We start from the raw sequence: 125,097 nt of genomic DNA on the forward strand, positions 1-125,097 counted from the left end.
CGTCTGCTGCGTCTTTTACAACCTGGCACTGCAATGGGGTGAGGAACTGGCTGAGGAAGAGATGGAGAAGCTGCACATCTCTGGTGAGGACGACGCCGACGGGGATGAGGGTGAGTGGGGTCCTCAGTGGTGACGATGACGGGGATGAGGCTCTTGCACTGGCTAGACAAGGCAGGCACACTCGAGAGGCCTTCATAGCTGCCAGATTTGTGGGGAATGATGACGACAAGCAGTGAGGTGTCCCCATAGATCCTCACATCGCAGTTGTGAACGTTTGACTCCAGTCTGGCTTATCGCAGTGCCAATACCCTCTGTGAGAATGCTCCTGTCATGGAGATGCAGTAGAGGCCCTAATAGTCGCTCAATCGCAGGAGGATGATGACAACCTGCAGTGAGGACACTCCATAGATCTTCACATAGCCTCTGAGAATGTCTGACTCCTGTCTGGCTGAGGGCAGCTCGCTTGGGCTCCATGATCAGGGCTATCTCAGAGATTCAGATGCTGTGTCCACCTTCAGCACCTCAGGAGCTGGTGCACAGCATCACTGGTCACAGATGCTGGTGTGATGGAGGCCAGCCCCACCTTAAAGGTGCTGAGAGCACACAGAGAGTATGAGAGAACTCTGTGGTGCCTGCCCACTACATTCTGGCGGCAATTACCAGCACTGCCGAGGTGCAGGCATCAGTAATGTTTCCAGGGTGTGAGGCTAGACCATCACTGTGGTCTGAAGGCCACCCGGAACACAGTGGAGAGACCCTGGACTGAGACACCTGCCTTTCATCTTATGCAGAAAGGTTTCACATCTGAGAGACAAGAACACTGCTCATCAGAACAAGGAGCCACAGGCAGGGAGATATTCTTAAAGAGTTTATTGACAATAGTGAACAGTATGTACAAGTGATCAACACCCGTGGCCAGGCTGTGCAACTACTTTTAACTAACTTTCCTAACCCTGCTGCTATGTCTTGGTGCTCCCCGGACATCTACAGCAGAGGGGAAGGCAGTCTTCTGACTGTGACACCCTGTCTGTGATGACTTTGGCAGAAGTCCTCTGGAGGGCCGAGTCTTGAAGGGCCCCGGCCTGCTTTCGGAGTCCTGCTGTGTGGCAGTGGCATCCTCTTCGGCCTGTGAAGCTGGATCTGCGGAGGTCACAGGAAGAGGGGAGTCAGGTAGGCTGGTCACTCCCAGAGTCACCGGGGTGGATGGCCCTGGAGTGTGCACCCGCTGATCCTCGTCCCTATGGGTGCCCGAGGGTCCCAGCTGACTCCGTGAGTGGAAGGGGTATCTGGAGCTACCCAGCACCCCTCTCGCGTATACACTGTTGGAGGCCAACTATGGCATCAGCGATGGAGTTAAGCCCATGCAGCACTGCCGGAGTGATGTCCTGGACCAAGGTCTCAATGGCGGCTGCCATCCTGCCAGTGTTGACCTCGGTGCTTTGCAATGCCGGCACTATCACCTCAGCCTGAAGACGGACAGACTCCTCCATCGTGCCTTGCAATTTGAGGAGTGCAGCGGATATCCCTTCCTGTTATTCCCTAGCTTGCCTTTGCAGGTCCAGCAACTATGACATGACCGAGTCCAGAGGCTCGTCATCTGACTCGGACTCAGCAACATTCTAGCTTCCAAGTCCCCCGAGTGCCAGGAACCTTGGAAGTCCCTGCCTCCGCCCGCTGTGGATCAGAAAGTGCGATGTGCTCACCAGATTACGATCCCGAGGCTACTCTAAAACTAGGTCCCACCGAGGTGTGTGTCTCTGGGCTAGTGGAAAGCGTGGGTGAGCGCCGTGATGGAGCTTCAGGCATGGTGCCTTCAGATTCCTCTTCAGAGGTTTCTTCAGGGCTTGACTGGAGGCTCTGGGTCATGGATTCTGTCGGTTGTTTGACAGATGTTCCTGCGAAAGCAAGGGGAGATAATTAGTGCATGGCAGTGGCCTGTGAAAGAGGACACGTTACTCACAGCATGGTTGTCTGATGGATGTTGCCTGCTGGATCCTCACTTGGTAGAGCAGCACCGACCTCACTGTCAGCACAGGACCGGTCCCGGTCATCGCCGGCCAGCTGAATGGCTCTGTTTTCGAATTCTGGCATCCCTCCACCTGTCCGCAACCTCCTGTTGTAAGTCAGTTTCTCCCGCATGGATAGAGATGGGGAGATCTGTTGGGCCAGATGATAAGTATGCCTGGCCTGTGTGGGTGGTGAGTGGTCCCATGGATGGGATGAGGACAATGACGGTGTGTGTGAAAGAGTGAATGGTGATGTCTCTTGCACTGGCAGTGAGTGAGGGCCCTGTGGGTGTGTGATGGGTTTGTGAGTGAGAGTTGGGAGTGATGAAAAGTGACTTACCCAGTGGAACGGAGATTATTCATCCTTTTGCGGCATTGGGTGCCTGTACTCCTCTGCAGCGCGTTCATGCTGACCACCGCTGCCACCGCCTCCCAAGCTGGGTTGGTGACATTGCTACCCATTCTGCGGCCAGAGTGGGAGTAGAGCACATCCTGGCGGGCCTCCAAGGCATCCAGCAGTCACTCAATGGATCCGTCATGAAGCGGAGTGGGGGCTGCAGTCTTTTTGCCTTTGCTGGCCATGTCTCCCATGCTACAGTAGTGAGCTGGTGGCAATGAGCGCTTTGCTGGCGGCTGCCTTTTAAAGATGGTGATTGGCGTGATACAACAGCAGGGTGATGGTGAGCGGGCGAATGAGAGCCTGCCTGCCATGGACACGGTGTGTTTTGCGGGAGTGAATATATAATGAGGTGGGCTCAGGAAGATATGGAGTGAAAACCCACCATTTTCATCAGTGGGTAGGACTCCATTTTACCCACCTACCATATTTAATGCAATTCTGCAAAGATTCTGCCCAATGTCCCAGATACCACCATCACTATCCCTGGGTATGGCCTGCACCAACGACACAGGTGGTGGCACAGTGGTATACAGTCAGGAGGGAGTTGCCCTGTGAGTCCTCAACATCGACTCCGGAACCCATGAAGTCTAAAGGCATCAGGTCAAACATGGGCAAGAAAACCTCCTGCTGACTACCATGTACTGTCTCCCACAGCTGATGAATCAGTACTCCTCCATGTGGAACACAACTTGGAGGAGGTACTGAGGGTGGTAAGGTTGTAGAATATACTCTGGGTGGGGGACTTCAATGTCCATTACCAAGAGTGGCTCGGTAGCATATAGACTGAGCTAGACGGGCCCTAAAGGACACAGCTGCTAGACTGGGTCTGTGGCAGGTAGTTAGGGAAGCAACAAGAGGGAAAAACATACTTGACCTCATCCTCACCAACCTGCCTGCCGCAGCTGCATCTGTCCATGACAGTATTGGTCGGGGTGACCACTGCACAGTTCTTGTGGCAGCAAAGAGGATTCCCATTCACAATGAGGATTCCCTCCATCGGATACCGTGGCACTGCCACCCATGCTAAATGAGATAGTTTTCGAACAGGTCTAGCAACTCAAAACTGGGAAACCATGAGGAATTGTGGGCCATCAGCAGCAGCAGAATTGTACTCAACCACATTCTGTAACCTCATGGCCTGACATATCCCACACTCTACCATTACCACCAAGCCAGAGGATCAACCCTGGTTAAATGAAGAATGCAGGAGGGCATGCCAGGAGCAGCACCAGGCATACCTAAAAATGAGATGTCAACCTGGTGAAGCTACAACACAGGACTACTTACGTGCGAAACACCATAAACAGCAAGCAATAGACAGAGCTAATCGATTCCAAATCCAATGGATTAGATCTAAACTCTGCAATCCTGCCACATCCAGTCATGAATGGTGGTGGACTATTACACAACGCACTGGAGGAGGTGGCTCCACAAATATCCTCATCCTTAATGATGGGGAAGCCCAGAATGTCAGTGCAAAAGGTAAGGCTGAAGCATTTGCCACAATCTTCAGCCAGAAGTGCTGAGTGGATGATCCATGTTGGCCTCCTCCAGAGGTCCCCAGTATCACAGATGCCAGTCTTCAGCCAATTCAATTCACTCCACACAATATCAAGAAATGGCTGAAGTCATTGATACTGCAAAGGCAATGGGCCCTGACAATATTCCGGCAATAGTACTGAAGACTGTGCTCCAGGACTTTCTACGACCCTAGCCAAGCTGTTCCAGTACAGCTACCACACTGTCATCTAACTGGCAATGCGGGAAATTGCCCAGGTATGTCCTGTACATAAAAAGCAGGACATAGCCAACCCAGCCATTACTGCCCCATCAGCCTACTCTCGACCATCAGGAAAGTGATGGAAGGGGTCATCAACGGTGCTATGAAGCGGCACTTGCTTAACAATAACCTGCTTACTAACGCTCAGTTTGGGTTCCGCCAGGGCCACTCAGCTACTGACCTCAATACAGCCTTGGTTCAAACATGGACAAAAATGCTGAACTCCAGAGGTGAGATGAGAGTGGCTGCCTTTGACATCAAGGCAGCATTTGACGAAGTATAGCAATCAAGGAGCTCTAGAAAAACTGGAGTCAATGGGAATCAGGGGGAAAACTCCACTAGTTGGAGTCATACCTAGCACAAGGTAAGATGGTTGTGGTTGTTGGATGTCAATCATCTCAGTTCCAGGACATCACTGCAGGAGTTCCTCAGGGTAGTGTCCTAGGCCCAACCATCTTTAACTGTTTCATCAATGAACTTCCTTCCATCATAAGGTCAGAAGTGGGGACGTTCACTGATGACTGCACAATGTTCAGCACCATTCTCAACTACTCAGATACTGAAGCAGTCCATATCCAAATGCAGCAAGACCTGATCAATATCCAGGCTTGGGCTGACAAGTGGCAAGTAATATTTGCACCACACAAGTGCCAGGCAAATGACCATCTTCAACAAGGAGAGAATCTAACCATCACCCCTGGACATTCAATGGCATTACCATCATTAAATCCACTTACCAACATCCTGGGGGTTACTATTGACAAGATACTGAACTGGACTACCCATATAAATACTGTGGCTACAAGAGCAGGTCAGAGGCTAGGAATCCTGCAGCAAGTAGCTCACCTCCTGACTCCCCAAAGCCTGTCCACCATCTACAAGGCACAAGTTAGGGGTGTGATGTAATACTCTCCACTTGCCTGGATGAGTGCAACTCCAATAACACTCAAGAAACTTGACACCATCCAGGACAAAATAACCTGCTTCATTAGCACCCCATCCACAAACACTCCCTCCCTCCACCACTGACACACCGTGGCAGCAGTATGAACCATCTACAAGATGCACTGCAGGAACTCACCAAGCCTCCTAAGACAGCACCTTCCAAACCTACGACCACTACCATCTAGAAGGACAAGCGCAGCAGACACATGGGAACATCACCACCTGGAAGTTCCCCACCAAGCCACTCACCATCCTGATGTGGAAATATATCACCATTCCTTCACTGTCGCTGCGTCAAAATCCTAGAACTTCCTCCCTAACAGCACTGTGGATGTACATAAGCCGCTGGACTGCAGCAGTTCAAGAAGGCAACTCACCACCACCTTCTCAATTAAGGATGGGCAATAAATGCTGGCCTAGACAGCGACACCCAAATCCCACGAATGAATAAAAAAAGACTTCCAATTACAGTAATTATCAGTTAATTATAATGTTTCAGCTTGTGAGGGAATCCAAAACCAGAGGTCATCTGTCTGAGACAGTCATTGATAAATCTAGTAAGAATTTGAGAAGCTTCCTCACTCAGTATAGTTATAATATGGAACTTGATACCACATGGAATTGTTGAGACAATTGGCATAGATGCATTTAAGGGGAAGCTAGACAAGTACATGAGGGAGAAGTAAGTTATGCTGATAGGATCAGATGAAGTGAAACAGGGGGCGGCTCGTGTGCAGCATAAATACTGACAAAGGCCGATTAGCCTATTTCTGTGCTGTAGGTTCTGTGCATGTTCTATGTCAAAGTGCAACAACCGCATAAAGAAAAAACTCTTCAGCTTTGCCACAATAACTATTTACAAATTGAGAGACAGTTTTTTCAGAATAAACTGAGATAGAACAAAATCCCTGCGTAACAAATTAACTCCTTACACATTTTATTTAAAATGAAACAGTTTCTTTTAAACACCGATATCTTTATATAGTTACACCTTATAACAAACATTTTTTCCCTGGATGGTATCCGAAGGGTCAATTGAGTCTACGCAATTCTTTGTTGTAACAAAACACCCTCTTATAACAGACTCATGAACTAATTCCTCTGCATTGTTTGAAATGTTTAGTTCTGCTATAATAAACTGCACAGCAGTAATTGTTTTGGCACGTACACTAAATATCTAGTACCATTGTTGCCTCCTGAACATAGTGTCAGCAAGTACGATACCTGAAACTGTGGCAAAACAACCTTTTTTTTAAAAAAAGGAATCCATTGTGAAAAAGTAATTGGAACAATTCAAGCTTGATAAAGATAACCCTCCAATTATAAAAAGGTTACTGTTCCAGTTCCCACAAATTTGTAATAACAACATTAGTTAATCCAAATTTAGGTCAGAGTTGATTTGATACATTTCCAAATAGCGGCTGATATCAGCCATATAATGGTCATTAAAAAAAATTAAACAAAAAAACTAAAAAGCTAATAGGAATACTGACTCTAAAAAGCAATTATACTTGGAAAATTTGTGATAGTGGTATGAATTCTCAAAATCTTGGAATTACCAAGGCAAGGAGAAAAAAAAACTTCAACCTCTGCACCATTTCCAGAAATCTTGCTTTCAGAAATCATAATTCTTCATTATCTAGACTCTATTTTTTGCCATTTACGTTTGCACAACTCTTATTCCAAATAAGATTAACAGAATTCCACTTAGCCCATTAAAGAACAAGGCAGCATTTCTTCCTGGATGTAACACCTGTAATGTGTATATATTACATACACATATATTTGTGTGTAACTCCGTTCCATTAAATTGAGAACAAACACAAATTCAATCTGTATAAAATTCTGGGCAATCAGGATACGAATGATTAGTTGAAGTCAATTCACAGGAGCCTAAAACAATGTTACTAAATCCAAGCCTTTTTTGTAATCTTTTCATTTTAAAAGTTCTTATGGCCTTAACAAATGCCATATTATATTTCATCTTGCAACTGTGTATAGGAGACTATTCTCAAGTCTCCAGTAAAGCTATTCTGCAACCAGACAGCAGGGGGTGCATAAGAGTAGCCCTAGGCGCTTGCCAATACTTTTTTTCTGTTGTCTGAGGAAAGTCATCACTGATGTCTTAAATTTGCAAATGAGAGATTTTATTTTTCAGTGATAAAAAAATTGGAAACATCAGTATAACAAGGTGGGCAGTGGCTGTTGGTTTACCTTTATTAAGGAATGAAGGTAAATGTCTTTGCAGGAGCTTCAAATGGAGAATGTTTTGTGTCGGGCTTGGTTAGAATCTTTTGGTTAATTATCTTATAAATGAATTCCACTATTCCTTCCTCCAAATCAACTAGGCCTCTCGTTTTCAAGCAACTTCCTGTAGCTGGCAAGGCAGCAAGGTCCATGCCACAAACCAGGGCCACTCTTGGCAAAGGCACACTTACTGCAGGTAAGGAAAGCAGCCGCAGTTCATCAGAGGTCCCAAAACAGAAGAGGCTTATTTCACTACTGCAAGGTTGTCTCAGTTACCCGTCAGCGAAAATTGTCATAACTCATCAAGACTTAATGCTCGAAACCATTAAGCTGAAAAACCTTTGCCGCAACCACTAAAATGCTCAGTGGAAACGAGTGATAAAAATGATATTTACAGATTGGTCACAAAAAGTATTTAAATATTTTATATAACAAAACTGAAAAGGCATGATCTTGAATTGAACTTGCTGCTTACCTATAAGAAATTACAGCTTCATGTACTCCAAACATTGAGGGTATATCAACGCCAATATTGAACTGAGGTTGTTTTCCACAATATGGACGTTAGCAAAATTCCACTTATTGCTTACAACATGGCATTACAATTGTACACTGGTACAGCGAGTAACAAAAGTTACGTCAACTTTACAATGACCAGTCTATTTTCATCAGCACAAGGCATCTGCCTTGGGAACCTTTTGCACTCGACTCATCTTTCCAGTCCACATTTGGCAGTTGGCACGGCGACATATTCTACCTTGAAGGCAGACAAGGACTTGAAGACTTGAGTGGGGTCTTTCTGTTCTTTGGTGGTTGTTCTCTGGACCTTTTTACAAAAAGAAACTCTCTCCCAAATTTGGGGAGCGAATCAGTCTACCTACTGTCTCCATGGTCTTCTTCAACCCAAGCAACTATTTTGCCTTCCCAACCAGGAACGATATCATCATCATGGAAAAGCTAGGGGAGAAATGATGGAAATCAAGTTAACATTTTAAAGCCTGTAATTTTGGTTTAGTTTTTACAGTGCTCTGTGTATACTATCTAAATGGAAGTTCATTCATTAATTATTCCATATATTTCTCTATTTCTTAATCAATATGTATAAGCAAATTTACAGAAAGAAAACCTCATGACACAGCTATCTAAAACTCAACTAATTCAGCACAGGCTCGGGACAGAATGAATTATATGTATAATTTGCACACACTCTCTCCCACATGACACCAACTAAATATTTCACTGTTCAATTGTCCTGCCAAACTAAGAATAAAGAATATTAATAATGTTTTTTTCTAGAACATGATACCAATGACTGGATCTTACCTCCTCCTTCACAGTGCCAAATTCTGGATCCAGTGCCTTGAAGTGATATCTGTAATTCCCTTCCCGATCAATTGCTGCTTTAAAGTCTTTCAGAGCCACTTCACCAAGTCTGTAGGAATAAAGTTGATGTCAGGCTAAAGATGTGTCAATTAAGCAGGACTTTTTGGACCATTTTAAATAACAGATTTTCCCTGATTGAGTGGGCAAGAAATATGCACACAAGGCTCTAAGAATGTTAATCTTGTAAAGCAGCTTGGACACGTACAGAAGCAGCCCAGACTGACTGAGCTTATGATTTGCTCTTTTTTGTAGGAGGTCCACTTGTTGGTTCCTTCCAAGGATGCAGCCAAGATTAGCAACTCATGTTTGGGAACATTAATGAAATTGCATCCCAACATTCCAGGGTGAGCAAAGTAAAATTTAAATACATTGTATTACTATGGCATGTTGTAACTGCTACAGTTCTAAAATAAAAACTTGCTCATTCTCACAGAAATACGCCCAAGCCCCTTTCTGCTGTAATTCCAGATTTCCACAGAACTAGTGAACATCCTAGTGACTGGTTCAAAGCAGCGCTTTGAATAGGTTGGAAGCAATAGCTGCTGCCGCAACAGAGTAAAAAAATGACGAAAAGAAACTAGATGGAAAAGAATTTTTACAAAAATCACATGAATGTTTTGCAATTCTCCTCAAAGTGGAGGCAACAGTTTTCTGTTGGTTTCAGTTTCCAAATATTCCTATTGGCTGCTACAATGAGAATTACTTGCCTCTTTGGAATGTTTACCATAAATGGTACAAGAGTTCGGTCTGTGAAATAGAGCACCTTAGTGCAGGCAGGACTGCTTAGATCAGGACTGTTGTGAGAATGAAGACCTGCTGGGAAAGAAAACTGATGTTTAAAAAAATCAAAACCAAACATTTTTGACACACAACGGCAACTACAGATGACTTGCCTAAAGTAAACATGGGTAGAATGGGGGGAAAATATTACAATGTGTAAAATTTGCTTACAGCCAAATGCAATGGAATATCATGATTGAGAAAGGACAGCACTCTGCCATGGAATTGTAGGGCCACAAGTTCACAGTTTTACAGAATTTTTTCTCCAAAAACGAAATAGAAAGGTTAGAAGATCACATCAACCTGCATATTAGTTCACAGTGCTGTTTAACCCCAAATAAATCTCATGTCCCTAAGACAGGAAAGAGATCATAAACTGCTTAAATCAAATCTTACTTATTTGCTTATTTAAAAAATGGATTTTGCTGAACCAAAAGGTGGCTGCTACAGGTCACATGATTCACAAGTTGGCTACAGTTTCTGTAAATTTCTAACAGCAGTTACAGGACAAAAGCTCAACCCTCATCCTTGTGGAATCACACACTTCTCATTATGAGGACACATTACAATCAACAAAACCAGGGGCCCAGCACACGATTTGTCTCCCCAGCCTGGTCCTATAACAAAGGGAGAGCCATCAAAACTCATTATACCTGCATTATACCGTTAATAGTGACCATCTATCTCCCAAGGTGAACAACGGATTTTGACCAGAGGCATAGAAACTGTTTATTAGCCTGCAACTGACTCATTAATGGGCAACAAGAGATGACCTAAGCTTCTGGCCCTTGGAAAGTTTTAATAATACATTTCTAGACTCACAACCCAGTCTGCTGTTTAACTTCCAGCCTGCAAATATCACAGCAGGACTTCAGGCTGACCAACATCCTACATCAAGTCTAATCCTCCTCGAACCCTGTTTCTCGTGAAGGTTCCTGCCATTACTTGCTGAACAGACCAAGTCTCTGTATACCAGCCTCATCGTGCTGCGTCACCATCAACTTTAAAGGAATTCTGAAACTCCTGCTTCAGCCAGCTGAACCCGCCTGAACTGTAATTCCTCTGTGAAGGAACCATCACTGGACTCTGACTTTCTGGACTCTGACAATCACGTGAACTGATATCCACATCTGTGGTTCTTTTTCTTTTAAATTATTCATAGTTGTAAAAACTCCTATTTCCTATCTTCTTATTGTGCGCTTGTGCATGTGTGTGTGTGTATGAAGTAACAATCATCCCCTGAGTTTGAATGCATGAATAAACAATACTTCTGATTTAATTCTAAAGAGATTTAGCTGCGAGTCTCTTTAAAAAGCGACCTCATGAACCAAAGGTTTGGGGAAACACGCCTCAGCCTATTTCAAAAATGAAAACACCTCTGCTTACAGACAGATGGTGAGAATATAAAGGAGTTCAGGTTTGCCTCTCTTCCCTGTAAGTAACACAAACATTAGTTAGTGAAATGTTTGCTTCTGAGCTTACTGGAATTTGATGGCCAGGATTCTCTCTCTGTATTTGATTCTCTTCTTCTTGAATGTTTCACAGGAGTCTGCAGATATAAATAAAAGGAAATAGCAAAGCATAAATGCAACAATCGTTAGGCTGAAGATTTCATACTGCACTCAATCACCAGCCAGCAATTATCCACTCATTCGCTTTATTGGGCAAATTCAGCCCCTGATGTCAGGGGACTATTCAAAACATGGAGGGCATCAGCGCTGATCCAAAATCAGTCTTGCCCTTACCCAAAACCTACACATGTATATTTATCTGCAGTAGCCACTGGCAAGGCAACTGTGACTGACATTTTTTTCTCTCCCTGCCCTTAGGGGCCTTTAGGCCAATTACAGTGGCCCAGCTAACCCAGTATAGACCAGGAATTGAACCCAAGATCTTGAGGTCTTTATGGCTTGGTCCAACATCAAATGTGCCTTTACTGGCTCAGCCATTAGATACCCACACAGTAACAATTAGAACTATGGCTTTCTTTCCGTTCACTAATTTTACTGAAAAAATAAATGTGTCTCCAAAACACTGATATGTCAACTTTGTAATCAAGGACAAAAAAACCTATTGTGAAAGTGGTGGAAATGCAAGTAAACATCAACTGGAGATTGCATGATTTTAAAGATTCATTTGTGAGAAATTAATGAAAAAAAAAGTTAAATTTAAATGCCACTGGTTTTGTCCCCAAAAAGAAAGAACTGACATGCATCATTTGTTGTGACCGTCTTCCAATTTCACCACAGGAAAAGAGCTGTGGCAAGCATTTCCATTAAGGACAGTGCCTTCACAACCTTATTGGAGGGCAGGTTTAGAGAATTATTCTGGAATGATCCTGTAAAGATATATTTAAATCACTAGGTAATTAAATGTGACTAAATTATCTGCTTCACTTAGTGGCAGAAAATAATATATTCTGAATTTGTGGATGTTGAAATAGAGTTGTGAGATATTAGTAATGATGCATTTACCCATTTATATGAAACATCACTACTGAACTAAAAGCTTTAGCTCATTTAAAAGTAATCTGTTAACACCTTTGTTAAATCGTAAACAAAATAATTTACTGTACTGATTCATATGTTAATAATATCATACAGCTCAATTGCAAGCAATGATAGTTTGTCCCTATTGATTTAAAGAGGCCAAAAATGCAAAGGAAATTAATCATCTAAAGGACTCATTTGTAGATTGTTTTACACAGACTGGAAATATATCCTTACTTTGTTGCCAACTCTTCCCTGCGTTTCGGCCACATGCAGTCGCTCCAATAAACTTGTGATTCCTTGTTCCAGTGTGTCGATTGTGTGGTGCTGGGGGTCATGACCAGCAAAGCTACTCCGTAAACTGCGCAGAGAATCTCGTACTACCTGAAGGTCTTCCGTCTGCAATTACATATACAAGGAGTCAAGGAGTGCCACAGAATAATGTCCACAATGAATACGATAAGGGCTGTGATTTTTCAGACAACTGTTGCTGAATCTCCTGGCATACAATTGTTTACTTTTATCAGGTACAAAGCAGCAATATAATGCAAATACAAGCTGTAATTTTAACTTGGTTTTGTAGTCATAAATTGAAAACAGCAATCAGTAAAACCAGATACACCAGATAATATACATCAGACAATGAGTAGGCTTTATAAGTGGTCTGGGTGTGACGAGTTTTCAAAGGGTAGCTGAAAGCATTCTACTGAATTTGCTACTAATAGCAAAATATTTACTGCAATTGAACCACAATGAATGATAAAATTATAGCCTTCTGGTAATGAAGGAACTACATCTGATCAATAAAATCTGAAAGCTTCAACTCTAGACATTAACATCAGTCTGTCTTTCCATGTAATCCCCAAGGGAATATCAAACCACTATAACCTTCAGCTGCAGCATAATTATGTCTGTGGAGCACTAAGTTTTCCTCTGTAACTCAGCTCACATATTTTGGAATTGCTCCTTTTGAAGATTTAACTAGGAGAAGTTAAACCTACCTGAAAGTTCGAACATTAATTTTTACTTCAGTTTCTCGCAGATATCAATATCAGATATCAGGGGCCTGATTAAGTACCTGATGAGAAGGCCTGTGGACAGCCTTCCCACCCTGTCATCAATTGATGCCCTTAAATAGGCAATTAATGATATGGGAGGATTTATGAAAGTTTCTTTCATAAGGCAACAATAATAATTATGGATGAAGGGTCTTCTGAAAGGTTATGACAACCTTAAATGTTAACTCTGTTTCCCTCCTCAGAGGCTGCCTGACCTGCTGAGGATCTGATTTGATGATGATTATTGATAACAATTATAGAATTGTTCAGCAATGCATTTTTTGACCATTTTGTTTGGATTATTTCTTTTGTCCCGAGGGAGTAAAGATTATCTTTCTTTGCTTCCGTTGCACAGCACAAGCTTATGTACTGCCAGGCTCTGACTTTTCTGTCCGTTAATTTTGATCAACCGTTATGAGCTGGGCTTGTTTGATTTTTATAATTTGCACTTCCCAACAAGCATTAGAAGTAGATGGATTTTTTAAAGCATATGGGGCTAGAGTGGCCTTTTTTCATGGCTTGATAAATTTTCATAACATTGGGTGCAACGCACTTCCAAGTTTCACGAAAGACAAACCAAGCAATTTTATTTGTATTGCAAATCAGCAGCAAAGAGAATTTGGGCGTGCCTCCATTGAGAACAAAAGTGAAAGCCATGTTGAAGTCTGGGGACAAGATACAACTGTACTACCTTTTGTAAGTACACTGTTAATGGAAGGTCATATGGGTTGATTTTAACTCAATGCTCAAAAAAATGCCTAGTTTTTTGTACGGCTCATATCATGAAAGATAGCTCTTTGGTTATGTAATGTGCTTTACTACATAATAGAACGAGCACTGCTGACTGATCTCAGTAATTTAACCAGCTGCGACCTGCTTCAATCTAACACTCAGCTCTCTTAAACTGGAATGTATCATTCTCCTTCAATGGAAAATGCCAACTTAACACAATGGAGAATGGATTAGAATCAAGTCCACAGACATATAATGGGTAATTTTAACCACACCAAATGAATGAGAGCTTGGAAGTTAAAAAGCTGAAACACGAACCCGACCCACTTCAAACCTGGCTATTTCCAGTTTTAACAGAGGAGGGATGGGGTGTGGGAATGGGCAACCAATCCACTGTCAGGTAGTGGGTTGGTCTTAAACCTTTTAAGGAGGCTGTGTGCCTTCATTTTAACAGTTTTTACTTTTAACCCATGCTTTTTCCAGGCCTTGGGAAACCCAGCTGGTAAAAAAGGGAGAGAAGCGCTGGATCCATAAGGTTACGTGCCTTTATCGCACATTGCTTGTAGGATAAGATTGTTTCCCATGACCCAAAGAGCTACTCTGTAAACCCCACCCCCCCCACCCCTCCCAATCTGTCTGCTTCCCCCTCTTTGATCAGACCCCACCCGAGCCATCACCAGCTCCACACCCCCACTACTCCATGATCTGATGAACAAGGGCACCCCTGCGATCTAACCAATCGCCCCGATCAGGTCTGCCATCCCACACTTTCTGGTTTTCCAGCCCACCACACTCTTCCCACCTCACTGTTGTTACTGGGGCCAGGGTCTCTCACAAAATGCTGACCAATATGTTCTCCATGTGTTCGCTACTCTTTCTCGACTTTGGCAGAAGCATAAAATGAGTGATTGTAACAGTGCCTGCAATACAAGCCAGCTCCATTTCCTTTCTATAGAATTTAACATGCAGCCAATTCAATATTGTCCGTTTTATGCCTCTGCCAAATATTTTGCCCTTTTTGTTTCAGATTTTAGTATTTTTCGAGTGTTTGCTTTTCACCTATTGCCAATCATAACTATTTGACAAAAGATAACCAATATCAAACTATCTGCTATATAATATCGAAGAAGAAAAATAGTACCTTTTAAACAAACTTTTTTTGCTTGTGGAAAATAATGAATGCTCGATATCAGTACACCCTAGATGCGATTACATACTAGGAACATCATAGACTTAGTCTACAACAAAGGAGGAGGCCATTCAGCCCATCGTGTCTGTGCCGGTCTACAAAGATCTGACCACCCTAATACCATTTTCCAGCTCTTGATCCATAGACCTGGAGGCTATGGCAACACAAGTGAATATCTAAATACTTCTTAAATATTCCTAGAGTTTCTGACTCAACCGTCCTTTCAGGCAGTGAGTTCCAGACTCCCACCACCCTCTGGGTGAAAACATTTCTCCTCAACTCCCTTCTACCCATACCCTTTGATGCCTTTAGAGTCCAGAAATCTATTTTTGTCTTAAATATATTTAGTGACCTGACATCCACAGCCTTCTGTGGTTGAGAATTCCATAGGTTCATCACCCTCTGAATGAAGAAGTTTCTCCTCATCTCCGTCCTAAATGGTCTACGCTGTATCCTGAGACTGTGACCCCTTGTTCTAGACCCCCCCAGCCAGAAGAAATATCACCCTTGCATCTAGTCTGTCCATCCCTGTCAGAATTTTATATGTTCCAATGAGATCTCCTCTCATTCTTCTAATCAGCCCAATTTCTCCTCAGACAACAATCCAGCCATCCCAGGGTTAACAATTATTGAATAACAACCAACAGTTGATCAATCAGAAATAATGCAACCCATGTATCAGATCATGTTTAGAGTACACATGTAGCTCTGGTCACTATTCCATTATAGGAAAGAAAATAGAATCATGGAAAGATACAACAAGAGTTCACTAGAATATTACAAAGAATTACAGGTTATAGTACAGAGCAGGAAAATCCCACCCTGGTAACTAAAAAATCATAGGGGAATGTTACATAAGTTATTAGACTATTGAATCCTTTACCACAAGGGGCCATTGAGGCTGATACGATGACATGTGTTAAGTATTTAAATAAGAATTAAAAAGGATACAGAAAATGTTTCAAGGAAACAGAGTTAGAGTGGACATTCCAGCTGAAGATTTAACACCAACACAGATTGAATGGGCTGTATCAGTGCTTTAAAATCAACAAATTAGAAGTAATGATGCACGGTATCGGAGATTAGCTGCTTTAATATGATTCTGTTCATCTGAATTCTAGGAGCTTAGTGGCCTAACTCCTTGGCAGGAGTTTTTGGATGGTGGGGTTTCCAGCATTCCCACCTGAAGAGTCAGCAGAGATGATCACAGCAGCCCCACAGTCATTTAACACTCCAAGAAGCGTTAATTAGCTGGAGGTGAGACTTCCGGCCCTCACTCAGGCAAAATTCCCATCTCAGAGAGCTGTCGCCCCCACCCCCCCCCGAACACCTCCCGCAAGCCTCAAAATTGCTGTCAGGCGGGAAACGGCCCCTTAAGGCCTCGCACAGCCCACGTAAAATTGTGGACAAGTTGGAGTGGGTGGTAGGAAGGCAACCTGGGGATTGTTACAAGACCTCCTGCCTGCCAAACCTCTGGCAAGGGACGTAAACTTCTGCCCCTGATGTTTATGCTATTAAAATGTTTTCTGTAGCCCAGGGGCAGACTTGTAGCTCCATTTTTACTTCAGTTATGGAAAATGTTATTGGAGAGGCCACAAAGCAGCACAGGTTGTACTGATGTTGATTGCTAGTGTACTATATAATTAATAGGGTATAATTGATATACAGGTATGATGCAGTTACCCCCATGTTTATCTAGAAATCATTTTCAGTTGGCTACTGGGAAATCTTATGGGTAGCATATTTTTAATGAAGATAAAAATTCTATGCAAAAGAGAAACTTCAGCAAAAATAGGGCGAAGAATAATTTATCAAATTTCTACTCACCCCTCTATACCCTGGAGAAGTGGTTTTGCTCATGGAGTGGACATAGCCATTATTCACTGACGGTTTACAAGGATAACCAGATACCTGATGAAATGTAAATAAGGAGTAAAGTGTTCCTTACGAATTTCAATGTGAATTATTCTGTTTAAACAGGATAATATTAAAGCATTTCCATCTGGAATATACTACATTTCACTTACACTGAGTTAACTCGAACTCATTGGTCCTGGTATTTACAGGAAGGCTGAAAAAGTGCAGTGGAGGTTGAAAATGGCTGAAGAACCTGGCAGGACCACGGACACAGTGACCCTTTCCCCGCCAAGTGGCCAGTGGCGAGTAGGGAAAGTCAGCGGAATGAATGCTGCAGCTGGAAACCCTTGGGGATGGTCTCTGGCAATTGGGAGGGTGAAAATCGCCATCGTGGCTTGAGGGCAAAGGTCAGTCACTGCAACTTGGGGGTGGGGAGGGTGTTTAAGGTTAGACATTGGGGCTTGAGAGACAAAAAAGTCATCAGGTCTGAAGGAGGCAGGGGTGAGGGGACAAGGTCGACGATTGCAGCAAGAGGGAGGAGAAAAGCCACGATCGGCAGTGGAGAAGCCAATGGCTTACCTGATAGGTCCAGGGAAGCACTTCTGGAAAAGGCACTTACTCAACTTGTGGAGCCAGCAGCTCCTGCCTCCCTTTCACTGCCAGCTTTCCTGACCTTTGAGAAACCTGCATAGTAGCAGTAAATTTTAAATCAGACTTAACTTATGAACAGTTGTAGAAGCAGATTTGTTGGATTTCCTCAGTAGGATCTTAACTTCATGTTGACGAAGGAGGAAAGATCTATAGGATGTTAAGGATTTTACTGAGGACAAACCAGGAGGGTTAAGATGAACTTGTTTAGGGTAATCAATCATCTGATTTGATGAGAAAACTTTTGCATCTACTTGATTGTCAACAATTAAGAATAGGTTTGATAAAGGGTTGAAGGGAAAGGGATAAAAGGGATACATGAACAGGGCAGGTACATGGGTTTAAACCTGCTTCTTGTGTGGAGGATTAGCACCAACAGGGACTGGTTGAGCTGAACAGCCTATATCTGTTTTATGCTTTATGTGTAATTCTATGTAAGAAGTCTTGCAATTGTTGAGAGTGAAGCATCTATATGCTCTGAAAAAGTTTGGATGCAGGTTTGCCTTGAATCAGTGGGTAAAAACATTAAGGTCTGTTACACAAATCATCCTTTCTAAACACGATCATCCAAGGTTTCATCTGATGCTTGTGATCTCTAGACCCACTTGCTGTAGCCATAGAACAGACAGCGTTATTCACAATGTTCAGTAAACAACTGAGAATACAGATGTGTCTGGTCCCTCACAATGTCTTAATGTTGCTGCCAAAACCCTAAGGAATTGATTCCTCAAATATTACATGCTACTAAGGCTTATCTTTCTGGTCAGGGTAAATCAGAAGAAATGAAAGCAATGGCTCTAATCATGGGATATACCAGCAAGGATGCTGAACAATTCAATTTCAAACAGCTTCCTTCAGGCATGATTAAAGGCAGAGATAACCCCAATTAAATATAGTACACTGCTCAGTTTGTGACGACAGATTAACTAGTTTAACCTTTTCATAGGTAGAGGACTTTATCTTGTTTATCACTATGTGTAGATTGTAATAAAACATTTACTGAATTTGTTAAAACTTGAAAGTAAACTCTATTAAAATTGTTACATAAACATTTAGTTGTATATAACTTTAAAAATATATGTTTTAAATAGTAGTAAATAAAGGACAGTGTCTCTATCATGGGTTGTTAGCTATTTGATGAAACCACACACAGATTTATTTATGATTTTCACTTTTGCTTCTGTGATTAAATATAAATGCATGATCATTTATTGGCTCATTCTTTGAGGTTTTTTCTACTACTAAGACTTTGTAAAGTAAACACTGCAGACATCTGAAAGTAACTGACAAGAAATAATAAATGGGAGACCATGTAAAGGTCACCTTTTAGTGTTCCATTTTGTATGTTAAAGGCTTACACTATACGGGAGTAATGGTGCACTCTTGTATCAGCTGATTTTTTAAAATCCCGAGATAACTTCCGACTTTTGTTTAAGATTTAAACAGTATTTCTGGTTCTAGTGCACAATTAGAAGTTGAGTTTCACATGATTCCCTTGACACTTTTGCTGGCAGAGCTTTCAGAACAGCTACTGAAAGTATACACAAAAAACATGTCCCAGTGTAAAAGCACATTTTTAGGATTGAGACAACATCAATCAATTGCTCACATTTTATTTTCACACTTTAGGCTGTCTCATTTCCTTAAAGTGATACTAGATTGTATTACACGCCAAGTTGTTAACCTATGTATACAGCATATACAAGCTGTTATTTCCTGGGGCAGGATTTTGCCCTTGGCGGGGGCGGTCGGGATGCCGACCACGATCAGCTCCGCAGCACGATTTCAAGCAGACAGGCCAATTGAGGCCCGCCCAGCATGGAATGCGAGTGGCAACGCTGAGCACTGCCTCTGTGTGTGTGTGTGTGTGTGTGTGTGTGTGTGCGCGTGGGGTGTGGGGGGGCAAGGAGGCGGCGGGGAGGAGGGAGAGCGGGCCTAGCGCACAGTTCGCGCATGTGGGTGAAAGCGCACTTCAATTTCCCTGAGGCAGCTCCGTGCCTCAGGGAGATAAAGCACTGTTTAAAAAAAAGTAAAGAAAATAAAGATGTCATAAAACATGTCCCCTCACGTGACTCTGTCACATGAGCTGGGACGTGTTTTTAATTCAAAAATAAAATTTTTATTTAATGTTTATTTGCTTTAGGAAACCTTATCCTGCCCGTGGATGAGGCTTCCTAGAAAATGTAAAGGCTGCTTGGCCTTTTCGCCTGCCTGCCAACCATTAGATTGGACGGGCAGCTTAAATTTGACTTTAATTAGCTTCTTAATGACCTTAATAGGCCTTTTAATTGTCTGCAGGCACGCAGTCAACTCTGGCAAGCACCCGCCAAACGAAATATCGCAAGACTGCGCGATGATGTCGGGACGCTCCCCCGATGTCATCGCGCGTCATTTTACACTTGGGCGTGTCGGGCGCGTGCCCGCACGCCAAGCATAATATTCTGCCCCTGGAAACAGCTGTGGATCATCACTGAATAATTATCCACAGGTATTATCCAATATCACTGAATCACAGAATATTTACAGTGCTGAAGGAGGCCATTCAGCCCATCGAGTCTGCACTGGCTCTCTGAAAGAGCATTCTACCTCGTCCCACTCCCCTCCATTATCCGCGTAACCTTGCACATTCTTTCTTTTCAGATAGCAATCCAATTCCCTTTTGAATACCTAAATCGAAACTGCCTCCACCACCCTCTCAGGAAGTTCGTTCCAGGCTCAAATCACCCTCTGGACGAAACATTTTTTCCTCACATCACTTTTACTCCTTTTGCCAATTATTTTGAATCTGTGCCCTCTAGTTCTTGATGTTCTCTTGAGTGGGAACAGTTTCTCACTATTTACCCTGTCTCTACCCCTCAGGATCTTAAATAACTCTATCACGTCTCCTCTCGGTTTTCTTTTCTCCAAGGAAAACAACCTCTCCAATCTTTGCTGATAGCTTTAGTTCTTCATCCCTGGAATCATTCTTGTGAATCTCCTCTGTATTCTCCACAATACCTTCACATCCATCCTCAAATATGGCGCCCAGAACTAGACAATACTCCAGATGAGGCCTAACTAGTGCCTTATACAAGTTCAACATGACCTCCTTACTCTTGTACTCAATGCTCCTATTAACAAAGCCTAAGATGCTACTTGCTTTATTAACTGTTCTCGCAATATGCCCTGCCATCTTCAACGACTTATGTACATATACACCGCGGCTCCTCTGTTCCTGCACCATTAGAGTTTCTCCCTTTATTTTCTACTGCCTCACCACATTCTTCCTGCCAAAATGAACCACCTCATACTTCTCTACATTGGACTTCATCTGCAAGATGTTATTTCCGGGAAAAAGCTGTAGATATCATCACTTAATATATATGCACATAAATTATCCAATATCATTGAATCACAGAACCTTTACTTTAAATACTTTAATTTGGATGGAATAATTCAAAATCCTGAAAAGATGAAATGAATTTAGCATTGATCTATGATGAATGAATAAATCAAGTTCATTGCAGGAATTTTTTTGACTGTTTTGGGGACCGCATTCTACAATTCTACCCATTTTCACTAAAAATATAAAACCAACCGTCCTGTGCCATTAATCCTTCATCAGGAATTTCATGAGCGGAGGGAGGGAGGGAGAGAGAGAGAGAGAGTGAGAGAGAGAGGGAGATGCTCACCAAAAACACAGCACCTAAACTAATAAAATCACTTGAAACAAACACTGCATTCATCTAATTCTTTATCGTGTCTTTCAGGTTGTCTCAATGTACTTCATGAATTACTTTTAAATGTTTAAATGGAGCCCATTTTCTTATACAGGTAAAAGTGGCAGCCATTTTGCTGAGACCAATGTTCTAGAAACAGCAATGAAATAATTGACCAATTCATCTCTTTTTGGATAGTGATCATAATTAATCTATTTTTGGAAATAAAATTTGGCTCTGTGTTATTCTAAAGATGTTCTCATCTCTGGGTTCAGATGATTTTAATTATAAATGTAATTTTGGATATATTTGAGCCTGGGATGAGATAACTGCCCTGAGTTCACTCCCATGCATTAATTATTGATACCTTAACATAGCTAAATTGTATAGAATCATACCTCAGAAGCTAGCAATAGGAAACATAATAACATCATACCTCCTCCTCCTCACTGTTAAACAGCTGTTGAAGAAGCATATCCTTCTGTTCCAAGTCTTTTTGCAAGTCATTCTGAAAGGAATAATACAATTTTATTTTTAAAATCACCATATACCATAGAAATTCTCACACAAAATAATTACTGCTTTAATATTACAACATAATCCTTTGCTGTAGGATTTTGACCTATTTTGTCTGGAGCAGTCTTGAGTTCAAGACAGCCTTATCAAGTTCTCCAGAGAGGGTGAGTACTCCAGCGCATTTTCTGTTAAAATTTGTTAATATTCAGAATACTATTCTAGCTAGGGATATTGAGGCTAATTGCAGTTATCACATTATAGGCCACCTGGGGTCAACTGACTTGGCAAAGGCCAGGGATGCAAACTTGGAATTTTCTGGTGTATGTGGGACAATGCAGTCACTCACTTTAAAATGCTGTTGAACTTTGTAACAGGGCCAAAAGTTTTGTCAGAATATCGGTGTTGGGGAAAGGGCTGCAAAAGGAATTAGAAAAAAAAATCTATGAATGAGTGGAACGATGATAAGTTCAAGATTCTGCACAATGGAAAGAAAAATGAGTGTCATACACATATGTTATAGAGATAGCTAAAGGTAAAATTGAACCTGATTTGGTGCAATGATAGATTCAATGCATGATATTACTTCTGGTGAATTTTTCTACTTGGAATTGGAAGCAATATTCATGGGGATGTTGCTCGGGATAAATTGATGTGTCCTTTCATATTCCTGGGCCTCACTTTATAAATTCCCTAAGCTCTAGCGGACCCACATACTTTAATTTGGGGGGTGGGGGGGTGGTATAATTCAAAATCCTGAAAAGATGAAATGAATTTAATATTGACTTTACTCCCAGCCAGAATCCACAACAAATTCAATTTGATGGTCTTCCTCTCATTAGGCCAGTTACAAGTCCACATTTTCTCAATTAGTGATATCTGTGTCCAGTAAATTACTTGCCAATCTATGCTTCTTCATTTCCTTTCAGTTGGGTGTGTTCTCTCATGCTTTTTTCCCTCATGAATGATTTAATTTGTTTTATAATTTTAGTAGTTTAGCTTACGACTTGGTTGCATGCATTGTGTGGCTTATGTGGAACAATTCTAATTTAATTACTAACTGCTTTCAAAGTAGAAGGCTACTGGAAAGATAAATCAGAGTCCTTACACAGTTAAATAGCAGCCCTATCTTTCTCCGGGAAGGTCAATTCTTTTTTCCAGTACAAATACAGTAATTTCTTGACTCTTACAGGGTGGTTGATGATGAGCTTAATTTTTTGCGTGGCTAACAGCAGACTAGCACAAATCGTCTAACACTTTGTGGTGACTTGCAACTCGAGGGGTATCTCTTTCTCGTCACAAATTGCTGCGTTTTTTATGCATTAATAACGGTGTGCGCTGTAAACTCAGTTGCTTTTGCAGCAAATTCTGGACCATTGTAATTGTTACATGTTAATTGTAGCACTATCTAATGCAAAGGATCAGGTACAGCACAGCATTTTAAGCAAGTTGCAGGTCATTGAAATACAACAACAGTCAACAATGCCCAATCATTTGATAGTCAACTTGTCTTGTAATGAATACAGTTAAAAGCTCTGTCCCAACAATCTAAACCAATGCTCTGTTAAAATTTGTTGAATACATTAAAAACTCAAGTCAATCATTGATTATGAACAAGTTGTAGTTATCAGCAGGTACTGGCATTGCTAAGTATAAATAGTAACCATATTTCAGGTGCTTTATTCATTTTTAACACTGGAAGCTTTTTTGAAAGTATGCATGCCTTTTAATTTATTACTTTCTGTCTGATTTTGGCGTACAGAAAGAAAGCAATGTCCAAAATCGTAGAATATTGTTGAATTTATTCATTAGATCACAGGAATAGATTAACAGATTGTATTATTTTGCTTCAATACTATTTAATTCGTGAAGTTTTAGGAATGTACAGGTCCTTTAGGTGAATATTTCACACTTCTTCTGAAGTTTCAAATGTAATACAATAAAGCCCAGGGTCTCAAATGTAACACATTCTACTGGACGAACCTCCTTTCCAATACCTTTATATGAGTGGCTTCTGTTAGCTTCCGCAGAGTATCATCCAGTTTGGCCTGCTGCTGCTGGAATTGTCGGTCCTTCTGACCCAACTCTCTCTGCAAGAAAATATAATTCATCACAAAGGAAGATAGATTTGCATTTATATAACACCTTAACATGCTTCTCAGAAAAGCCTCAAAGCACTCCATATTGTTTCATATACTTGCAATGTGGTATATCATATCTGACGGAGAGTAGCCAGATTATAGTAGTTACTTCAAACTGGTTTATCTACACTATGTACAATATATACAAGGTGGGTAACTGAGTAGGCACATCTTCCCTGAGTGCTGCCAGCTTAGCCTGCTGTATAGAGTCTCTATAACATGGCTATTGATGTCATTTTTACACCATGGCCTACCTCCCTCATTGCCATAGCTATTCTATTAACCCATTATATGACACACATTAAATAATATATATTAAATAAATTAAGTTAATTTATTGTTATATTAAATAATACATTGAACTGTTATATATGCAAACACAGCAGCTATTTTGAAACGTTCTAAAAAAGGCTATGTATTGAATGATTTGCATATCTGCTTATGATGGTAAAAGCTGATGGAGCAATGTTGGTCAGAACTCTTTTTTAAAAAGTGTCAGGGATGTGTAATTATGCCTAAGCCACTGAAAACAGGAAGATGAGGTTTTGGCTCAACAAAATATTTGAAGGTCAGCATTCACAACAAAGAAGGGCCCTCTCGGCACCAGAGTATCAGCTAAGATTATCTTCTTCACAGAGGGAAATATAATAGCACTATATCTACTAATAGAACTAGTAAGGTGTTCAAAGCAAATGCTGTTATAGATATTACACAAGCAGTTTTGTGGCAAATATTCCAAACAAGAAATGTCATGAAATAATTTACTTACATTCGGTTACATTCTAATCGTTTTAATAAGTTACAATTGACCTGTATTCCACCAGATTATAGTTGGTCACAATTAGATCACTTTACAATAAATTGAAGCTACCATATATTGTTTGGGCTTAACAATGTAATTATTTACCAGTGAGAGTTTTAGAAATCCTTACTTTAAATTCCCCAAGGAGCCTGTTCCTTTCTTCAGTCTTCCTTTGTAGGTCAAGCTATCAATACAAAATGAAAGTGACAGAAATAACCTTTTCCAGTAGCCATTTCACGAAATCAACAAGGGGAGAGAACTTTCACAAGTCAAATGAGTAATGACGAGTATAGGGATTTTTTTTATCTCCCCTTTCATCCTACAATTCCTTCTAAAATGGGCACATTTTTAGACCTGTACCAATGGGCTGTGCAATTTCCAAAAGAAAAAATGATTTTCTAAATAAACATCAGTAGATGCCCAGCCTAGGTGTCCTGTTGGATCCTGAGCTGAACTTTGAAACCTATATCTTGGAAATTGCCAAGAACATCCATTTTGATCTCTGTATTTTTGTTCACTTTTGCATTACTTTACCCTCACTACCAATGAAATGTTCATCCATGCTTTTGTCATCTCCAGGATTAACCTCTCCAAAGCGATTCTCAGTCCTGTGTTCCACCCTACACAAAATGCAACTCATCAATGATTTTCTCCCCTCCCACTTACCTTTGTTCTGTCCTTTTTAAAAGTTGTTTTTTTACCCCCACAGATGCTAACTGCCCTGCTGAATGTTTACAGCATTTTCTGTTTTTGCTTCATCTGCCCACAAACTATCCCAAATTAGGTTGCACTTACCTATCAAACCTTATCCTCACTGACCTGCATCGATTCCTCAGTCACACTGCAATGATTTGAAAAAAACATCATCCTCGGTTAAGAATCCATCTGTAACCTTGACCTCACCTTACCTCTGCAATCTTCAGTCCTACATCCTGATTTGTATAAGTTCTTTCAACTTCCTTTCCCTATTCTATCACTGGTGGAAGGTCTTTAGCTATCAATGCCTTATAGTCTGGAATTCTCCTCCTAAACTTCTTGGTCTTACTGCATCTCTTCCCATCTTCAAATACCCCCTCAAAGTGTTCCTCTTTCTATTGCCTACTCTGTTTCCCTCTCCTTTACATAAAGCACTTTGGGATTTTTGGGGAATTTAAAGAGTTATAAAAGTGCAAGTTAATGCTATTGATTATTTATCCTAGGATTATTTTTATTTCAACATGGGCACCAATGTGCATCTCCTTATTAGTTACATCCATTTATTGTTATGCTGTTCTGGACAATGTAAATTAATGCCTAGGTAGTCTGTTATGTGTCCATTGAAGACTGTATATTTATCAATTGTCAAACATGCTCCATTCTGTAATATTGTTTTTCTTTTCCTGGGTCAGTCATTTAATTCCTCAAAGGGAAGGTTATAAATGCCAGCCAAAAATTAAACAAAACAAGTTGTATTTTAAACTCATGCTGCAAACAAAATAATCAACAATCAATGAAACCTATATCCCACTCAGGCTACAAATGGTTTTCCACAGTTTTTCAATGCCATGCATACCTATTGATAATAATGGTAATTAATACATTAAAAGTCCTTGGATAGGTTGTTACACTTCAAACATGTCCCTAACACAAAATCTGTCATGCTTCATGATAGGTAAAAAGTGGAGCCAATCTAATTATACTGATTGCTTAACAATATGAGCCAATCAAAAAACACTTCACCAATGTCTACTTACCCCACTGCCTCACTTTGAGCAACACCACAGATGATTAATTAGTTATTATAAAGCTGATGAACAGGCCTGTTGTGACAGTAGGTGAGCAGTAACGATTTCCTGATATTTCGGAGGACATGATCTAGCCTTGCCTTCTTTGTTCGCAATCTTTAGCACATCTTCTTGCTGCATTTATCATGTGAGATAGCAGTATATTTCAACTAAAAAAAGGCAAAATGATGTTGCACCTTGGTACAAACTTACACATACTGTTACAGATCTTAATTCCTACAAGTGCTTACAAGCACTAGAGTGCTAGATCCTCACATTTTCACTCAGTAGCTCATCTTTTGCCATGCCTGCTCTCAGCAACTCCTGTTTCAGCTGAAGAATGGAGCTTTCCTGCTGTGCCATCCGATGCTGCAATGCATCCTGAGGAAAAAATGTATGTTTCAATGAGCTGGGAAATGGTCATCAATATCTATAGTCATTATAATCTGTCAGCCAATTATGGAGTGTCCTGCCATATAAATGTCATCACACTTGTATTAAATCCTTCCTATGTACACACATAGGGAAAGCATCGCTGAAATACCGAGTTTAAAGAAGCACAAAATTGCTGCACTGATTCTACCTTACTGCGAAATATATTTTAAACTAAGCTCCTCTAAAAATGCCATGCGAGATAATAGATTTAGGTTCAAGTTATGTTTGACTCTTGGGTTAGTCAACATAGGTTAAGCTACATTAATAAGTCCATTTATATGGGAAAACCCATTTCAGATATGCCATATAACTGGGCATCAGTACCCCTATCCTTACCTTTACTCCCTGCAAATTCCTGGTTTCTTGTTTGTATTTTAATAGTTCTCTCTGTAATAAAAAAAAATGGAAAAAAATGATTTTTCTTCCCCTACACAAAACATTTACTCTCCATCAATTATGTTGCAAAAGAATTGCAGAAAATACAGTGGTAGTGAAGATAGCATAAAGCTAAACTTACAACAACCATTTATATATCTGGGGTGGGCGGGCAGGGGGAGGGGAAATCAGCAGCATTGCAACACAATTTAAAATGAACTGTTCACATGCAATTATATTCATCTCTAGCTAATACAAGCCCACAATTGTGTCTCTCTCATTCTGGTTGTGGATCTTCCCTGATATTGGGAATAGGAATATCAACGGCTAATATTGTATTTGCTGGCCAATGTGGGTGGATGCATGCAGCCTTACAATGGAAAGAATTACAACTGTGAACTTGTGGAAAGTACTATCACCATAAATTTTCTGGCGATTGCACTTTAGCTCCGGAAGGAGGCAGTGAAGCAGTCCCCAACATATGTGTTGGTGCCTCTGCCAGTATGTCGTTTGCACTATGAAATGCATCAGAGCAATCCTAAAAGTTAACCAAGTATAATTCAGACCAGTGCAATGCGAGTTAAGATCCTACATACACATGGTCAAGGTTACATAACCAAGCTTTAATTCGAAAATCATGTTCATTTTCCATCCAATGGGAGTTTTTAAAATTTGTTCTTCGGATGTGAGCATCACTGGTAACACCAGCATTTTTTGTCCATCCCTAATTGCCCTTAACCCAGGTGGTGGTGAGCCATCTACAACTGAATGACTTGCTAGGCCATTTCAGAAGGCAGTTCGCAATCATTCACACCGGTATAGATCTGGAGTCAGATGTAGGCCAGACCAGGTAAGGTCAGCAGATTTCCTGCCCTGAAGGGCATTAGTGAACCAGATGAACTTTTGCAACAATCCGGTAGTTACATTATAATTAATATTGATTTTAATCCAGGTTTATTAATTAATTGAATTTAAATTCCTCCATCTGCAATGGTGGGATCTGAACTCATGTCTCCTGTGTAATAGCCGGGGCCTCTGGATTACCAGTCCAGTAACGTTATTACCATCCCCGGCTGACTAAGCTCATGGTAATTATCCACAAAGATCATTAAAATTTGGGAAGTGTTAACAATAAGATATATGATCAAAAAATTGAAGATAATAACCCAATTTAAAAATAAGTGGTCATGACTATTCCTAGGAGTTAGATATAGGCTAAACCAAAAAATAAGCAAGTCTCAGCCCCTATGATGAATAACGGGTAAGGTTATTCAAATAATTGCTTTTTATACTCTTCTGCACTTGTGTGGAACTGTCTTTCCGCTTTTTTTTAAAAATGACTCCTTTGGGACTGTGCACTCACTGACCAGTAAGATTAAAAACATCCCACTCTGCGGTTATTTTGGCGATGCTGTCAAGCTACCTAAGAAATCATGCTATGCCACATCAGCAACGTATACAGCGAATGGTCGAACACTTAGTTAAAACAACCAACAGAAGAATTTCATGTGAAAATGTTAAGCGTTTGTACAATAATATCACAGAATAAACTCTAGGAATGTATCAGATTACATTTTATTTTCTGAAATCAATGTGTACGCACTATTATATGGTTATAAAGAGTCAAATTCCCCTTTTGAGAACTTGCATAAGCTCTGTGATGAGTATTAATTGCTTCAATATGACAGGCTCAGTGGTCTTCTGTGCTGTATCATTCTAAAATCCTATGAAATTCATTACTCCCATTGCCACAATTCAAAGATAATATTTTTCCCTTCACATAAAAGGTACTTTTGTTACAAAAGTTATGCTGCAGGCAAGAAATGTGTTATGTACTTGATGATCCTGTTGACAAACCAACTTTTTGAGAACACAGTGTTCATGTGATAGCATGCTGCTGAGGAGTCAGTGTGACTGTACCACTAAGCAAGCAAGCTCCTATTCATTAGTACAGTCGTTGTCAATTTTTGAATACTGTTTCCACTGTCAATGCTGCTTGCTGTTATTTATACATTTGTAAATACTGACCCAAATTACTGAATAATTTGTACAGTTAGAGTCCTATAATTTGATTCTAGAAGTGTGCTGTTAAAGCTGGTGATATCATGGTCTGAAGTACAAAACCCTGAATTGAATTAATGGCATTTTCAAATAGATTGTGCCCTATAATTGAGGAGAAAACGTAATTTCTGATATTGCTAAACATGACGTTTACTGTTCTGTTTTTACATAAAATTACCTTGGGCATCTGTAAATGGCGAGTGCTTTGCAACTGAATGGGGGCCCAGTGGTATTAAATTACACAATACTGCGGCCTCTGTATGTGCTGGCCATCAACCTATGTCATTGCCACCAGTGATAACAAACTATTACTATTTAACATATCATGCTCCTCCTTCAGGTACCATGCCCTGAGGGGGCATTGGCAATCACTGGATTGGTCCATGATTATGCTTGGCAAAGTACTCAATGGTTTTCCAGTGCCCTCTGCAGTTTGGCTCACCAGGGAGCTCTCCCACTCTTACCACCTGCCATTAGACATATTGGATTTACAATCTTACAATCAACCTGTTTGGCCACGTTATGAATGCACCTTTCGTGGCCATCAAGTCCTCAAGTAGAACTTGAACCTGGAACTTCTGGCCTAGAGGTAGGAACGCTGCTACTGCACCACAAGACCTCCCTTTTAACCTATCATAAGCCCTCATAATCTTAAAGAACTCATATCAGTTCACCATTTAAACTTAGCCATTCATATGAAAAAAGTTCTAACTTCTCTCAAGTTTTCATAATTATAGCCCAGGATTCCTGATGATATCCCAGAGAATTTATGCACCACCCTGTCCACTACTTTTTTAACTTTCCTGTAATGGGATGCACAATACTAAATACAAGGCTCTGAATGCATCTTAACTAAGGAATAAGTTCAATATTACTTTAAGGGTTTTGTATTCACTATGTATGAAACCAATTATTCTTTTGCCCTTTTTATAGTTTTACCTACTTGTATTGTCATACTTAATGGCCTGATAACTGCACAGCAAAGTCCCTCTGTTCCTCAGCTCCAGTTAAAATCTTACCATATTTTCAGATGCCTTTTCTTTCCCTGTTCTCATTTCCGGAATATTATGCAAAATTAGAAGGAAAACTAAATAACATGAATTGCTCGCCTACCGAAAGTGTATTTTTGATGGAAGCAGAGTTCTAATCTAGCACAGTTTTTGAGATATCTCTCTGGGATTATCCATCCAGGAGAAAAAAAGTAGGCCAGTCTTCATAACTGATCATCTTTTTGGGTCAACCTCACTGAAATTATCAAAACCAGTAAGTTACAAACCTGGATGATCAAATGGCTGTATGAAATACTGTACAAACAATGGGGATTATGGGATGGAATTGATTGTGATTGACCAAAATAGACTGTAGTGTTATAGACCGACATACTGAAATTTCCTTTTTTTAAATTTCCAAAGATCAAGAGGAAGTCAGCTTCTAATTAGTGCTTCTAGCTTCTAATTAATCAGTTCCTGCCTGCTATAAGCTATGTTCAGGGCCATTCAATAGCTTTAGGCCCCTTAATTGAATATGCAAAGGGTCTTATGCCTTTTTTTTTTACATATTAATATTCTGTTATTGTGGGTTTATCTCAGGATTTGTTGGCTTCTAACTCTATTAGAAATTTTACAAGAGGCAATGATCTTTCGTTAAAAAACATTTATTTACATGCTAACTATTTAGAATGGTTAAAAGGGACAAGACGTAGCTGAAGCTGCTCTCTGAGATGCTTCAAACTCATCTCATCGCTGTGAGTGACATCACTGAGACACAGCTCCTTACTGCTCAGCAGCTATCATTAGAGTTAACCCTTTACAAATACGACAGGAAGGAAGCTTGAGGAAAGATCCCTCTGCTCAGCTTTACCCCAAAAGAGCACAGCTATTAATGGGAAGCTAACAAATGGCAGGGCAAGAATGTGATCCTTCTGTGCTGCAGCATATTAATATTCAGCTTTGTTGTGCCACTATATGACCAATGCATTTTTATAAAATAATAGAGTACTTGATCCATTTTCCTCCCTCACTCATAAGAATACGATGCAACATCAGATTATAGTGGAGGTTTGTCTTTAGTGTCTGTTTTGCTTGCAAACAAGAGATTTCTAAGGAACAAGAGTCTTGCATTGTCTATAACACTGTTGTTCAATACGTTAGCCACTAACCTCATGCAGCTAATGGGGAATCCAATTTTCATCTTATCATTTCACTAACAAATGAACAAAAAGGTTATGCACACGCATTGGCAGTACAAATATGCATATTGAGCTCATATTCCCAGTGAAGTACATTTTACTTGTATTGTGCGAGAGTATATAAGGAGTTGGTGTCACCATTGCCACACGAGTTTCTACTGAACAACATTGGTTTAAATGATTCTTTTGTTTGAACTTTCAAATCTGTCCTGGTAGCCTGATAAATCTATGAACACAAATGTCATCCGAATCCAATCTTATGTTGTCATTTAGCGCTGGGCTTTTTATTCAGGCAAGTTCCCCCATTGTAAGTAGGGGACTGCTAGAGAGACCAGGGCCCTGATATTTATGAGAAGAAGGGGAGGGATATGGGGAGGAATTCTGGATGGAAAACCGGGAAGGTATTCATTACAGGACATCTTTTACATTTGTTCTGCAGGTTTTCCACCTGTCAACCAGCCTGATTGATAGGCTGGCTTTCTGACGGATCTGAAAGCTTGCGGCATGAGGCTGCAGCCAACACACAGAGATAAGGTAGGGAGGGAGTGAGACATCGCATCTGGGATTGCGGGGAACCAGATTGTGGTTGCAGCTAGGGGCGGGAAGAAACGTGGCTGCAGCAGAGGGTAGGGTGGTGAGTGAAGGGGGAAAAAGAGCATGAAGGGGATATCAAGAAGAGTCGGTGATTGTAGAGTTGGAAGCAGGTAAGCTTGTAGTGCCAGGTGAAACACTGCTACTTCTCTTGGTGCAGTAAATGTACTTACTTTATGAATTTGGTCCTTCTTGTCTTTAAACTTGCCTGCTTTCTCAAAGCCTGGGGAACCTGGCCGAAATGAGTTAAAAATAAATGGAAGCATGGAGCCTCCTTAAAATCTTTTACTGTGTGACCCACCTCCTGAAAACGGATTAGTTGTTGGCCCTATGCCCCACACCCACCTATGCTATTCCCACCTCCATTAAAAGTGAACATAAATGAGTTTTGGTGGTGTATAAAAGTTTGAAAATTTTAACTTCTTACCTGACCGAAAGCCACCTATTCTTGGAGGTTAAAATTATCACCCACATTTCAGGAACCAGTTACAACGTCCCACTCCAGAAAGAAGTACTTCATAATTTTCAACTATACACTTTAACAATGGCCCATAGCACAAATTACATCTCAAAAAGCTTTTTACTTTCTTGGTTAAAGGAAATAGCACAACAATATACAGAGGCATCAAACTTAAATGCTTTGAAGTAGTACAAACAGTAGCCATTCTTTGTACCTTCATCTCTTTGCATTCATCCATGCTTAGGTCTAGACGACTCTTGATAATCACCTGAGCAATACAAGAATTTACCATCAGTAGTTTCTTCAAGCACATAAAGAAAGCAAAGCTAGACAGCTCAAATACTCTGCTGTGTAAACAGCTGTAAAACAGCACATACAAGTTGTTCTTCTGCGTTTGCTCCTTGCTCGCACAGTGGAAACGATCCCTCCTGTTCGTCTTCAGGAAGTGAACCATTCAATAGTAGGCCCTGGCAACAAACGCAGCAGATATAAAACATGGTATCATGTAACAAAATGCTCAAGACACTTGGGTTTCTACAACAATTACTACACAATTAGAGTCTGTTCACATTAGGAAGCACTCACAGGGATAGCAATATTAAATGCAATTTTTTGTAACATAATATGAGTTAAGTGAACAATTCTTATGTCACAGAAGACTATGGTGAAAATTATTCAATATTGATCAGAATTGATTTAAGTCTGCCTTTCAAAGCCAACTCAAGGATTTATTGATATTTAGAATCCAATAAAATAAACACCCCTACCTGCCAGGCATGGTTGAATGTTATTGTTCTATTGCTTACTTTTCCAGGCAAAAATGTGATATTGAAAACCATATATTTGCATATGCAAAATTACAAAAGGCACGGTTTTCCATCTATTGATAAATGGCACAGACGAGGGGGCGTATACATGTGCAATCATCTGCAAATAACAGGAATATGCTTTTGAGCAGGGGCATTTGAATAAGAGGCCCTAATGTAGTTCTGTCCACTGCCTGGATCTATACTCAAAATGGAGAACCTCTTGGACAACTAAGGACAAGAGTATAGTAAGAAGTTTCAATTTTACGAGTGTCAAGTTTTTGGCTGCTATCTCAACAACCCTTTTATCAAAAAAGAAAATCTTGCGAATCATGATAACTGTGTTCCAACTTCAAAGTGTCACTTAGACTTAGATTTGGGTCCAAATAGCAAACTATTGAAACCCAGAGGGCAGGGAGAAGTGGCAGGAAACACAGGGTAACATAAAATTAATTTGCTGCTACCACTTGCTTAGATGTAACACTTTGTTTCATGTCAATGACCTTTCATCAGAATTGACAGTCAGAACAATTCTGATAAAAGGTCATCAACCTGAAATGTTAACTCTGCTTCTCTCACCAGATGCCAGAATTGCTGAGTATTTCCAGCATTATCTGTTTTTTATTTCAGATGCTCAACATCTGCAGTATTTTGTTTTTGTAGATGTAAGTCATGTTTTTTCAATTTGTTCACGGGACATAGGTAGCATGAGCAAGCCCACATTTATTATTCATCCCTAGCTGCCCTGCGAAGGTGGCGGTGATGGTGGCAAGACAACCGAGTGGCTTGCTACATTGAAGAAATATTTTTAACAATCAATCATTGTGATGAGCTGATGTCACATATAGGCCAGGCCAAATAGGGCTGGCATGTTCCCTTCCAGCAGCAGTGTTAATTTTATTTTCACAAATTTTGTGATGGTACTGTACCTATATCCTGCTGTAACCGGATATGCAATTATTGTGTTTTTTAATCACTATTTTGGCCTTCAAAAAGCAGACATCGTTTCAAAGCAGCTATAACTAGATAGCTTTTTTTTTGAAAAGTAGCTAAATAAAACTTCATACCTGTAAGATGGAAATCATCTTTCTGGCTTCTTCCATTTCCTTCCCCAACTGGTCTTGTTGATCAAGTAATTGATCCTCCCAAAGACTTTGCTTGTCATTCACTTGGGATTTGCCAGAATTCATGGACATCCATGCAGATTGAACATTGTCTTCTGATGGGCAGAAATATTTGAATAGAATATTTTTCTATTGCAATCTCAGCTATTGAAATGAAGATCCTTTATTTGCAAATAATAGTGCATTTAAATACTTATAGTTAAATTTGTGTTCCTGTTCTTCCTAAATTAAAATCCAGATTCTAAGTAATTAAGTCTCCAGGAGGATAAGACAAAACAAAAAGTTACCAGTTGAAGTACAGCTTTGACAAAGTCATTTTAGATTATGGACTTGAATTGGATCAGTGCTCAGTATCCCACTGAAACTGTATCAGATATTCATAGTTGAGTGCAGCTGAGTAGGAAAGTGCACAGGCATTCAATATTTCACTCACAATCTATGTGTCCTGTGCTTCTAATACTGCAATGATTGTCAGCTTCATTCAAAGAAAAATGCTTTAAAAACATTCTCAAAATCATCTCCGACATCATGAATGCACTGTCACCTGCTGAAAGCAAGTTAAGATTTCTCGGGGCTTATATATATATCACTACTTGAACAGATTGTTTTTCATTTGCATTTATATTGGTCCCTTAATTAACATCAATAAAGATGTTTAATTAGTTATTTATCTCATTGCTGTTTTTGTGCATATCTTGGTTGCTGAATTTTCCTAATTATACCAGTGACCACACTTCATTAACTATGAAATGCTTTGAGGTTGTGAAAGGCACTATATAAATGTAAGTTCATGCCTTTTCTTCTTCGACCCACTTGTTCTTCAATACTATTACTCTCTTACCAAACGCTGTCTATATTTCCCATTTTATTTTGTCACCCTTAATTTCAAAAGTTGTCCCTTAGTCCTAGAATCTTGAGCTCAACGACAAGCGTCGCTGAATCATCACTTTAATTGCCCACTTCTAGCTATCAAAATACATTCAAATTTGATTTGATTACCCATATGCAGCACCGCAGACAATCAACTCATGTGAGAATATGCATATTTAATATATACATACACTAAACAATCTTTCAGCTTCTTAAAATTGCATGTATAAAGAGTTCTATGTATTGTGTAAGCATTGCAATGACGAATCATGTAAAGATAAATTATCTAAGAGGTATTAGCCAAGCAATTAGCAGGGTTTGACTTTAGAAGAATTAACACAATCTTATTTGTGACCATCTGGATTTGTTACTGATCTGCTATCCATGTATTTAGGAAATTTCTTTTACACTAATTGAGGGGTTTTGCATGTCTAGAGTCAATTTTTTATGATGGTAAATTCTGCATTTGAAATACAAAATAATAGGCAGAGTTTTACAACCCCTCCCACTGGCGGGCTTTTCCAGTCCCCCCCACAATCAATGGACTTTTGAATGGCTTGCCGCAATTTCCGGCCCTGTGCCCGCTGTGACGGGGCCCTAAAATTCGGCCTAGTGTCATCCATTTTTGCAAATATCCCAAGAACATTTTGAATGAGCAAGTTACTTATCTATAGCGCAGCATGGTCCATACTGTTATGTAGCCTGCAACCACAAGATCATAATCATAGAATTTGACAGCACTGAATGAGGCCAGTCCCATCACACTTGTGCCAGCGTTCTGGAAAGCTATCCACTGCAGTCCCTTTCTCCTAACCGTTCACCATACCCTTCTTAATTTTTCTTTTTCATGGACTCTGCTGCCGCCACTGTCCTAACTGCGTAAAAAATATTTTGCTTAAGGTCACCCTTTGTTCTTTTGGTAATCATCTTAAATTTACGTCTTCAAGTCATGAACTCACTGATCAGCTTTCCCCAATTTATTTTTATCAAACTCTCGCATAGTTATGAACACCTCTGTAAAATAGCTCCTCTTACCTGCTTCTCCTCAAATCTAAAGCTCTCAACCCTGGTATCATTTCTGTGCCACTGTTAGTGGCCTTGCAATCTTTCATCCCTCCTCTCATAAATATATTAATTTTTTTTTCTGGTGTAAGGATTCATGGGTCCAGCACCTCACTCATTAAGTCAATATCATCCATGTGGAAGCCTGACAAGGGGGTTGGCGTTACAGTGAAACCTAAATCCGTCCTCACCAAATATCTAGACACAAGTCACTCCCTGCAGGTGTTACCAGTTAATTGATCATGAATGATTTTCCCTTCCCTAACCCAGAGGTGCTGAGGCTAATTGTAGTGTCTACTTCTATTTTAGCTGAGCTAACAAAGCCCAGACTAAGGATTTTACCGGTCCTATTCTGTTCTCATTAATTTGTTGAGCGATTCTTAATACAACTGCTCAAGTCATGTGTCCTAAGTCATGTTGTAAACGCAGCGCATACACACTCTTGCATGTAATTGCTGCATACATTGTGGGGATATTTGTTGAGAAGTCAATGCTATGTTGTAAAAAAATTAATGAATACTTCAACCTCCCCAATGGAACAGCTACTCATTGGATAAATTCAGTTAACCATTGAGGGAACCTGGGAATTCTTCCATATCATCTGTCTCTTGCCTAGGGCTCCAGCAGCTAATGCTCCATCTCAGCTATCTGAATTAATAATGTGTAACAGGCTTATACTTTCTTACTTCATTTTTTTTTTTCAATTGCAGCCTGGATTTTGATCATCTAAGTTCCACAGGATACAAATCTGAAATAAAATTTCATCTTGCCAGCAGTGTAAAATGGGTGTTCGGACATAAGATACACATTATATGCCGTGCCTAATATTCTGTTCCAACTGACTTCAGTGGAACTGAATATCAGTAAGGGCGAATTGCTGGTTGCCAATGCAAGACCATTTTATCATGAGTATAAGCTTGCAAGTTAGAAATTCAACTTACCAGGCCTGGTTTCCCATTCCTCTTTTTGGGAAGATAATTCCAATGTTTCATCCAGTTGACTTGTAGTAGACTCTGGCTTTGCACTGTTTGTTGGACTCTCTGAACTGACACTGAAAAAAAAGTCAAAGATCTTGAAGACACTGTTCACTGATGTTGACTGATGTGGAAAAAAGGCATCATAATCCAGCAGAAATATAAAACTGTTCACTGTATTTAGTCATATGTATTATAAGACGACAGGATTTCAACATTAAGTACATCAAGGTACAATAGTAAACAGAAGGAATTCTCTTGAGTTTATCTCATTATCGAGGCCAATATAAGGCGTTAAACTAAGATTTCCAAGACTAATGGCACCTACACTCTGCTCAATTTCAAAACAATATTGAAGCCATGGCCCTACTTACTGTTGGATCAAGAATCTCTCCATTTATATTTTTCAGGATTTTTAGTTGCTACTAAAAATGATAGAAATATGTCTATTTAAAACATTTTTTCACTTTCATGATCACTCTTTTATTATGTAAATTGTTCCAGGAACTGTTAACATCCCTCCCCCTTAAAAAGATTCTCACTCATTTCTCTCCCACCAGGATAAAGTTCCACTGGCACCTGCAGTACTCCATTCAGGAGCCATTTTTCCCAACAGTGTGTGTGTCAGTTATGTGTCCATGCGAACTTCACAGTTGAGGCTGACCCTACACTCACCCAATGTCTATTTGGTATCCATGGTTTATCCTCTTCCAGCTGAGACCAACTAACAGCGCAATCATCAAAACTGTGTTCTTTGCAGTCTGGCTCAGTGATACATTTATCCACTGAGCCAAAGGAGTGATGGCAATATCTGTTTAACTAAAAGAAGCTGACACAACCTTAAGAGGCACAAGTGTGAAACGGGTAAAGAAAGGCCCAACAAAATTTAATAAAATCAGTATGGTAGTTTTAATTTTTCTCCTCCCAACACAACAGTATCAATGGCATTGATTCTTTAATACAGAGTAGTTCCACAGGAACAAGTTACTCAACAGTTCTTAGCTCAAAGAGCCATTATTTATTTGCTTGTTTTTACATTGAGTCAGGTGGCTATGTTATCAGAGGTAGGCGGGGGAAGAAAACTAAAGCTCTGCAAAAGCCTGGCCTCACCTGACATCCAATTGCACACTTTCAGCACAAATTATGTGTATCAAGAACCCAAAAACACATCTATACAAGTTAGAAGGTCACAGTTTCATTCTTTGGTCCCCATTTCAATCTCTGGTCTGTGCTAAGTGACCTGACCTCAACCACAGAAGAAATAAAAGTGCTACAATTTATTCTAGAGCCCGTGGGTTAGGGTGGGAAAAATCAGCTGGAGTCCCCACTTCTGAATATTATGCAGTGATTGCAAATGAATTATGTATAAAGGTAAGGGCAAGCTCTGTGTGATATGCCCCAAGACAGAACATCCAGACACTCATTGTGTAGGCTCACACACTTTTGGTAGAATCTTGTGGAGGTGGCAGGGGTCTTGGTTGCTGGCTCAAGGACCGGCAACAGCCCATGTCACCTATTTTCGGGAAGGCCCACCACATCTTCTACCAATCAAGTAATTGAAAGGCCAGTGGCAGGCCATCTCCCTGGGATTGGAAGCCTCACCCACTGAGAACTGCCAGCCAAGCAGAGGCTAGCAGTTCCATTGTGCCATTGAGGTGGTGGCTGCAGCTTGTTGAACACCCACCCGAGGCCTCAGATCGATGAGGGACTCAGGCCAGAGGTGAGTGATGGGGGGGGGGGGGGGGCGCCACAGGACTGGGGTCTCTGGGGAAGGGTGGGGAGAGGGGTTGGCAGGAAGGGTGGGGGAGGATGGCTCTTAGCACCCCCTCCCCCTTCCCTATGCCTCATCCCTTGATCTGGCACCGTGCCTTTGAACAAGAGACCCCCTTCGCCCTCACCCCCAGAAGCCCACAAGCAAAGACATCAAGATTTGCTTGTCATGCTCCCTCCATTGTAAGAACCCACCACCCACCGCTGGGTTAATATTAGGGGCAGCAGGAGAAGGCTCTTAAGTGGCCCATAGGGTTAAACCCACCACGTTGAGGAGTAACAGCTGAGGACCCATGACAGGAGAAAACATTCACCAGACACCACTCTCCCATTATAGACCCCACTGTTCGTCCACCAGGTTTTGATCTTCCACAGCGACAGCTGGCCCTTCCAAACTGTTTCCAGACCGGCCAGGACTTCTGTGCAGCTAACCAACCTTAGTGGGATCACCAAGATCATCCAGGCTACAGCTCTGGTGCAGTCCAAACAATGAGTGCTCGCTGACTAAACTTGAAGGCAGGCTTAAAGAACTCCATCTAGCCACTGACAAGGCTATTGCTTGGCTCTGTGACTATGCATATGCTAAATAAATAAATACCAAAATAGATTCTCCTCTTTAGGGGGGTATCAGACTTCAAAAAGCCTCAGTAATTGTATGTCATGAGGAGTCAATACTTTCAAGAGAGGACAATTGGACAAATATGATATAAAAGACACTCAAAGATAAATTGTTCCTTAATGTTGTGTGGTGCTAATGTTACTGAACTACTAACATAAGGCCTAAACTAATCATCCAGGGGACAGTTTGGGAATTTTAATTTGGCGTTTTTTGAAATCTGAAATTAAAAAGCAGTTATCCGTAAAAGTGATCATGAAACTGTTGGACTGAATCCTACTGGTTCATTAATGGCCTTTGCAGATGGAAACCTGCAGTTCTTACCTGATCTGGCTTATATATGGCTCCAGTCCCCCATCAATGTTGTTGACTCTCAACTGCCCTCTGAAGTGGCCTAGCTAGCCACCCAGTTGTGTTGAACTATAGAGGCTCACGAAGAAGCCCCACTGCCTTACTTCCAATGCAATTAGGTATGGCAATAAATGACAGCCTTACCAGCGAGACCAAATAGAGAATGTTTTGAAATGCAAATATCAAATATTTTATATCCAATATCTTGTGATATTGCATAAACCCTACTTCATGCAAACAGTTACTTGCTATGATTGGTGATACTATAAGATTTTCCATAGATATTTGGCTCACAAACTATGGAAACAGTTTTACAGCAAAAACAGTCAAAACTACAATGTTACAAGGCGACTTTTTTTCCAGCACAGTACTACATGGTTTGGAAGCTTTGGCAGTGAAATCTGTTTGAAGTTCACTTTTATATTATTAAACAGTTTTAAATACAAACTTTAGTTTTCCAGCTATCCTCTGATTTTCAGCATGGTTTTAAATCAAGAAGAATAATTTAATGAGTTTAATCACTGGTCCTTGAAAAAAATGCAAAGATCTGATTTTTATGAAATAAAAAATTTGGCTTATGGGAGTAGCATGCTCAGAGCTACAATTTCCCACACTGAAAGTTCCCAACAATGATTGTTGATGGGGACAGGGTAACATTTATTATTGAGGTTCTCAGGCACGGACTGTGCAACAAGCAAGTTTGTGGGTTGATTGATTTCTTTTCTTTCAAGCTTTCTTATGTTCTTGCACATTGACATGGAAAATTGAAGGGCAAGTCAACTGATGCCTGTGCTACATATTCCTTAAGGACCAGTAATAAAGAGTATTCAGAATAAATAAATAATATTCATGTCAGATCCCTTAGAAAGGCATATTGTTTGAAACAGGGGTGCCAAAAAGAGTAGAAGAGAGAAAAATGGGAAAGTAAGAGAAGGAAAAAAATTAAATGTAGAAAATGTACTTCTTATTTAGTGATGGAAATTAGAGGTAGCTGGCTAATTGGCTCAAGATATCTATATAAACACATAAAAATTGCCTTGTTTTAAAAATACTTGGGTTAACAATGAAATGGGATTTGGAACCAATTCAGTGATTAATTTTCTACTGATATCAAGGAGCCAAAATCACAATTGCCATTATTGTGGAATTGATTTTTTTGCCATTTTCTACAGAATTCAAAATTTTCTCTAAAGAAAAAAGGAAATACTAGAAGTGGACAATATATAACAACACTGTAATTTTAATTTAAATCTCTTGTAATTCTCCACACTTTTCCTTTGTTTCCATGCCAACTTCTTTATTTGGGAGGCGTGACCCTGTAAACGTCTCACTGGATACAGACTATGACATTCCTTCTTAATGTTTCTGTGTGATGTGGGAAAAGGAATTATCCTCTCACACAGAGTCTTCCAACAAAAAGTAAAAGTGGCAAACTCCCTAAATCATTAACATACTAAAGCAACATAACTTCAATCCAGAATAAATTTGATTTTCTTCTCCCTTAATTGAGAATTCAGCTCTAACTTTTGACTTGCATCCACATTTCAACTTGGCTTGTAACTGCCTTATAATTCCATGGATTTGTTGTTTTTTATTTTTCAACATTGGACAGAATAGCTGACAACATTTCAATGAAGCATTCAGGGCAACAGCTTCTCTGAGTTGGTTGCCCACATTTATGCACCTAAAACAGGGTCCTTTACCCCAGCAGCAACATTGCAGATCCACAAAAGTTCTACCACTAAGATAAGGAAGTGGTTTTTACAATGTAAACATGAGGAGTTGGGATGGGCACTGGCACAGCAGACATACGGTAGAAGAGGAAATTCCGGAAATGCACAGCAGATAGCATCTGAAATAGGAACTTAAATGAGATTCCTGTGATATTAGAGGTATACTTGAAGGATCTTACTGAACCTAAATCTTGATTTGTGTCAGTGAGTAGGTTAGAAATTTTGCACCTAATCCAAAAATGTAAAGAACAGAAAAAGATGATATTTCAGAGATTCCCAAATAACAGCAAAATTCAAATCTCATTCTAGATCAAAGTTATGTTCCATTGTGTATGTTAACGATTTAGGGGAGTTTCCCCATGTTATTTTCTGTTATAGGGCAGGAAGACTATAGACAGGAATTTTTCCTCGTCGAGTGGGTGAGCCTGAGAGCAGCCGCAAAACCGACCACTGCCCGCAATCGGGCCCTGACCGCAATTTCACGCTGGCTGGCCAATTAACGACCAGCCAGTGTGAAAGGCGTGCTCAGAGCCTCAGCACTGCTGGGGTGGGGGCGGGAGGAGCGTGAGCACTGAAGAGTGCGCATGCGCGGCAGGTGCGCTCAGTGAAAGCTCCCTGAAGGCACAGAACTGCCTCAGGGAGCTGAAGATTTTCAACATTACAAATAAAGAATTGAAAAATAAGGAAAACATGCCCCCTCAGGCAACTCTGTCACATGGGCAGGGACATGTTAAATATGAGTCTTAAAGGTTTTTTTTATATAAATCACAGGTTGAAACCTCATCCAGCCCATGGATGAGGTTTCGCAAAAAATGCAAAGGCCGCTTGGCCTATTCACCCGCAAGGTTGGACGGGCAGGGAACAATTTAATTTAATTAATTGTCAGCGGGCGCGCTGCCGACTCCTGCGCGCGCCCGCCGGCCGAAATATCGCGCGATGACGTCAGGACACTTGCCCAACATCATCGCGTGCTATTTCATGCTCATGCATGTCAGGCGCGCGGTCGCTCGCTGAGCTGAAAATCCTGGCCTATGTGTGAGAGTATAATTCTCTTCTCCCATATCATTCACTGGCATAATACGAATGTGAAGAGTACATGGTGGGAGGGAGAAAGGGCTAACGAGCCATTCATTTTTTTTAAAGAGGTGAATCAACCTTTTATGTTACATTGCACTTATAGACTGGTGAGTTATATAATTCTTTTGCAAAAATGACCGTTATGGATATCCCCAAAATGGCTGGAAATTTGCAGTCTATTATAAATGATCAGTGGACACATACATAAATCATTTGTGTATGCGGGGTGTATTAGGGGCAGAGTGGTTAGTGAGAGGGATGGCAGTTCAAATGGCTCAAAGTGGTTTGCATTGACTTAATATTATCAGCTGTGAAGACTAGGATCAAATATTGTCATTTCACCTCTAAGATCTATATTCAAATCAGACTGATCACATTAAAGTGTCCTCTCCAGTTTAAGCTGAGCTCTTAATCAGCACAAGACCACCAAACAACACTGCCTATAACTTAAAACTAACCAACAACTTACACTGAAAAGTTACAAGGGAGGGACTTGTGTGGGAAATACCAGGCTAGTGAAGTAAATAAACCATGCTCTTTTGCGGCTAGAGTGATGGTATATTTCTGAGGCAGAGTAGAAGGAAGTTCATGCTGGACTTGGAGTTGCCAAAAATGGGGGAGGGGGAGGGCGTATTTAATTCCTTGGTGAGCATCAAAAAGGCCCAAATCAGCAATGTTGGAACCATCTATGAAACCAAGTACAACAGAAAATATAATAGGCTGCATTTGTAAAAGGAATGCTTTTAAAACTGCCAGTTTTGGATAGTCAACTGCAGTGATGCAATTTCTTTTTCAGAGAGTACGAGACATATCATGGTTATTTTATTCAAGAAAGACTGCTTGAGAAATAGATCAGAAACTACTGGCTTCCGGCCGACAGTTTGTTGATGATGATGATATATAGATTTTTTTTTTGAGATGCAAAACAAAAGTTACTTTTTCAAGCAGTAACAAAACTCCTGAGGCCTAACTGATAATCTTTTGTGATCCCAGCCTCGGCAACAGCAGGAAAATCTGTCAGGTTCAGTGACCCATTTAACAAACGCCTCGAGTCTTCAATGAACTAATCTGAGTATGTGTAGGTCTAGGGACGAAATAGCAACCTCAGTCTGGCTGCCAGAGCCCCTGCAGAGGCCATGCAGTTATAGATAAATACAGAAGAAACCTCAATGTAAAAAAATCCTGGAGCCTATCATCTCTACAGAAACAATGAAATCCCAGAATGAAGAAAAAGGATTGTGTTACACACAACTTTTAATAATAATGTGGAGAAGAGCAAACTGCTTACCGAGAGTCCATTTTATATATTTTTATCTACATTTCCCCTCCCACCTGAATCATCCTTTAGGTACCACACACCAGTCTGGTTAACACAGCTAGTATTCAAGCTGTTCCTAAGATTTTTGCCAAAGTAATCTTTGTAATCAGCCATGAAGTACAATGGGGCAGCTCAGGGTAGCTTATCTGTGAATCCTCCTTTTGTGGAGAAGCGTTTCCACTGTGACATAAAACTTCAATCTTATCTTCTTAAATAAGATCAAAGAGAAAAGTTCACTGTACTCTAAAGTTCACTGGCTACCAAATTCGAGATATTGGGGGGGAAATTCAACAACCCGGCACCCGATTTTTGGAGGTAAAATAAGTCAGAGGGATCAATTTTGGGTCACGACCTCCTGGGCCCAATCTCCCCATCTGTACACCTGAAGCATCTCAGCTGCCAAAGTGAAAACCGATGGCTTCTGGGTGTGTGCGCACCTACCTGAAACAGATATTAGGTGCCATATGCTCCTCCTGGCTCCACAAAAATAATGTGGGTTGCTGCCAGCCAGCACTTCGCCACTATCCCAGAGCCTACTGGCGGCTGGCTGAGAGCTGGTGGAAATTTAGAAGGCCTTGACCGGCAAGTGGCATGAATACTCCATTGGCAGCCACAGCCTCCCTGTTTCACTGAAACGAGACCAGGTGCCCAATTTGGCTTGAGCCTCTTGCTGACATCCTAGAGCAGAAATTCAGAACGTGCTACTCATTTCCTGCCAGAAACCAAAGGGATTCAAATTTCTCTCATGTTGACTCAAAACTGCACTCACTACGGAACATTTGTGAACAAAAACATATTGTGGGGAAATTTGAACTTTTGGGCCGGGATTTTCCGTGCCCGCTGGCACCGGGCGTGTACAGTGGCGTGAGTGGACAATATGGCCAGAAGGCCAAAAATGAGTTTCACAACGTCATGAAGCCATTTTGCGATCGTCTGCTCCACCCACCAATAGTGGGCTGCGTTCCCGCCATCAGACATCGGGAACCTCATTGTAATACGTCAGCATATCATTATAAAGCCAGCCCGCTGGACTCATCCCACCCCGCTGAATCGTCCACCCTCGCAGTCATCAGCGCCAGGCTTCACAGACAGTACCACATTGCTTTTAGGGCAGCTCACAGGTAGGTCTCTACCTACCAGATCAGCCATATGTGGGTGGCTTTGCAACAGATGTAGGGCAAGGTCTTGCTTGGGGAAGGGGAGAAGTGGCCTCAGGCAAGGGAAGAGGCTGCAGGACGAGAGCTGCACTGGGGAAGGTGGGTAACCCAGGGTGCGTGTGGAGGCACATGTTGATCTGTGCAAGAGGCCTCAAGATGGTGAGAGCTAAGGAGGTAGTCTCCAGAGGAGATGAGGCCAGATGGACATTTGAGGGCATGTGTGTGAGAATGGGTGGTGATGTCCCTTGAGCTGGCAGTGAATGAGATGTCAGTGAATGTATGATGGGCTTGAGTGTGTGAGTTTAGAGTGATGAGATGGTTCCCATACTCTGGCTGCACGGATGAGATCATTCATCCTCTATCTGCATTGGCTGCTAACTTCTTCTGTGCAACATTGGCACTGATCACCACTGCCATCGCCAACCAAGTCAGGGTTGTAATGTAGCTGCCCCTCCTGCGGCCAGAGCTCGGGAAGAGGACATCGCAGCAGGCCTCCAAGACATCCAAAAGGAGCTCGAGGGCTGCAGTCTTCTTGCCTTTCAGGGCCATGTCTTCTTTGCTGCAGTCCTGGGCTGGAGGCACTGAGCGCAGCTGTACTTTAAATGTGGTGCCTGGTGTGATGAAGCGGCGAGGTGATGACATGGCGAGCGAATGAGAGCCTGCCCACTATGGAAACAGCGTGTTTTCTGGGAATGCATAAGTAATGCAGCAGGTTTGGGACAAAACGGCGTGAAAACCCACCGAAAATGACGTTTTACCTGCCCGCTACCGCCCTTAATGCAAATCTGGGACGATTCCACCTTTGGTGATGGTGTATAACTGCCTGTTGGGCACCTCTCCTATTCCTTGTTACCATATTGTGCGAAGTGTGCTTGTGTATGTGGACATCAAGTAAGGATCTGCTTGGGTATCAATGTGATGGTTCTCAAGTTTAAAAAGTTCATCATCATGTATTGTTAATGCTTACACAAAAGGAGTAGCCCATTGGGTATGAAGCATTGGAGGGTTGCTTTTGCCCATGGGACCAAATTAAAGCAAGGTTGACTGAAAAGGAAGCTTAAAATGAAAGAAAAGGTAGGCTTGTTAAAATTTCTCTGCATCTCCTAAAATTGCTTCACATCCTGGATTCCATTTGCCTCTAGATATTTTGACTCATATACTTACTTCATGATAGTTTATATTATTTAATTAAATATTAAAACAAAATGTGCATGCTCTAGCAGCAGAAAGCTAAATTCACCAATTTGAATACCATCTTCTTCGATGAACTATCTATTCACAGCAATACATAGAAACATAGAAACTAGGAGCAGGAGTTGGCCATTCGGCCCTTCGAGCCCACTCCGCCATTCATTATGATCATGGCTGATCATCCAACTCAATAGCCTGCTCCCGCTTTCTCCCCATACCCTTTGATCCCTTTCACCCCAAGAGCTATATCTAACAAGGATCTTGAAAGCATACAATGTTTTGGTCTCAACCACTTTCTGTGGTAACAAATTCCACAGGCTCACCACTCTCTGAGTGAAGAATTTCTCATCTCAGTCCTAAATGGTCTACCCCATATCCTCAGACTGTGACCTCTGGTTCTGCATCTACCCTGTCTAGTCCTGTTAGAATTTTATAGGTTTCTATGAGATCCCCCCTCATTCTTCTGAACTCCAGCGAATATAATCCTAATCGACTCAATCGCTCCTCATATGTCAGTCCTGCCGTCCCAAGAATCAGTCAGGTAAACCTTCGCTGCACTCCCTCTATAGCAAGTACATCCTTCCTCAGGTAAGGAGACCAAAACTGCACACAATATTCCAGGTGTGGTCTCACCAAGGCCCTGTACAATTGCAGCAAGACATCCCTGTTCCTGTACTCGAATCCTCTGGCTATGAAGGCCAACATACTATTTGCCTTCTTTACCGCCTGCTGCACCTGCATGCTTACCTTCAGCGACTGGCGTACAAGGACACCCAGGTCTCATTGCACATTCCCCTCTCTCAATTTATAGCCATTCAGATAATAATCTGCCTTCCTGTTTTTGCTACCAAAATAGATAACCTCACATTTATCCATATTATACTGCATCTGCCATGCATTTGCCCACTCACTCAGCTTGTCCAAATCACACTGAAGCATCTCCTCACAGCTCACCTTCCCACCCAGCTTTGTGTCATCTGCAAATCTGGAGATATTACATTTAATTCCCTCATCTAAATCATTAATATATATTGTGAATAACTGGGGTCCCAGCACCGATCCCTGCAGTACCCCACTAGTCACTGCCTGCCATTTGGAAAAAGACTCGTTTATTCCTACTCTTTGTTTCCTGTCTGCCAAACAGTTTTCTATCCATCTCAATACACTACCCCCAATCCCATGCGCTTTAATTTTACACGCCAATCTCTTATGTGGGACTTTGTCGAAAGCCTTCTGAAAGTCCAAATAAACCACATCCACTGGCTCCCCCACATCAACCCTACTAGTTACATCCTCGAAAAATTCCAGTAGATTTGTCAAGCATGATTTTCCTTTCGTAAATCCATGCTGACTCTGTCCGATTCTGCTACTGTTTTCCACGTGCTCAGCTATTAAATCTTTTATAATGGACTCTAGAATTTTCCCCACGACCGATGTCAGGCTGACTGGTCTATAATTCCCCGTTTTCCCTTTGCCTCCCTTTTTAAATAGTGGGGTTACATTAGCTACCCTCCAATCTGTAGGAACTGTTCCAGAGCCTATAGAATCTCGGAAGATGACCACCAATGCATCCACTATTTCTAGGGACACTTCCTTAAGAACTCTGGGATGTAGATTATCAGGCCCTGGGAATTTATCAGCCTTCAATCCCATCAATTTCCCCAACACCATTTCCCTACTAATACTAATTTCTTTCAGTTCCTCCCTCTCACTAAACCCTGTGTTCCCCAACATTTTACAATTCACTGGCCACTGAACAATGGTCATTTAAAGTTTTCAGTGAGTCTGCTGAATGGGGCATTGTGTGAAAGAGTACTCAATCAAGGTCAAGGTTTGCAGTTTCAAGAAGAAAAGAGAAACTAGAAGGGCAGAAGAGTCTCTCTAACCAGTCAGTCAGAGGAAGTCATGTCTCAAATTGATGATGATTCTATGTTTCAAATTGTCCTACCTCCATCAGAGTGACTGATGAAAGAAGGCCATAGCGTGGTAATAAACTGGAAAGAAATACATAAATAAACAGATACTGTGTGCTTTTGAGTTCGACAAAAAAATATTTAGTGGATTTTACCCCTTACATCATGAGTCAACTAGGTGAGTCACTCATGAAATATTCATCCTATCACGACATGTGGTATTCTATTTATGGACTGTTTAATAACATTACTTTGTTTCTAGGGCATTGCTTTGAATTATCAATGTGCAAAACATGAGACTGAGTAAAAAAATTCAGAAATTGCGAAATGAAGTATACAGTGCAAAGGAGATTGCATACAAAAGTAGGATTTTTGTGTACTTCGTAAGATTGCTAGCTGTGGGTGGCCCCCGAGATAATACCACCCAGGTCAATATATTCATAATTATATGTACTAGACATTGAATGTTAACTCACAGAAACTGAAGCTAGGACACAAATATTTAAAGAAAAGTATGAGCTTTGGTTCAAATAAGGTCAGTTATTAGTTTTAGTCTCTATGCCTTAACCACCTTTACAGCTATTAAAATGTGATATTACAGTACAAATCATTTCAATATTAACCTTAAGGTATATACAAAAATAGAAATTAATGGAGTAATCGAGCAATCGTACAACTATTCACACTATTTTTATTGCGTTATAACTTCCTTCTTTATTCAAAAAAAAACACAAGCTGAAAAATGATTCCATAAAATTCAAATTAAAAATAAGGAAGTAAGCAATCAGGGAGCAATGTTACATGGGTTTAGGGAACAGACCCAGCCCAGGCTCAATGAGCTGAATGGTCTTCTTCTGTGCTGTCACCATTCTAGATTCTATGATAATCCCTTTTTTGAACCCCCGTCTCCAAATTCCTACATTTACAGAAAGGCTCTCAGTAGAGTGCTAAGTTTTAACTGATGTGAATAGATAAAGTTTAACTTAACTGTTTTTTTCACATCTGCATTCTGAAACTTAACCTGATAAATTATTATTGGTCTCTGTGGACTGGTGCTTTTTTAAAGCAACGTAATAGGAAAACAGAAGGGTTTCAACAAAAGAAGAATTTATGTAGGAAGGCAGTTATTGATTTCCCCTGGAAACTATCTTCAACAGGAGGGTAGTGAGTCTTTTTCCCATAAAGCAAACAATTTGTAAATAGTGAACTATTCCTTGTAAAGAAAAAATTGCAATGATTTCTTATAAGGAGTATTGTACTGGTAAAAAGACAGGGCATTGCATTTATATACAAAAAAAAGAGATCCAAACTGCTCTTTATACAGATTTGTTGTGAAGATGTTTTGAACGTAGAATACACTCCTTGCATATTTCAAGCATTTTTATATGAGAAAGCAAAATAAGGAATCTATTACTGCTCATGTGCCCTATATAATGCTAGCCCTGTGTATGGAAATATTCAGCACAAAAAGGTGAGACTATCAGTTCAAATCTAAATGTAGGTTAATGCAGACTGAGAGACATTTTGTTCAGACCTTAGTAAAGGTTTATGCAGATGAAGGGTTTAAAGCTTTTAGACTGATTGATTCTGGATATAAATAGTGGCACCATTATTGCAGACAGGATACAAATCATGCTATTTTATTTGGTTAATATCAATGAGATAGAGATAATCTTAGGAAACGAAAGTCAAGGTAAATTATCATTTTTTTTTGTCTAAATGCGTTTAGGTATGTAGATACTCTTTCAAAAGATGTTAAAAATACTAAACAATATTTTGCTGAATCTAGCTGCTGCCATCTCTTTCCTGAAATATCAGTGCACAAACATTGGCAGATAGTTACAGAGTACTGAGACAGATGAAAAACACTGCAGCTATAATAGTACTGCAGCTATAATAGTACAGTTTCTCATTATTTAAAAAGCTCCTACCATTTGATCTGTAGTCCTCCCATTGTCCCCTCTGACCCTCAGCTTCACAACAAGTTACACTCTTCATTTAGCCACAGTGCCTGTCTGCTCGTTTCCAGCTCCTGTTACACGTAGATCCAACATAAACACGGTCTGAAAAGACTGCTTAAAATGGGAAGCAGTTTCTTCCAGCACCCAGTTCCAGAAGCTTATGTTGAAAACATACTGCCTATTTTGCTTGGTCGTTTTCTATTTTGAGCCGTTTTCTTTGATATGACTTTTTCTTTTCATGGTATATCCAGTCTCAGTAACTTCAGTCACAACCCTTCACTTACGTCCAGTTTCCACTTTGTGGAAACAACTGCTCAAAATTGGAAACAGCTTTCTCTCAACATTTGGCTCATGAGGCCAGCGTTTCAAATGCACTGCCTCTCTACTGCTCTGCCTTCTCTGTTGTCAAACATATCCAATGCACAACAGTCACTGTTCATTTACTTCACACCACAGGGATAAAACAGAATTTTGCTTATGAAGGGAAGGGGTGGGGCTTGAAACTAATTAGGGTGGATTACGCACTGGCATGGGATTTAGTATGTTTTGTCCTTAGCTGATGTTAATCATTATTGTTGCCATTTCTAATAAGGTGATTCAGATTTCTATGCCTTTATGAATGGTGTTAAGGAATACAACACAAATTTACAGTAGTCAGTACAGGCCCCTAACCACAATCCTGCAGCATAATCAGGGTATTTCTCCAGCAGATTTTGACACAAAATGGACTACAGGAGAGCATGTGCAAATTTCCACAGTCTAAAATGTTTAGCGCCTTCAATAATTAAAGCCAAAGCCATTCCTATTCCACAGTGTGGTCAAGGGTCTGTTTAGATCAATTAAAGATCAAAGCATAAAGAATAAAAGAATATGTTGATCTTTGAAGTGATATCAGAGGTAAGATCTCCTCAAACTATTGCTAACAAAAACACACTTTTCCTTTTTAAACGTTTTTCTAATTTCCCCCCCACCTCTTTTGAAGGTTCAGATTCTTACTGACAGGAGCTAGCAGCAAGCTGGTACCTTGTCCAAACAGCATTCAATGCAGTGTCTGACAGACACCCCTGGTGCTTACAAAACAATTCTAAAGTACGTTGTAAAATACAGCACTTGGGCATTCAATAGAATCATGTAAATTAGGCAGCTAGAATATTTCATAGAAATTGCTGGATTTACTACGCAAGGACAAAAGCTATATTTTAATGACATTAAATGCACTGTGTAAGAGAACTCAGAACTCTTTGTGCAGTAGGGTTGTATGAGTTACCACAATGTTAAAATAACCACTTTCAAAGGCCTCAACGGACAGATATTGTTTATGAAGCAAGGAACTAGATGGTATGTGTGCTTTCCCATCATGAAAGGTTCTATTGAAAGGTAACACCTATGCCCCAGAAAAGAATATTTTCTTCTGTTTCCCTTTTTTGTGTTTTTCCCGTGCCACTTGATATGCTCAAGGGGACATCCAAATGGCCTGGTTCCAGGACTTCACCAATGTCACCACTTGAGGTTCCCGAATAACAAACTCAGTTTCCAGGTTCACAAATCAATACCAGGAATTTAAAAGATGATGACAGGTATGCTCAAATCAGTACCACAAAAAAAGTCAGTGTCGTTGGGACAGGAAGGAAAGTGAGAATTTTGTCCAGGACAACAAAAAAAATGAGAATCCACAGAGCACAGCTAATATTTTAGTCCATGACAAGTAAATGTGAGACTTTGAAAATACAACAAAGGAAACTTTTCTCAGACAACACAAACCTCAACAGTGATTCCCAATGTTATGCCTACAATATTATACAAAGTCTAGTCATAGAATTAGGGAGCAGGCTCAACATTATTTCATTGTTAACAATAAGCTACAGAATGAAGCATGGATTTGTCACAAAATTGAAAGAAATAATAAGTCAATGTTGGCAATATTTCCAGTGGGAGTGACCCTCCTGTGCAATAAAAATTTGGATTTGTTTTAAATTTGAACCTAGTTTTTAACCATTCTTTAAATCTTTTTTGAAATTGTTTATACAATTTTTGGCCCTAGCTTCTCACTTGCTCTCATAAAGGCTAGTGCTGTAACAAATGAATTGGCTGCTATTGATTTTGTATTCTTTGCAAGCTTGCTGATTTGCTTAACAATGACACAGCCAGCTACCAGTATTGATGCTACCAGGGTACAAAGGGGTCACTATGTTCAGAAAGAAGGAAAAAACAAGCAAAGCTTTACTCGCCTCAGGAAAGCATAACTCATGAAAAAAAAAACACATGAACATTTGAGGACTGCAGCATCTTTTCTGCAGTGACTTTTTAAAAAAATCATGAATGCTGTAAATCAAATTTACAACCAGTGGTTCTGCGCACACACACAAAAAAAATCTTTACCTGACAGCTCATTTTTATTTTAGCTCTCATGAATCTCCAGCCAGAAAAGCCCGCAGCAAAAACATTCTTTCTTTCTACCTTTGACGTTCTGCAATGGATCTTTCATTTTCCTCCTTGTAGGAGAGCTCCTCGAATTCTACCAAGTAACTCTTTCTATGCAATTCACCTTAAATTAAGAATTTGTTGTGTTAAGACCTGTAGACATCAGGCAGCATCCTAACCACCCTCCATGCTACAGTGTTCTAGTATACCACCCTGCTGTGCAAGCAGGAGAACTAGTTCTGCACAACACTAAATCACTTCTGTTTGGTTTCAGATAATTGCCTATTCTTCATGTTCTGATCTTCACTTCTTAGCCCAAATTCTTCCTCTCAAGATATTTATGGAATCTTATTCTTCCCAGATATTTGGTACTTAAAACACCAGAGTGATCCAACAAAGCTAGAAGAGGAAATTCTGTATCCAATACCAATAATTTAAAATTGCATAGCACAACAGAAGCCATTTCCAATAATAACACAATCTGTCTGATGCCACATGTGCAGTCAGTTTTGCTTGGCACTGATTGAGACTGGAGTAACTGTGAAACGTCAGTCTCACAGTCAAGACAGACAGCCTGGGTCTGCTACCCAGTCGTGGAGCTGAATGCAAGAACAAAAATCAATAATGTCTGCAGGCCTGCTTCAGAAAATTAACTCCCAACCAACTGTTTAAAAATAGTAAAATCAACATGAGTTCAACACAAAATTATACATCATAAATATATTTTTTAACTGAATTAGGTCCATGGCACCATTTTATTTTTAACCACATCAATAAACAGAATAAACAGATTTTCAAAAACATTTACAATGGACTAGATCCAGGCAATTTGCATTCACAGGGCATTTTTCACAACCTCAGGATATCTCAAATCACTTCATAGCCGATAATTTGCTCACTGATGCTCAGTCAGGGTTCTGTCAGGGCTACTTGGCTCTGGACAAAGAGCTGAATTCCAGAGTTCAAGTCAGAGCGACTGCTTTTCACATCAAGGCTGCATTTGGCAAAGTGTGGCATCAAGAAGCCCTGGCAAAATTGAAGTCCATTAGAATCATAGAACCATAGAATGGTTACAGCATAGAAGGTGGCCATTCGGCCCATTGTGTCTGTGCTGGCTCCCTGAAAGAGCAATTCATCTAGTGCCACTCTGCCTTTCCCCTGCAGCCCTGGAAATTCTTCCTTTTCAGATAATAATCCAATTGTCTTTTAAAGGCCTCTATTGAGCCTGCTTCCACCACACTCTCTGGCCATGGAATATGCAAGGGAAACGTTCCACTGGCTGGAGTCACACCTAGCACTAAAGGAAGGTAGTTGTGGTTGTTGTGGACCAATCATCTCAGTTCCAGGACATTGGTGCAGGAGTTCCTCAGGGTACATACATATGTACGAATTAGGAGCAGGAGTAGGCCACTCGGCCCCTCGAGCCTGCTCTATCATTCAAAAAGATCATGGCTGACCTGATTGTAACCTCAACTCCACACTCACCCTCTTGCTTATCAAGAATCTATCTACCTCTGCTTTAAAAACATTCAAAGGCTCTGCTTCCACCACCTTTTGAGGAAAAGTGTTCCAAAGACTCAAGCCCCTCAAAGAAAAAAAATTCTCCTCATCCTCTGTCTTAAATGGGCATTTATTTTTCATCAGTGACGCCTAGTTCTAGATTCTCCCACAAGAAGAAACATCCTTTCCACATCCACGTCAAAACCTCTCAGGATCTTATATGTTTCAATCAAATCACCTCCTACTCTTCTAAACTCCAGCAGATACAAGCCTAACCTGTCCAACCTTTCCTCATAAGACAACCTGCCCATTCCAGGTATTAGTCTAGTAAATCTTCTCTGAACTGCTTCCAACGTATTTACATCTTTCCTTAAATAAGGAGACCAATACTGTGCACAGTCCTCCAGATGTGGTTTCACCAATGCCCTGCATAACTGAAGCACAACCTCTCTACTTTCGTATTCAATTCCACTCACAATAAACAATAGCATTCCATTACTTGCAATAAACAATAATATTTTATTAGTTTTCCTAATTACTTGCTGTACCTGCATACTAACATTTTGTGATTCATGCACTAGGACACCAGATCCCTCTGCATCTCAGAGCTCTGCAATCTCTCACCATTTAGATAATATGCTACTTTTCTATTCTTCCTGCACGTTATACTCCACTTTATACTCACTTTATGCTCACATTATACTCCATATGCCAGATCTCTGCCTACTTACTTTATTTATCTATATCCCTTTGTAGCCTCCTTATATTCTCTTCACAACTTACTTTCTTACCTATCTTTGTATTATCAGCAAATTTAGCAACCACACCTTTGGTTCCTTTATCCAAGTCATTTAGATAAATTGTAAAAAGTTGAGGACCCAGCATTGGCCCCTTCAGCACACCACTCGCTACATCTTGCCAACCAGAAAATGACCCATTTATGCCTACTCTCAGTTCTTTGTTAGCTAGCCAACATGCCAATATGTTACCCCCTATGCCATGAGCTTTTATTTTCTGCAATAACCTTTGATGTGGCACCTTATCAAATGCTTACTGGGAATCTAAGTACAGTGCATCCACCGGTTCCCCTTTATCCACTGCACATTTAATTCTGCGAAGAATTCCAATAAATTGGTTAAACATGATTTCCCTCTCACAAAACCATGTTGACTGTGCCTTCTAACCTTGAATTTATCTAAGTGCTCTGTTATAATGTTTTTAAAAATAGCTTCTAACATTTTCCCTATGACAGCTAACTGGCCTGGAGTTTCCTGCTTTCTGTCTCCTTCCCTTTTTGAATAAAGGAGTTACATTTGCTATTTTCCAATCTAATGGAACCTTCCCTGAGTCTAGGAATTTTGGAAAATTAAAACCAATGCATCAACTATCTCACTAGCCACTTCTTTTAAGGCCCTAGGATGAAGTCCATCTTCAGCTATTTCATCAGTAAGGTCAGAAGTGGGGATACTCGGAATGTTCAGTACCACAGATACTGAAGCAGTCCATGCCAATATAGAGCAAGACCTGAACAACATTCAGGATTGGGCTGATAAGTGGCATGCACATTTGTGCCACACAAATGCAGGTAATGACCATCTCCATCAAGAGAGAATCTAACCATCCCCTCTTGACAATCAATCTTGACCATCGCTGAATCCCCCACCATCAACATCCTCCGGGTTAACAATGACCAGTAACTAAACTGGACCAACCAAATGAATACTGTGGCTACGAGGGTAAGTCAGAGGTTGGGAATCTGAGGTGAGTAACTCACATCATGACTCCCCAAAGTCTATCTACCATCTACAAGTCACATATCGGGAGTGTGACAGAATACACTCCGCCTGCATTGATAAGTGTGGCTCCAATAAGCTCGACACCATCCAGGATAAAGAAGCCCACTTGATCAGCACCTCATCCACCAACTTAATTATTCACACCTTCCACCACCAACGCATAGTGGCAGCACTTTGTACAACTTGCACTGCAACAACCCACCAAGGCTCCTTTGACAGCACCTTCCAAACCCGTGACCTCTACCACATAAAAGGACAAGGACAGCAGATGCATGGGAACACCACTACCTGTAAGTTCCCCTCCAAATCACAAACCATCCTAACTTGGAACCATATCACTGTACCTTCTCAGTCGCTAGATCAAAATCCTGCAACTCCCTTCCTAGCACCTGCACCAGATGGACTGAAGCAGCTCAAGAAAACAGCTCACCACCACCTTCTCAAGGGCAATCAGGGATGGGCAACAAATGTTGGCCTAGTCAGGGATGCCCACATCCCATGAAAGAATTTTTAAAAATACCTTTTAAGTGCAGTCACTGTTGGAAAACACAGCAGCCAATTTGTACACAAGATCCCACAAATAGCAAAGAGATAAACAACCAGACAATCAGCATGAGTGACGTTAGTTGATGGATAAATATATTCATGATATCTGAACTCCCTTGTTCTTTAAGTACTGCCAGATACTGTTAATACCACTGAACCAGGTCAATGACTGACTAGAACGCCCTAGAAATTAATATTTCCCCATTTTAAAAAAATGCATTTAAAATATTGCCCAATTGAACTGGCTCATGGTAGCTTTTGCATTTGGTGACATACACAATGTTTGAAATGGACATATTTTGGGCTGTGGAATTGCCAATTAGGTAAAATTTCCACTTTGGGCACAATGTGTTTAATAAATAGCAGTAAGCTCCTCCTCCATCCCCAATTCCTACTTGTGACAAAGTTAGAGAAGCTAACTAGCTTGGACATCAGTACTATTTGTAAACAAACCTCACAGAAGCAGAATTTAATCTCAGAACCCAAATTGTAATAATAAAAAAGCAAGCTTTCAGTGAAGTCTTGCCCGTAACAAAGGCATTAATTATCAATTTGGAGTGACGCTTACACCATGCAGTGCGGCAATAGAGTTCCTAAAGACACAGCTACAAGTTTCTTAGTATTCAATCCAATTTGGTTACAATATTATTAACCCTTTACTATACTCCCCCAACACCTCTCCAACACTAGATAAAAACAAAAAGCCACTGCGGATGCTGGAAATCCAAAACAAAAACAGAATTACCTGGAAAAACTCAGCAGGTCTGGCAACATCGGTGGAGAAGAAAAGAGTCGACGTTTCGAGTCCAACATGACCCTTCAACAGAACTGAAGTATAGTTAGGAGAGGGGTGAAATATAAGCTGGTTTAAGGTGGGGGGCGGGGGGAGAGAAGTTGAGGGTGGGGTGGTTGTGGGGACAAGCAAGCAGTGATAGGAGCAGATAATCAAAAGATGTCACAGACAAAAGGATCAAAGAGGTGTTGAAGGTGGTGATATTATCTAAGAAAAGTGCTAATTAAGAATGGATGGCAGGATACTCAAGGTACAGTTCTAGTGGGGGTGGGGTGGAAAGACTAACAAGGTATTGGTTGTAGATTTAAAAATAATGGAAATAGGTGGGAAAAGAAAAATCTATATAAATTATTGAAAAAAAAAGGGAGGGGGAAGAAATGGGGTGGGGATGGGGGGAGGGGGAGTTCAAGATCTAAAGTTGTTGAATTCAATATTCAGTCCGGAAGGCTGTAAAGTGCCTAGTCAGAAGATGAGGTGCTGTTCCTCCAGTTTGCGTTGGGCTTCACTGGAACAATGCAGCAAGCCAAGGACAGACATGTGGGCAAGAGAGCAGGGTGGAGTGTTAAAATGGCAAGCTCCAACACTTCTCCCCACAACGCATACACTTAATTTTCTCATGTCTCTTCTGACTTGCTGGAATACCCTTCAACCTAGGTGGCCAATCTTCATGTATGAGCCTAGGCAATTAGTGCCATTGGACCATTTTACTATACAGGGCATAAGTCATGCCCAGTCATCTCCTGATTGATGTCAACATATGTACATTTTCCCATTATGGAGCATTACTAATGCTTAGGAGCAGGAATCTAAAGATGTTAAGGCCAACTGCAGACCTTAACTGCCGTCCTGACTGTGATTAGCTAACTGATCGGAGATCAGAGGTTGAATCTGAAGCCTCTGGCCTTTAAAGGTTCTGGTACCAAAATAATTTGTTCAATAATGCTTCTGTAATATAATTAAATTGAGCAATAAAATCCCAAAATGTTGAACTTCTTTAAAGAATAAAGATTTCTGTAAGTTTCTCCAGTTCTATTGGAAATTGGCAGAAAATAATTTCCATAGAGCTATGGACACTAAAAGATTGAAACAACTATCATTGTACAAAGGGTGCACTGAAATTAATTAAAGTTGAAAGTGAATACAAATATCTTTTAGGGTTAGACTTAATATGTTTATTAACAGGACAGCTTAGGGTTAAAAAGGTGGATAAAGGAATTTAAGCTTTTGAAAGATTCAAGCAAAAAATTGCGCCAAGTCCTCATTTTGCAGAAATTGTCCCATTTCCAGATTTTTAAAATAGCATGGAACTGTATCACAGCTGTCTTCAATTAAAGAAAATCCTGGGGGAAGTATGCCCCAGATTGCAGTAACATGAAATGGTTCTGAATTAGTTTTTATTTTTAAATATTAGCAATTTTGTGAGAGCTTTTTTTCACTGTTTCATACATAAAGGTTTCAATATTACTTCTATTGTATCCCCAATCCAAGGTGGCCTGGCACCAAGTTTTTTTAAAACCTCTTCTCTACTCATCTAACCCATCTGAGCACACTCAGTGCCCAGGAAGAGTTTCAGATTCTAACCAGATTGCACATTTGATTGAACAAAAAAGACTAGATGGGTCACAGACTGTTAATTAAGAAAGAAACAAGATTGCTGCAGGACTCAAAGCCAATTTATTTTTTTCTTTTCTTCTGCCCCAAGGATTCTTTCCTCAGATTTTCTTTTCTGTCTTCTTCTCCTGAATCTGGTGATAACCTCACAAGAGTACCAATCTCACAGGCACAGAGCACCCTCTGATATTTCACCCAAGTGACCATTTATGAAAGAAACTCACCAGTGAATGCCAACTGGTTATCTGATCATGGAATACGCAATGCGGTAATTTAGTTCCACTGGTGGGCCCACAAGCCAGGGATGAAACCACTTTGGCGGTCAGCAGGACCCCAGGCCAATTAATTGGCTGCTGCAGGGGTGACCCTCCCTATTAAGGCCTGCCCCCAAGAGTTGCCAACCAATCAGAGGGTCAGCAGCTCAGCAGCACCACCAGAGTGGTGACCACTGCTGGTACTGCAACTGGGGGGGGAAACCACAGTGATGGACTTGCAACGTCACAATCAAGTAAGTGGAATCTGGGGGTGCCGGGGTCTACCTCACTTGTCCCGGTGATTTGGGGAGTGGAGGTGCTTGAGTTAGTGAGAGCAGGTGGCACCATTGTTGCAGGGGTTGGGGGCCCCTCCGTGGGCCAAGGAGTGTCCAAAAAGGGCCATCGCTCCAGAGGTTGTTAAAAGTCACTCCTCTGCTGATAAAAGGATCCCAAGGTTGATGGTGAAACATGAAACTAAGATGCAAATCCTTTTCTTAATAGTTGGTTTACTATAGAATATAGCACCACATATGTCTGCCTCCTACCTACTAACCCAATGTGTCTTTATTAGTGCTCTAAGTACTTCATTAAGCAATGCCCTTCACCTATGTATCTTAATATAATTAACATACCATTAACACCCACCCCCCAACAATTAATAAATGCCATTGGAGGTGGGAAGAGGCCTTTAACTGACCACTTAAGTGTCTCAGTTGGGCTCTGTGTGGAAGGGCTGACCGCCTCCTTCCCCACTACTGGGGGATAGCATGGCAGCTGGAAGATGACGCGTACTCCACCTGTTGCCTTCCCTCTCCGCTTTATGGGCACCCTACCTCCCAGCCCATCCCCAGAGGGCTGTTAAAATCCAGCCTAATTATTCTGTTCCCACCCAGCATCCACACACTTCCAACAGGATTCACTTTTTAACAATGACAGTGGAAACTCTGACTATTTCTTCCTTCCCTAATTGTAGTCTATTTTAGCGCCCCCATAACAGAAATCTACTGATACAAAAGTTGTATTATTTGGTTGCTGACAATTGTACCTCTTTACAAATCTATTATTCAAGTCAGAATAATGTCTAACAAAAACTGTACTTATTTTTGCATCACAGAAGAACTTCAAAGGATGCTGTGTAGATCAAAACTGTGGACAAACATAAAACAATGTACTCAGTGATTACTTCTTCCAAATATTTACTGTGGAAGATATGAGTAACAAGTGCTCAATAATCAAAGGTAATGAAAGTAGAATTAACGGTTTTAACATCAGTGACAGACGCCCAAAAAAGAACACATTCAAATAGCACCTTATTTTGCAGAAGAACTATATTGCAGAAAAAAGAAACAAATCAGATTTTTTTCATTTCTTCAAGGTATTCCTCTCAGCAAAGATGTTAATCCACACTACCCATACAACAGCTGCTTAAGAGATTTGTTGCTCTCATAGTTTGGTCTTTCACCCAAAACCGTTTTTGTCTCTGAGTTTCCACTGAGTGAGCAAGATGAAAATTATGCCTTCATTTCACTGAATTGCTTCCGTTGCTCATTTCAGCATCTACCAGAAGGACACCATTGTACATTTCTAAATAATATTTTATTGGATGTCTTAAAATTCACTTGTTGTCAGGAATGTATTGTAAAGAAAAAACTCTAACAAAAACAAACTGAGTTGAACTATTTGGAAAAGTTACAGAAAGCTAAATCATCTATAATAGATGCAAGACAAAAATAGTGATTTAAAAACTATGAAAAGGGGCACATTAATCGTGAAAATTAAAAGAAAAGTCAGGCTGAGTGTGAAACAGGTAGCCAACTTGCTACTATCTATTTTTGCCTGGCAATATGTGTTAAAATTGCCCAAAATTGTCCAGGGACAGTGGGGTTAATCAACCTGCCAGAAAACCTCTAAATGACATTTTAAAACAATTTGATAACACTGACTCCAAACAGACCCCACCAGAAGCACTATCTCAAACACCTTTCCAACAGCAGCATAGCTGACACTGCAAATTACAAAAATGATACGTGCAAATCCCTATCTTAACACCTCACAGTACAACTCATCAGAAGTTCACACACTGCACTAGCCAAAAAACTGGAACATTTTACAGCTAAAGAATATTTTTTAGATTTCACATTTCAAACTCTGGAACCATAATTATTGCCAAGATCATGGCAGATTTAAACTGCTGTTTTCATCTTCGATTCGACCAATCCCTATTGTAACAGTTGGTTCTGTTCTAAACTAGTTTTTCCAGAACAGCTGTACCACATCTAAATGGAGAATAAACAATCTCCATGGGGAAACAGATCCTTATAGAACTCAGTTATTTTAACAAGATTCACCATTGTCCCCTGAAGATTGAAGCATGTATATGCGTGTTTGCTGCACTTTTCAACTTCAAATTTTCTGTTCACATAACTTCTTTGAGGCTTTTTTCTGAACTTAATGGTAAGTACAGTGACAAAATAATGTGTAGTATGTTATTACTGTAACTTTATTTAGACTTAGATGAGTACATTATAATTCTAGGCTTTGGTTCAACCTCAAAAGTTACAACAGTTCAAAAGGCTATGGAGTTCCACCAGTGGCTTGGTTTATCTGCAGATTAGCGCAGCCATACAAATCAAAATGTTAACAGGTTTACCTCCTTACTCTCTACTGTGTTAATCAATCAGAGGTAGTGGTAAAAGGTTAGGGAGAGGAAAAATCAATTGGATCCCTGCTTCAGATCGCTCTTCAGGGACTACTGGTGTATGTGAGCAAGCGTGTGGATATCAAGGAGGAAAGAATTTGCATTTATATAGTGCCTTACATAACCTCAAGATGTCCCAAAGTACTTCAAGCCAATGAATTATTTCTGAAGTTTAGTCACTGTTGCAGTGTAGGGAAATGCAGAAGCCATAAACAACAAAGATAATTGACTAGAAAATATGCTTTAATGTTGGATGGAGGATAAATATTGGCCATGATAAAGGGAGAACAACTTATTCTTCACATAATGTCATGGAATCTTTTAGATCTATTTGAAAATTCAGACCTGGCCTCAGAGTACCATCTCATCTGAATGACAGCGCCTCCAATAGTGAAGACAGGATTGGGCTCAGCTGAGTTGTCCTGCCCTCCACCTGACACTGACTGAATAACAGGGACAATTTTAATCTTGCTCATTTGCTGGAAACTGGACTGTGAGCCTCACCCACTAATATGCCATTCCCTTCCCACGGTCTTCAATTTTCAGATGGCAAGAGGCAATGGCGCTACCTCAGACCTCACGTCTGACAACTATGTCTGACAGGTGACCTCGTATACATCTTATTCCGAACTTATCATCCAATTTGAGTCTTGAGAAGAAAATGTTCTAGAGTCTTGCATCATGTTTGAACTGTAATTTAAATTCTACCTTTTAAACATTGCTTCTCAGAATATGTATTCTTTTTACAACAATCAGAGAAGAAAAACAATTTTACAAAACAGTGGAATTTCTGTAAGTTTCATAATGGAACAATTAAGACATTTAACCAAGCACATTAACAAGTGTAAATGGACTATGCTCATAAGAGTAAATCTAAGGGCAGTACAATCATAATTAGGAATCATAATACCTTGGGGAAAGTGGTGGAGATAAAGATGTTTGTTGGCCCTCGTATTGCTGTACCATTGCCCGAACACTCCAAGAGGGACTTCCAATTTCCTCCTCAAAGCTACAGAAAGAAATAAAATGGTCACGCAGTGCTTCATTAGATATTGCAAATCTAATTAGTGAAACGCATATGCAATTTCTTGTCCATTACCAAGCTTCAGAAATGATAGTATCTCCAAGTCTATTTTCCTGGTATCCCGGGAAAGCGCTTAAGTAGCAAAACCATCCAGTACTCAGCAACCGGTGGTTATATTATTATACCAGCCAGCAGAGGGCACCTTTGTGACATTTTCTTCTTCATGTACTATTTACAAAATAGTGTTTCCAGTAAATTATTTGGCTAAAATTAAAAGAAAAGCTCACATGCTAAAATACTCCTTATTCAATGTATAGCATTTAGGGGTCAAATGCAGCTATTGCTATCCGGGTGTTGTCCTTACCGCAAATAAACTGACTTCAGAGAGGTCATTCATTATTATAAATTTCTGGCGTTCTGGATGTACCTTTTCTGAGGCTTCAGGAGCACCAGAACCGCATTACAGGACTCCTGCCTTTGAAATGTTTCTGGGCCCATATTGTGTGCTGGCACTTTCATGGTTCGGGGAGGAACCACCAGCACTGGCAACAGGCCAGAGATGCCCAAATTACTCTTTTAAATTTGAAGGATGGCCTTAAATATCTATTCCAATATACTGTTTGTGAATGCAACTTTGGGGTGTGGTGCACTGGTCACATCATACGCACAGCATGGCCCAATGCAGATGGCAAGCACGTCCACTGTATTGTTGCATTGGGTGCTCACCATATTATTGCCCACTTAAACATTAAAAGCGTTGATCCACAATTTTTTTTTTTTTGAAGCCACACGCAATTCCAAATTGGTCAGTTCCCAATATACATTGTGCAATGAAGTACAAAACGGAAGTTACTTGCATTTTCATATGGTTGAAATTTTCTTTTAAAAATATAAACATACACATATAAAAATTAACAGACAAGCCATCAGGGCCACTCCCATTCATCTCCAAGCAGCCAATGCAAAGGTAGAAATAGTCTAAAAACTGGGAACAAGCTGCCAGCCCACTCCATCAGCTGTGTAATAATGCATTGCAAGGAATATCAAAAATATATAAGCACAATCTATACATGAATAGATAAGGAATGGAATGTTACTGCATAAATAACTACTCGATAAATATGAACTGTCTTCAAGTATTTTTTTAAATTATTCTCATTGAGTTTAGATTACAAGTACAACTTTCCATCTATATAACATTATTCCTGGGAGCCAGGATCGCCTAGTATGTAGACATGAGTTTCTATACAAACTGAACAATTAAATTTCTGGAAGAATAATAAAGGTAAGACGACACTCACATGTGTAAGGCTGCGCAAGGTGTTCTGTCAGCTTTGTATAGAAGACAAATTATCTTTAATTGCCCTTTTTTCCCTGAAGATGTTTAAAAGAGGAGAAGCAGTTTTTATTGCTTCCTGTTTCACTGAACCGATGTTGGGCAATCACTTCCTGCTCCTCCTGATGCAGAATATGAGCTCCAGGCGCAATCACAAGCACCTCCCCTTTAAACTCTTGATTTTTACCATAAAAGGTGCAGCTGTGCAATTCTCCCAGTACCAGCCATCTCCACTTTGTACAGCAAGATCTGGAGTTTGAGTTGAGTGTCATCTCTTACAGCATTTCTTATGCTTATGTATCCCAATCATGGTGCAGGGAACCACTCAGCTACAGTTATGGTGGTGGATCATGAGGGAAAAATTAGAGTACAAGAGAATGCTAACTGGAAATATAAAGACAGATAGTAAGAGTTTCTATAGATATTTTAAAAAGAGTTAACAAAGTGAGCATTGGTCCAATAGAAATTATGTCTGGGAAATTAATAATGGAAAATAAGGAGATGGCAGGTGAATTGAAAAGGTATTTTACACTGTTCTTCACCATGAGGATACAAGTAATATCCCAGAAATAGCTGTAAATCAGGAAATAGAAGGGAGGGAGGAACTCGGGAAAATTACAATCACCAGGGAAGTGGTACTGAGAAAATTCTTGGAACTGCAGGCTGACAAGTCCTCAGGTCTTGATGGACTTCATCTTAGGGTATTAAAAGAAGCGGCTCCTGAGCTAGTTGATGCGTTAGTTTTAATTTTCCAAAATTCTCTACATTCAGGGAAGGTCCCATGACATTGGAAAACAGCGAATATAACTCCTTTATTCAAAAATGGGAGACAAAAAGCAAGAAACCACTGGCCAGTTAGCTTAACGTCTATCATAAGGAAAATGTTAGAAGCTATTATTAAAGACATTATAGCAGGGCACTTAGATAAATTCAAGGTAATCAGGCAGAGGCAACATGGTTTTGTAAAAGAGAAATCATGTTTAACCAATTTATTGGAGATCTTTGAAGAAGTAACATATGCTGTGGATAAAGGGGTACCGGTGAATATACTGTACTTTAGATTTCTTGAAGGCATTTGATAAGGTGTCTCATCAAAGGTTATTGTGGAAAATATAAGCTCATGTTGTAGGTGGGGGGTACAAAGGGGTGGGACCAAGTCTGGAGAACCCTGGATGTCAAGGGACATAAAGGTTAGGATTAAGTAAAAAAGAGAAGCTTATGGCAGATACCGAGGGCTCAATGCGGTAGAATCCCTAGAGGACTATAACAAGTGCAGGGGGGAATCTTAAAAAGGAAATTAGGAAAGCTAAGAGAGTGCATGGGAAAGCATTGGTGGATAGAATAAAGGAAATCCCAAAGGGTTTTAAATAGATAAAGAGCAAGAGAATAACTAGAGAAAGTGTAGGGACCATAGAGGTAATGTGTGTGTGGACCCAGAAGACATGGGTACAGTCCTCAATGAATACTTTACGTCGGTTTTCACAATGAAAAAGGATGATGAAGGTATAGACATCAGGGGTCTGTGAAATATTAGAGAAAATTAACAAGGAGAGGAGGTACTAGCGGGTTTAGCGGCCTTAAAAATGGATAAATCCAGAGGCCCGGATGAGATGTATCCCAGGCTGTTGAGGGAGGCAAGGGAAGAGATATCAGGGGCCTTGGCAGTAATTTTCAAATCCTCTCTTGCCACAGGTGAGGTGCCAGAGGACTGGAGGACTGCTAACGTTGTCTCATTATTAAAAAAGGGAGGAAGGGATAGACCAGGCAATTACAGACCAGTTAGTCTAACCTCGGTGGTGGGGAAGTTACAAGAAAGAATTCTGAGGGACAGAATATCTCTGCACTTGGAGAGACACGGATTAAGCAGGAATAGTCAGCATGGGTTTGTTGAGGGAAGGTAGTGTTTGACAAATCTGATCAAATTTTTTGAGGAGGTAACCAGGAGTGTTGATGAAGGTAATGCATTTGATGTGGTCTACATGGACTTTGGCAAGGCTTTTGATAAGGTCCCTTATGGCAGACTGGTCAAAAAAGTAGGAGCCCATGGGATCCCAGGCAAAGTGGCACACTGGATCCAAAATTGGCACACTGGATCCAAAATTGGCTGAGAGGCAGGAAGCAGAGGGTGATGGTAGGGGGATGTTTCTGTGACTGGAAGTCTGTTTCCAGTGGGGATCTGCAGGGCTTGGTGCTGGGCCCTTGCTGTTTGTGGTTTACATAAATGATTTGGACTTAAATGTACGGGGTATGATCAAGAAATTTGGGGATGACACGTAAGTTGGTAGGGTAGTAAATAGTGAGGAGAATAGTCATAAACTGCAGGAGGATATCAATGGACTGGTCAGGTGGGCAGAGCAGTGGCAAATGGAATTCAACCTGGAAAAGTGTGAGGTAATGCACTTGGAGAGGGCTAAAAAGGCAAGGGATTACACTGTGAAAGGTAGGAACCTGAAAAGTACCGAGGATCAGAGTGACCTTGGTGTGCATATCCACAGAACCCTGAAGGTAGCAGGGCAGGTAGATAAGGTGGTTAAGAAGGCATATGGGATACTTGCCTTTATTAGCTGAAGCATAGAATACAAGAGCAGGGAGGTTATGCTGGAACTGTATAAAACGCTGGTTAGGCCACAACTGGAGTACTGCGTACAGTTCTAGTCACCACATTATAGGAAGGATGTGATTGCACTGGAGAGGGTGCAGAGGAGATTTACCAGGATGCTGCCTGGGCTGGAGGGTCTGAACTATGAGGAAATTGGATAGGCTGGGGTTGTTTTCCTTGGAGCAGCGAAGGTTGAAAGGGAACCTGATAGAGGTGTATAAGACTTTGACGGACATAAATAGGGTGGAAAGGAAGGCACTTTTTCCATTAGTAGAGGGATCAATAATCAGGGAGCATGGATTTAAGGTAAGAGCTAGAAGGCTAAGAGGGGAGTTGAGGAGAAATTTTTTCACCCAGAGGGTAGTGGGAGTCTGGAACTCACTGCCTGAAAGGGCGGTTCAGTCAGAAACTCTCATAACATTTAAGAAGTATTTGGACATTCACTTGATTTGCAATAGCCTCCAGGGCCATGGGCCAAATGCTGGAAACTGGGATTAGAGTAGTTAGACCTTTGTTGACCGGCGCAGACACAGTGGGCTGAATGGCCACCTCCTGTGCTGGAAACATCTATGAGTGCTAATATATTGGCATGGATAGAAGATTGGCCAGTTGGCAGGAATGAGAGAGTAGGCATCAATGGGTCATTTTCTGGTTGTCAAGATGTAACAGGCAGTGTGCTACAGGGATCACTGCTGGGCTTCAACTTTTTACAATTTATATAAATGAATTGGATGAAGGGACTGAAGGTATGGTTGCTAAACATGCTGATGACACAAAGATAGGTGAGAAAGTAAGTTGTGAAGAGGTCATAAGGAGGCTACAAATCGATATAGATAGGTTCAATGATGGGCAAAGATCTGGCAAATGGAGTATAATGTGGGAAAACATGAAATTGTGCATTTTGGCAGGAAGAATCGAAAAGAAACATATTATCTAAATTGAGATACTTTTATCGCTTATACTTGAATGTCTTTTTGTGGTTTATAGTTTGTATATTCTGTAGTAACGAGGATCAAAAAAGAAGGGCCCTAGAGTAATTCATTTAAAAGGTTAAATTTAAAGGGATAAGTCATGGCAGGAGAGCTCAAAACCATGGTGTGCTCCATGTGGGAAGCCGGGAACATTTCCAGTGCCCAGGACTAGCAGCTGCAATTCCTGGAAGCTCGGGTTTCAGAGCTGGAACGGCGGCTGGGGACACTGTGGAGCATCCGCGAGTCTGAGAGCATCGTGGATAGCACGTTTAGAGAGGTGGTCACACCGCAGCTGAAGGGACTTGAGGAAGAAAGGGAATGGGTGACCACCAGGCAGTCCAAGAGAAACAGGCAAGTAGTTCAGGAGTCCCCTGGGGTCCTGCTCGCAAATCGGTATTCCATTTTGGAGGCTGATGAGGGCGCTGGTTCCTGGTACAGACAGAGCCACGCTTCTGGCACCATAAGCAGCCTGTCTATACAGGAGGGGAGGAAGAGAGGAAGAGCAATGGTAATAGGGGATTCTTTAGTCAGGGAGCAGATAGGCGCAACTGTGGCCGTCAACATGACTCCAGGATGGTGTGTTGCCTCCCTGGTGCCAGGGTCCGGGATGTCACTGAATGGCTGCAGGGCGTCCTGAAGGGGGAGGGTGATAAGGCAGAGGTCGTGGTAAATGTTGGTACCAATGACATAGGTAGAAAGAGGGATGAGGTCTTGCATCAAGAATTCAGGGAGATAGGCAGTAGACGAAAAACCTGTCCGGTTGTAATCTCTGGATTACTCCCAGTGCCACATGCTAACGAGCACAGAAATAGGAGAATAGCACAGATGAATATGTGGCTTAAGAGTTGGTGCAGGTGGGAGGGTTTTAGATTCCTGCATCACTGGGACCGTTTCTGGGGAAGGTGGGACCTGTACAAGCGAGACGGTCTACATCTGAACCAGAACGGCACCAATGTCCTTGTGGGCGGGTTTGCTAGTGCTGTTGGGAGGAGTTTAAACTAATTCGGCAGGGGGAGGGGACACAGAATGTTAGCAGAATAGGGACACATCATAATACAGTAAAACAATCAAGTCAGAGGGAGTACAGCTACATTAAGTTTCAAGGGAGTAAGGCAAGGCTGGATGGCCTCTACTTTAATGCCAGGGGTATTACAGGTAAAACGGATGAGTTAAGGGTGAGGATTGACATGTGGAATTGTGATATAGTAGGCATCACAGAGACGTGGTTGAGGGAGGGGCAGGATTGGCAGCTCAACATTCCAGGATATAGAATCTTCAGGCGAGACAGGGGAGGGGATAAAAGAGGAGGCGGTGTTGCATTATTAGTTAAGGAGCCAGTTACTGCAGTAAGGAAAGATGATATCTTGGAGGGGGCGTCGAATTAAGCTTTGTGGGTAGAGCTTAGGAATAGAAAAGGGGCAGCCACGTTGGTGGGTGTTTATTATACACCCCCAGATAGTCAGCGGGAAATTGAGGAGCAAACATGTACACAATTTGCGGAGGTGTGTAAAACCAATAACAATAGGGTAATTATATTAGGTGATTTCAACTTTCCCAACATTAATTGGGATAGACATGGTGTTAAAGGCTTGGGTGGAGTGGATTTCTTGAAATGTGTACAGGAGAGCTTTTTAGGCCAATATGTAGAGGGTCCAACAAGGGACGGCGCATTGCTGGACCTAATTCTGAGGAATGAAGCCGGACACGTGGCTGAGGTGGTGGTGGGGAAGCATTTTACTGATAGCGAACACAACATGGTACAGTTTAAGCTTGTTATGGACAAAGAAATAAACAAGTTGCAAAAAAATGTTTTGGATTGGGGGAGAGTAGATTTTAGTAAAATCAGGCAGGATCTGGCCAAGGTAGACTGGGAACAGGTACTTGTGGGGAAATCTACAGAAGAGCAGTGGGGCGAGTACAAAAAGGAAATGGGGAGGGTACAGGCTCAACATGTTCCCTCTAGGGTGATAGGAAGGAGTAACAAGCCCAGAGAACCATGGATGACCAGAGATATTCAGGATACCATGAGAAGGAAAAGAAAGGCTTTTAGCAGGTACAAGGGGAGCAAATCAGCGGAGGCATTAGTGGAGTGCAGAAATTGCAGGGTGGAGCTTAAGAAAGTAATTAGGACAGCAAAGAAGGTATATGAGAAAGCTCTGGCTGGTAAAAGTAGGGAAAATCCCAAGATATTCTATAAGTATATCAATGGGAAGAGGATAACCAGGGAAAGAGTAGGGCCCATTAGGGACCAAGGGGGCAATCTATGGGTGGAGCCAGAGGACATCGGTAGAGCGTTGAACGAATACTTCGCATCCGTCTTCACCCAAGAGAATGAGGATGAAGGTATGGAACTCAGGGAGAGAGACTGCGAGGTTCCTGAGCAAATTGATATAGGAAGTGATAAGGTATTGGAGGTGTTGGCAGGCTTAAAAGTGGACAAATCTCCAGTTCCGGATGATTTGTGTCCCAGACTGCTGAGGGAGGCAAGGGAGGAGATCGCAGGGGTTCTGACACAAATTTTTAATTCCTCTCTGGCCACGGGGGAGGTGCCAGAGGACTAGAGAACAGCTAATGTGGTTCCGCTATTTAAGAAGGGTTGTAGAGATAAGCCAAGGAACTACAGGCCAGTGAGTCTCACGTCAGTGGTAGTGAAACTATTGGAGAAAATTCTGAAGGAGAGAATCTATCTCCACTTGAAGAGGCAAGGTTTGATCAGGGATAGTCAGCATGGCTTTGTCAGAGGGAAGTCATGCCTAACAAATTTGATTGAATTTTTTGAGGGGGTGACCAGGTGTGTAGATGAGAATAGTGCAGTTGATGTAGTTTATATGGATTTCAGCAAAGCCTTTGACAAGGTCCCACATGGGAGACTTATAAAGAAGACATATGCACATCAGATACAGGGTAATTTGATAAGGTGGATTCAAAATTGGCTTAGTTGTAGGAGACAAAGGGTGATGACAGAAGGATGCTTTAGTGACTGGAAGCCCGTGTCCAGTGGCGTACCAGAGGGATCTGTGCTCAGTCCCCTATTATTCATCATTTATATAAACGACATAGATGACTATGTGAGGGGTAGGATTAGTAAGTTTGTGGATGACATGAAGATTGGCCGGGTGGTTAACAGCGAGGTTGAGTGTCTTGGGCTACCAGAAAATATAGACGGGATGGTCAAATGGGCAGATAAATGGCAGGTGGAATTTAACCCTAAAAATTGTGAGGTGATACACTTTGGAAGGAGTAATTTAACAAGGAACTATTCAATGAATGGCATGACACTAGGAAGTTCTGAGGGACAAAGGGACCCTTGATGTGTGTGTCCATAGATCTCTGAAGGCGGAGGGGCATGTTAGTGGGGTGGTGAAAAAGGCTTATGGGACACTTGCCTTTATCAATAGAGGCATAGATTACAAAAGTAGGGAGGTCATGTTGGAGTTGTATAGAACCTTGGTGAGGCCACAGCTGGAGTAGTGTGTGCAGTTCTGGTCGCCACATTATAGGAAGGATGTGACTGCACTGGAGGGGGTGCAGAGGAGATTCACCAGGATGTTGCCTGGGATGAAACATTTAAGTTATGAAGAGAGGGTGGATAGACTTGGGTTGTTTTCACTGGAGCAGAGAAGACTGAGGGATGACCTGATCGAGGTGTACAAGATTATGAGGGGCATGGACAGGGTGGATAGGGAGCAGCTGTTCCCCTTAGTTGAAGGGTCAGTCACGAGGGGGCACAAGTTCAAGGTGAGGGGCAGGAGGTTTAGGGGGGATGTGAGGAAAAACTTTTTTACCCAGAGGGTGGTGATGGTCTGGAAAGCGCTGCCTGGTAGGGTGGTGGAGGCGGGTTGCCCCACATCCTTTAAGAAGTATCTGGATGAGCACTTGGCACATCATAACATTCAAGGCTATGGGCCAAGTGCTGGTAAATGGGATTAGGTAGGTAGGGCAAGTGTTTCTCACGTGTCGGTGCAGATTCGATGGGCCGAAGGGCCTCTTCTGCACTGTGTAATTCTGATTCTGAGAGAGATTGCAGAGCTCTAAGATGCTGAGGGATCTGAGTGTCCTACTGCATGAATCACAAAAGGTTAGAATGCAAGTACAGCAAATAATTTGGAAAACCAATAGAATGTTATCATTTATTGTAGGGAGAATTGAATACAAAAGTAGAGAGGTTATGCTCCAATTATACAGGGCATTGGTAAGGCCACACCTGCAGTAATGTGGTATTGGTCTCCTTATTTAAGGCAGGATGTGTTGTAAGCAGTTCAGAGAAGGTTTACTAAGCTAATACCTGGAATGGGTGGGTTGTCTTATGAGGAAAGGTTGGACAGGCTAGATTTGTATCCACTGAAGTTTAGAAGAGTAAGAGGTGACTTGACTGAAACATATAAGATCCTGGGGGGTCTTAAAAGGGTGGATGGGGAAAGGATGTTTCCGCTTGTGGGAGAATCTAGAACTAGGGGTCACTGTTTAAAAATAAGGGGTTGCCCGTTTAAGATGAGATGAGAAGAAATTTTTTCTGTCAGAGGGGCAATATTTGGAACTCTCTTCCTCAAAAAGCAGTGGAAGCAGAGTCTTTGAATATTTATAAGACAGAGGTAGATAGATTCTTGATTAGCAAGGGGGTGAAAAGTTTTCAGGAGAAAGCAGGAGCGTGGAGTTGAAGTTACAATCAGATCAGCCAAGATCTTTTTGAATGACTGCCGAGTGACCCACTCTTGCTCCTAATTCGGATGTTCTTATGGATTGAAACAAGAGCAGCTATTCCCAAATGTTATTTAAAATATTTTATTCATGAAAAGGATTAAAAAATGGAGAAGGGTAATTTAAGTTTTGCAATGCAAACCTTGGCAAAAAAAAAAAATCCTTAGCCACAGAGAATGTGACTGTTGGGTTATTCTTTGCAGAAGTTCAATTTTATGTCACCTGTATGGAATCCTATTTGTCTGATTTTTAGAATTATAACTGGAGTCACTGAAGGAACCGAAAGCAATTATCATTTTTCAATACAGTGACAATTTCACCGCCATACAAAAACAGCTATGCAGCTGAAATGAGTACAAGGCATCAGGTTGAAGAATACCAGAAGAACTCGTTCTCACCTCGGGACTTCTTGTTTGTATCGGAATACTTCCCGTCCAGAACGTGAAACGTCTTGCCGAACCTCTGCAAGAGCTGCGGCAGCTGTCTGCGCCATGGCAGTGGCAGAAAGTGGCCGGTGGTTGTCCGAAGTGATTGCAGACTTGCTTTTCAGGGGTACTGCAGACCTCTGGCTGGCTGATCTAACACCAGATGGTTTGAAGTGAGCTGCCAGAGCTAGAATCAGCCTCATTGTACATTTTAGGTTCCCTTCAACGATGTCTTGGGAAGAAAAATAAAACGTTTATTTCCAATAATCCCTCTTTATTTTCCAATGTTCCTCCCTCATCTTGTTCTTCTCTTCTCACAACAAACTTATATCAATTGCAAATGGCTCAGCAACAAGATCCAGTTTCCCTTTGGAAACTGAAGGCATTACTGGAATAATACCAATGATTTATGCAGGTTTCTTTGCTATAAAGTCATATTTGTGACTATTTATTGAGCCGTCAATTATCTCTAATGTTAGATGAAGGCAACAATTTTCATGGAAAAAAGAATGGAAATGCAAAATATGATCTCTACCACACTGCAAAGTCATTTGTAACAAAAACAGGATTTGACTTAATCAATTACCCTAAATAAGGCTGCATCTCTGTGAAGCACCTTGTGACGTTTTTCAAATTTTAAAGGCACTATATAAATACAAGTTGTTGTTGTTGTAGACTCACCTCGAGCTGAGGTCTGGTGCATACGAATCTTTTTGGAGGTTATGAATTGCAGCACTTTCTCCACATTGTCTTTCATTTCCTGATGGCTGCTGGGGTTGAAGCAAATGTCATTGAGTTGCTCACCAGCTTCAGGAGAGAACAAAAGAAAACAATTCATTAGAGAGACTTAATGATTTTGGAAAGCAAATATAGATATACACTTTCCCAATGTATTGGAAAGTGTTTCAGGCATCAAGCTTCAGACATAACCAGATGTTCCACCATTCTGTCAAAACAAAAGATGTCACTGCCTGCTGCCTTATAAGATGTCTATATAAATCTATTCACAGCAACAAAATTCACTGTCATGTTTCTGATATCCTTCCTAAATCATCATTTTAATGCGCAATTTTATTTCCAAGACATCTAACTTCCACATCTTGATATGTGCTGCAGTCATATTTTTGTATGATATAATACCCTAAAGCTAGCCTCTTTCATTAGCTTAATATCAAACATTCTTCCCACATGACAAAAGCAATATTTTTGTTAAAGGTTTAGAAATGCATCTACTAGTGTTCCTCTTCCTATCCCTCTTTGATCTTCCTAGCCATCTATATCCTGCACTTAGCTTCTTCTGAGACCTCAATCAATGTTAATCTAATTTGAATTCTTCCAAAGTCATTGACCACGAGGAGGCACCTGACCTCTATGCTGTGCCTTCTGACAGGAGCTCCCCTGAAATTGGTAATTTGTTTGCATAAAGGACTTTGAATCTGCTTTCTTTTCTCCCATACCACTTTACCAGAAGTTCCAATATATCGAATATATGATGTAATACCCATTCTTGCACCAGTTGGACAAAGGGAAATAAATATTTTATATCCTTTAACCCTTAGCCTCTCGAGCCTGAACTGAAATGTGAACTAAATATCAGACACTTGTGCGTATGGTTTACTTATACTAACCTACTATCTCCACAAGATGAGTCAGTACCACTCCATCCCGCAGATCTTGTCGCAAGTCTTGTACTGGATTCAATCCAGGCTTTTTCTTTAGCTGAGAGTTAACCCATACCACATACGACTGCAGCTGTTGCTGTGGTACAAAAATTAGTAAATTTAATTTGACTGTAATCTAAAGGAACACCAAAAATTAAACACATAAAAGTTATCATAATTTTAGTTTAATATTTTAATAGCCATATATTGAATGACTGAGGAATAGGTGGGGTTCTTTCTAAAAACAATTGTTGTTTTTGTACTTCCCTTGGAAAAAATGGTGTGAAGTAGTGGAAAGATTCGCAGGCTGATTAACAATCTGAGGTCATGATGTGAAGGCTCCAATTTATGGCCATAACCAACTTTACGTCAGCTGATTGGGTAATTAGTCATACATGGTGGGGGGGATTTATATCAAACCAGAATATCCTACTGGATGACAACCTAGAATTCAGAGCCATGACTTCAGTCTACACTCAACAAAGAGTGAAATTTAAACCCTGACCTCTGCCTCAGAGCAAGCAATACTCCCACTAAGCCAAAGACTCAGTCCTTTCTGCATAAATAAAGCTAGTCATCTCAAACTGTGCTACGAAAGCAGCAACTATAGAGTTGTAGGCAAAATGTCCTAGCTCCGAAATATACCTTTCTGCAATGGTAAACCAGCAACAACTCTGTAGGGTCATGACTGACAGAAAAAAGTTAAGCTACAATCCTGTGGAACCAGATAACACACAATCCTTTCACTTTTGGGGCTTAGATTTTAATTTACCTACAAACTAACGGGATGAAAAAGATGCTGATAGTAATAGTACTAAATGAAATGTTGTGTAGTTTAAACCCAGTTCCATGTGGAAAGATTGGGTTTGAATTTTCATAATGCTGGAAAGGCACTGTGCCTTAGCCAAAATGGCACAGGCCTCTGGAATCTGGAAGTCACGCCCCAAACCCAGCACCCATCATTTTTGCCCAGGGGTAGGCGGTAGAATTTCTTCAAACAGAAACAATTTTGGCCACCCAGGTGTCTGAAACACAATTAGTGGGCTTCAAGCATTTGAGGAAAGGTCTAAACCTGCAGAGTTATTTGGTGAGATAAGGTACCCTTTGAGAAAGGTAAGGTACTTTAGGAGAGGTCAGGTATTCCATCGGGATTGTTAAGAATAGACAAGAATATGTGTAAAAAATGGATAAGGTCTTTGGATCTGTCAACTATCAAGTCATTTAAATACCCTCCCCTTTAAATTTTGAAAACAAAAAATAGCCAGCCTGCAGTTGAAAAAAAATCAGTGCTCGCAATTTCAATAGTTGCTTCTTGACATCAGCCTGAGGACTGTCATTTTAGGATTAGTGATGCTTGACTGCTTCCACAACTAATCATTATCACAGTGGGGGCCTATAAATTCACAGTTTGATTGACAATCCAGAGAGGTTATAAAGGGATTAACTATTTTTAATGTGGGCTATGAATACAAATATTTGTTTTTATAAAGGATTGAAGGGATTTAAATGTGTTGACTGGGCCTTTATCAATGAGATGAAATATAGTGAAGTCTGTAACAGATACTTAGAACTCTATTTTACTTCGTCTCACCAGGCTCCTGAGGACTGGCCATGGTGGATATTGAGTGAGTTGTCATGGAGGGTGTAAGGGCAAAGGGTGGTGAGTGGGGAGTCATGGGTTGGTTTGAGTTGGCAGTAAGTTGGCATAGGGGTTATAAATGCCATGGGATGGGTAGTGGGGCATATGTTGGCAGGGAGGGTATATGGGGCAATGGGGGAGCAGGCGGGAGCATGAGGTGGCATAGGTAGAGTAAGAGGAGTGTGTAGGGGCTGAGGGGGTGTGAAGGGTAAGGATTGTTTTTGGTTTTGCTACTTTTTTACAAATGGGACAAAGTCCCAGAGCACCGAGGTGTGCCTTTTAACCAGCTGTCCCGCACCCCACCCTCTCCCTCCGCCACCCAAAACAAAAATCCGGCTGTTTGGGGCAGTTTCTCCCCAGTCAGGTTTGCGGAGTTAGGAATTTTCCCAACTCTACACTCCTGATTCTGGAGCGAAAATTTGCCCTTAGTATGGTGCAAGTTTTAAGAACTCTTGTTCCACAACACTAACATCCTGTGCTTTCATTATTACGATGTTCACAAAATATATAAATAAAAGTACAAAAATGGTGACAACTCAGGTAAAGGGTCAGAGAAGCTCCATGACCTAAGAGTTAGGTGGCTAAATCAGCACAAGAGTTTTTAGCCATTATTAACACAATAGTGTTCTTCATTTCGACTTTCTACATTAACTAGCTGCCATGTGCTGTGAGTTGCAATAATTGTGTTTGTAGAAACTACAAAAAAAGAGATGGATTTATGTATAGCTCTTTAAAGAAAAATAATGATGGAAATACGCAAAGCCAGCAGCACAATGAATCATGAATTTCAAGTAGAATTGATGATATCCTTTGATGGACCAGAGATCTACTCCCAGTGGTCACGTACAGTCTAGTCACTGAAGCCAGTGTTTTACTTCTGAAGAAAAATGTCAATGCGGATACTTCAATGGATTCCACTAGTGAAGACAAATTACCGAACCAACAAAAGTTGTACAGCATTTTATTCAAAAAGCCAGTAAAAGGAAATGATCAAGCCGACTGCGCATTTAAGTGGATTGGGGTAGGATTGGTCATCCTCTGATAACTTTCCACCCATTTCTGACAATGATAAATGGGTACTTGGTTGTATCATTAATTTTTTTGTGCAGCAGGAATAGAAGCAAAGCAAATCCAAAGAACACAAGAGAATACTCTACTCCAGGTAATGGACATACTGCAATGTATTTTACCTATTCAGACTTGATGGAGGAGGAGTGCATAATGAAGCTAAAACTCAGGAATTTACTATCAATTTTAAGCTACTTAATTCAAATTAGCTGATAATTCAATTTTAAATGCACTGAATGTCTATTTACAGCGTTATTTATGTTACTGAATCAACACTGAATTGATTAACTGAAAATAATTATTGCACAATAAACAACCTTGAATTAGACTGTAGTTTACTATCCAGGTCCATACATTGGCTTAATACAACAGATCTGAAGAATGAAAAGAGAGACTTGATTTTGGACTTCGTGTTAGAGGAATTTTGCATTTTTCTGTGGTATTTATTGCATGTATGAAGAAACTAAGGTTTCTGATGAGGAAAATTGAGGAAGGGAAGTGAACAAAACAGAAGGGAGTAAACTAGGGGACAGGGTGAATTATAGAGAAAGGGAAAATAAATAGAATGGGATAATCTGGAAGGAAAATGTTTAAAAGAATATTTTCCCCTTTAAAATATAAAAATAAACAAGAATTGGAATATTTTAAAAAAACTCATACAATACATTTAGTGAACTGAAACTTACCAAAATTCTTCACAAAGAAGTAGAGCAAATACTGTAGGAAGCAGGTTAGGGCAGGTGAACAAAACATTTTTGAAGTAGTAAGTTTTGGGGTGAACTTTTAAAAGTAGGGTGAACTGTGGAATGATGTAAGTGCTTAGGAAGAGAATTCCAGAGTATGGGACCATGAGAGCCAAGTAACTGTTACCAATGCTCATGCAGAGGGAGAGAGACACAAAATAGTTCAGATTCAGAAAAGCACAAGTTAGGTGTTTCAGACATAGGAGGTTATGGTGGTAGAGTGGAACAAAGTCATGAAGAGGTCTGCACAAGGCATTTCCTTTTGAAGCAGTGAGGTCAAATTGAACCATTTCCACTCCCACTTTTACTCTATTAGTCTTGGATTTAATCAGCACCAATGTTGAACCACACTAAACGAATCAAATATATTACATTTAAAATTGCTTCTGACGACATAACATACCCTGAAATGAATTTGTGTAAAATTTTCCTGCCTAGAAGTTAAGAAATTCTGAAGTAAACCCATAACATACAGAACTTCATGCAAGTGTAAACCACGTAGCCAATGACAACCTAGGGAGTAATTTTAGACACTCTTTGTATAGAAAGAAAGAACCTGTATTTATATAGCATTATTCATGATCTCAGGGTGCCCCAAGGTGCAACAAATCCAACTAATTCCTTTTCGAATACAGTATCCTTTGTACTGTAGGCAAACGCAGCAGCCAATTTGTGTACAGGCTGCCACAAACAGCAGTGAAATAAATAGCCAGGTAATCTGGGGATTTTTGGTAATATTGATGAAAGATAACATATACTAAGTTTTGCCAGATCTTATACTCCCGCTGGAGGTTTAAAATCTCCTAGAAAAGGCAGCACCTCCAACAACAAATCTCTCCCTCTGTGTTGTACTGCACTATTAAGCCTAGAACATGTACTCATGCCTCTGGGATAAGGTTTTAACCCACAACCTTCGGCTCAGAGGTGTTACAGCAGGCTCTGAGCAAAAATCGACACTTCCATAGAAAACAAATTCACTAGCCGAAGGAATAATTAACAAATTCAATATATCAAACTCAGCATGAAAGCTCACAAGAGCTTTATTTCTATTTCATGCAAAGTTCAATTGTGTAGTAATTTGAGTAATGTTTTATTTTTCCATTTGAGCCAAGGCAATGAATTTCAACAGCAACTACATAAACACATTACAGAATTGATAGCCCAATAATATAGGATATTTGTAACCCAGAAGTTGGAATATTATTTTTCAGATAAATCTTGTGCTTGGCTTCTCGTTATCACTGCTTTAATAAATGGTCCCTAGCTAAAACTTTTACATTTCTATTATCATTGACTTCCACATGCCTTGAGTTAAATCATTCATCCAAAACTATTATTGCGTGTTTTCTCAGTCATAGAAAATTGAGTCCAGAGATGGAAAATAATACAAAAATTTTACTTGTTCCGCTTGCATTCACAATCAAATTAATCAACTCTAAGACTGCAATTTGGGATCATTCTCCTCCCCTGTTCCCTTTAACTTTTAGCTTTAAATCATTTTCCTTTGTTCTCCTCTCGTTTACATTTGCCTCAATGCTATACTTTTCTCAGTCCTACATTCTCATCCCACAGAGCTAAATAAAATTGTGGTTAAAACCTCAGAAACATTCAGACTATCAGACATCCCTCCTCCCCACAAATATAAATTAAAAAAGGTATGTTTAATTTTCTGATACACTCATTTTCATTTTACCCATTCAAAAAGATGTAATTAAGTCATCATCTGTTAAATCTAGCCCAATGTTAAATGCTTTTTCCTGCTAATCACTTTACAGAAATAAATATTTTTTAAAAGTACAATGCTAGAGAAGCAATATATTTATTAGAGAGCAGGATGAACTTCAGATCAGCTTAACAGATTTTCCAGAGGGCTGGTATTAGAAATTGTAATAGAACTTTAAAAATCTCTGTAACAAATAACACAATGCTACAACTTCATACAACTAATTACACATTAGCAAGGAGAATCCTTCATACATTTAAGAGTCCACAGTCAATTTGTGGAAAACATTGATGATTGAATAGTAGATTGCTTTCAATTTGCTGGCATGCTGATTAGTCGTGATTTACTTTGATAAGATTGCAAAAGACTTCCCCAAAGTTCATAACATTCATACATGTGTGTCATGCTAGCAATGAAAAATGCAGATGTAAGCTTTAATCATGGCAAATCTGTATAAAATGATTCATTCACAATAATCTCTGCCAACTTGTTTTTTTCAGTATTAGGGCTAAAATATAAAATAACCTATTCACTATGTGTATGTTATATTACAAACTTTATTTAATATATTGTAACAGGTTAAGGTAAACACACTCCACAAACGTAGCTGTTGCCAGCAATTTTAGATGACGTAGCAATACCGAATGAGTTTTAGGATTAGTTTCCACATGAAACAATGATCTATGAGACATCCTTGTTCTGAAAAGATCAACAAATGTTCCAACAGTAAAAATGTGTGTGTCCTGTCTGAGAAACATTTTGAAATGGGCTTTCATAGCACTGCTCATGAATTAATAGTGCACGTTGAGTGTAGCTTCCTTCATTTGACAGCTGCCAGCATTCTTGGAATCACTCCAGCTTGGCAATTGTGAAAAATCCAGGCTAAGTGAGAACCTACCACAGCTGCAAGGCAGCCTGGTTCATCCCCAGCCCCCACCACTTTCTGAGTGACCAGACTGGAGCTCCCAGCCCAGGGCCTCAAAGGGAAATACAATAGCTTCACAATTCATATTAAATTGCGCTATTAGGGCAGTCTGGCTGACCTTAGGGTTACTGAGTACAGCTTGTTTCCTCTGAAATCTAGTGACTTCTGTTAATGTTTTAATCAATATAGGGATTGATTTTCACTAATGTACACTAAGTTTGCCAATTCCCGGAACCATATTTATTGGAACCATCTATAGCGAGCAAAATTTGCCCAGTCCTCCAATTTAAAATTCTTATCCTAGTTTAAATGTCTTCATGCTTTCCCTTCCCTACCTCTGTAATGTATTCAAGCCGTACAACATGACTCATTTAACAAACCTTTTATGCATTTCCCCTCCCTTCGGCTTTGATGCCTAGGCTCTGGAACGTTTTAAACTCCCTTCATAAACTGATCTGCGTTTCTACCTTCCTCGCCGTCTTTAAAGCCCTCTTTAAAACGGATCGCTGAATGTTCTCTTCTTTGCCTTTTCATCCATCCATTTTTTTCTGATTACACCTCTGTGAAGCACCATGGGTTGTTTTGCTATGCTAAAGGCAACAATATAAATGCAAGGTGTTGTTTTGAATGAACATGATTATACCCACAGAAGTGCACTCAGTTACTTTTAAATTTGGATAATCTAATGTGCAAAATAAAGTGCTCTCATTATTTGTTTGCTTCCTAACAACTTGGCAGATGTTAGGAAACAAGCAAGTAAACAAGTAAAATCACATCTGGCAGTTTGTAAAGTAAGTAAATCACTTGCATCTTGGAGTTCTTAAAAGACAATTATTTTGGTCTCTTTAATAGTGTTTGGGCTCCCGTAATGGCCTACTGGATAAAATTTGCTGGCAAAATAACATTGAGCCATACAGAGCAGAAAGACTTAGGTTCAGGACTGTGGTGAGTTTGTTGATCTCGGTCAGGGTAGCAGCTGCAAAGCCACCCTATAGCCTCAGCACTAGACAGGTTGAAAGTTAAGCAGGGTTCCCCACTTCTGGTAGCTGTCCTGTTGGAAGGTGCTTCTGTAGGTAAATGAAAAGAGGACCATGTTCAACTGTGATGACCTCCACAGTCAAATAGCTCACTGTTCAGGCTTACCGAGATAGATAGGTTCTTGATTGGTAAGTGGATCAAAGGTTACAGGGAGAAGGCGGGAGAATGGGGTTGAGAAACTTATCAGCCATGATTGAATGGCTGAGCAGACTCGATGGGCCGAATGGCCTAATTTCTGCTCCTATGTCTTATGGTCTTATCCATGAACAATGACAACCTCAGCAAGTTATTGGTGGAGCTGTTGGTGCAATAGAACCTCAGAAAGACTAGATTAGTCAGGGGGCCAATATGACTGGGTGCTACTCAACATCCTTGAGATGAAATGGAGTTCTCACTCCAAATATTGACACATGCTGGGAACATGCTCAAGTTTAGCAGTGATGTCACTGCAGTTAAACAGCCTGCTGATTCACCATCTAGATTCAGATATGAAAACTGAGCACTGTGTTGAGGTCCTGGGATACTACTAATGCCGATGAAACAAAACCTCAGTAGAAGTCAATGTTTTCAGGACAGGTGAAAAAAAAAGAAAATTGGAGAAATAACAATTTTATGAAAGGAACTGGGTGAATAGCTGCTTAAGAAGAGGATTGAAGACTATGAGAATAATTACAGATACAGATGATTAAATATCCTACAGGGCATTGTGGTTGCTGTGTTCCAGGGAATACTGAAATGTCATCAATGGGAAGCTATCAGCTGCTTGTAATCAGCAGATTGTAATGTCAGGTACATATCCTGGAGATTTTGTTCATTTAAATTTTAGGGATCATGGAGAGGTATTACAGACATATCCTTGATAATTCTGGTTATTCTTCGCCAGAACACTTGATAAATTGGGTCTAGTCTGTAATTTTTAATGGTACTTTGCTGGGAGGAATTGTCTTCCTTATGTAACATAATCTCAGACAAGATGCCTTTTTCTTGTAACATAGGCTTCCTTGTTGGTTCTGATCCTATCCTCTGAAAATCACCTGGCTGCGAAATCCGTCCTCAATACAATATAAATATAATTCAAAAACAACTTCACATTTCCATAGCACTCTTCACATTCAGAAGGACATCAATGAGCTTTACAATGAGGAGGAACAGTGGAAGTTGGCCAGGAGGGAAAGTGGATAAAGCTGGAAGGAGGCAAGGGAATGGTCAAACAAAAGGAGTTTTGAAGAAGTTCTTGAAAGCATGGACATAAATGGAAATGACAGATGGATATATGAGGAGAGTACCATAGGATAGAGCTGGGATGGCTTAAAAAGCAATGAATACTAGAGCAGAGGACACAGGGAATAAGATTCCACAGGGTATCAGGGGACTGGAATGTGCATGTGAGGACATGGGCTTTTTCTTGAAGCGATTCATTGTCCCAGAGTGTCAAACTGCATCAGGTTGTGAAACTGAAGACGATAATGGGAGTAAAAGTATAGTAGCAGTAAAAGTATAGTAAATTATACTTCCCAAGTGGCCTTCTTGCCTTGAACCCTATAAAACTAACACTGTTGTAGATTAAAACAAGTATACTGTACACACTGTGCTGTCTGCTTTTTTTTTAATTCTGAAATGCACTTGCAGTCATTCTACAGAGTAATTTTTCATACTGATCACAGACAAATGGTAAAGCAATGGGAAAACTGGAAAGGTTTTACAATGCAAAACAATAAAGGAATCAATACAACATACTGAAAGTTGCTGACTATGTCCATCTGTGTACTTTACTGATCATTTTTCTCTTGCTATAAAGTTCATAGGTCACGTAAGCCTCCCACATTACACTCTGAAACCAGAGAATGGCTTAATCCAAACTAGCTGATCATTTTTAGCAAATTTGTCTATTATAATGCAATAAAGCCATGGGGAACACCACAACTGAGGCCAATCCCAACCTCACACAACATCCACATATTGCCAGGAAAGATGACAGGACAGCAATCTGAAAGGAAAATTCAGGCCAATATTTTTTATGGCACACCTATTGCTTCTACAGCTGAATAGGCTAACAAACGTTTCAAAGATAAGTACAAGGACCTTCCCATTCTCTATAACCCAATATCACATTATGTGTTGCTTCTTTCACTGAGCTGTTAAGAGCGCAACAGTATTTGCTTAAAGTGGATGGGTAGTCCACTGCACAGAATCATAAAGGTCATATAGGGAGTTGGTACTAATTTCTGGTAAAAAGGAAAAAAATAGTAAATATTAAAAATCTATTATCACAACATAACATGGTTGAAATTCATCACCATCTGAAAAGAGGACAGATTCATTTCTGGGTATAGAATCTACATTGGGTATAATTCATGAAAACTCACAAACATTCAAAATGTTCACGTCCTTTCTCTATTGAAGTCATGTACAGCTATTTGCATTTTTATTTTATACTTATTCCTGTCACTCGTCAAACTTTGTTCCTAGTTATAGACCTAGCTGGAAAAAGCACATTCTGCATATACAGAGTGCTTTAAACATCCTTATGCAACTTTAAAATCTTTGGACATACACATGATAGAAGCAAACTGTAAACAGGGTCTGAAAGTGTTGTAAGGTGTTGTAGTTCAGTAGGTCTTTTCAAGGTATTCATAGTCTTAGGTAATTTAACAGTAAGTATTTATTACTACTAGAAACTACATACATAGGTACAATAAAGGTCCAAGCCAGGAGCTGACTCCCTGTTTGCTTCTACACATGGCTCTGTCCAACACTACACAGGCGGATCATATGTTCTCTTACATCATTGTGTGGGTGGTACCGTACTCAGTCGCACATTAATGTTTTATGAGCCAGACCCTTATACTACACCTCTGTCCAAGTCCCCGCAATGTATTTAGAAAGCGTAATTCATGAAGTCTTTTTAATGTTACTGTTGTGTTAACATTTTATTTCAGATGCTGACATGATTGAAAAAGGTGACAGTAGAAGGAAAGGTGAACTGTGTATTATATTTAGCAGAGCTGAAGTCCATAACAAATTAACATTAAATAAAATATTAAATTATGCTTTCATATGCAATTTACAGTTTGTTTGCATCATATGGTCTAGCCATTAAAGTTTCACGAGACCATTATACACACCCTGTATATCACAATAGTCTGTTCTATTATTATGATTGTGGATCTAATGAATCATAGAACCACAGCGCAGGAGGATATAATTCAGCCCATCATATCTGTGCTGGCCCTTGAAGGAGTAATTCAAGTAGTGCCATTCCCCTCACCTTTCCCCACAGCCCTGCACATTTTTTCTTTTCAGATAATAATCCAATTTTCTTTTGAATGCCTCGATTGGACCTGCCTCCACCACACACTCTGGTCACAGAATATTCATGTTATTACTGGAATAGACTCCCACGATCTTCAGTATAGGATGTCTGTTTTGAGGCTGTTATTAAAGGTAGAGCAAAAGGAAATCTGTCGGTTTGATCTCACGCAATCGCATCCATCTTCATTATGCAGAGAAGTCTGGCCACCATTCAGCAGCTCGTCCATAAGGCGAGAAAAAAATAGTAACCATTGGTGGTTATCATGTACCTCGTACTGCTGATTGAAGAGCAGCAAATGGCACAATGCAACATATCCATTAAAAAGCAGTTTTGAAGCATTAAAATATGGCAACAATCTGATTGAGACAACCCGATTTAACAACCTTAACAACATCTGGTAAGCTAGTAGTCTAAGTTTTCAATTTAAAAAAAAACAGAAATTTTGTGCACAAAGTGAGGCATGTCTGCACTAGAGAATGGAACACTTTTCCATTTCAGGAATTCAAGAGTCAGTATGAAGCATTCCCAGGCCAAACGCAAAACTAAGCCCCATTTTAACTCATTCAAAACCTATCACTTACGCAGAGTTGCAAAATAAATCTCTCTTTACTCCGATTTGATAATTCTAGACCTAGGAGAAACCTTTTTGTCACCAAAGTGACATTTTCCATGCCCCATATCAGTCACCTTGTAATTTTTCTGAATACATTTAATCTAGTGCCAAGTAATGCCATGCTAGTGTCACAAGGAACTGAATTTAGACTTCTGAAACTAATTTTAAATAGCAAACAGTTAAAGGAGATTTTTGTCACATTAGTCTGTGTTGTATTTGAACCCAGATTCCAGAGATGCAAGGTTTGTCCTCAATATCACCATACTCTCTCATCAACCCCATATCAAACAATTGATGCACTAATGGAACATTTTATTTGCTTCATGGTGTTCCCATTAAAAGCTTTGACTCTATGACACCAAATCCCATCAATTAGATCTTGATCTCAAGTTTTCCTAATATTGCTGTACAGCAGCAGTCACACATCCCTGGTTCTTCATTATGAAGTGACTACTCAGCTGTGCAGCTTGCTTGTCAGGGATTGATGGCAGCCATTGCTAAAAATTAAAAATGAGGGGCGTAAAACCAAGTAATTACAAAAGGTGGTTGGAAATAAATTCTTCTAAAATCTAGGTTTCTTTGTGATTTAAGACAGAGATGAGGAGGAATTTCTTCTCTCCAAGGATTCTGAACCCTTAGAATTCTTTGCCCCAGAGAGCAGTGGAGGCTGAGTCATTGAATATATTCAAAGCTGAGACAGGCAGATTTTTGAATGTAGGGGAGTCGAGAGTTATGGGGGACAGGCAGCAGGGTAGATTTGAGGCCAAGATCAGATCAGCAATGATCTTATTGAATAGCAGAGCAGGGCAGTACAGCCTACTCCTGCTTCTATTTCTTATGTTTGCATGTTTTTATTTAATTTTAAATTTAAGTAACTCAAAAGCAATTCAATTAAACCATTTTTGATTGTCCTTCACTAACTGTAGCAATATATCTGATTATTTGCAGAGGTCAAATAAGTGGTCATAAGCTAACAAGGTGGGGATAATCCCACAACATTTGCTTTAAACACTATGTGTAAGCTATTCCACACAATATAAAGTACATTGTAAGTCAAAGCCCTTTTATCTCATAATTTACTGCACAGCAATGTTTCAGAAAATTTACAAAATGGGGGGTTAATGATTAACTAGCACTAAATAACAAATGAATTATTTGGAGCAAATATATTGAACTCTGCATCATTGAATTACATTATTCAAGCATACAGACCACTAATATCTGTTACACTACCAGATATCTTGCTATTGTAATGAGCCTTATGGCAAAATTGCTAAATCTATGAGGTAATTCCTGTCCTTTGAATCGGTTTTTTGCTGTTGACATTAAATGCATTTCCTGTGCCTCATACAATATCACTATAAAAGTCTGCATTGATAATTTAAATGTTTCACTTAGTTCATAAATTCAGGTCTTTTCCTGAAACTCTACCTTGACTAAACTATATACTTGAATAGGAAAAAAATACAGGGCAATGGAGAAAGAGCAGGGGAGTGAGACCAATTGGATAGCTCTTTCAAAGAGCTGGCACAGGCACGAGGGGCTGAATAGCCTCTTTCTGTGATGTTTGATTCCAGCCCAGGGGCATGGAAGCTAATTGCTGCATTCCTATTGCTGCCTAAGATCAATTAACTCAGCGCAGGCCGGTGAGTGAATTCGTAACTTTAATAATATACTGCTGTCTTCCATTCTTTCTCTTGCTCTGTGTACACATGTGGTTCTTTTGACTGCTGCAAAAAAACATGTGGTGGGGTCAGATCATCGCAATTGCTTGCAACAATAATGTGCAGTGGCTTTTAAACCACAGTTTTGCTTTTAAGGAAGGAACTTCTATGATGATGACAACTTTGAAGCTTTTAGCTGTGAGTAATGTGCTCACCTGGGACTCTTTAAAGCTGCAGTGTCGGAATACAGACATTTAATTACTTTTAAAACAAACTCATCCTATGTATCTATCTACAGCACGCATTCACAAAGATCAGTGGACAACTCACAAAACTGCATGTGGTTTTAATTTATAAAGCTTTGACATTTAATCATGATTAACCTGAAAAGAAAAAAAAATTAAAATTCCACCCATGTCAAAGGCCCAGATTCTAACCTGAGGCAGATTTTAGTTAGGAATGTCTTTCTTTTTTTAATTCATTCACGGGATGTGGGCTTCGCTGGCTGGGCCAGCATTTATTGCCCATCCCTAGTTGCCCTTGAGAAGATGGTGGTGAGTTGCCTTCTTGAACCGCTGCAGTCCGTATGGTGTAGGTGCGCCCACAGTGCTGTTAGGAAGGGAGTTCCAGGATTTTGACCCAGCGGCAATGAAGGAATGGCGATATATTTCCAAGTCAGGGGGGTAAGTGGCTTGGAGGGGAACTTTCAGGTGGTGGTGTTCCCATGTACCTGCTACCCTTGTTCTTCTAGATGGTAGTGGTCGTGGGTTTGGAAGGTGCTATCTAAGGAGCCTTAGTGAATTCCTGCAGTGCATCTTGTAGATGGTACACACTGCTGCTACTGTGCATCAGTGGTGGAGGGAGTGAACGTTTGTGGATGTGGTGCCAATCAAACGGGCTGCTTTGTGCTGGATGTGTCAAGCTTCTTGAGCATTGTGGGAGCTGCACTCATCCAGGCAAGTGAAGAGTATTCCATCACACTCCTGACTTATGCCTTGGAAAGACTTTGGGGAGTCAGGAGATGAGTTACTCACCGCAGGATTCCTAGACTCTGATCTGCTTTTGCAGCTACAGTATTTATATGGCTAGTCCAGTTCAGTTTCTAGTCAATGGTAACCCCCAGAATGTTGATAGTGAGGTCTTCAGTGATGGTAATGTCATTGAACGTCAAGGGACGATTGGTTAGATTCTCTCTTGTTGGACATGGTCATTGTGTGGCACTCGTGTGGCGCGAATGTTATTTGCCACTTGTCAGTCCTAGCCTGGATATTGTCCAGGTCTTACTGCATTTGGACATGCACTGCTTCCATATCTGAGTCGTCGTGAATGGTGCTGAACATTGTGCAATCGTCAGCAAACATCCCCACTTCTGACCTTATGATGGAAGGAAGGTCGTTGATGAAGCAGCTGAAGATGGTTGAGCTGAGGACATTACCCTGAGGAACCTCTGCAGTGATGTCCTGGAGCTGAGATGACTGACCTCCAACAGCCACAACCACCTTCCTTTGTGCTTGGTCTGACTCCAACCAGTGGAGAGTTTTCCCCCTGATTCCCATTGACTCCGATTTTGCTAGGGCTCCTTGATGCCACACACAGCCAAATGCGGCCTTGATGTCAAGGGCAGTCACTCTCACCTCGGGAGTTCAGCTCTTTTGTCCATGTTTGAACTAAGGCTGTAACGAGGTCAGGAGCTGAGTGGCCCTGGCAAAACCCAAACTGGGCGTCAGTGAGCAGGTTATTACTAAGCAAGTGCCACTTGAGAGCACTGTTGATGACCCCTTCCATTACTTTACTGATAATCGAGAGTAGACTGATGGGGCAGTAACTGGCCGAGTTGAATTTGTCCTGCTTTTTGTGTACAGGACATACCTGGGCAATTTTCCACATAGCCGCATAGATGCCAATGTTGTAGCTGTACTGAAACAGCTTGGCTAGGGGCACAGCAAGTTCTGGAGCACAAGTCTTCAGTCCTCATGCCGGAATATTGTCAGGGCCCATAGCCTTTGCAGTATTCCAGTGCTTTCAGCCATTTCTTGATATCACGTGGAGTGAATTGAATTGGCTGAAGACTGGCATCTGTGATGCTGGGGACCTCTGATGTGATTCATAAGTAGAATCCTGATGCTTAGCATGCCAAAATTCCTAGTCATACATAGCCAAATTGCTGAAAGTAACTTTATTCAGTTAGCATATTTTAATCTTAGCAAAATTGTCAGCTGTGACTCAGTGATAACATTCACACCTTCAAAACAGAAGGTCCAGAAGCTTGGGCACATAATCTAAGCTGACAATTCTGTACAGTACTCAGGGTTTTAGAGGTGCCATCTTTTGGGTGAAAGGTTAATCCAAGCCCCCTTCTGCCCTCTCAGGTGAGCATAACAGATCTTGTGACTCTATCTGAAGAGCTGGTGAGTTCTCCAGGTTTCATGGCCAACATAATCCTTCAACCAACACCCAAAACATGTGTTCTCGTCATTAATTTCATTTTGTTTTTGGGAGCTTGATATGGACAAATTAGATGCCTCATTTCCTGCATTATGACAGTGACTACACTTCTGGATACAAATTTTCTGAGCATTTGCAAAGAGTTACAGATTTATCTGAATGTCATAAAACTCCAAAATAGATAAATTACTTTAAAAATAGATACAGAAACTAATAATAAATTGTTCATTCAAATCTTTTTTGCCTCAGATTTGTTCACCATCCAATATTAAACATACATATCAAGAACTGTTACAAAACCTGATGTCATTGGCCTGATGTTTTTAGCCTATGAAACCACCACCAGGTCAAGTTGAATCATTCAAAGACAAAATTGTCCACAACAACTGCCAGAAGGTAAAGCAACCCAACGTCATCACCGCCGCATACCCCCCAGCTCCAAAACAAATAAAAATCTATTGTAGTTCTTCTTGTTATGTATACTCAATGATTAGTGCTCCAAGTCCTACTTTTATAGGAATTTCACTATTACAAAGATAGATTTCTTTATCAATATTAAAATTTGTCACAAGCTGTGCAGCAACTATTTCATATTACTTTAAGAAATTAAATAAATTTGGTTTGTGTCTCTACCTGGCATATGTCCACCACTCTGCAGACCCTTATATACACTGCAGCTCTAATAAAATAATTTCTCCCTATGCCCAATGGAGAGGCTGTGTTATGCCATTTACTAGTGCAAGGCACATTGTGTTTCTTGGTCATAAAATATAGGGTGCAAAACAATATTTTTAATGGTTGTTTGATCAAGTCAATCAATTTGTGTCCAAAAATACAGTAAATCATTTGAGTTCATAACATCCTTAATCATTTGGCAATTTAAAAAAAATTAACTTCAAACTAAAATCATTAATTTCTTATAAATATTTCTTGACTGACTCCAAACTTAAAACTTTAAACCCCTCTTTGAAGTCACTTAATTAATTGGGGAAATTTGAATGCTCCGAAAAGATTTACTGACAAATATGGTGGTTACTTTGCACATTACATTCAATACTAAAACGGCATTAGGCAAACTCCACTTATTGTAAAGTCATGATCAGTAAAACACTCATGCATGCAGAATAGGTTTGACTTCAGTACATCGAGGCCATATTGTCCATTTAATCAACTCCATATGGAGCTCCGTAAATAATTAGATCTTAGAAACCCTACACATCGTAACAGCAAGAAGCTTTCTATATCCTGATAAAATACTTTTTCAGTTTCCTATACTGAACATTTATTTGCAATGTGTACTTTCTACAAAAAACAGCTGTTACTAGGTTAACTGGCTTGCTTGAGGCTAACACATGCCCCAGTCATTACTTTCAGCGTTATTTACCTCTGTGAATCCCTCTTGCAGAACATCCAGCAAATTTCCTTTGGTTAAACAGGCAATCATTTTAGTGTTCCAAGAACAAGCGGCACACCATGTAAAAAAAAAATTCAGACCCTCAACTAAAGAGGATCTTGTCCTCCAAAAAAAAATGGCTAAGAGACTAAGGGAAGGCAGTTTCTTCTTATCCCATATGTGCAGCCCGTTACCTTCATTTTAAACAGGATGAGAGTATCAGACTACAGGGCAGAAGAGAGGGAACAGATTGAGCATGCTCAATGGCCAGCCAGTCATGTTTGAGAGGATTAGGCATGATAGAATTGTCATGACGACAGTTCACCACAGGATGAGGGGGTGGGTACTGTCTAAAAAGGCAACCTACAGCACAGATGGTGGGTTTTCAAGCAGTTTTCAAAATAAACACGGATAAGCTAAATCTAACAAAGCTTTCTTCAACAAATATTTCATAAATCCTGTCTGCATCTTTTGTTTTACAGGCATGAAAAAGACAAAGCAAATTATTCACATCTGAAAAGAATGAGTGATCTGAATTGACAATGCTTAAACTTAGTGTAGAAAACAGAGAACTTTGTCAGCTAATTTCAGGATATTGAAATGATGCATAATCTAATTTTAATACTTTGAGCTACTGTATCAAAACATTTTTACATTTTAAACTCTTATCTTCTGAAGACTTAGAAAGTTTGAACTTCTGGATTTCATATCCCAGCTCTCATGAAATTAACCTGTCTTTGAATACTACTTGCAAACAAAAACCTAAGGTGTTTAACCTATAGAGGGAGAATGTCTGAGACGGGCAGATATAATAGACAAATTTAGCAAAGTCAGAAAGGTTTCTGACACCTGACTAAACACTATTATGTTTAGTAGCTGGGCCAAAATTTAAAGGAAAAATTGCACTAATGCAATTTTTATTATATCATTCAAAAATGACCAAATGCACTTCAGGCAATTAATTACTTTTAAGCACAGTAAATGTAACGTTGGCAAGCACAGCAGCAATTTTGGGCACAATGTTCAGGTTGGCTGAAGGAGGAATATTGACCAAGATAGTAGGAGAACTCCATGTTCTTCTTCCAATAGTGCCCTTGAATATCAATCCTCCACCTGAACTTGGCAAAATCTACTATTTGAAAGAATAGTCCTAATCCAAAAAGTGAATATCTAATCGTCTATTGTTTATCAGAAGATATTAGCAAGATCAAAGGCTCACAGGAAAAATCATATTCACTGTTCATTGTTTTCACAAAACTCCTGGCCAAAATTGGAGAGTTACAAAATGTAACATTCATGGAGAACAATAAATAGATACATATGCATGATGAAAGCAAAATACTGCAGATGCTGGAAATCTGAAATAAAAACAGAAAATGCTGGAAAAATCCAGCAGGTCTGGCAGCATCTGTGGAGAGAGAAACAGAGTTAATGTTTCAAGTCCGTATGACTCTTCTTCAGAATTAAAGAGAAGCAGAAACGTGATGGATTTTATACTGTTTAAGAGCGGGTGGAGCAGGTGAAGCAAGATAGAAGGTCAGGGATAGGTGGGTGCTAAGGGGAGATTGACAAAGATGTCATGGACATAAGGCTAAGAGAGTGTTAATGGTAGTGGTAAGGGCTAAAGGAGGTGCTGATAGTGGCATAATGTGTTAATAGCAGAACAAGGGTGAAAGCTCTGTGAAAGCACAACACAGAAGCAAGTGACAGATGGCCGTGTGCGTGTGTGTGTCTGTGGGGGGAGGGGGGTAGGGGAAAAAGGATTTAAAAAGTATGAATAAATAAATGAAAATTTAAATAAGTAAAAATGAAACTAAATAAGAATAAATATAAAAATTAAACTTAGAATTAAAAATAAAAGAAAATTGAATTTAAAAAGAGTAGAGATTGAGGAGAGAGTTCATGGTCTGAAGTTGTTGAATTCAATGTTAATTCCGGAAGGTTGTAAGGTGCCTAATCGGAAGATGGGGTACTGTTCCTCCAGTTTGCATAGGGCTTCACGGGAACACTGCACCAGGCCAAGGACAGACATGTGAGCATGAGAGCAGGATGGTGTGTTGAAATGGCAAGCGACAGGAAGGTCTGGGTCACACTTGCGGACTGAGTGAAGGTGTTCCGCAAAGCAGTCACGAAAGCAGTCCGCAAAGCATGTTAATTCTGCCCGTTCAGACATCATTGTGATGCGGTTTTCCCTCTAAGTTGCACACATGTGCAGCAGCACAACAATCATGAAGGTCTCTTTTTTAGGCAGTCCCTCAGGATCAAGGATGACTTTCTTCCACTCCAATTTGATGGGTTCTGAAATGGCTGAAGTCCAATGCATGATCTCCATGTTCTGCCACATGTGGGGCAAGTGGTCCTTGTAGGGTTGGGTAGATGGGTTGTTTGGATGTTTTGTGCACTCCCTCCAATGCCTCAACTTTGCCTCTGCATGTCCCCAACAAAGTGTCCAGTGCCTTCTTGAATGAGCCTTCTCCATTTTGGTCAGTCACATGCCAGGGTCTCCCATGAGTTAGCGGGTAAGTTTGACCCCTTTAGGGAGCTTTGACGATCTCCTTAAGCATTTCCACTATCCTCCTGGGAGTCTCCTGCCGCGACCGAGTTCCGAGTAGAGCAGCTGCTTCTTGAGTCTGGTGTCAGCCATACGAATAACATATCCATCCAGTGGACCTGGTTTTGAGTGATTAGCACCACGATGCGGGGCATGTTGGCTTGGGAAAAAGTGCTGTTGTCTTTGTAGCAACTGGATTTGGAGGATCTTGAGATGGCACTGCTGGTGGTACTTCTCAAGTGCTTGAGATGCCCGCTGTAGGTTGTCAAAGTCTCCAAAGCATATAGGAGCGCAGGGATCACTGCTGCCCGGTAAACCATGACCTTGGTCCAAGGTTTGAGATCCTGGTGCTCAAATACTCTTTTCTTCACTCAGCCAAAGGCTGATCTGACACAACAGAGGTGATTTTTCACATTGCAATACTGCACCTCACCTCCAACAAAGTACCAACAGGCATGGAGATAATGTACAGAACAGATGGGAAACTGTTCAACCCATGCTGCTTTCAATCCAAGACCAAAGCCACTTTAACCTCATTCATAGAGCTTTAGAATGCTTGTGTGTGTGTGCTCACTCAAAAACTGAGCTCCATGTTATTGTTGACTCCTTCTCTGAAGCTGAAAACTAAGGTCCTCTTCCAACCAGCTCCCACAGCAAAACACCACCCTCTGTCAATTAAGATCAACAACAAGAACCTGGAAAATGTGACCATTTTCTGTATCTTGGGGGCCTCTTCTTGATAAAGGCAGACATAGATAATAAATCATGAAGGTCCAATGCAGGTTGCTCACAAGATGTCACCTTTAAGATACCATGCATGCTTAGCCACTGCAAAAAAAAGTAAAGGCACCACAATTTGAAATAAACAGGCCATGCGTCACAAAGAATGTTACAGAGATTACTGGCATGATGCATGCTTGTCTTAAATGGCCTCAGACAGCAGCTGTACCATCTACAACAGCCCTGTAGTATTAACAACCCAGCAACAGTACTGCTGAAGGCACTGAATTCCCCATTTGGAAATAAGTTTCATTGGGTGTCTCAAACTGCAAATTGCCTTTAGTTGCAAAGACAAATAACTCTGGTTCTTCTGTCAAGTTGGCCATTTTGACTTTAGTTACAGATGGGCTGATGTGGGGCAGCAGCCCATGAAGGGTAGAAATGTGCTTTTGTCGTTGTTGCCCTGCATGCCTCCCACTGATATCAGTGAAGGTCTCAGCCAGAACATCAATATCATAAGTCCAACTCCTCAGAAACCAAAATTGTTGTATATATTGCATCAAATACAGTTCAATTTTTCCTACAGAATAAAGAATGGATTCAGCATGTCAGGAATAACAGAACTGCTTTTGATGTACTTTTGCCATTGCTGCCAAATATCACCATACTGCCCCAGTTTTGGACACAACATGAAATAACACCTTGGGCACTATCAGCTTGCAAAACATCATGTTGTATTTCACATACTTCTCTGTAAATGAACACTGCACTGTCCCATGGTGAATTTCCAACATCCCTCGTCCTCACCAGAGAACAAACCAGCTGTTATGGCCAATGCAGTTGGTAAAGCTGAGTTATTTAAAAATCCCAGAGGGAAACTTTAAACAACTGTCAGAACCTATAACTTTAAGTGTTATGTTTGAGATGCCACTCTAAATTCAGAAATCAGACCATCAGTTCTTGAGGTTTTACATTAAGCTAATTGAAACATTTTATTAATTTACACAGGTTAAAAATATATGTACACATGGCTACAAATGACTACAATCATAACTTTTAACAAATTCCCAAACTAATCTCCATTAAGGCAACAGCAACCCATAGACTTACCAAACACCAGGCAAAGCATTTTCACCTAACGAATTCAAAATTAGGTTCTTTTCACTGTGGAGCCTATTGAAGTCTTGCAGCTGCCTTTTGATCTTACATTGCCTCTGCTCTGCACACCCGAAAACTACTGAAGTTATACCTACCACCACTGATTGAATTCAAAATCTCATCATCTCACCAGTCTCTTTGAACTTTACCTTTTAACAATGAAACCAACCCCCATTCATTGTAGCAAATTTTATTAGTAATATAAACACAATGCTTGGTAGCTGCTAGAAAGGCATCAATTTTTTACCCCACTTCTTGAATGCTCTGTTCAAAAAATGCAAATGCACACTATCTCTCTTCCATATAAAAAGTAGTACTCATCAAAGCATCCAGACTAGCTGACTTTAATCCAATTAAGACACACCCGCAGGCTAAACCTCTAGTTATATTATAGGTGCTCAAAGCTGAGGTGCAGCAACATTGCACAGCACCTTGCATTTCCATGGCTAAGTGACTTTTTCATTAATAGTAATGTAAAATAAAATTCTGCTTCTTTAAGAATAACTTACAGCAAATTAGCTGCAACATTTGCCTTTGTGAGACCCTTTACCTACTCTGACCTCTCAAGAACCCTGAGGATAGAGATGAAGTGCTGAACTATAGCAAAATAGGTTTAACAGAATGCAAGAGGCTTTTTAAAGCAGCTTCAATATTACAGAAACAATTGTATTTTGCAGTGGGGCTGTAAAGGTGCAACCAATAGCAAACATGCACTTCTTTGTTGTCATCTGTTCATAGCATAAGCTTGCCAACTTACTCTGTTCCAATGGCATTGCATGGGTAATTTTTAAACCTCATAATGGTCATCAAATTCACCACAAGAACATGTTTTTTTCTTGTCCAGCAAATCCTAAGGACAATCTAGTTCACCTTGTGCCATCCTATTAGTCATATAATAAAACAATAATGGAGTTGCTGACTTGTCAAATTGCTCGATTTCTATCTATAAGTTTGAAAAAGGCCAAGACATGGGGCAAGGAAAACCAGTGTGAAGAGCTTTCGGAACTATGGGTCCAAAGACACCTGTACCTCCTAAGCATGCTACACTTACCGTCAACACCGTATCTGATCAGTGCCTGATGGAGGGCAACACTGAGTAGAAGTGTAAACACGGGACTGAAGTAGCAGGAGACCAGCAGTGCCAGTCTCTAAAGCCACTGCAGAAATGTAGGAGGGTCTTAATAATCTCAGCTCCCAGAGCTGTGGAATCTGCTCCATTTATATTGCATTTATGGTTACAAAATCTTCCCACTGGAGGGAACGTTTACACAGAATGTTGTGAAAATTGTGTGTCTCCCTTATACAGCTAGGCTGATCTCTCATCCTTAGGCACTACAGCCTTGGAGGCTCCTAAAGAAACCCACTTCTTGTGATCAGTCTAACAATAGTTCTGCCTCATTTATCTTTATGGCACTGCATGGTAACCATTCAATGTAACTTATAAAGTGCATGCATTTGTGGCATTAACATACAACTAAATACTCCGTGTGAGATTTTAACTCACTCAAAACATATACACTTACGCAGTTAAAATTGGGCCCACTGAGCTTAAGAGTGCCTTTCATCACCAACGACACGCAACATAGAGTTCAAACATAAATTATTAATTTCATCTCAAAATCCCCCCTTGGAACAGCTTTCTCTTTACCACTCTACTTTTCTTTCAAACTCCATCTCATCTGTACTTCCAACTAAACATCCAGGTGTTGTCATCATTGGAAATTTCTCTCTCCTATCTGCCCTTAGCCTCTGAATAAAGCAATCCTTTATTTTTGGTGATCCCAACTAGGCCTATCTCCTCTGAATTCCTTGCCCTTTACCCTTTCATCAACTCTTGGCATCTGTAATGGTACTGGCATTTGTTTGGCCTCTTACATATTTGCCTAGCCTGTGCCTTAAATGTCATTGTTCCCCCTCGATCTCAAACTGTCTGTCATTACCGTTGCTCCGCCTGATACAACTGGCTCATCCATGGCCTCAAATCAAATGGTTGTAAGCTTGAACTTGCCTGCTATGCAACCTGCCTAATAGTTATTGCCATATCTGACTTGATCTCTCACTAGCTAAATCTACGTTCTGCTCCAAGGTAGAAGCAACTCTAAACTCCAAAGATCTTCTACCAATCACCCCTTCATCTTCTTCCGTATATTCCCTCTACCCTCTCTTTACATTCTAATTGAAAACAATTTATGGGCTTTTTTGTGTCCAAAATCAAGGTTACTTGCAGTAGCATCTATACCCCAGACCGATCCCTACAACTCCAAGTTCTTGGACATTCCAAACTGTTCCAGAACTCTACCCATGTTTCAAAATTCTTCTCCTATCTCACTCACCAAGTTAATTTTGTCCTTGAAGTCTAGCACTTCAATCCACCTTCCCCCTAGTTATTGATCACATAACTCCACCATCTAAACCCTCTGTTGTGGAAAAATGGAACTCTCTTCCTCAAAAGGAAATGGATTGTGGGTCAATTGAAATTTTCCTTGAGTTCATTGGATTTTTGATAGGTAAGGATAAAGGACATTGAAGGGCATGAAGAAAAGATGGGTAAAATAAAGTAGAGTTACATCATTCTGTTTTCAAAGCCCTTCTGAATAATTTTCAACTGTGCTTTCAGCTGCATCCTACACACTTTGTCCCCTCCCAGTTGGTGTCCATTTTATCTCCTGAGCTGTAAAGTTCTCTAGGACATCTTTCAGAAGTGGGAAGCGTAAAAGTTTCTGCTGTTGTCAAAACTTGATTTTAATTTCATTTTTTTAAATTTCAAATAGTGCCAACTCTTCAACCTGTAGATCAACAATACCAACTGGCTGTAATTGGTTTTATATTGGTGCTGTTTTGATTCAAATTTAATGAAAGACTGGGTCTGCCATTAGAATAAAGGAGCCAGATTTAGCAATGTAAATATTAGGAGCTGACTCAGAGACACTGGTCTCCAGGAATCCAAACTAAAACAAAGCCAGCACAAAAACAGCTAGTAACTCTCGCTGACAACAGTAAATTATTCTAAATCCAGCACGTTAGAAGTGTACTACCATATGCAAATCTGGCTTTAATATTAGAGTATGGTGGGGGTGGGGGCGCAGGGGAATGTCTCAATTAGCAGGCTTCCGCTGCAATCCCACTCTAAAATTACATGTACATTACTGCAGTTCCTCAGGGTGAATTTCACTACTTTAGTTGGTAATGGTTAGCAAATTAAGAACTATGCTTAGTGTCTTTCCATTTTATTCAAATTCCCCTCCTGGTGAGTGGGCAAAGGAATGGCACCACCAGTGTCTATAACTATTTCAACTGAATGAACAGACCGTAAAAATAGAGGGGAAAAGGTTCTAGGGTCCCTGTCCATTGGTAAAAGAGGGGTGGAGCAGGACTCCTGGCCACCTAAAGTCAAAGGCAGAGCCTGGCATTTCCACAGTGGGGGTGGAGCACCTGCCCCTGTACCTGCACCACAGAACAGAGATGTCCACCAATTGCAAAATAAGAATGTCATTCCGATGACCAAGTCTGCAACCCTTAGAGTCAAAGAAAACAATTAATACTTTTTATTTATTTCCCCAAAGGCCATTAATTTTCAGGCAACCAATTACCTCTGAGGAAAATCACAAGCAAGACTCTAAGATCTCTTACACACTGAGGGGAGTCAGCAGAAGCCCACCCTGACCCCAACTCCCCACAATCAGAACTCGAAAAAGAGCAAAATCAGAGTGGAATCCCAATGGATCCCAAAATTTCTGCCTTCCAAAGATGGGGCGGAATTTTTCATGCCTACTGGCAACAGGGCGTGTTTGGCGGCATGAGCGGACAATATGGCGAGAAGGCCAAGGATCAGTTTCACGATGTCATGAATACAGTTTGCAATCGCCTGCTCCGCCCATCAATGGCAGGCTACATTTCCCATCGGCGGGAATTTCATTGTAATACATTTGCATATCATTATAAACCCAGCTCGCTGGAATCATCGCGCCACGCTGGATCATCCGACCTGTGTTTCACAACTGTACATAAGCGATGTGCACCTGCTAGCTGCACATCGCTTGGGACGTCAAAGTTTTTTTGCCTAACTTGCTTCAGGCAGCACTTGCAGTCATCAGCACCAGGCTTCACTGACAGCACCACGTCACTTTTAGGAGGCCTCACGTGCAGATCTCTACCTACCAGACCAGCCATAAGACGGGGGTGGCTTTTCAATGGCAGGGATAGGGATTGCTTGGGGAAGGGGAAGAAGTCGCCTCAGGCAAGGCAAGAGCTGCAGGATGAGGACACTATTGGGGAAGTGGAGTATCCCAGCTGTGTGCAAGTGACCTCAAGATGGTGAGGGCTGAGGAGGCAGCCTCCAGAGGAGATGAAGCCAGATGGAGATATGAGGGTGTGTGTGAGGAAGTGAATGGTAATGTCCCTTGAGCTGGCAGTGAGTGAGATACCAGTGAATGTGTGATGGCCTTGTGAGTGTGTGAGTTTAGAGTGATGAGATGGTTGCCTTACCTTGGCAGCATGGATGAGATCATTCATCCTCTTTCTGCATTGGAAGGCCAACCTCTTCTGTGCATCATTGGCACTGATCACCACTGCCATATCCTAGCAAGCCAGAGTGGTGAGATTGCAGGGCTTCCTGCAGCCAGAGCTGGGGTTGAGGACATCACGGTGGGCTTCCACAGCGTCCAAAAGGCGCTCGAGGGACGTGTCACTCCAGGAGGCTGCAGTCTTCTTGCCTTCCGGGGCCACGTCTTCTGTGCAGCAATCATGGGCTGGAAGCACAAGAGGTGTGCATTGCAGCTGTACTTAAAATATAGCACTTGGCGTGAGGAAGCGGCAAGGGATGGCGTAGCAGGCAAATGAGAGCCCGCCTGCCATCGAAATGGCGTGTTTCCAGAGAATGCATGATTAATGAGGCGGGATTGGGACAGTACAGTGTGAAAAGCTGTCAATGCGGCCGGGGGCAAAATGTTCTTTTTCCCGCCCACTACCGCACTTAGTGCAAATCTGGGACGATTCCGCCCAGGGTTTTCCAATGTTCCATTCCCTCCCACACCATCAACTTTTGGCTCAGGATCCGAATATCTTACTGGGTGTCCCAGGTCCAACCATCTTCAGCTGCTTCTATCATAAAGTCAGAAGTGGGGATGTTCGCTGATGATTGCACAATGTTCAGCACCATTCGCAACTCCTCAGATACTGAAGCAGTCAATGCCCAAATGCAGCAAGACTTGGACAATATCCAGGCTTGGGCTGACAAGCAGCAAGTAACATTCACGCCACACAAGTGTCAGGCAATGGCCATTTCCAACAAGAGAGAATCCAACCATCACCCTTTGATGTTCAATGGCATTACCATCACTGAATCCCCCACTATCAACATCCTGGGGGTTATCATTGACCAGAAACTGAGCTGGATTAGCCATACAAATACTGTGGCTACAAGAGCAGGGAGCAGGTCAAAGGCTAGGAATCATGCGACGAGTAACTCACCTCCTGACTCCCCAAAGCCTGTCCACCATCTACAAGGCACAAGTCAGGAGTGTGATGGAATATTCCCCACTTGCCTGGATGACTGCAGCTCCCACAACACTGAAGAAGCTGGACACCGTCCAGGACAAAGCTGTCCGCTTGATTGGCACCACATTCACAAACATTCACTCCCTCCACCACTAACGCACAGCAGCAGCAGTGTGTACCATCTACAAGATGCATTGCAGGAATTCACCAAGGCTCCTTAGACAGCACCTTCCAAACCCACACCCACTACCACCTAGAAGAACAAGGGCAGCAGATAGATGGGAACACCACCATCTGGAGGTTCCCCTCCAAGTCACTCACCATCCTGACTTGGAAATATATTGCCATTCTTTCAATGTCACTGGGTCAAATCCTGCAACTCCATCCCCATCAGCACTGTGGGTGTACTGACACCACATGGACTGCAGTGGTTCAAGAAGGCAGCTCACCACCACCTTCTCAAGGGCAACTAGGGATGGGCAATAAATGCTGGCCCAGCCAGCAAAGCCCACATCCGATGAATGAATTAAAAAAAAGGAATCTCTCCCACTCTTACCGTCTGCCATTGGTGTGTGTTGGAAAGATTTGCAGGTTGATACTCAATCTGTTTGGCCATGTTATCAGCACACTTTCCTTGGCCTGCAATGGGACTCAAACTTAGAGCTTCTTGGTCAGAGTTAGGAACAGTTCCCACTGCACTACCAAACTCAAAACATTGTGGAGCTACTAATAATTGTAATTATTTATCGCTTTATAAAAGAAATGTTTTTTTTTAAATCAAGAACAGTTTAATTTAAATAAATCTAATTTGCAGGGCTTCACTGTTTAAACCTCTTATCTTTCATTTCAGTGGATTGACACAGAACAGATTTTATGTTGATAATGAAACCAATCTGTTTACAGAAAAATCACATGCAGTTTTTTTCCCGCAATTCATTTTTCACTGGATATTTACCAGGAAATTGTAAATGTTTATTACGGCAAAAGTAAATGAAATAATTAAAAATGTGCTCCGGCCTCATACTCAAAAGCAGGGCAAACTGTTGACAGGAATGTTACAGGATGAACAGGCTGCAAAGTAATGGGGGGTTCATCTGGACTTTGGATGAAGTCAATGAAAATGAAAATCAGGAGAAATGTAAAACAGACTGACGATTTGCTATCAGTTGTTTTACACTATCGTCCAAGGTCTTTAACTTATGGCACTCAATGTGCCAATTTAATGGATTGGATGCCTGCATAGTTCAACAAAGAAATTATGTAACAGTGACTGTATTGCAGAACTGATTCATAGGGAATTTGACAAAGAGCCATCACGCTAAATTCATCCCGTTCATACTGACAGCGGGGGCCAAATTTTCAAAGCGGGATTAGGATCACAATACCCAGATAAAATCCAAGTACCAACCCCACATCTCAGCTGCATCGCTCTCACGATGCGATTTGAATGTAAGTGGTCTAATTAGTCAGGAAGCAAGCTCGGCGCCCAAATAGACTTGCTAAGCACCTCCAGGAGGCAAGAGCAGCCCGGCTGGCGCCAACAGGCAGGCAGCAGCAATGTTGTGGGCTGATGCTGCCTTGCCAATTAAAGCATGCAGCTCCTACAGGTGGAACATGGCGAAAAGCAGCCATGGAGGACAAGATTAGAAGCAGCATTTATGCCAGCGCTAGTTGGCCTGACAGATTTAAATAAAAACAACTACAAAGGGTAGAATTTTCCACTCCTGCCAGTGGTGGGAATTGTGTTGGGCGGGGGCACTAAATTTGGCATGATGGAAAATGTCAGTTTCTTGCTGGCAGGAAATTAGCTTGGAATTTTGTTCTCCCAACTTTGATGCTGGGTTAAAGGTGGGTCAAGTTTACCGCTGATCTATGTCGGGAACCAAGTTTGCATCTCATGAATGCTCATTAAAAGGCCAACTTGCCAGAATTACCCTTCAAATTAAGTGTCCCACCAATGGATAATTAGAACAGTCTGTTTCCCAGCTGTATATAAGTGGCACGCATCTGGCGAGCTTCAATTTATCAATGACTTGGAGGTCAGTGGACACTGCTTTCACCTACCTTTAAGAGCATTGCTGTGAAATATCAGATGCCTGTATCACAAGCTGCGCCAAGCCTGGGCAGTTGATAAGAACAGCGGGGAGGGTGAGATGGGGGCAGAACTGGGGGGAGCGTGGTGTGTGGAACACGAGAGGGAGGGGGAGATGAAGGCAGGACTGGGGGTAGTCAAAGAACAGAGTGGAGTAGTAAAAGACTGCGGTGGGACAAGGCTGCCTGAGGAAGAGTCAGAGACGGTCCTGGGATTGAAGCCATGCTGTTGGGGGCATATTGAAGGGACTGTCCTGGGTCTGAGGCCACGCTGTCGGGTGCATATTGAAGAGACCATCCTGGGGCTATATGGGCCATGTTCGAGGGCTCTGCATGGCATGCATGTCTTGGTCCCAATTCTGGGCAGGGGAAGGCCTCTCTGGGCAGTGACAGTCATGCACAGTATAATGTACAGGACGTGGCCAGTCATCTAAGGAATTTGGTCCTGGGGGTTCGCGTTATGGTATTGTGAGGCAGAGCACACAGTAACGGACATGGGAGGCATCTGGATCCTGTAAGTCAGTAGCTGAAAAGTCATGCAGGGTATTGGATGATCTCTTAGGGGGTGGGGTTCCCAAAAAGTAAGGGTGCATGTAGCCTCTGGAAGGGGAGGGGTCAGCTCGACAAAGGGCATGGGGGCATCAACATTAAAGGGTTCAGTGGGAGAATAGGAATATCCACATGGACAATGATGAGGTCAAGGGTAACAGGGGGGTGTTGGATAGTGATAGTGACAGAAGGAAAGAGAATTAGGAGGCAGTGAGTATGGAGGAGGACGGGAGGAACTTGGTGGGTGACAGGGGAGGTTGGAAGCTGGTCTCATGGACGTCAGTAGCACCATTTTAGACCTCACCTAAGAATGACACAGTTCAAGAAACAAGCTAGAGAAAAGAAAATCGATTGGGGAGGGGGTCTCTGGGCATGTGAAGGTGTTCAGCATAGCAGTTTTTGGCTGATTGAACGGGCACCTTGAAGAAAATGCTTTGGGTGCATGTTGTCGAGTACAGGTTACTGCGTCCTGACAGTGGCTTAGCAGGGCAATTTTGATTACACACAAAAACTCATGAGCCTGCATTCATCGGAAGCCTACCAAGCCTACATCCTGCGATGCCTCGACATTTGAGAGAGATGTGGGCCAGTCAGTGTTGACACAGCAATTAATGAGAACTTCTTCCCTTCATAGATCCTGCTGAGGACAGACGTGCCAAAGCATCACTTTCATAGCATTACAGTCCTCGACACTGTCCATTTCACAAAGGACAATCCTTTCTCCCTGCCCTAAGTCAATGAGTGCACAGTCATGCAATTAATTCCATATTGATTTGCATACTGTGCCTTTAGAGAAGGATTCTGTGAAGTGCTGCTAGGCAGCCACTCAGGAGCAAAGTACGATCCTCACAGGTAAGTAGACTGCTTCAAGAAAAGCACACACCTCTGACACCACACGCTCATTCCCCTCTAGCAGACATTTCAAATGTTACTGAATGGAACCAAGTTCCATCATTCAGGGTCAAGCATGGAGAAAGTGGGAACTAAGAAAGGAATAACATTCAATCTTAAATGAGGAGACTGAAATATGGTGCAGGGAAGCATTAAAGGCTATGGTGCTCCATGATGAGTTCTACTTTTCCCAAAAACTCTCAGTCATAAAATAAACGCCACTGCAAAGTACACTTGGGAGAAAAGATCTAACATTTCCACAAACTACAGGCTTCAGTGGACAGGATCAGGATAATCACTAATCTTGAGGACCAATTCTCATGAGGCCAACTAACATCTGCTTGAGATGCAAGGGTATTGTCTAGCCATCATTTTCACATATGAAGTGCCTTTGTTCATGTCGCAGATGTGGAACTAAAGGCAATTCACTGTAATTAGATTAAGTGAGACAAAATGGAACTGAGGAACCAGATGGGAGGTAATTGGGGAGGGTCAGAGTTCATTGGGTATCCTTGAGTGAACGCAGGACCTTGCATCACATCAATTAGCCATTCAATACCTGAGACTTGGAGAGGGATAGGTGTGAAATATATTTACAATAGTGCAGATTATACACAGTGAATGAACACCCATGCTACCATTGTGCATTCAAAACTTCTTAATTTTTCTAACCCTACATCTAAGTGCTGCCCCGATTTACACAGCAGAGGTGGGGGCAGCCTGCTGATTGCTATGCTCCGTTGTGTGAGATGACTTTGGCGAACGTCCTCTGGTGGCCCGAGGCCTGGAGGGCCCCAGCCTACCAAGGGTCTCCTGCTCTGAGGCAGGTGCACAGTCCTTGGCCTGACCTGCAGGAGTTGATGGGGTAACAGGCAAAGGAGATTTGGAGAGGCAGGACACCCATGGAGTGTCCTGGGTGGATGCCCCTAAGGTGACTGGCTAGCACTCCACCTCCCTTTGTGTGCCCGAGGACCCCTCCCTGACTCCTCTTGGAGGGAGGAACCCAAACCTACTCTAGAACTAGGACCCACCAAGGTGTGTGGTGTATCTGCGCGAGCGGAGGGTGCAGGTGAACGTAGTGAGGGTCTTCATCTGATGGTTCCTCTGCCTCTTCACTTGAGTCGATCTGGGAACTGGTGCTGAGGCACATGCTGGAGCTCGTCCTCCACCTTTTCTTGCTGGTAGCTGCAATAAAGAGAAGAGATAATTAGTGATTGACTAGGCAGGATCCAACATTATAGGTCACTCACAGTCATTGTCCACATATTTTCGATGGATCCTGGATAGGCCCTCACTGGCTTGTTGGGAGGGGCCAATCTCACCTTACGCACAGGAATGACCTCTAACCTCTCCAGCCCGCTCTGCCGCCTGCTCCTTGTGGGAGGAAATGGTCCTCAACTCAGACGTCCCTCCCTCTGGTCTTCGCTCTTTCCCTTCTGTTGTAGGAGATCTTAAACTGCATATGGAAGCACTACGGGTGAAAGAGCAGTTCAGAAGCATGCATGCCTGTTGTGTTTGCTGAACCCTTCCCAGTAAGGGGTTAAGACAGCCTTTATCCAGGATCTTACATGAGATGGTGAGCTTCAAGTGGCTGGCAGACATTCAGTGCTGATGTCCCATCTGCTAGTCGTGTGTGATATCCCTCTGGATTCTAACCCTTAGACTGCCTGATGCCCTTATGAGAGTGTGGTGAGTAGAAGTTTCACCTCGGCAGAGTGCATCAGATCATTCGTTCTTTTCCTGCATCGCAGGGCAGTCCTTTTTTGTTGGCCACAGGCACTGACCTCCCTGCCGACCTCCTCCCAGGTCAACCTGGTCAGGTGGGAGGACCTCCTGCTCCCATCCTGAGGAAAGAGGTCCACCCGCCTTTCCTGGACAACCTGGAGGATAATCCCCAGGGAAGCCTCACTGAACTGTGGAGCGGAGGGTTTTGTGCTTTTGGGCAACATAGTGAAGCAGAACATAACAACACAGCTGGCCTGCAATGAGTGAATGTCTGTACGGGTGCTGTTTAAATATGGCGCCAGGACCTTCGACCCCATAAGGTAACAGCGGGACAGACGAACCTTGCAATAAGATTCGACGAGCTCCTCATTAAATCATAAATTAATGAGCTAAAAAGTGGAAAATCATGCGGATAAATCCAACCCGCTGCCCTGCGGGAATCATGCCGACTTTCCAGCTCATCACTGCACTTAACCCCCAGAATGGAAAATTCCGCCCAAAGAAATTTATTGACAGCTGTGCGCTAACATGTACAAGACTATTCGGGATCACCAGGAAAAAAAAAAATTAAATTGCCATTCCAAATGGACAGGCCCTTTAACAAATTACTTAAGGAGCTTAAACAGTCATTAATTGGCGACAACTGCATTTCCCGCTCCCTCCTCCCAGCCAGCCCTTTGAAAGTTCAAACTGTTCCGAGGGGTCTGAATCCCCAGGCAATTTCCAGGACCCAGCTGCATATGTTCCAGCCCCAGGGCCCTTTGAAAGTCTGGCCCCTGGATTCAGTAACACTAACAAAACTGTACATGCAGAAGATTTCCAAATGTGCAGTTACTCAAACTCACAAAAACAAATTTGTCAATTTGCCTCCCAATGTCAAAAAAAATTTCTCCTGACCAACAATTCCATAATTACATTTCTGGTTCTGTACAACTGCGCTAACAGCCCAACCCAACCATGCCCAGAAAATGGCAGCTGGAGACAAGTCCAACTTGCAATGTGTGGTCCCAGCCTGCAGAAGCATATGGGATGCCTCATACTACTGCATCTGGGCACAGAACTGTAACATAAATAGATTACAAGATTATTTGGAAAAAAAAACTGGCATAGTATCCCTTGACGTAAAAGCACTCTCACCTCTGGGACAGAAGGCTGTAGATTTGAGTCCTATTTCAGTGCATAACTTAGGAGCAGCATTCACTCCAGTCAAAATGCTGTATTATTAGATGTGTCATTCTTTGGACATGTTGAGCTGAGGATTAATTTGTATGTTCAGCTGGACATCAAATGCACTGTTAAAAGTGTAGTGAGCTTTCCAATGTCCTGGCCAACTTTCCTTCCCCAAACCAATACCACCATAAAACAGGCTCCCCAGTCATTCATCTCATTGATTTTTATGGAATGTTCTTGGCCCAGAATGGTGATCATATTTGTCTATATAATTCTGCTCCAAAGGCATTCAACAATATGATTAAAATGATATAAAAATAAAAATTAAAGTATTTATTTTTGTCTGCAGCTAATACATATGCCATATTCCTATTTAATCTCTGTAACAAACAAAATGCTTCTTAATCCAATCATTGCTAATCAAAACAGGGCTATAATTTTGTGCGCTAATTAAACGTTCAAAGTAACAGCATGTGAGAGACAAAGAACTAAATCCAGAATTTTGTTATGAATATTACATTTGCATTTGGTAATGAGGGCACCAAAATGGATGATTAGGTTCTTTGTTACTACATGTACTGTATAGCAATGGTAGGTACACTATTGTTTATGTAGAATTTGCATAATATTCTGATTTGGTTTCAGTAAAACAAAAGCTTGGGAAGAGAGACTTACTAAAATGAAAGCCATGCATCTATAAAGACGAGAATTGTTCTGTTACTCTCGTACTAGCATGTTTGTTACAAGATGCAGGTCATTCCCTGCTACTTCTCCAGTCAAGAGGAACAGTGGCTTGAAAGTGGGAAGAAGGCCAATGCAACAAGGAAATGAAGAGACAAGTAGCACAGATGTTACATTTACAAAGAATTACATAGAATATCTAGCAAGATAAAGGCCATGAACCCCAGCCAGTACATGCTGGTGTTTAAGCTCCACTCACGCCTCCTATTCTTTCTCACCCAACCCTATCAGCATCACCTTTTATTCCTTTTTTCCTTGCATGCTTATCTAGTTTCTCCTTAAATTAATAATTACTTCTCGCCTGAACTTGTGGTAGTGAGTTCCAATTCTCACCACTCTCTGGGAAAAGAAGTTTCTTTTGAATTCCTTATTTGATTTATTGGCGATTATCTTATGTTGCTGGCCCTTAGTTCTGTCTTTTACAAGAGGAAGCTCTCTCTCTCTCTGTCTACTCTGTCAAAACTTTTCATAATTTTAAAGCCTCTGATTACATTTGTACTTCTTTTCAACTGACAAAAAAGATGCATGGCAAAAAGTAGCCATGAAGAAAGAAAAAGATATAAATTCAGAAAACACATTTTTTCTCTCAAATTGACGGACTCCTACTGTTTCTCCCTATTGGGCAGCATGGTAAAGTTGTTTCACATTACAATTTTCTTTTAAAGAACCCAATTACATTACAATTTTCTTTTCAAGAACCCAATCAGTATTTAAAGCACAGAACAATTGGGAGTTTAACCTAGAATAACGCTAGTATATAAAACTGGTTACAACCATTTGTTTAGCATTGCAAAGTGAACAGAGGATTACATATAGAAAGTTGTTGAGTGCTCGAGTTCAATATATCAACCATGATCAAGGACCACAGCATAACTCACAGGTGACAATGTTGTAAGTAATTTACATAGATCTCCTCTGCACACAGATTTACACTTCAAATTCTGCAACCTCCTATACTGTATGCAATACAGAAGCTTAAGTTAAATATATAAGTGAAAAAGCCAAGTTATTTACATTTTTGTAGTAGAGCTTTGAACCAGTTTGGTGTTCTCTTTAAAGACACAAGCTGCTTTTGTACAAACGCTGCTTATGGGCACTGAATGTGCCACTTGATATTTTTGCCCAACTGCTGGTGGCTGATACAAAAGTAACTTCAGTTAGCCAATGAATTCACATACATGGAGTAATTTGTACACTCAGGCATCTAAAAGAATAACTGTTTATCAAATGTGCCACATATGGTTGTGAAGGGGCCCAACTCTACATAATCAAATGGGCGGGAGTTTCCGCACCCACCTGCCACAGGGATCTTCCCATCCCGCCGCAAGTCAACGGGCTTCTGGCTGGGGTGCCACCTCAGCCACAGCGGGTCCCGCCCGGGACGGGGCCGGAAAATCCTGGCCAATGTTTCTCAACCTGTGAACTGTAGCACACCAAAATCTTACACGGCTGGTACCAAGAAAACAAACACAGCTGATTCAACACATAATGCAGAATGAGATATTTATGAATTATTTCCTCCAAATTTATCCCTCCTTTTCATGAAGATTCTGACTCCTGTTGGAGTAGGAATCCATGGGCAACAACAGCTCAGAAGTGCGTCACCATTCTTCATGTATAAACCAAGACAATGGGTACCATCAGGCTATTCCATCACTCAAGACATCACAGCCAACTCTATTGGCAACTTCCTCACCTAAGTTCCACATGTAGACTCTTTTGAGCAGAGTTCACACGAGATACTTATCAGGAGCTAGCTGGTTTTCCCTCTCCCCATTCTCAAGAACATAAATGATTGTCAGTTCTATTGAGCAATCCTGTTGCAATGCCGCTGCAGTGAGAGATACATTAGTCTTATCTTCATTTCGGTAAACAAGGGGAACCAAGAGAAATTAACCATTAAAGAAACAGACCAGATAGGTATAGAAAATGTAGACACAACAAGATATGTTTCCTGGTGTTCGCTATCAGGAAAAGTAGGTAAATACATCACATTGTTCCTAAGCAGTCAATATGGATTTGTTTATCATGCCCACTAAAGAAGCAAAGACCCATATGTTGAGTTGGACATCAAAAAAGAGAAGTACTGGAGCTGACTGGAAGATCAGCAGTGATTGGTCTGAATTAAAGCGATATTCAGAATCCTTATAAATTTTCTAGCAGAGGCTTCAATGTAGAACATAAAAAATACACAGACATGATAATAAGAAATAGCTCATTGAAAATACCTGGATGTATCACAGTGTGCTGGTTTTATAATTAGGCCAGACTCAGGTTACGAACATACGAACAAGGAGCAGCAGTAGGTCATTCAACTCCTCGAGCCAGCTTCGCCATTTAATAGGATCATGACTGGTCTGATAGTAACCTCAAATCTGCATCTCACCTACCCCCAATAACCCATCACCCCCTTGTTTATCAAGAATCTATCCACCTCTGCCTTGAAAATATTCAAAAGCTCTGCTTCCACTGCCTTTTGAGGAAGAGAGTTCCAAATACTTACAACTCTCTTGAGAGAAAAGAATTTCGCCTCATCTCTGTTTTAAATGGGCGACCCTTTATTTTTAAACAGTGACCCCACATTATACTCCATTTGCCAGATCTTTGCCCACTCACTTAACCTATCTATATCTTTTTGTAGTCTCCTCATGTCCGCTTCACAACTTACCTTCCTACCTCTATTTGTGCCATCAGCAAATTTGGCAACCATCCCATCTATCCCTTCAAGTCATTTATATAAATTGTAAACAGTTGAGGTCCTAGCGTGATCCCCGTGGCACACTATTCGTCACATCTTACCAACTTGAAAAAGACCTACTTTTAGAATATTGTGAGCAATTTTGGGCCCCGTATCTCAGGAAGCATATGCTGGCCCTGGAGAGGGTCCAGAGGAGGTTCGCGAGAACGATCCCAGGAATGAAAGGCTTAACATTTATGCCTACTCTCTGCTTGCTGTTAGACAGCCAATCTTCTATCCATGCCAATATGTTACCCACTTACCATAAGCTTTTATTTTCCACAATAACCTTTGATGTGGCGCTTTATAAAATGCCTTCTGGAAATCTAAGTACTGTACATCTACCGGTTTGCCTTTATCCACAGCACATGTTACTTCCTCAAAGAACTCCAATAAGTTGGTTAAACATGATTTTCCTTTCATAAAACCATGTTAACTTTGCCTGATTACCTTTAACTTATCCAAGTGCCATAAGACCATAAGACATAGGAGCAGAAATTAGGCCATTCGGCCCATCGAGTCTGCTCCGCCATTCAATCATGGCTGATAAGTTTCTCAACCCCATTCTCCCGCCTTCTCCCTGTAACCTTTGATCCCCTTACTAATCAAGAACCTATCTATCTCAGTCTTAAATACACTCAATGACCTATGGCCTCCACAGCCTTCTGTGGCAATGAATTCCATAGATTCACCACTCTCTGGCTAAAGAAGTTTCTCCTCATCTCTGTTCTAAAAGGTCTTCCCTTTACTCTGAGGCTGTGCCCTCAGGTCCTAGTCTCTCCTACTAATGGAAACATCTTCCCCACGGCCACTCTATCCAGGCTTTTCAGTATTCTGTAAGTTTCAATCAGATCCCCCCCTCATCCTTCTAAACTAGTATAGACCCAGAGTCCTCAAACGTTCCTCATATGTTAAGCCTTTCATTCCTGGGATCGTTCTCGCGAACCTCCTCTGGACCCTCTCCAGGGCCAGCACATGCTTCCTGAGATACGGGGCCCAAAATTGTTCACAATATTCTAAATGTGGTCTGACCAGAGCCTTATAAAGCCTCAGCAGCACATTCCTGCTTTTATATTCTAGGCTTCTCGAAATAAATGCCAACATTGCATTTGCCTTCCTAACTACTGACTCAACCTGCAAGTTAACCTTAAGAGAATCCTAAACTACGATTCCCAAGTCCTTTTGCACTCCAGATTTCTGAATTCTCTCCCCATTTAGAAAATAGTCTATGCCTCTATTCTTCCTACCAAAGTGCATGACCTCACACTTCCCCACGTTGTATTCCATCTGATACTTCTTTGCCCATTCTCCTAACCTGTCCAAATCCTTCTGCAGCCTCCCTGCCTCCTCAATACTACCTGTCCCTCCACCTATCTTTGTATCATCTGCAAACTTAGCCAGAATGCCCTCAGTTCCTTCATCTAGATCATTAACGTATAAAGTGAAAAGTTGTGGTCCCAACACTGACCCCTGCGGAACTCCACTAGTCACCGGCCGCCATCCTGAGAAGGACCCCCTTATCCCCACTCTCTGCCTCCTGCCAGACAACCAATCTTCTATCCATGCTAGTACCTTGCCTCTAACACCACGGCTCTTATCCTACTGAGCAGCCTCCTGTGTGGCACCTTGTCAAAGGCCTTCTGGAAGTCCAAGCAGATAACATCCATTGGCTCTCCTTTATCTAACCTACTCATTACCTCCTCTAAGAATTCTAACAGATTTGTCAGGCATGACCTCCCCTTGATGAAACCATGCTGACTTTGCCTTATTTTACAATGCACTTCCAAGTATTCTGAAATCTCATCCTTAATAATGGACTCTAAAATCTTACCAATGACCGAGGTCAGGCTAATCGGCCTGTAATTTCCCGTCTTTTGCCTCGCTCCCTTCTTAAACAGGGGGGTTACATTAGCGATTTTCCAGTCCTCTGGGACCCTCCCTGACTCCAGTGATTCCTGAAAGATCACCACTAATGCCTCCACTATTTCTTCAGCTATCTCCTTCAGAACTCTGATGTGTAATCCATCTGGTCCAGGTGATTTGTCCACCTTCAGACCTTTCAGTTTTCCTAGCACCTTCTCCTTGGTAATGGCCACCATACTCACCTCTGCCCCCCCGACTCTCTTGAACTTTGGGGATGTTACTCGTGTCTTCCACCGTGAAGACTGACGCAAAGTACCTATTCAATTCCTCCGCCATTTCTTTGTTCCCCACTACTACTTCTCCAGTGTAATTTTCTAGCAGCCCAATGTCCACTTTTGCCTCTCTCTTACCCTTTATATATCTAAAAAAAACTCTTGCAATCTTCTTTTATATTACCCTGTCATAGCTTCTTTAATAATAGCTTCTAACATTTTCCGTATTACAGATGTTAAGCTAACTGGCCTGTAATTTTCTGCTTTCCGTCTCCCTCCCTTTTTGAATAATGGAGTTACATTTGCTATCTTCCAATCTAATGACCTTCCCTGAATCTAGGGAGTTGCGGAAAATTAAAAGCAATGCATCAGCTATCTCACCAGCCACTTCATTTAAGCCCATCAGGGCCCAGGCACTTGCCAACCCACAGCTCCAATAATTTACTCAGTACCACTTCTCTGGAGATTGTAATTTTCCTGAGTTCCTCTCTCTCTTTCATTTCCTGATTTATAGCTGCTTCTGGGATGTTACTTTTATCCTCTAAAGTGAAGAATGATGCGAAATACCTCTTCAATTTACGTGCCATTTCCTTGTTTTCCATTATCAATTCTCCGGACTCACATTCTCCTGGGTATAGCGATCATAAATAGTCCATGTCGCCTCTGGAGTTGTGAGCGACTAAGTGCTGCTGCCCCTTATGTGTCCACAGGGAGCAGGTATGGAGCACTAAATTTAATCCAGAATCCGGTTGAAATCAAACAATGGGCTCCTCACAGGTTTTCTTGAATGCTAGGTAGACCATTTGTTCCAAGTCCTTGCACTCCTCTGTCATTGCAGCAACTAGTAATGATAAATCAATTATGCAAAAAGGTGGCAATTCAAATTAGGGATATACACAAAAGCCAAATAGATAGCTTTTGAAAATACATACAAATCTTTTTCAGGATATAAGAGAAGCTAGCAAGAGAGATAGCTTTTATAGTACGAGGTGAGAAATGTCTAGATTGGAGCTATTTCCAAATGGAACATTTTAAAGGATTTTTGTTTTGCATTTTCCCCCTTCCATTTTCTCCTTTCCTCTTCCAGAAGTGCTGATTCAGGTTGGGACATAGTTCCATAAGCACAAGCTGCTCTACAGCTGAATTGGCATTCTTAATGCAGGAGTTTAGACTGTGATGTGAGGCCTCAGAGCTGAGCCTGATCCTTTCCTTCCCCAATATAGACATTTGCCAGCAAGAATCACCACATAACCACATAATCAAAACCTAGCAGATTATTTGTGTGCACAGGCCAGTGCACTGAAGCCACTAAAGAACCCATATCATCATCCTGGCTGGCTGAGATTAACAAATTCACCCCACATCTTTCTAGAGCCTTATTGGTTTTTATAACTCAGTTTTAATCTGAGCATGGTATTTGCCAAGGGAGATCTTTCTGGAGGATTTCATTCTCTTTATTTGTGGGGGAAAATGCAATGCCTCATTAAATAAAAGTAAAGCTGAGGATGCTACTGTGTTTAAACTTTAATTGGGAACCAAACCCTGACTCAGATACCAGACAGCAACTCCTCTCTAATATCACCATTTTATGAATAAAAGTCAGCAGGTCCTAATCTTTTAAAAGATATTCACATATAGTGAATGACCACATGTTGACTACGCTTGTCCTTAGATGCTGAATATCACTGCTCTATGTTACAATCTAGGTGGAGAGTAGTAATGTTTAAAAAGAAATTCGAACTCCATTATTAACTGAAAAAATTACGCCACAAGATTTCACAATTTAAACAAAAACTTTTACTGTACAAGAGTTAAACAAATCAAATACCACTAACAACACAATATTTTGTAAACACTTAAAATTTAAATCGGAAAATCTCAACAAAACACTCCTTGTTCCATTTTCGTTTCCACCCGATGTTATGAGACAGCCTTTTGGTAAAGGCTGAGTTATTCAAAAATCCCAGAGGGAAACTTTAAACAGCTGTTTATATTTTAAGGGGTACATTTGAGGTGTAGCTCTAAATTCAGGAATTAGACCATCAGTTCTCGAGAGGTTTTTGTATTAAATTAAAAGAAACATTTTATTAAGTTACAATACATTAAACAGTAACAAATTACTACTATCATAACTTTTAACAATTCCCAGGCCAATCTCCATTAAGGAAGCAGCAATCCATCGACTTAACCAGGCACCAGGCAAAGTATTTTCACCTTACAAATTCAAAATGAGGTTCCTTTCACTTTGGTTCCTGTGGAGACAGTTGTAGGCTTACAGCTACTTTTATCTTTCATTGCCTCTCCACTCTGTACACACAAACTGCTGAAGTTATACCTAGCACAGCTCATTGAATGTAAATTCTCATTGTATCACTAGCCTCTTTGAACTCAACTCTTGTTCCAGTCCTACTCCGGCCCCCTCCCACAACTCTTTCTCCGGTACATCGATGATTACTTCGGTGCTGCTTCATGCTCTCGTCTGAACCTGGAAAAATTTATTAATTTTGCTTCCAATCTCCACCCCTCCATCATTTTCACATGGTCCATCTCTGACACTTCTCTTCCCTTCCTTGACCTCTCTGTCTCAATTTCTGATGATAGACTGTCCACCAATATCCATTACAAGCCTACCGACTCCCACAGCTACCTCGACTACAGCTCCTCACACCCCGCTTCCTGTAAAGACTCCATCCCATTCTCTCAGTTCCTTCGCCTCCGTCGCATCTGTTCTGATGACGCTACTTTCAAAAACAGCTCCTCTGACATGTCCTCCTTCTTCCTTAACCGAGGTTTTCCATCCACGGTCGTTGACAGGGCCCTCAACCGTGTCCGGCCCATATCCCGCGCATCCTCCCTCACGCCTTCTCCTCCTTCCCAGAAACATGATAGGGTCCCCCTTGTCCTCACTTATCACCCCACCAGCCTCCGCATTCAAAGGATCATCCTCCGCCATTTCCGCCAACTCCAGCATGCTGCCACCACCAAACACATCTTCCCTTCACCCCCCTTGACGGCATTCCGTAGGGATCGTTCCCTCCGGGACACCCTGGTCCACTCCTCCATCACCCCCTACTCCTCAACCCCCACTTATGGCACCTCCCCATGCCCACGCAGAAGATGCAACACTTGCCCCTTCACTTCCTCTCTCCTCACCGTCCAAGGGCCCAAACACTCCTTTCAAGTGAAGCAGCATTTCACTTGCATTTCCCCTAACTTAGTCTACTGCATTCGTTGCTCCCAATGCGGTCTCCTCTACATTGGAGAGACTAAACGCAAACTGGGCGACCGTTTTGCGGAACACCTGCGGTCTGTCCGCAAGAAAGACCCAAACCTCCCTGTCGCTTGCCATTTTAACACTCCACCCTGTTCTCTTGCCAACATGTCTGTCCTTGGCTTGCTGCATTGTTCCAGTGAAGCCCAACGCAAACTGGAGGAACAGCACCTCATCTTCCGACTAGGCACTTTACAGCCCTCTGGGCTGAATATTGAATTCAACAACTTTAGATCTTAAACTCCCCCTCCCCCCATCCCCACCCCGTTTCTTTTCCCCCCCCACCCGCTTTTTTTTTCAATAATTTATATAGATTCTTCTTTCCCCACCTATTTCCATTATTTTTAAATCTAAAACTAAAACCTTTAGTCTTTCCACCCCACCCCCACTAGAGCTGTACTTTGAATATCCTGTTTTCCATTCTTAATTAGCACTTTCCTCAGACAAAGACCACCACCTTCAACACCTCTTTGACCCTTTTGTCTGTGACATCTTTTGATTATCTGCTCACACCACACCCTCAATGTGTCTCTTCCCACCCCCCACCCACCTTAAACCAATTTATATTTCTCCCTTGTTGAAACTATGCTGCAGTTCTGCCGAAGGGCCACGAAGGCTCGAAACGTTAACTGATTTCTTCTCCGCCGATGCTGCCAGACTTGCTGAGTTTTTCCAGGTAATCCTGTTTTTGTTCTCAATAAAACCCCTTTCATAGTACCAACTTTATTAGCAATATAAACACATTTCTTGGTCTCTGCTCGCTAGGTGCCAGATTTGACCCCACTTCTTGAATGCTCTATTCAAAAAATGCAAATGCACTCTACCTCTCTTACATCTCAAAACTAGTACACATCAAAGCACCCAGACTAGCTGGCTTTAATCCAATTAAGACATACCCACAGACTAAACCTCTATTTTAAAAGAAAAATGTTTTCCAATAATATTATATACATTAATAGCTTCATGACACCTAGAGTTCCCCTATACGTTACAGGATCTTGAGGGTTCCTTCACTTCTTCTGGGACCAAAGCGCAGCTCTCAAGAATTCACTTTGATTCTCCTCAATGTTCCCACTATTCTCCAAGGTATGTGATTTCTTGGGGTCCTTCCATTAGCGTCTGGCTAGGTGAAGCCTTCAACTCTCCTTCAAAGCTTCATGAATGTGTACTCCCCAGCTCAAGCTTGGGCCTCACTGCATTCTTGCTTAGTGACTCCAAATCAGAAAACATCCCTGACTCTTAATAGCCCCTTGCTACTTATTCTAGTAGCTTCCAAGCACCAAACAAAACCTTCTGTGAGAAATCACAGGTATAAACCCAAAACCAAAGGGTACCTCTGTGCATAACCTATTGCTGTAGCAACGTGGCACAGTTTAGATGTTCCAGACAGAAATTTAAATGAATTAACTCTAACTCCCAAACTTTCCCTTTGTTCTGGGGAACTACATGAATAACTTAAACCCCTTATTGAGACAGTTGTGCACTCCCTGTCTCCATCACAAAACCCAGAGAGGGGTCACCCATTGTTAGTGATTTCCCACTTCCAAATCTGACCTTATTAAATAAACATGTGCAGAATTTTTCCCTCATCAGGTGGGCGCGCACCCAACCCGAACAGGAGAAAAATAGTGCACGATGACGTCAGGCGTGCGCCCCGACATCATCGCGCACTCGCGCAATATTTCGGTCGGCAGGCACGCGTAGGAGTCGGCAGTGGCCCGCCAACAATTAAGAAGGCTGATAAGCCCATTAATTAATTAATTTGAATTTTTCTCTGCCCATGCGAATAGGCCAATCAGCCTTTACATTATTTGCAAAACTTCATCCACTGGTGGGATGAGGTTTCAACCAGCGATTTAAAAAATTAAAACTTTTAAAATTCATTTTTAACATGTCCCTGCTCATGTAACAGAATCACATGAGGGGTTTTCCTTATTTTTCAATTGTTTATTTTTAATGTTAAAAATCTTCAGCTCCCTGAGGCAACCCTGTGCCTTCAGGGAGCTTTCACTGAGCGCACCCGCACTCGCCCTCCCCACCCTCCCATCCAAGCCGCTCTGAGCGTTCCAGCATGCAATTCACGCTGGCTGCCCGTTAATTTGCAGCCAGTGTGAAATCGCGGTCGGAGCCTGATTGCGGGCGGCGGTCGGTTTCATGGCCGTTCCCAGGCCCGCCCGCCTGATGAGGTAAAATCCTGCCCCATAGGGCACTCTTTGAAATACAATTACTCTGGGTTTGTTCAGAGCTTCTCAAACTGGGAGTTTTCATTTATCTTTTATTTAAATATTTTAATTCCCAAACTAAAAGTTATATTCCTAAAACATGTGAATCATGAAATTACATATTTGTAACATTCAATATTGTAGATGCTAAAGGTTGTAAAGGTTTGCACATCCACCAAAGGTTTATTTATTTAGGCCATTGCACAGGGCAGTTAAGAGTCAACCACATTGTGAGAGTCTGGAGTCACATGTAGTCCAGATGAGGTGAGGATGGCAGATTTCTTTCCCTAAAGGAAATTAGTGAACCAGATGGATTTTTACAACAATCGGTGATAGTTTTATCATCACTTTACATTCCAGATTTATTAATTGGATTTAAATTCCACCAACTGCTATGGTGGGGTTTGAACCCAAGTCCCCAGAGCATTACCCTGGGTCTTTGGATTACTGCCCAGTGACATTACCTCCATCCTACCATATCCCCAAGCAAGCTTAATATTGTAGGCTTCAGAGTTACTACCTGTATAGAAGATTTAAAAGTAAGTTTGTAAAATGCAGAAGTGATCTTATTCACAGGTAAACTGTGCTCATTAAACGGTTACTTAATTACATTGCTGTTGTACGAAAGATATCTGTACATTTACCAACACATCTCAGTTGCCTTATGTTTACCTTTTATGCTTTTAAAAACTCCTGGTCAGAACAGGCATGAAACAGAAATTTTGAACAAAATCGCCCTTCAAAATTAGTACCTTCCTTGCTAATACATCAATAACAAATTTAAAATAAAAGCAAAAAACTGCGGATGCTAGAAATCCAAAACAAAAATAAAAATACCTGGAAAAACTCAGCAGGTCTGACAGCATCTACGGAGAGGAACACAGTTAATATTTTGAGTCCGTATGACTCTTCAACAGAACTAAGGAAAAATAGAAAAGAGGTGAAATATAAGCTGGTTTAAGGAGGGGGTGGGGGAAGGGGTGGGGTGGGACAGGTAGAGCTGGATAGAGGGCCAGTGATAGGTGGAGATAGCCAAAAGATGTCATAGACAAAAGGCCAAAGAGGTGTTGAAGGTGGTGATACTATCTAAGGAACGTGCTATGTAAGGGTAGAAAGCAGGACAAGCAAGGTACAGATAGCCCTAGTGGGGGTGGGGCGGGGTGAAGGGAAGGGATCGAAATAGGCTAAAAGGTAGAGATAAAACAATGGATGTAAATACATTTAAAAATAATGGAAATAGGTGGGAAAAGAAAAATCTATATAAATTATTGGGAAAAAAAGGGGGGGGGATCGGAAAAGGGGTGGGGATGGAGGAGAGAGTTCATGATCTAAAATTGTTGTACTCAATATTCAATCCTGAAGGCTGTAAGGTGTAAAATTAACAAATTTATGACACTACAAAGAAAATTCTACAGTTTTCCAAGTCACTTCTCATCTGCAGTTTAAGAACAGACTTAAGAACAAGGAATTGCTGATGAACACCAGTATGTAAGTGCCATTGCCCTTTACTCCTTTTGAAATTAAATGCCACTAGTCTGAACACAATTTCCCTTAAGCACAGTGACTACATATGTTTGAATTGTAGCTGGAACTATGTGTGGGAATACCCAGCAATGACAGCTCACACATCAATCAGCACAAAAAAGAACCTTAAATTTTATACAAAAATGTATTTAAAAAAAACATCATCATCAAAACAGAGGAGTAGAAAAAGTGGACGCATTCCACCAAAGTATAGAAAACCCAGCATGAAAATGAAGCACAGCAAACTGTAAGGCTTTGTGCGCTTTAGTCCATACACAAATGTCAGCAGCAATGTCAATATTTATAAAACACAAGCAAGGAGCAATTATGAGGACACAAAGCTCTCCTACTTCTATGTTTTAACTTTTTGCTGTCAAATCAACTAAACAGGTTTTACAATGAAGGTCCATCAGAACTATACTTTCTTGGGGCCCATATTGTGGGTGGCCCTAGGTTTCATTTCTGTACTGTGCTGGGTCTGTACTAGTGCTTTCTTTATAAGACAAACTGCATCGAACCCATACAAAAGCAAAATATTGTGGATGCTGGAAATCTGAAATAAAAACAAAAAGTGCTGGAAAAGTGCTGCAGGTCAGGCAGCATCTGTGAAGAGAGGAACAGCGCTAACATTTCAAGTCTATGACCTTTAATCAGAATTAAACCTACCTTGTCTGCCAAATCCACAATATTAGGTTCAGTAACACTGTCCCACTTATATTGTCTGCTCTCACAGGATACCTCCATGACCTCTTTGTTATCTACCAAGTGAAAATGTCAACGTTCCATAGGTGCTAACATCAGAAGAGCATCACCATTTGTAAAAAGGCAGAGAAGTTATTAGTTTGGCAGCAAATCCAGATATATCTCAAATAAACCATGTTTCATTCAGTTCCAGGATGTTGAGATGGGTTTACATAATGCTGAGGCCAATACAGAACACAGAAATATTGCTTGAGCGGGAGATCAAGTTTCAGTAGATATCATATCTTGATGACCAGTGTTGACACGAAATAAAACCACCTTTTAGTGTAAAAAATTTTTAAAAATACCCTTCCAGAGAATATCTATAGGCTGTAAACTACTTGCAAAGAGTCGATCACGGGCTTTAGTTCGTTCAGGAAGTAAACTGAAACAAAACCTATTGTATGAAAATGTTAACTGCATCATTGTGCTTTATCAAGCTATATTTAAAGTATAAGGAAGAATGATGTTATAATGGAAAGCTACATCATCAGCCCAGTCACAGTCTATTCTCCCACTGCATTATGAATTTTGAAAATGTACCAAACACTAGTCTGTACCGAAGGATTTGGACTTTTCAATCTGGACTTTTTAAAAATAGTTTACTATTATTAATTTCCATATCAAATACATCGAAGCTACTATTTACTCAGCATGACCAGTTTATTCTGCCTAAACCTGGATATTTTATCAAACAATAGTGCCTGAGCTTACTTTCACATTATTAAACAGCTCATAGCTGTCATTGTGACACCACAAACCAGTATCACAAGCAGACCAATGGAGAGTGATACTGTATCACTCCATATTTTCCCTGGTTAGCTCAATTAGCTAGACAACTAGTCTATAGTTCAGAATAACCTCAAAAGCAGAGGGTTCAATCCCTGTTCCAGCTGAGGTAGACTTGGAACCTGCCTCCTTGCCCTACCCATAATAAAATCACAGCATAAGCCAAGGTTCAACGGCCCTCAAATAGTCAAGGATGCTACCTGAAGAAGAATGCCATTTTGTGGATTAATTATGAAGGAGCTGAGCCTTGGAGTGAATATATTGGTAACTCTCCAACTTGGCCTTTTGTAGTCATTACAGTGCTCCTTTGTTCATGACTGACATGGTGTCCTAACAAAAAGCACATGCCTATCATATGCTACACAGTACAATATTGCTCTATTACAGATAATAAAAACACATATTTTTAGAAACATGTAACTCTATATAAATTCTAAATGAAACTCTTCCACAATAACTTAAGCCCAATTAAACTCAGCTTTTCAAAACATTCAGCATCACCTTTTCAGAACAGTTCAAGTTCAATTTAAAACTGCTAAACCCCTTTAGAAAAATGTAAGACTTACAGCAGTCAAATGCAGAACAAATTTAACTTACACAAAAACAATTTTTTTTTTGTTAAAAGTTCCAGAAAAAATTATGGCCAAAAATTCAGCTCAGTACCCAGCTCAAGCGGTGCTATGGGAGCAGTAGTCGCTGAAAATGGCAGGTGCACCACATCCAGTCTCTTCTGGCCCCCACATCATGTTGGTAAAGGTGCTAGCGCAAACCACTTCCAGTCTCCTCTGGCCAGCACATCATGTTGTTGGTAAGGGTGCTAGCGCAAGCGTGCATGCATGTATCAGAAACTTGCACAGTGGGAAAATTGTGACATCAAATGTCCTCTCAGGTTGATCTGATGCACAACCTGCCAATTTGGACTGGGCAGATCCAATAAACACTCCCAGTTGAACATTCATTCAGCTGCATAAGGGTCACCTCCACTAGCGTTATTTGAAGGGTCAGCCAGCCAACTTGAAGGTGAGATGCTTTTGACTTACTGTTGTTCTTGCAAAGTTTTGTAGAAGTACTATGGTGTGCTCTTCAAGGAATTTTGGTGTCCTGTTAGATTTGAAGGGAGTGTTGCTGAATCTTGACAGGGAAGTCAGAGGAATTTACTGCCCTGTTTACAGAAAGCCTGCCTGTTATAGGGTCTATAGTTGCAGACTCTCTTTGCCAGCAACAGAACAGGACATGAAGCACAAGCTGCAGAGAGGGTAAGCTGTGTGCAAAGGGAGAATGAGGAAGGTTTTCTGCATCAAGCGTTTTAAGGGAGCACTTCTCCTACCTCCTTCTCAGCCAGGGGCAAGGTTTGAGGCACCTAAGATTGAGCAAGAAGGTGGTCATTGAACTGCGCTATCTCCTTCAAAAAGACCTAGACGTCCACAGCAGAGCAAGGACAGGACTGTCAGTAGCCAACAAGGTCACCGTCGCCCTCAACTTCTATGAACTGTTCCAGGCTGGGGCACAGTTGAGGGACGGGGGAACAGTTGAAGGACGGGGGAACATTCCAGTATTCACCAGAGTGGATGTCCAAGTTCATGCCGATTTCCTGTGTCCCTCACAATCTTACTAACACATGCCTTTGCCACCAGGAATCTGTAGGCCACCTTAGATGGGTGTAGAAGGGGAGAAGGAAGAGGAGGTGGCATCTGGAGCCCTTTGGTCTGGATGGGCTGTCTGGAAGCAGCTACTGAGTCTCCATTTCCTCAAGCCATCAACACCACTGCTCTACAATTCCTCATCTTTCAATCCATTTTCTACATCCCATCACAGTATCATGTTGGCCAAAATCCTGAAGTAAAAGCCAACAACAAAAAAACCTTTCCATAATAGCTTTACCCACGAACACTTCTAACAATACATACAAAAAAACAGAATTATTCACAATGTGCATCTCTTTAATCCCTGTCTTGCAGTGTCTTTGCTTGGCCCTGTGGAACGTTACTCCAAGTGGCTGCAGCATGATTTGTAGAAAGCTGCTGCCTTTCAGTGGATGAGACTACAAAAGGCCTTGCAGGATGACCTGGGACTTGAAGGCCTAGCTTTGGACTGCAACACCCCCTCATGAGTGGTAGCAGTGTGCATTGGTTGGCTGAGAGGCAACAGCAAGTGTAGTGGTGGAGTGTCAGTGGTGAGAGCATAAATGCTGTCATCCTGAGGGAGGACAGCAGTTTTGTATGCCTGGCACTGTCCCAGTGTGGTGCCTCAGCTACCCTAGAGAGCCAGAATGCCTCTTTGGGCACCGTGATATGTAGCCATGGCAAAGAGTAAGCACAGGCCTCATGATCTCAATCTTAGCTTCCATGTGCTTTGAGTCATTAGGTGGCTTCTCTCTCTGTGCTGCACTGGAAGTTGACGCAGTAGCCACACGATTCTCCATCACAGCTGGGTCTGCAGGGGCTATCATGGAGCTACCACTTCCACACTGAGATGCATGGACTCCAAGTCCAATGCCAAGCTGGAGCTGGGCACCTCCATGCTCTTGACACGCTGTCTGCAGGCCTGTCAATGCACCAAGCATCTCGGTGTGCATGCTCACCAGCATTCTCTAGTGCAGCCCCCCCCATCAAAGTCCTCATCCAAGTTCCCTGCAGCAGAACTCATCTGCAACCTCACCTCTGCAGAGCTGGGACATATGCTGCCCTTCTCCCCTGGGCTGGCTGAAGCCTATTGGTGCCAGGTGACCTATTAAGTGATGAACCCAACTCTCTTCTACCCTCTAAAATATTCTCTGTGCCGGTATATATGAGTTGTTGACTGTAACTGTCAGGTCAAGTGATTGCTTCTTCATCAGAGACCTGGTGCATCTCTTGTCCTTCCATATCGGGCTGCAGTGGAAGGCCATGCACCAGTTCTTGGGTAACTTTGGTTTGATGGAAGGTGAGTTGGAGAGCTAGGGGATCATGATCATACTATCTACAGGTTGCACTTCACGCTCAATAGCAGCATGAGGGTGAGGGATTTGAAAAGGGACATAACCTTGCTGATGAAAGATCAGCAGCCTAAAATGTTAACTCTATTTCTCCCTCACAAAGATCCTTAACCCATTTCTGGCTTTGACGGTCTCGGAAGAGGATACCACATCATGGCACAATACTTAGTTGGGCCAGCCATATAAATACTGTGGCTACAAAAGTAGACAATTCTGCAGCAAGTAATTCATCACATGACTCCCAAAGTCAT

The 125,097-nt window shown here is 41.2% G+C and overlaps 1 protein-coding gene across 7 annotated transcripts; it reads right to left on the bottom strand.

The window, feature by feature from the left end:
• Positions 1-6,051: 6,051 nt before the first annotated feature.
• Positions 6,052-91,585, bottom strand: LOC144669951 (dixin-like). Of its 7 annotated transcripts, XR_013573807.1 has the most exons (21): positions 91,353-91,585; positions 74,765-74,894; positions 73,818-73,943; positions 73,110-73,368; positions 62,994-63,092; positions 37,345-37,454; positions 34,415-34,566; positions 32,919-33,008; positions 32,756-32,809; positions 27,203-27,253; positions 26,708-26,812; positions 24,799-24,852; positions 23,723-23,815; positions 22,075-22,142; positions 21,649-21,720; positions 16,837-16,920; positions 12,268-12,429; positions 11,024-11,090; positions 9,469-9,577; positions 8,702-8,810; positions 6,052-8,335 (listed from the first exon to the last, which is right to left on the bottom strand). XR_013573807.1 is itself a non-coding variant. In XM_078532242.1 (20 exons), the coding sequence occupies exons 1-20, from the start codon at positions 91,410-91,412 to the stop codon at positions 8,252-8,254; spliced, it is 2,067 nt and encodes a 688-aa protein (XP_078388368.1). In that variant the 5' UTR covers positions 91,413-91,585; the 3' UTR covers positions 6,052-8,251. The 7 variants fall into 7 exon arrangements, 5 of the variants coding, with proteins under 5 accessions (XP_078388368.1, XP_078388361.1, XP_078388393.1 ...); XR_013573808.1 differs by lacking the exon at positions 16,837-16,920 and having other exon boundaries at positions 9,469-9,574; XM_078532242.1 differs by lacking the exon at positions 22,075-22,142 and having other exon boundaries at positions 9,469-9,574.
• Positions 91,586-125,097: the final 33,512 nt, after the last annotated feature.

This window comes from Cetorhinus maximus, chromosome 2 (assembly GCF_964194155.1).
Source record: "Cetorhinus maximus chromosome 2, sCetMax3.hap1.1, whole genome shotgun sequence".
Classification (NCBI taxonomy): Eukaryota; Metazoa; Chordata; class Chondrichthyes; order Lamniformes; family Cetorhinidae; genus Cetorhinus; species Cetorhinus maximus.

Bases quoted from the DNA above. Each gene is read 5' to 3' on its own strand.
- LOC144669951 (XM_078532235.1), bottom strand. From the start codon at position 91,412: ATGATTGCCTGTTTAACCAAAGGAAATTTGCTGGATGTTCTGCAAGAG. The intron at 32,810-32,918 runs GTATGTGCTGTT...TGTATTGCTCAG, and splicing joins CAAACGCAGAAGAACAACTT to GTGATTATCAAGAGTCGTCT. The intron at 16,921-21,648 runs GTATGATGTTAT...ACATTTCATCAG, and splicing joins TTAACAGTGAGGAGGAGGAG to GTATCTGGTTATCCTTGTAA.